Source organism: Saccostrea echinata, unplaced genomic scaffold (assembly GCF_033153115.1).
Source record: "Saccostrea echinata isolate AGI-Se365-2 ecotype Australia unplaced genomic scaffold, CSIRO_AGI_Sech_v1 ptg000058l, whole genome shotgun sequence".
In the NCBI taxonomy this organism is placed as follows: Eukaryota; Metazoa; Mollusca; class Bivalvia; order Ostreida; family Ostreidae; genus Saccostrea; species Saccostrea echinata.
Genome location: NW_026889807.1, coordinates 5706472 through 5837523, shown reverse-complemented (window position 1 = coordinate 5837523; position 131052 = coordinate 5706472). Strand labels below are relative to the sequence as shown.

The following is a 131052-nucleotide window of genomic DNA, read 5'->3' as shown; positions in this document are numbered from 1 at the left end:
GTCACCAAGAGTAAGCTTATTAGCTTAGTTTACACTAGCAATAGCATATCAACAAGGTGACAGTTCAGTACAAGTTTCACACAAATATTCAGTTATCAGATGACTTGGTGTGCGCAGACGCCACATGGCTGCAAGCTGGCACAGATTGCAGTCACCCCACACATTGGGGGAAGCAAAACAAGTCAAATAATCCACGACCAATACTGCCCAAGACCCCCCCCCCCCCTTCCCATTGGATACTTACACACGTGTTAATCCTTCAGCAGATTTGGAATAAATTTTAAATTTTCCTCTATTAAGAAAGGTGCTATAACACATTAAGTAATCAAAACTTGCCAATGAAATATGTGGAGCAGAGCAAACATGTGCACAGACCTCTAAAACATAGAGGTGGGATCAGGTGCCATGGAGGAGTGAGCATCCTCTGCCGACCGGTCACACCCACCGTGTGTTTCTTGTCATGACCGGGAAATAACAGGAAAATCTATTCCCTATATGCTTAATAAAGCTTTGGTCTTGTAGAAAGAAACTTCCCTACTATATCCTGCGCATGTGAGTTAAGGCCAGGTACAGGCGTTTCTATGCAAATGAGCTAATAAAAACGCATAAAAGGTATATTTTTTGTTCAGAGAAAGTTTTGATATATTTCCTTATGCATACTTAGTACCCACCGCATGTTATAGCCAGTACACATTATGACGTCATATTATGACGTCATTGTTCTTACCTATGGAGGTAATAAAACACATCAACAAAACGGCTTCGGCGCAAGGGATTACCCTATTTAATTTTACATAAAAATTATATAATGCTAAGAAGAATTTTGTTTAGATTAATAAAACTGCTACACAAATCCTTGGCATTTTCTCATTTGATCGGAATTTGAGGAAAATTATACCGGACTGTACATTTTTACCCTGATTCGATTAAAACTTTACAAATAGAAATTATACATCTGAGCTGTTGATATTTGTGGGGCAATACCAGCAACCTTTGGAATATTTTGCTTCTAGATATACCTTGTTTCAGTTAAATAAAATAGAACATGCCCTTGCGCCGAAGCATTTTTGTTGGTGTTCAATATAATCTTGTGTAGTAAAGAACAATGACGTCATAATATGACGTCATAATGTGTACTGGCTATCTCATGTCATGGGCACCAAGTATGTATTAGACCACTAGTTTTAACTTTCTCTGTATAATAGATATAGTCCTTAGGCATTATAATTCGTTTATTTGCATAGAAATGCTTATACCTAGCCTTAACTCACCTGCGTGCTTCACAGATATATATGCCACCTTGCAATGCATTTACATAAAGTTTACCATTGCTCGTTAATTTTGTTTTGAATTGTCCATTAGCCAAGACATGTTTTATAAACATGGTTGTAACTAATCAAAACAAATATCTGGAGATTTATAACCAAATAGGGGGAATTTCATTCATTATCATTACATATAGCATAATTCTCAATCCATGAAAATTGCTAGGAAAGTCAATGCATATGCTGCTATTTGATGAACCAAGTTTCATGTCACCGAAGGTGACACATTCATTCTCTAATTAGCAATTTTAAGCAGAGCTATTTGAAATCCTTAATCACATTTCAAAAACTCCAGTTTCAAGGTTGAATCTCACTATATTCCTATTGATACCTAAATATGTAAGTTTCTCGGGAGATTCCCAACCCAAATATAGATTACACAATTATAAGAATATATCACACTACTTAGTTATGGTTACCAATGGTTGTAGAGCTGTTAATTACAATAATATTGATATTTTGAAAACATATACTGGTCTTAATGATATTCCTAGAAAAAAATACATTACCAGATACATGTAACAAGTTTATTCAAATTTATACTTACCAATAACCAGTTTAGCTGCAATGAAGATATCTGGCACTTTGACGGTGCCAATTTGAACCTGTGATTTTTAGGCTGCAATTTTATTACAGATGCTTGTCATACTAGTATACTCAACTAATCTTTATTTATGTGTTAATTCCTTTACCTCTGATAAAGAGTCTTTCAATAAACATTATTAATGCCTGTGACACATGTTGGTGCATCTGAACTCTATACAGCTCTGCATGACCATATTGTTCCAGTGTAGTACAAAATGCATAGCAAAGCATAAAATTCTTTTAGGTATAGATCTTTGATTATTAATGACACCAATTGGAGATATATTTTCATATGCAATGAGCCTGAATATAACTAGTACTGCTATCAGTATGGACTTAATCCAAAAAGGAAATTATATTTTTCTGGTGTTCTGATTAAAAACAAAACCAAACTCATTAAAATGTAAACCAAATGTACATCCTGAAGTCTTAGAATCAGCATTATATTCATGTACAAAATTACAAAATATAAGCACCCTGTTAGGAGTTTTCAGATCCAAACACCTTAAAATGTAAGCCCAATGCCCGAAGTCAAACAATCAGCATTATCTGTATAAAATTACAAAATATAAGCATCCTTCTAGGACTCTTCTGAGAAATAATTGCTACATTATGAAGAATTTAAGGTACATGTGCTTGACAAAGTTTTTCTTTGGGTCACTTCTGATGTCTAAAGACAACTAAATATAGTTAAAATAAGACCATATATTCATTTTGCAACATACAATCTGATGAATGTTCTGTAAGTTTTAATTGCTTTACAGAGGTAATTGTAATATTAACTTTGGTATTTGGAACACTGATATCTTAAATAAAATGGTTACATCAGATTGACAACTACTCCTCAAGCATTCTAATATTGACATCTCAAATATCCGACATCTCAATTGAAAGTTATTTCTTGTCCAATAAGTTCAATACAATGAGGTTTGACTGTATTTACTTTTTTGATTTAATAATTGGTCATTAAGATATACATGTATTCAAAGAAGTGATCACAAAACATTCTTGTACAAGATGTTGCAATTTCCAACCTTTCATTTGCACTCTACAGGATCATAACAAAGATATCCTAATTCCAGTAATAGAAAATGGATGTTAATATAAAAATATTTGCATATTCCTTTTCATTCAAACTTAATCAATATGAGATTGATAATTTATGTGGTTTAACAATGATAAATCCCCCCTTATTGTATTACAAGATCATTTCATTTCCAATTTAGTAGCTAGCAAATAGAATCCTCGACGAGAGCACCTAAAGATACGAGACTTGAGAAAGGTCTTTTCTAGAGGTTTACTGCTCCCAGACCCCACACAATTAAGATCCCCCTGTTTCAAGTCATATATATTGAGTTGGAAGCTCAACTCGAGTGTAAATCTGTAACAACTTATGATATGCAACTGATCTTATGACTTACCTATATATCAGAGCCTCCTTTTCACAACATTAGTCTAAAATTTCATGAATACAAAGCACTGAACTCCAGGAAAGCTCTGGAGCATTTAAATAAATATAACAATACTCTTCTCTGGGCAAGATAGGTGGTTTCATTCTCTCCTTTATTTAAATTCATCACACACTAGAGATATGATAAGGTGGTTTGCTTACAGATTTTATTTATTTATTTATTTTCATAATCTAGTGCTCTAACTTTAATTACAAATTCTTTCATGAAACAAGAATTTTAGGGCTTTCTTTGGTTCTGATGCTTTCATATATTGATTGTTTCTCCAAACAAATCATTGTTGAGTCTGAGCCCTGTTGTAAGTAGTGCCTAATAGTTGGATTTGAAAGATTCATCAAGTTCTACTTTACAATTACACAGAACATTGTATCTGTTACATTACATACTACCTGAATTTACACAAAAACTGCCTTAATCCTTCCAAATAGAAACCTAATATAATGTATAATAGGTCCAGAACATTCTACTAATATAGCCGGACAAATGGCAAAGTTAAGGCTGCTGTACAATGTGCACCTAACAATAGCATCTATGCACAATCTATTGAATTATTTTGACCTTAGTATTGAACAATTCCAGGCAAATGCAAGTCTTTTGTCCTTATTTTGAGAGAATTCTATGGCAAAAATAAAATATGATTTGAATTTATTTTTGAAAGATTATTTTATTGTGACAAAATTTTTTGGATTTACTGGTAGTTATATTCAAGTACATTTTGTTTTCAGCTTTACTTTCCGGTACTTCTGTTTGAAACTTAATAGTTTTTTCCTTAGTAAGCCCCCCCCCTTTCTTTAAAAATAGAAATAAATTCTACACTCTAAGCTTGAAAGGTAACACTTTAAGGAAAGGATTTTTAGAAGCAATATCTATACACTGTATAAGCAGACTATCGCTTATATTTTTGTCTTATTCTACAATGGCAAAGATTAATCAAGTATAAACATTCACCGATTTATGCATTTCAAAGGTGTTGGATGTAGCTGATATATTGGATTGTGATGATACGTAATTCAATGTCTGGTTTTCCAACTGGTTCACAGATTATTTGCTATTCTTTTCTTTGACTTATATTTTGACCCATCCTCACTGTGTCCAAGAAAAGGTCCGACCGGGTTTCCATATTGTTGTTCCCCTATTCTGGGTTTGCATTTTCCGATTTCGACGCAGTATGAAACAAAAAGACAATAATTAATGTTGATAACCAATATTTGATCATTTAATAACAATAGAATGGTAAATTAATTATTTTTTGGCATTACCGCCTGTGCGTCGTCTGCTGCGTAAAAATTTTGCAACATCATCCGCCTTATTTAATAAACATCAACAGTAATGAAAGCTTTAAAATGGTTGAAAAACAATACATAAATGGAAAATTATACGATTTTTTAAAAATTACAAAGCAAAAATTAGATGTATTTTTTGCAAGCATTTGTTATGCGTCTTTACCTTTGAAAGGTTCAGCAGAAAGGAATGTGAAGAACGAACCCGACCCTTTATATAGACACTTGCTGTGTGATCCAAGCCCGACTCTTAAAAGCCAACGTACAAGGGACCTATATACTAGTATATAGGTCCCTGCAAATATACTTTTCTCGTAAAATAAAGGCATCTATTTTGTATACACAAATAGATGCTAATATTTTTATACCCCCCCCCCCCCCTTCACTGAACCAACAATTCCTTTTTCAAGTATTATGAATTGTTATTTCACAAATTCAAATTTATACTAATTGTTTGTTGTTTCAGGGGAGTGGGTTGTTGGGGGGGGGGGGGTGGATGAGGGTGTAGAACATATGTTTACAGACTAAAAGCAGCAAAAATAGTCGTTTTATTGCCAATGAATCTAATATGTCAGTTGACTTTTACATAAGTTAAACATACGGAAAGATTTGATGGTTTATTTATCCATTTCCATGAGTATTTGAAAACTGGTTTACTCGTTATGTTTAAAGCCCGATTTCAATTTATAAAATTGTCTAACCCTTCCCCCTCTTTATGAGAACAGTTTTAAATAATGGTTAACTTTTTGACACTGGCTTTAAAATAATTAATCCAATACTTATAAACTCTTCTACAATAATAAATAAAACTTGGCAGAAGCTGTGAAGGCGAGGATGGAGTATATGGAAAGAAGGAGTATTTCCTCTTAAAAACAAAAGTCTAAATCCCACGCTTTCTTGCAGGCATATGATTTAATTTCTTTTGACGGGGTGGGGGTTGCATTGGGGGTGGGGGTTTGGGTCACAAACGACAGAAGAACAAACTTTTAGTAGGGCCTTGAGTAACTTTTCTTGGATGTTGTTAATAACGCAAAGATACAGTTAGCAGCAAAGATACACTTAAATATACATGTAGAATAGATTGTGAATACACAACAGGTACAGTCGAGGATGTTGTTTATAAGGCACAGGTACAATCATGGATGTAGATAGAATGTGTATATATATACACAGGTACAGTCAGGGATGTTGTTTATAAGGCACAGGTACAGTCATGGATGTAGAATAAAGTGTGCATATATATACACAGGTACAGTCGAGGATGTTGTTTATAAGGCACAGGTACAGTCATGGATGTAGAATAAAGTGTGCATATATATACACAGGTACAGTCAGGGATGTTGTTTATAAGGTACAGGTACATTCATGGAGGTCGAATAAAGTGTAAGTACTGGACAGGTACAGTTGTGGATGTTGTCAATCAGGCACCGGTACAGTCATGGTGTAAAATTTCTAGAGTTGTCAGGGCAGGTACAGCTGTGGATGTTGTTTATAAGGCACAGGTAAAGTCATGGATGTAGAATGAAGTGTGTGTACTGGAAAGGTACAGTTGTGGATGCTGTTTATTAGACACAGGTACAGTCATGGATGTAGAGTAAGATGTGTATACTGCACAGGTACACCCGTGGATGTTGTTAATAAGGCACAGGTACAGTCATGGATGTTGTTCATAAGGCACAAGTACAGTCATGGATGTAGAATAAAGTGTGTGTACTGGACAGGAACAGTTGTGGATGTTGTTTATAAGGCACAGGTACAGTCATGGATGTAGAGTAAAGTGTGTGTACTGGACAGTTACAGTCGTGGATGTTGTCAATCAGGCACCAGTACAGTCATGGTGTTAAATTTCTAGAGTTGTCAAGACAGATACAGCTGTGGATGTTGCATCCCAAGAAATTCCTTACGATTTTCTTTGAGCTGAACTCAAAAAAGGTGCTATTAACGCTATTCGCCGATAATCCCTATTGATTGATTCCAGAAAATTGATTGCAGAATCTTAGAGAGGTGGATCTAATAAAAATATATTTTCTGAGGATGTTATAGATAATTAAAGTTAATTTCCTTTAATATGATCAATTATTTTAATACCATACCCTGCAAATTTCAGGTATCACACAACGGTTATCGACGAATCAAGATGTTAATTGTGCCATGCATAAAAACTTAATTTCTATTTCTTTTGAGATTTTTTTTGGGGGGAGGGGGGGGGGGTTCTTCCAGCCTATTTTTACAACTTTGTTACCTGTGGCTAGTAAATTTTATGTACTTTGTAAAAAAATAAAGTTTTTTTTTGTCAGGGACTATTCTTTTTCAGGGCATAGGAGGCTACTTCCTGGGGTGCACTTGAGATGTTTATATATAACACATTGAAAACGCGTGGATCAGCCCATTCCACTCGTATATATTTATGGGAAAAAAAATGTGTATTTCATTGACACCACTTGCATGATCAATGAAATGGGTGAAATTAATAATATTGTGACGTACTTATACTTTCTAACATAAAATTAAGGATTACAAATTAATTCCAATATTTATTATAATTTCCTTTTTTATTTTGTTTATTGTCTACTCGTATAATTTCAATAATTATACTAGCATGTTTCATTTTTAAATTCATCATTATTATTGAGCACGTAGGAAATTGAAATCATGCCCTCACGGGGAAATCGGGTGTTATTAATCAAGCGCAGGTTGAGTCAGTGGTAGTGTGTATGTACGGTACAGGTACAGTCGCAGTCGCAGCTGTTGTATATCAGGCACAGGTATACCGTAATAGATATTCAAAATGTACGCTGTAGTAAATGTTACTTTTTAGAGATTATAGCGATCCATGCAATGGATTTAGGCATAGTCAAGTTCACATATATTTTCCTCGATATATTCACTAAGCCAGTTATCGTTACCGTTTTGGCGATTACAGCCTTCCATAAAGTAGATTTATTTAAAATCAGAATTTTTTTTCCCTCCATATTAACACTTTTCGTATTTTTCATTAAAAAACAATCTATACTTAATTAACAACATATAGTTTAATACGTTGTACAATCCGGAAAATCTTGCTCTGACATTCCGTTTTTGATATTAGTGAGCAGATACAGTCATGGATGTCCGGTACCAGCATTGCCGAGTACAGTTGCGGATGATAGCTGACAGCCACTGTTGCTTTAGTTTCTCCTCAAAAATAGACACGTCAGAAAGCAAAACAGTAGACTACATGTAACTGTGTGTATCAGAAATAAATCATTCATAATACATTGTGATTCTTCAATGTTCAGGGCTCAACCTCAGCAGTTCAGTTTTTTTTTTTTTTTTTTTTTTTTTTTTTTTGGTTATAATTGTATAAAAAAAAAATCAAGTTTAAATTAATCTGTACATTAATATTGTATGAATAAATGTTTTAGTCTTTACGTTTCCAAGATCCCAATCTTCCAGTATATGCACGCAGGTGTATCTTTATTTGTAAGATATATATATATATATATATATATATATATATATATATATATATATATATATATATATATATATATATATATATATATATATATATAATTTTACTTTGTTTGTATTCTAGCCTCTGATTGGTTAATATCCAAAAAGGAACACAAATTATTTCTGTATAACCTGGTTTGGTATGGGGAAACCCCCCCCCCCCCCCTGACATCCAGCTGTATCATCTGTATCCATACAATCCTCTCATTTTCAGTCCTCGAGATTCATGGAAAATTCCAGATAGATTTAATAAATGTACCTTTAACTTCAAACAATAATTCGATCTTACCACATGTAAACAAACAACAAGCTGCTAGGCCTATGTATCAGTTTTTACCTCCCCTCGCTTCCCATCACTTCCGTTACTTCCGTTAAAATGGTTGTATTTTTGAGCGGCAAATTAGAACAAATAAAAAGCAACGAAATTTTACACCATAGTTATTTAATGATTTTAAAATTAAATTATAAGGAATGACTCTAATTCTTGGCCAAATTATTCGAGTATAACCTGGTTTGGGTCAGTTTACAATGTTTTATAATCCGCTTCGTGTTTGGTTGATAAAAAAAATAAATAAAATCAGGTAGACAATCAAAAACAATGTTGCCATGGAGATTCAAAAATATGCAAATTTAGCCATTAATAGATGATTTCCTTTAAGCAATTCATATCATTATAAGTAATTTATCCTATAAAACACAATGTTTAATATACCAAAGGGATGCAACTGGAATGAAAATGACTCATAAACTACCATGACCTTCTTTTCACCTTGACCTTTGACCTCAAGGTCAAATTATAAATTAATTTTAATTAGAATGGTTCTTGAAATTGTTGATCCTTTTTCCACTTACAAGTATTTCAGGGATGTAAGCATGCTGTTAGACAGTTCAAGAAAATAGATTTATGTTTAATGTTGACCTTGACCTAGTGGCAAGGTCAGTTATGTAGTTGGATTGGTTGATAAACCTTTAGCATAAGGAAGACCTCTATTGCTTTTGAGGTCAAAAGGTCAAATGTCAAGGTCATAAATTTATACATTGTGTGTAAAACTGTCATCTCATTGACAAGAAGCTTTTGAGCTGTTGCAATGAAATTTTATACCATAACTACCTATGGCCCCGCCCCCTCCTTAAGTGTCACCCCTCTAGAACCGAGCATGTACTTCTTTTTTCCTTAAGCGGGATACACAGATTCTCTGAATTAGCTTGTTGAATTGAGCCTCAAACTGCGCGTTGTAGTAAACTAAAGCAGCATCACTGGTTGATAAAAAGTTTTTAAAAATATTATATTGACCTGTTCTTGATATATTTGGCATCTGTGTGCATTAAAAGCAAGGTAATGTGTAAAAACTTATCATGACAGACTTTTTTTTTTACTATGACCTTTGAGGTAAAAGTAAATGTCACATTATTATCAAAAATTATTTTTTTACTTCTTAAAAATGGTCTTCAAACTTTCAATAAAAACAATATTCACCAGAGCAGCATTGACCCTATTGTTCTGCTGGAGAATTTTTACCATGAAATATTTTGATTTTTTCAGCCCTATCCTAGCTCGAAAGGTTATGACATAACCAAACTTCAGTTGAATCAAAACTTCAAGATGATTAAAATGACCTTACTTGATAATTTGAAAAATAAAACAAGAATATATTTTAAACTGTTTTGTGTATTCTCATTTTATTTTTGAATCCCTTTTTGGGCCCGATCTAGCCCCTAGGACAAAAATTAGTATAAAGGGGGAGTTTCGATAAGGCAGTTTTTGGGCCCCTCACGAAATTTTATGAAATTTTGATAATTTATGTTACGCATTTTCCGGTCACGTGATAATTGAAAATATAAGTATACCCCCTTTCGTATATTTTTGGAGTAGACATTTTTATAGGGGGAAAGTGAATTTTTTTTACCGTCGAAATCGTAAATGATATAGCATAAATATGAATAAAGACAAAAAATTAACTAATTTCAACATTTTTTTTTAAGGAAAATGGTATTTATCTTATGCAAATGTTCTTTTAAGCTGCGATATTTTTCTGGTGTGTTAAATGTTACTTTTCTTTAAAAGAGGATGATTAAAACTTAAAAAACGTAAACATATATGGAAAGTTTTAACATCATAATTAATCGACAGTTTATGCATAAACTTTGTAATCAATATTTAACATTTCCCTATTCAAAAAAAATGCAAATGAAAAGATATATAACATGTATGTAGACATGAGATAGGTAAACGTAAAAACGTCATATACAGGTATATGCAATACATTTTCATCAATGTGGTTATACAACTACATGTTTTATAAAAATATACCTTAATGTCATAAAATTGAAATTAAATAAAATGATTTTAAATAAAAGCATAAAAAGAATAAATGCAACTTTTATACATGCATAAATAAAAAGTTTATTTAAAAGCATCATATTACTAAGTAAGCAGGTATATTGTAGGTGCAAGGTAAGAAAAAAAAATTATCTGGCGGCCGCCACATAATTATAACGGCGGCCGCTAGAAAAATATATCTGGCGACTGCCAAATAGTTTTCCTGCGGCCACCACATAAATAACCGGTGGCGACCAGAAACTTATCTGGAAGCCGCCACATAAATAACTAGAAGCCGTGAGGTGTAGACATGTAATCTTAATAAAAAATAAATTGAAAGTTATGAGGTGAAGCCCTTTTAAGAAGTAAATTTTTTGTATTAAGTGTAGATTTGATCTTTGCTAATAAGGCATGAAACTCCCAGATTTGATTCAAACAGAAGTTCTAGATGTCGTTAAAGGAAGAGATATTAAGCACGGCCATCAAATATACATGGTCTGTGTACCTCTGTCAATCAAGTGCATTAAGGTGCATCATTGGATGCTACAACTTGATTGGCAAAAACACTACAATTTATCTGGCGGCCACCAGATATTTCATTGGCAGGCGCTAGAATCTTATCTGGCGGCCGCCAGATAATATATATATTTTTACCTAGCACCTATCGGCTTCAGTATATTTCAATGTATTTGATAATATGAATAATATTAATTATAGTCAAAAATATTTTATTATGATACGTAACATGTGAATAGCAAAATGATGGAAAAATCTATAATACATTCAGTGTTTCCTTTTCATTAAGAAGTATTTGCCTACATAGATTTGCATTTTGTTTTCAGCATAACTGAGAGAATCCCAGCCAGGACTAATTTCCTCTCGCTTCCCAACTCTCCATAGATACTTAATTTGCGTCACCAACTCTAGTCACTTCTCGTTTAGAGAGTTTTAGAATTCATTATATATGATTTGCTTGACCAGAGCGCAGTTCGAAATACATGTGTAAACGCCAAAGATATGTGTTTAATCCTTAATCAGGCAGACATACATGTATGCGCTTAGACATCCAGACTTAAAACAATCCACGTTCCCTATATCAACCACAAATTTATGGGCGCTTCTTTATCATGTTGGAGCGTGGATTTCTATTTACAAGAAAGTCACAAATATAACTATGCATGATAAATAACGTTAAGGAATGGACTTGCTCTAAAACTTATTTTTTGTTCAGTCAGTCGGAAATTGTAAGAAAGATCCAGCATCTGAACCATGACTGGTAGTGTGCAATCGTAGATGCATCATCAGTGCAAGTTTGGTCACGATAAGAATGAGACCCCTTCAAAATCTTTAACCTGCTCACTCATCAATAAGAGTGTAACGATAAACCGTTTGACGGTATATCGCGGTATACTTTTCCACGGTTCAATTCACGATAGGCTAAACTGTATATCTCGGTTCGGTTCAATCGGTCCAGAATTATCCGAATCGTCCGTTTTGTTTCCTTGGTTACAATCTCAAAATGGCTTCCACGCAAAACACGCGGTCGACGATAACGCCTTATCTATTATATCGGCAGTTAAACTTATCTCCAGCATCTTACAAACCTCAGATTCAACACGGTGGAGGACTTTATCTCATTCCTAATGTGATTAAAAGTTATAGATGTTAATACAAATGATAAACCCCTTAGATCTGAACGTATTCTACTGTAATACACGATATCTCATCACGCGTGTATTTCGATAAAAATTCGCTGTCTTGTTGACTAAAACGTGTTAACACGAGAAATATGACAACTGATTTTCTACTTAAATGAAAGAAATAAAAGGATGAATGTACTAACCCTTAGTCTCTCAGATTGGTGCGAAGCTATCCTATAATCAGCCCTATAATGTGCAAGGATTAACTATGGTCAGACGACTGGTATGCGAGGACTAACACTTATATCTCTGTTGTGTGAAATCAACAAGCAAAATCAGTAAAACTGTATGCTATTCAAGGACGAATACTGAATTGATGGGCTTTTCAATGCAGGACAACGGCGTCAAGGATTGACGTAGGAATATTGTGACGTAATAAACGTTGATCGTTTGTACGCACCATCGGACTTTGGCTTATCAGATCATCGCACTTAAGTGCAATGCGTCTCATAGGAAACGAGCCATCGGACTTTGACGTGACCATCGGACTTTGGCGTCCGTACCGACATCAAACCATCGGGGTTTGGCGCAGACCATCGGACTTTGGCGAGACCATCGGACTTTGGCGTGACCATCGCACTTTGGAGTCTTTCATAAGTACACTGGAAGAATGTGAATGAGATTTAAATGATACAACATCTGAAATTACCCCCACCTGCCATCCACCCCCTAATAATTAAATCCGCTATATAAACAATAGTCAAAAGTGAATTATATCAACCCTGATTTCTTCAATATATACATAACATTATTTGGTTAGATATTTTAACCTGACAGCAGAACTAATTTTATATTCCAAATTATGTCGGTAATATAGTCAGGTAAGCAAAGAAAAGCGGCTATTAGGGTTTCAACATGAAATCAAAGTTTTTAAGAGTTAAAACAATACACACAAGTTGTAATTTAATGGAGCTACACCTGTAGATCAATATTTAGCAATAACAATTTAATCCCGTGGGCACGTTCAACTTTGCGTAACAAACAACACAAATTATACTAGGGGCAGTAAAAATTTATTCCATAATTTGTTTTTGCAATGATTTTGGAGACTTTGTAACAACCGGTACATGTGTTAACGTTTAGGTCACATAAGATAAAATATACTAGTAGTAGTGATAAAAATTAATTATATCATAACATTGAAAAAGTGATTTGGTTTATTATAAAGAAATCAATTTTAGAAGGTAGGTAGCCATCATTGAAAAGGGCAAAAAGAGTTGGCTTCGTAGAAATAACAGAGTAGAGATTATGCAGGAAGTAGAAAAAATGTAGGGAAAAAAGGGGAGCCGTGTATTGTCACAGGCTTTTTAATTTTTAGGGGTATGGACTCTGTAAATAAGACAATATGTGTCTTTGAGAAAACGTTCATGTAAACGGCTGTTTACAAATTTGTATTGTTTGTTGATTTTTATGAGATCCATCACTGTTTGTTATCTTCAACTTGTCATTTGTAAGTATAAAATCTTATCAAAAGAGTTGATAACGTCATGGAAAGAATGGGTACTTTGCTTTCCGGATCTTGTGAAAGTATTATAGTTACGCAGTAAAAGAAATGAAATATAATGACAAACTTATTTTCATGCAACAAACTAACTGCCCAGTAGTATAGAAAGTTTTTAATCAGTAATAGAGGGAGAGTGATTTTTAGAAATTTCATTACATTATTATATTTTTAACGTTACAAACTTGCTAAGTGTGCTTTGTGGTAACAAATCATTTTAATTGTAAAATAGAGTAACACGGGCTATGTTTAATCATATGGAATGAAAATTAACACACCAACAAAAAAAAATCTCACATTTTTACATTTCTTTTTACATACAGAATTTCGTTAACTAGAATAATAAGCAATAAATGCAACAGTACAAGAAGAAATATTTAACATACAGATAATATGAAACTTTTACAAAATTATTACATATACATATAATAACGATTTTTATGCACTTCTTGTTGAAACCCAATCTTACATGATAAGATAAACATCAAAATTTTAAAAATGCATATTTTACTAGTAAAGACCTGGTGGAAAACTAACAACAAAACTTTATGATAAACGTGATGACTTCAACTTTTCTGTTGTCAACAACCCTGTAGCAATGCGCCGTTTTCACCTGCAATTGGAATTTTTGTTTTCAAGTTGATTCAATTGACAATTTCCAAAAAAGGCAAGCTATTGTCAATTTTAAAAGTTGATGATAGAATGATATCAGCAGTCTCATTTGAAGTCAACATTTCACAAATTCTACAGTCGATACAATGATTTTTTTTTTTCAAAAAAGATCTATCATAAAGTTAAATGATTGCTGGCGTTTTTCATTCAAATTTTTAGGCCATTATTTTCACACTGAATTGTTTATGGATTGTTCTTTATACCAGATCATGAAAAAGAGCACACGGTGGGTGTGACAAGTCGACAGGCCATGTACGTACTCCACCATGACACGTGCACCTGCTTCTACCTCTGATGATTTTAGCGGTCAGTTTGCTCTGCTCACATTTGTTTCAATAAACTTTTGATTTGAACTACTGTATTTTTTCTTCATTTTTCACAACATTGAGAATCATTACAAAACTACAAAAAACAATCAAATGTGTTATCCCCCTACAAAAGATATTGTTATTTCAATTTGGGGTCACTTCAGATAATTTATATTGAAAAAGCAAGCCACATGTTTCACAAATTGAATCTATTCCAAGTGTAAGAGTTAACTCTCTATGTTTCAAAACCACGGTATCACTGTGGATATTACGGGTACATTTTTACTTGGTATTATTGTTAACCACGGTGGTTTCTCTGTCGACGGACTTTCTCTGTTTCGAAAGTATTATTATTTCATGGCGCAATGGAGCGTGGTCCATTTGATGGTTAGTGCCATCTTGAGCAAGAACAGTTTGAATAATCTCTTTATTATCAGTGTGGGCGAGGTCATCTGCTTCATTCAAGGTCATCAAGGTTCACAAAAAAGTCTTATATTTTCTCTGCGATGTAATAAGGTCATCCTACCATCTTTTGAGCTTATTGTACTCTGCCGCTGATAACTTTTAAAGTCAGGCATAATTCTTTCTCAGTTGGATTTTGTTAAAATTAGTATTCCGCTTTCCTTTCTGTTGTATTTTCTACCCCATTGGCCAATCTGTCTGACGACCTCAATGTCTTTAATTGGGGATTTGGGGTGGAGTCCATGTGCCAAGAAGAAAGACGTGTAAACAGTTATACATGTGGCGTGTATTTACGTAAAACGTATGTTGGAACATACGCCCTGAGTCAAAACGCTGCCATTGAACCCGCGGACTAACTTCATTCGATATTTTACATGCTGACAGCAGCGACACCTTTCGGAAAAGTTGCAAATCTTTAGTGTTTTTCTTATCTCCCACCCAATATCATATACAGCCTTTCGGTGATTAACGACTTGAAGTACGTGAATTTGAGGTGTCAACTAATTTCTTTCAGCTTCAAATAGCTTCGAATTGATTGGTGCTTCTCAATGAGAGAATGGCGACAGGGAGGTAAAAAAAATTATGGTATTTATTTTGACCTCAAAATCGTTGAACATCATTCAAGTGCGACTCATAAGCGAAAATCAAAATCCACGCTAACCTTGAACAGTTTAAACGGTAGTAGCTGTAACAATGCCTCTTCATTGAAGTAATGAAGTTAAATGTAACTGACTCAAAGGATAATACAGGGATTATGAGATATGATAGCCTACATTTTTAAAACAAATGTAATTCAATGCTTAAGAATTTACACACAGAGAAGTGTTGTGGGAAAACTGAATAAACGGAATGAATCTTTGTCCATTAGAATGATCATGCGTATAATTAAACACATGTTTTTCACGATACTTTTACGTTCACTTTGACCTTTACACTGTGGTCAGTAGCTTGTTGTCTGTGATTTTTGTCAACAGAAGTATACGTGTTTCAGATCCAATGTTGGATAAAAAGTTAGAACCTCTGTCGGAATGAAAAAGGGGTGTCCCATTCCTGCAAGAATGTAATAGTAACAGTTGCGTAACGTTTCAGTCCCACATAGTTTACTAGTGTTTTGAAAAATTACAAATAAACACAAGAACGTATAAGTTCTGTTTTTTTTTCTTTCTTCACACGCACTTAGTGGTCGAAGTAGGTTTGCACTAACACTCAAAAGAACGCGATGCTACATGCATGTGTGGAATAGATGCCTTTCTCTTTCCTTGACTGCAGAGTTCACAGGATTTTACCCACTTAACAATGTCAGTTCATATGGAAGGCCAGAAGTAAAACTCCATTTTCCATAATGTTCGGCTTATTCCAAGATGTCCTTCTAGTAAGGAATTGTACGTCTCTTTCTGATCATTCTGTATGAAAACCCAGGTACAACGAGGTGCATTTTGCTGTATCGTCGGCTGTTCTCCCTTTATCATGTTTCATTTTATCATTGAGGAAATGATACGGTTGTTGTTAAAGTATTTTACATTGCTGCTCTTAACAATCTGGAAGTGTTCAATTTTCCATAAATTGTACGACTTTCTTGAAGAGTTTTTACCTGATGCTGTTCTCGTTTGAATTGCTCTAATTTCCATGAATTTTGTATCAATGATGTTAGGGACTGTTGTTTTCTTCTCCGTATCTGATAGTACTCTAACCAATCTCTTCTATTTTAGAAGTCATCTACATCAAAGTTTTCTTCGAATTCCCTATTAGTTAATTAGCGGCAATGTTCTATTGAATGGAATTTGCAGCACGTTTGCAACAATTTCGCAACAAGCTAGTGGCAACTATTGCAGCAGTAGCAGCAGATTTTCCAAATTCTAAGAATCCTATCTTTGTATATCACAACTTTGGCTAACGTTATTTGCATTGTACAATGTTTGCTGCAAGCCTGCCAAATTAGATAATGATGTATCTTAGTGTAAAATATACTGGCAAATGCAGATGTATTAATGGATAGCAACAATATTTGTGTCACATACGTACAGGTGGGAAGGCAGTAGAGTCACAGTTACTGACATAAGCTAATAAGTTAAAATATATAATAGGCTGAATGATATAAATGCATATTTTTAAAGAACATTCTCTTTGACTTAATTTTTAAACATTGTACATTAAATTCCTTTCTGTAATTTGTGTTTTTATTTCTAAAATTATAGAGCAGTTTAATTTTTTCATCAATGGCTGTAATTTATCTATAATACAAAACACACCTTCTCTATATTTTCAAAAAAACTTTAAATCATTTCTTTGTGTATAATTACATTTGTTCTATCCTTCTTCAGTTGATTATGACTTCTGGGATTAATGACCCCACCCTAGCCCCTTGCCGACATCAGATCATCAAATACCCTACGGACTAGATGCATGTGAAGTTATGAAAACAACTCTTACGTATTCTTATGTTACGTATTAAATCCCTTCAAATATGAATTTATATTACTTTTCATCATATCCTTGTGAAAGGTTGTAAACAGCTGTAACGTAATTTTTATTTTGCTTGTTGTAAGAAATATTGTCTGGTATCCTTGCATATTTTTACTCTATATATTTTGTTAGTTGCATTATAGTACATATATCTATTGATTCAATTTGTTTAGTGTGATTTAGTGTGTTACAAAAAAAAAGGATTAAGATTTGGAAAAAGATAAACATATCTGTTACCATGATTTTTTGTGGATTGTGTAATACTAGTATGCAGTTTTTCTGTAAAAGAAAAGCAAACAATGTGTATACCTGCAGTTTTTTCAAATATCCAGACGTCATTCACGAGAAAAATCATTTTTCTAAAAGTGAAAGGATTGTTACTAAATATTAAGCTTTTGAGCAAAATATCTGGTTATATTTACATTTCCAAATATGTTTCCTTAAGATTCTTTGCAAATTAGAGTATTGTTCACTTTCTCATGAACTACAATGGATGAGGATGAATATCTCCATTGTTACGTCATAATAGCTAACGCGCTTCATGAAATATGCCGGCGTGAAGCGTTGTAGTTCATGTCCTCATGAATCTTCAAAAATTAAATTCATTTCTTAAATATAAACCTTATCATATATCTATTTTAATAGAATGGGATTGTCGTCCAAGAAATCACACTTGGCTATATGAACCCAGTCTTTTGTATATCCGATTTATTACGTTTCTGCCGTCGAAATGATATATATTGGACTTCCTGCATAGAATATACCATATCTTGATAAATGCTTTAAAAATATTTTACATCTTAATCATATACTGATTTTTCAATATCTAAGGACCATATTTTACCCCCATGTGGTAGAACATCAAATATAATTAATCAAAGATCACAAAGTTGTAAAAAAAAATATTTACATTCATTTTAATCTTATACTGATTTTCAATATTTAAGGACCAAAAAGACCTTTTCTCAGATAACAAAGAAGATTAAGTAATATTGAGATGCATTAAAAATAAATTGTTGCACAAAAAACCTCCAATTTTAAACTTCACTTTGAGGCTTAAATTAAATAATTATATAAAAAGAGATTATGGAGTCATCCACTAGAAAAGTGCTTATAGCAAGTGAGCACCTAATACTTTTATTTTTATTTAAAAGCAAATGTCGTCTGCAACCTAAAGCTAACTGTTGTGTTAACTTTAATGGCAATGAAGAAAATAATTGAAAAAATCTTCATTGAAATAGCTGCACTGTGAAACAAAATGATTTTTGGACATGCAAATCAATTTTCTTATTAAATAATAATAGCTTATCTGTGTAATATATTATCAAACCTTAATGAACATAAAACATCTGGCAGAAGGAAAACATTACTTTAATTAGCGATTAATTTCTTCCCATTTTTCAATATCGCAGGTAATTTAAGGCTTCCCAGAGAATATCACAGTGTACTCTGTGTCTTCACTTCTCTGAACTACAAATGTATGACGTCATAATTGAAAATGACGTCAAGCCGCTGCAAACTTGAGTTGTTATGATGGGGAGTGTGTCATAAACTTAACACCTTATTTCAATCTGCATATTAAGTGTCAGAAAGGTAGTGTAAAATAAACGTGTTTAATCTTTTTTTTTAAAATCTTATATATCCGAATATTTTAGATAACTTTGCTTTATTACCATTGTTTAAAATTGAGCGTGTTCAGAATATATACGAAAATATACGTTAGATATTTACCCTTTTTATATACCCGTGTATACGCGTAGAAGCAGAATTTATAATATGTGTATAAATGAGCCTGGCGCAGGTGATTAATGAGGATTTATTGGAGATCTTTTGTGGAAATCTGTAAGAGGAGTTTCCCCTATAAATCTTGCTTGCGAAAAATGTGTGATGGCTTTGTTTTAATACAGTTGACGATACTGAGTGGAAAATACCCTCAAATTTGTCGGTAAGTTTAATTTATTGTGAAATATTTTGTACCAGAGTAATAGTATAACTTTTCCCAAACACATTTCGGGTTCACGAGGATGCGACGCGTTTATTTATGTGACAAAAAGTTAATTGTGTTTATCAGCTGCGCCGAAGCGATTTATGTGAAACTTTTCATAGAATCAAGAAGACGTAATCACTTAGTGATGGTATCAGTAAGATTAAAGGACAAGATAAACTAAGACCCCATTTTGGCCCCTGGTTGAGGGAGTCTTTTAGAATGATGCAACAGTTTATCAATAAAAACCTGTTGTCACCCCTGCCACAAAATGAGTATTGTTCTAAGTTATGGGATACACAGAGGTCACAGGAAGGTCAGAAAATATGTCAATTTCCGAATTTTCTCATGTTTATGCAAATTTTCATCGATTTTACAGCATATTTTGTTTCAGAAAACATAGAGCACAAGCTTGCCTATCTACCAAATTTATATATTTCATACACTAGTATCAGATGCATCTTATGTATGAAAATCTCTGATAGGCAAGCTTGTGCTCTATGTTTCCCGAAGTGAAAAGTATCTCAAATTTGGCGAAATTTCACCAGAAATTCGGGAAAATGTCCTACTTCTGCACCCTCTTGTAGCCTCCTTATGAGCTTTGAATCAAAATTAGTGCTGGTTTTAATACAGACATCATTTAAGTTCTTCACTACAAACGATCACAGTTTTAACTGTGTTCTGATTTTCACATCAAATAAGGGGCCAGATTCAGCCTTTACCATACCTTGTCCTTTGACCGTTTTATGTTAAAACCAAGGTCAGGTCAAGGCCCTATCTTTTTCCATCACTTTAAAGGTGCTTGGACACAGATGTGAAGTTAATATTTTCTCAAATTTTCGGTATAATATCATGACTTGTATGTTTATATAGCATTCACACGGAAATATAATAAAAAGCATATTTTATCTGGAAAAAAATGAAACTACGAATTTCTGGACGCATTTGATTGATACATCCTTGCGCTTGCTTTCACACAGCAAACTTTATTCTTAATACTTAGGAAAAGTAGAAATGTTGTTCTGTATTGATGAAATATATTCAAACTATTATCTATAAAATTCAGAGTAGAAATGTAAGAAAGCAAAACCAACTCACCAGTATTGTCAGCCCATACTCAGTTATATGTGCAGAGTTTAAAAAATTGAACACACCCGTTGAAATGTAAACATTAACAATAACAGAGCTCGTACCCCGTTTACAAAAACACTTTAGGTTTCACGGGTGTGTTCAATTTGCTAAACTCCGCACACATTACTGAGCACGGACTGACAATACTGGTGAGTTTGTTTTGCTTTCTCACAATTTTACTCTGTGTTTTCCGGATTAAAGTTAAAATTTTTTTTCATAAATACACAACAATATCTCTACTTTTCATAATTATTAAAGATAAAGTTTACTTTGTGAAAGTGCATAGATGTGTCAATCAAACGCGTCCCGAAATTCTTAGTTTCAATAATTTCCAGATAAAAAAAGGTTTTTATTATATTTTCGTGTGAAATGCTATATAAACATATAAGTCACGATATTATACCGAAAATTGGAGAAAATATTATCTTCAAATCTGTGTCCAAGAACCTTCAACAAAAAAGAAAATACTGTTTCCAATCATGCGATGCCTACTTCTTTTTCGAAAGTTAAAATGTTTTTCTTTTTGCGTGAAAAGATACTACCATATAGGGTCTTTCAGATGATACTACCAAATCGACATGCAAAATTCAACTAAAATAGATATTGGCTAATCCATATTTCCTCAATTTTTCTTTAATTTTTAGGATATTTTAGTCATTTTTATATGCTTCGTATATTTAGATTTTTCTTATTTTTACATATGGTAAAGTTGTCACATAAAGATACAAATTGATGCAAAAAAAAAAGTTTTGACCGTTTACTAAGGGAGAAAAAACACTTTTTACAGATTTTTTGCTCAAATCTTTACTTGGATTGAAAGCTTTTAAAAGCTAATAAAATTGTAGTTTGTTTGTAAAATCATATTTATTTGATATATTTTAAAACTTCAGACTATTATTATTAATTTTACTTACATTTGAATTTTTTTTTTAATCCTTGATTGTGTGAAAGTTTTAATTAGATTCATTGTTCTATAGTAATTTTGAGAAGCGGAAAAGGAGATTTTTTCATACGCCGTCATTCCGCCAAAAATATAGTCCCTGCTAGATTGCAAACTCAGTTTACCATTTCTATTTAAAGTTGTACAACTATGATGAGGAAAGAAAAATATGATTTTTTAAATCACTTAAATGTACATATATAGGACATATAAGCAAATGTACTTCGAATATTTCAACTAGTCAGAAACCAGACAAGAATCCCTCCTTCTTTCCTTGCGTTGAATAAAGCCAGACAGTCAAATACTCAGTGTTTCAGAAAATGTATTAGTTATACAGCCCTTTAGTAGAATAAATCACAATATGATGTATGCTTTCAAGAGCACCAATTCTTAACATTTGCAATCGACAGGTATAAACTAGAGTGTTCCATGGAACGCATGTTTCGCCTGCTTTGTAGCTTCATTAAAGGTGTAAATAAATCTAAAAGTGGTCAGCTTTAAATTTTCTATATGCATGATAGACTGTAGTTCATGCAATTCCCTGCAAGGAAAAAATGGCATCCATGGATAGTATGACTGCGATAGAATCTGACAATCAAAGAAAATATGGTTCAACAACCCTCAAATGAAAAATTAAATTAAAATCAATAGAAATATCTATTTGTCGGTTTATTAATACGTGTCTTCAACAGTCCTCCAAAAGAGATTTCAGTCTGTCTTTACTACAAAGATCCATTGTTGAATACCGATTCCTATGTATTTTATTGTATTTAGATATAAGTTTGTGTGGTAACTGAATATCATACAATTTCATAGAACTTTTTCATGAGCTAAACGTGTTTCCAATAATTATTCAAAAGAGATTTAAGTCTGCCTTTACTGAAATTCTCAGTCTACAGGATCCATTGTAGAATACCGATCCCGATGTATTTTCATACTATTTAAAAATCAAAGTTTGTCTGGTAAATGAATATCATACGGTTTCAAAGTACACTATCTTGAGCTCACAAACATGTATTTATGCTAATTATCTAAACCCTACCTCTCAAAATTCAAGAGTCATAAGTTTAATTAAACTGCCCGAGATATTTTTTGCAAAGTAGATCGAAGGGCAAGGTCAAGTGGATTGTAATGCTAGTATATTTTAGAATGTCTTATGACAAACAGTGCACGTGCTATATAGCATGGACTTACCTCTTAAATGTCAAAAATATGCTGTTTATCGGCACTTTGAACTATTTTGAAAAGTAGGTCAAACGTAAAGGTCAGAGGTCACGAGGTCTGTAACCATGGTAATTTATAAAAACCATAGTGCCAAGCAATATATGTGCAATAAATCAAATCCATATCTCTTACAGTTCTTGAGATATAGGGTGTGACAGACAGACAGACAGACAGACAAACAACTAGACAGACAGACAGACGCCGGGTTAAGTGATCCCCTAGTGCTGATCTGCTCTGCAGACGACACAAAAATAAATGGAATGTAATTCATGAAAACTGCATATAAAATAGCAAAGTAAGAAGTATTGTCTTTTGATGAAAATTTGTAGGTAAAGTACTTTGGGGGGGGGGGGGGTGTCGGTGATGAATTAGATAATTCTCAACAAGGGAGACGTTCATCAATATAGTTTTGAGGTGATCTTCAGGGGTGTGCAATTAAAAAAAAAAATAAGCACTAGACCACGGGCTTGTGGCAGAAATAAAGTTACTAGCCTCAAGTAAAAAGTTACTAGCCCAAATGTAGGGGAAGGGGGGGGGGGGTGGGGATAACAACTAATATTAAAAGAAAATAGCTTATTGTTGAAAAAGTCAGCTAGGGTTTTAATGTGATTCTTTTTAATTCTTACTAGTAAAATTAAATCATGTATAAATTAATAATTATGATAGAAAATAAAAATGAATTCAAATAAATTATCTAAAATGAAATGACAATAATTTTTTTTTCATCTTAAATCATTAAATACGCTGGAGTATATTTTATGTAAACCACATAACACTTATCTTTCAATTGATTGAGTGATCGTAAATAATTTAATGAGATATCTGCATGTGTATTTACCATAAACAGAGGAATAGAGGAAATTCGGATTAGACAAAAACGATCGTTTTTAGAAGTAAATAAGTCAGGTAGTACTGCAAAATGGATAAGATTATGGAGAATTATTGCGTTTTACTTTGATATGCAGAATTAGTTTAAACCCGTGCATTTTCCAACAAAATGAAAACTCTTAATTTAATTATTAATCCATCCTTTATTTTTAATTATATATGATAAAAATATTTGACAGACCACACAGGCTTTACTGTATCTTTCATTTTATAATGTATACTGCTGAATATATTTTTCGCTTGTTTGTAGTTTAATACTCTATACGCGGTAGGCTTTCTACGTCCAATTCTATTGTGACGTCAGCAAACCCGCGATCTACCTTAAAGTCGCAGTTTATTGTTATCGTTATGCATTGGGCATTTGCCTATTGACATATGGGCCATCGATTGAATGATTTCTTATAAATAAAAAAAAGTTTTTCCTCTGAAATTTCTAGCCTGTGTAATAAGATAGATGTATCACATTATTGTTAGTTTACTTGTGTACCAATCTAATTGAAATTAGCCAAAAAGTAGAAGAACCAAGGCAAAATCCAAAAGCCTGAACACAGAATTATTTATCCTAGAATAGTGTACCTGCGTACCAATACTAACTGAACAAATCTGAAGGAGGAGTAGAGTTTTAAAAGAAATTCACAGATTTTCTATTTCTATATAGCTACTATCGAAACATCGTTTGTTTAAAACAGAAATATTGGCTTTGTATAGTCTTCCAGAATACCAAATGTAATTGAAATTAAAATAAAATGGAAGGAGGGGTAGCGTTTTGAAAAAAAAAATGTTTACATTTTATATCTCGCATTCGATTCGATACGAAAGAGCGTGCTCTACGTACGAAAAAAATTCTAAAACGAGGCAAACTATTGACAAACAAGTTCATGAAACAAGGATATCAACAGTCTCGTTTAAAGTCATCATTTTTTCTCAAGTTCTATGGTCGATACAATGACCTTGTCAGCAGATACAATCTCTCATTAAGTCGAATGCTGACTGACGTTTTTCTAATTGTTAGTTATTTAAACACTGTTCTGTCTACGGATTTTTCCGGTTACCCGATCATGAGAATAAGCACACGACGAATGGACGTGACCGGACAACAGGGAGTGTTTACTCCTCAATGGCATCTGATCCCACCTTTGATGTTTTAGAGGTCCATGTTTGCTGTGCTCTAATTTTTTATTGCTTCAATGGACTTTTGAGATTGGTTACTGCTCCTTATCTCCATATTTCATTATCAACAACAGATGGATAGGTGACGGACACCAGAAAGATATACAGCTGTACTTAGTACTTACAGATGAAAATTTGCACAGTGTTCTACGTGACTGTTGTTTCCTGGTTAAATGAGATTTATATTACCGTGAACTTGAATTGAGATTTTAAGGAAGTACATGTAAATTATGTAAATAAAAAGTTGAGAAGAAAATCGATTTAGATAGCTGAGCGACGTAATGTTTAATGTGCACAGGTGAAATAGGCATTGCTGAAGAGCAGATACTTCACATGAAATATACAGTTTTATAAATGTCATAGCTTACAGACACGGAAAAATAAAATAACACAGATATGTGTGTTATATGTTCACAGTATAGGCTGGTAGACAGAAGAAACCTCAATAATGAAATAAGGTAATGGTTTGAAGTAACTTTCATATTTTAGAAAATCTATTTAATTTCTTTACAGAAAATTCTTTTTTGGCTTTTATCATATGACTGTAATGATCTTTCATAAGCCTGCATGTATGTTTTCATTTTTAAATCAGTTCGATACTCAGTACACACTTCCTTAATCAATGACATTAGCTTTTTCGACCCCTGGACAGGCATGCCGCTATAAATCCTACTTTAAATTATTTCACAATTGCAACCAACCAAAATATCATATTTGTATTTAGAGACAGGCCTGCCATAACAAAATATTTAAATCTTTGTGTTCTAATTCTTTGAGACTCCAGCATGGCAATATTAATCATCCAAAAACAAGTTTCATTGAAAAGGCTAAAACAAGAATAAAAGTTATCATTTAGAAATCATTGTTTGCATATATGAATTTCTGATATTGACCTATGACCTATGACCTTGTGATCTGAAAATAAATACGAGTCTTCTTTTAGCCTCTGGGGGCTACGATAAAACAATCGTTGAAAAGGCTCAAAGAGATCTGAAGTTATCATCTGGAAACCATTTTTAGCTCACCTGAGCCGAAGGCTCAAGTGAGCTTTTCTGATCAAAGAGTTTCCGGCGTTCGTCTGTAGCCTGTAAACCTTTCACATTTTCGACTTCTCAATGACCACTGGGCCAATTTTAACCAAACTTGCCATAAAGCATCCTTGGGTAAAGGGGACTTCAGTTTATTCACAGGAAGTGCCGTGCCCTCTTTCAAGGGGAGATAATTAAGAATTCGTGAAAATTTGGTGGCATCTATTAAAAATCTACTTCTCAAGAACCACCTGGAAAGAAAAGATGAAACATATGAAAGCTTCATTACATACTCTACATTCAAATTTGTTTATATCATAACCATCGGGGATAGGGCGGGGCCACCAGAGAGGGTCAAAGTCTTACATAGGAATATATAAGAAATGTCTTTAAAAATCTTCTTCTCGAGAACAGCAAAGTTTCTTCAAATCATGATCCCTTGGGGTAAGGCCTGGCCACAGCAGTGAGTCAAGTTTTACATAGGAATATATAGGTGTAATGGTTAAGGGCATTTTAGTAAAACGCACTGAAGACTTCAAATAGTGGAATGACCTGACAACCCTTGGAATTGACTAGCCTAAGGGTATATAAGGCAAAGCTTTTTGAATGACAGACAGAAGGTAGCTGAAGAACTTGAACGATGAATCAGTAATAAACAACTTAATGTATTACATCCTCATAGCAGAAGATTCAATTAAATCTTCGGTATATTTAGACATAAAACGAGGTAAATTATTGACAAATAAGTTGATGAAACAAGAATATAAGCAGTCTCGTTTAAAGTCATCATTCCGTAAGTTCTATGGTCGATACAATGACCTTGTCAGCAAATACAATTTATCACTGAGTCAAGTGCTGACTGACGTTTTGCATACTTATTGTTAAGCCATTATTTACCCACTGAATTGTCGACGGATTTTTCCGTTATTTCCCGATCATGACAAGGAACACACGGCGGGGGATGCTCACTCCTCCACGGCACCTGATCCCGCCTCTGATGTTTTGGAGGTCCGTGTTTGCTCTGCACCTATTTTGTAATGTTTAATGGACTTTTGAGCTTGAATACTGTTTGTTATCTCCATATATTTCATTAGTCAGATATAATTCCGATTTATTACTATTAGCATATAAGGATGGGATGTGACCAAATATACTGTATGACCTGAATTTTGTTAAAAGTTATCTCTCTCTGTTTTTAATCAATAAAAAAAAAAATCAATTTTAAGAAACTTATCTGGTAAAAAAAAAAGAAGTCATTTTCAATTGTCCTTCTATTTCTAATGTGTTTTAGTGCATTTTTCCACTACGGCATTTATTGTTCTTATTATTTGAATTTTTATTTTTAAAAAGTTGCTTCATAGACTTCAGTGCAATATTTATTAAGTACTTACTGCTTAGTTAGTTACATATTTTGAAATTTTCTCTTGGTAAATCCTTTTCCACTGTAAAATGCTTTCAACTAATATCAGAGTATTATGTATGCGGTAGACATTTAACGATAGAGGATAGAGAACCTTAAGGGTAAAAGCAAAATAAAAGTATAAAAGTTATAAACACCAGTGGCAAGAATCCTAGGGATTTGATGTTAAGCTCTGAGTATATCTTTTGTAAGACCCTGATCATACCATTATATAGGAAATATCTTTGAAATCTTCTTCTCAAGAACAACTAACCCATTATTCGTCATATTTATTCAGAAGCAACCTTAACTATTGTAGAATTAAGTTTGTTTAAATATGACCCCTCAAGGGTTGGGGGCAAAACAGATCTAGAGGGTCAACGTTTTGCATAAGAATATATAAGAATCATCTTGAAAAAAATCTTTTACTCGAGAACAGCAAAACCACGATTAGTCATATTATCCGGTAATAATTTAATTCTGGTTGTAACACTTTGTTTGATTGGACAAAAAATTTACTTTATTTTGTATAAAATGGGTAGCCTACGTCACAATGACTTGCGTCAAAAATTATCGATCCGCCTGACGTTACATTCAAATTTTGTACAAATTGAAGTCATTCGGTAATATTGATTTAGGAGCATCCTAATTATGATACCCAACTTTCAGTGAAAGCGAAGGGTTACAAATTGCAAACCCTTTAGCTTCTACAAGGATTGTTTGAAAAGTTCGCTGATAGATAAATAAATAAATATATATATATATATATATATATATATATATATATATATATATATATATATATATATATATATATATATATATATATATATATATGTGAGGGTGTGTGTGTGTGAGGGTGTGTGTGTGTGTGTGTGTTCCAAATTGTGTTTTTTTAAATTTGGTTTCTTTTTTACAAAAAAAAAAAAAAGAAGATAAAATTTGCTTTACGGAGTATATTGAAATAAATTGGAGAAAGTGACACTTTTTTGCAAATTATATATGATCTATGTGTTAAACCAAAATCAAGGATGATATCGTTGAACGTTTTGGGGAACAAATCTGTCAAAAATATTTGTGCAGATAGGAAAATGCCCAAAAGAAATTGAAAATATATATTCCGGTAATTGCCTACACGTATCTTGGACCAGATTTATCAAATGACACATTTTAAAAGATGGATAGGTTGATAGTTTTGGTTGTTTACTTTCGCAATATCCATCTTTAGCTAGAACATACTGTAAAATCGTATATTTTCGAAAAGAAACAGTTTTGTGGTTTACGAAAAAAAAATATGTTTCATGGGGATTTGAATATTTTTGTATATTTCGCAGTGTTTCCAAACCAGCATCAAGACAGTGATTTTAGGATCCCGCAGATATGAAACATGGAGATGACAAATAGTACTCAATAGCAGTGGATACTCACTCCTCCATAGCACCTGATCCCACTTCTAAATTTTGAGGTCCGTGTTTGCACTGCTCCAAATTTGTATTGTTTAATTGGACTTTTTAGATTGAATACTGTTCGTTATCTTCATATTTCACTAAAACTAAGAAATCAATTGGGACATCACAGAATTGAAAGCAAAGCAAAGACAGACCTCTAAAAATGTCTGACATGGAATCAGATGCCATGAAGAAACGAGCATCCCTTGCCGACCGGTCACATCCACCATGTCCTCTTTTTCATGATCGGACAAACTAAAATCCGTATACAATTCAATTAGAAAAATAATGGCTTAACAATTTGCATGAAAAACCTCAGTCAACATTGGACTCAATGATCAATTGAAATATTCTAACAAGGTCATATTGTATCCGATACTTCAAGACATTTGTTATAGTTTTATGTTTATAAGGGAAAAAGAGACATGAAAAGTCTGATATCTAAAATTATGAGACAAAAATGACAGGTTTGGAATCAGGTTGTCATGTAACCTATATAACGTCAAGAAACTTCAATTGCTTGCTCAGGGAATTTTATGACAACAAAATAACAATCAATGTTCAATAAAAGTCTCACCTCTCACCTCGTATATAGTTGGAAACTTAAATTACATCACCAAAAGTTTTATTGCTATCGATTGTTTCATTATTGCTTCCTATGAACATAGGTTTTTAATGTGGTGAAAGATACCTATAGAGTAAATTATGATTTTTATCGGACAGATTTTTATCTTGTTTGAAACACAATATCATGCAAAATTATCATTAAAAAAAGAAAGCATTCTTTTTTGGGAAAAAACCAAGCAAATTCAGAAAATTGTGTTCCCTACTTCCTTGGTATTATTGTTTGGGTTACAATTATTTTGGCATGTTGTAAAGCCTTGTCTTTCTGTCCTGTCCAGTCCTTCTGTCCATCAAATAAAAAAGAACTGAAGTTAAGGACAAAATTAAAGTTCCCGAATACTGCGTCAATTTTTTTTTTTTAATTATTTTATTTTTTCAACACAATTCATTATGTCCAATATCTTTTCTTTAACAGAATTGTGTATATATATATATATATATATATATATATATATATATAGAGAGAGAGAGAGAGAGAGAGAGAGAGAGAGAGAGAGAGAGAGAGAGAGAGAGAGAGAGTTACAAAAATAGTTGGTTCCATCTGTTCCACTGATTGTCAAATTTCTCTTTTTCACCATTTTTATATGAAATATATTTTTGTGTTTGGTAAAAATAACTCAAGTGTGATATCGCAGAGTGCACATTTAGAGGTTTTTCAGTGCATCTAGTAGTATAAATATAATATTTCAACCATAAGATTAAGATATTAGCTATTTCATTATTTTTTCCTCCAATACCTAAAATGAATGATTTTTTTGTTATGGACAAATGGAGGTTTTTCTGCTGGAGATAATATTCAAAGTTTTCAAGGAGTGATTGTACAAGATCGCATTCCCATAAGATATGTTCAATTGTCTCTTCTTCTTTTTGACAAAAAGTACATTGCTTTGAAACAACCTTCTTAATTTTGAATAAAAAAGAATTTGTTGCCAATATTTTATTTAAAATTCTGTACTGAAACCACTGGAGTTTACAGTTTTTTGTGACTTGAAATGGTAATTTATGAATTATTTTGCATTCCTTGCTATCCAAATCAAACAATTGAATCCATTTTTTGTAACCAGCTGTTATAGAAAAATTTTTATTGAGAATTTCATAGAAGTTTTTTGATTTTTTGCATTTTGATACAAGATAAAAGTTAGACATAATAAGAGGATTTTCTGATTTTTGTAAATTTTTATCAAAATTGCTCCTCTTTATCCAAGTTTTACTGCGTCAAACTTCATGTTCAAGGTCATGAGGCATGAGGTCATGATCATCATATATATACTTATAATATATATATATATATATATATATATATATATATATATATATATATATATATATATATATATATATATATATATATATATATATATATATACAGACCCTGAAACGTGCTACTACCCCACACGCACGCTGCACGAACGGTACACGCTCGCTACACGGTTTGCACGAAACGCTGCACGGTTTACACGAAACGCTACACGGTTTGCACGAAACGCTACACGGTTTACACGAAACGCTTTGCACAAAAGGCTGCACGGTTTACACGAAAGCCTGCACGAAACGCTTTGTACACGTTTCTCACACGCTTTGTACACGATTCTCGCACGCTTTGGCCTCGATCTGGATTTTCTATTCGGAATCTCTCGGACTTTATTTAAATTATTACGGATTAATCAAAGATTAGTTAAGAATTGCAATCACTCAGATTAAATTAAAATTAAAACTCGCTACACCAGTACTATATTAACAGATAAAATACTCAATATTCAGTTGTAAGTACTTAATAATTGTCACTGAGTATGTGACCCGCCCGATGAAATGCCTATTATCGTCTATGTACAAACCTTTTTCACTAGACTCTAAATTACACACAGAAAAAAAAAATAATTATGTTTGTAATTCATTTACAGCATTCAATGTTCTTACAATTATATTTTGATATTAAAAAGTCGTTTTATTACTGATAAATAAACTCAGTTATTGATTTGAAAAAAAAAAAAATATTGATTAAATTTCTTGATTTCTGTAAACAGATTGATTTTCTTTTCATTTCTTTATTTTATAATTATTGATTGATTTATTCTTTTTTCGATTTAGTAAATAAATAATTTCATTTGATTAAATTAGGTTGTGTTTATAATTTGCAAAGGTAATATGTACACTGCATCAAACAAGAACATTGTGCAAGGGGGGGAGGGGGGGGGGGGTAGATTACCGAGATCTTTCTTCTGTACATGCCTAAATATAACGGGCACTTGTTTCAATAAGTATACTACTGCGAAAAATTATTATAGAAACAAATGCCCGTTCTAAGAAAAAAAAAAGGGATAGCCATATCTCCAGCGGGACCAGACACGTGTAATTCATTAAATGCACTTTATTCAGAATGGTTAATATATCATTTTATTACAGAATTAAACTTTTATTTATCATTAAAATTTAATATGGTAGAGAAGCCGGAGGATAGGTATTGTAATTCTTTACTTCTCTTTTGAGGCATTGTGTTCAGCAAATAAAAACAATATACCCTTGTGAAATCCTTCATTTCAAACCCGTCTAGACAAAAAGATGTATTGTAATCAATAGTCGCGGCTCTTAACCATACATCCAATATACATGTATACATGTCCAACGTCCTAAAAACAAAAAAATTGTGCTCTAGAACTGAGTGATTAATAATACGACTAAAATATAATCATTCAGGATTTATTTCTTTATATTTTTTAATTCATGAATACACTGGCAAATTAATTCACTGTTTACAGACAATCAGATAAATTTAAGAAATAAAATCCACGTGTATTTATTTGTACCCATTAAATACTAATAAAACCATTCGATTTCATGAATTAAAAGTCAATCGTTAACGTTATTGTCGGGTGTCATTATTGACAAGAGATAATACATGCAGCAGAACAAATTTTCAGTTCCCGGCACGCGAAGCCCGTGATCGTTGTTATAAATGACCTTGATCACAGTAGAAAGAAGAGTGTTGGAAGTGTAAAGAAGATTCCAATGTATTTTTAAGGGGTGCATCGGGTGCACCCCGAAAAAAAGTAATAATTTTCTTTAAAAAGAAAACTATCTAGAAAATCTTGTTAACAACAAAACCTCAAAGTTTGTGTTTTCATTTGAACACCCCCACACCCCCACACACCCGGATATTTGCCGATGCATGCATTTATATGAGAGTTATTAATCTACCAATCTATGCATAAGAAGACTATGAATGGCTCATTGTTTCAAAATTATTTGTTTCACAATCTTTTGTTCTTATGTTCGTTTATAAAGAAAAAAAAATAGTTTTGCTTCCCGGTTTAGAATTCCCATACTTCACATTTATATCAACGTACTAATTTTTATTTTATTTTTTCACGCCTGCCTCATCTATCTATTATGTTGTATTAATCACCAATGTGTTCTTGTAATCTCTATATATCATAATTGTAAAATGGTGAAGATATTCAAATAAATGAATGAAAAGGACAAGACCGGATTCCTGATGATTTTCTTTTAACAAAATGTTCAGTATTGCTCCCTTTAAAAAAACGTATTGAATCAAATACCTTAAAATTGATGTGCATATAATTAATTACTTTGAACACCTTTTCTGTCCATCTTTATTGAAATAAAAAAGAAAGGAATTCAAACGAATATGTAATACATTACCGAGTGATTTTATTTTGTTGTTTCCGTAATTTTTTTTCTATCTTAAAATACCACCACTTTGATATATCCGAATCATATTAATTACAAACAGCACAGAATGACATGTTGATCCATCGATAGCCATATTTAAAATAAAATGACTTCCGAATGAATCCTACACGTTTCTCACACGATTCTTGCACGAAAGTGGCACGTTTCTCACACGGTTCTTACACGAAAGTCGCACGTTTCTCACACGCTTCTCGCACGCTCGCTACACGGTTTGCACGAAACGTTATGGAGCTTACACGAAACGCTGAACGGTTTACACGAAACGCTACACGGTTTGCACGAAACGCTGCACGGTTTACACGAAACGCTACACGGTTTGCACGAAACGAAAAGCGCACGAAAGTCACACGCTCTTTTGGGGTAGTAGCACGTTTCAGGGTCTGTATATATATATATATATATATATATATATATATATATATATATATATATATATATATATATATATATGTGTGTGTGTGTGTGTGCGTGTGTGGGAAGGCCATATTGGGGACCTTCGACAGATACGCAAGTCGTAAATTGGGGACATAAAAAACATTGGGGACTTGAATCAAGTCCCCAAACTTTTTTATCGTTTAAAACGAAAAATTGACATGTCTTAATCCTAAAAAAGTAAAAAAAATAATGTGTCCCAGTTTCGGGGTTTCATCGAACACATGATTACACAGATATCGTGCGGATTGAAGTTGCCATCTTCACTTACACACCTCTGACGTTACACACATCTAGAATGCGCATGCGCGTGTGTAAAGAGAGCGGAAGTCCAATTGTTTTGAAGCGGGATATAATAAACATGTCGAAAAAAAGACGCAGAGGAAAGCCTGGGCAGAGAATCCTAGATTCTTTTGATGAGGATGGATTCTATGTTAAAGAAACGCTGGAAAACGGTATGTTTTATTACTTGTTCGATGAAATATGGTGTATAGAAACTTACATCAAAGTGTAAGGGGGGGGGGGGGGTCAGTGACGATTGCTGCATATCGGGTACTCTGTTAAAATGAAAAGACAGTTCGTATTTATGTGATAATTGTCTTTCTTGGAATAGTACACAATGTATGCTATTCATTTCACAATGATTTAAAATTCATCAAATGAAAGGTATAATCGAATGTATTGTGTGTGTCATTTCAACATGAAATGAACTTCACTTATTTTTGTAAGATTCAACTTAACTAAATGTGGTCCGTGTTAATTGGAGATTTTGGAAACGTAGTTCACATATATGCTTTTTTAGCCAATAGTGAGATCAGATTGTAACACCCCCCCCCCCCTTTCTTCTTGAAATCTGTAACCTCTTACTTGGTTTTTTAGCCAAACGTGAGATCGGATTGTAACCATCACCCCCCCCCTCCCCCTTCTGCTTTAGCTCAGCAGCCTATTTCTTTGTTTTTGTATTTGTTTTTTTTTTTTTATTTTTTAGCCAAAAGTGAGATCTGATTGTAAACAACCCCCCCCCCCCCTTCTTCTTGAGAGCTGCAATCTATTACTTCCTCTTATTTCGTGTTATGCTTAGAATATAATATGATTATCAATTTAACTTAAATTTAACTTATGCCTATAATATATAGACATCATTTCATTTGTTTTCAATTGAATATTAATGGTTTCATAACTCATTAAATTAAGCTTAAAGCTTTAAGGAGGATATTCGTGGAGCCAGCTTGAATATATTCTGATCTGCTCTAATGCCCTGTTCACATGGAAAGTTTTATTTGCAGCAAAATAATGCGAATTAAACTAATACAATTAAACTAATGCAAATCAAATTGCATTCAAATGACAGCTAATGCGAACTAAACTAATGCGAATTAAAATTTAATTTCTACAAGTAAGGCTATTCAGTCAGACTATTATGACATTATTTTCAAATCACGTCACCTTATGCAAAGAAGATCCATTTGACAGAATGTAATAGGCTAATACCTGTACACATTTCATTCACATAGTTTTCCTTTGTTTTTCACTAAAAAATAGCACAAGTATCTATAATAGCTGACCAGCCACATGTGCATTTACCTTACATTTGCCATTACACGGTGATGCATCAAGTCACCCACGTGGCTTCTGCTCTAGAGTCATGGAGTAAGGAGTTGATCCTTACGTCGCGGGTTTGAATCCAACTGTGGGACATGGAGACCGGTCCTTCGGATGAGACCTTATAAACCGAGGTCCCGTGACACAGTAGTAAGTACCGTAAGTATCGAGTATATTACAAAATTTGCAGCTCTCCACCAGCAAGTGGTGGTGTCTCCATATGTTTGTTTGTTTGTATGTTGTTTAACATCCCTCTCAAGAATTTTTCACTCATATGGAGACGCCGCCACTTGCCGGTGGGGAGCTGCAAATTTTGTCCTATACTTGGCACTTACGGCCATTGAGCAGTGAGGGATCTTTTTCGTGCCAGCACCTACTGCGACACGGGACCTCAGTCTATACAGTCTCATCCGAAGGACCGGTCTCCACGTCCCACAGTGGGATTCAAACCCACAATGTAAGGATCAACTCCTTACTTCGCGACTCTAGAGCAGACGCTCTAACCACTGCACCACGCGGTGTCTCAATATGAGTGAAAAATTCTCAAGAGGAACGTTAAACAAACAAACACATGCATCAAAATTTAATTCGAATTAGATTAGCTTGAAGCGTTCACGCAGAGCTAATGCGAAGTAATTTAATGTGCAGTAAATTAACTTACGTTTAATTTGAATTAAACTCTCCATGTGAACAGGGCATATAATGATGCCCTGTTCACAAGGAGAGTTTGATTTGAACTAAACACAAGTTACTGCGAATTAAATTTGAAGCGCATTCACATGGAGAATTTAGTGTGAATAAGTTTAATTCGAATTAATTTACTGCGCATTAAATTACATTGCATTAGCTCCATGTGAAGGCTAAGCGAAGCTAATTCGAATTAAATTTTGACGCATGCGCAGGCCAGAATTAAGTCACAGGCCACATGTCGGTGGTTAGATTTATGTATCTGTGCTATTTTTGGTTGAAAAAAAAGGAAACAAATGTAAATCACTAAAATGTATACAGTCACTATGATTATATATGTTATGTCAAATGATCTGCTCTGCATACATGACATGATTTACAAATGATGTCATAATAGCCTTACTGAAAAGCTATCGTAGCCTAGAAACAAAATTTTAATTCGCATCAGCTTACTTCGCTTTTGCTGTTATCCGAATGCATTCTTATTCGCATTATTTTAATTCACATTATTTCACTTCGCATTAATTTACTGTGAATTAAACTCTCTGTGTGAACAGGGCATTAGACATATAGCAAAAGGAATTTACTTAATACAATAATGACCTACCTCAATGTTACTCAAAATGCACTTATTATCTAGTGTTAAAGAGCAAAATAATTGAATATTAAGTTATTGTTTTCATAATTGTTTATATATATAAAAGAAACTCAGGGTGAAGCATCCATTGATTAAAAAAGCTACCACATTACTGATATGACAGTTCAATTCATTAAGTGACAATTATGTTTTCCACATTTTTTCTTAATTATTATCATTTTACAGCATTCCTTAAAAAATCACATTGCATGGTCTCTCTAAGGTCATGTGTTAGGAATAAAAATTTTCATTCAAAAAAGATAATATGGATGAAAACATCTTGTACAAAATTTATTAATGATAAACATTTATCACATTTTCACTGTCAAACCAGCCTTATTTGTCATTTTCTCCAAATTGTGAGCCTTATATATCTCTACTGACATCCAGTACAAAAAGATGAAAAATGAAATTCCCAAAAATAAATTTATATTTATCCCAATTTTTATGTGAACACATTAATTTCAATCTTAAAAAATCTTATGAAAAAAAAAAAAAAAACAGAATATAAATATAAATACCAATTTAAATTGTTATGAAGGACATATCAAATCAGGTCATTATACCCCAAATCAGGACATTATACATGTACTCCTGTCATTTTTATTATGTCCAATAAAAATTTTATATATTTTATTTTGCATTTCGCCATGATTCTTATAGAAAATAATAATTTTATTATTATTTCCAATAAAAATGATATTGTTTGTGCACCTAAAAACTCTTTATTATAATCAGTCAAGACATTGTACTATAGGGGCATTATACACATCCGATGTAAACAGCTTACTCAGGTAAGGCATAATTTTGGGCAAGAAAAAATCGCATCCTTGTTTGATTCCTTGAAATGAATTTGTAATTATGTTCTGCAGACTTGAAGTCTTTCTAAAGACACACTACATCTGCGCAATTTCTTGTCGAATGTTTTATATCTGTTATTACGACAGATAAGACTTTCCGAATTGCCTAGGTTTCTTATTTCAGCTGTTTAGCATGTTTGGTGTGTTTGTTTATATACGAACAATTTTTGAATTAAGTTCTGCAAAGTTCATTATAATTGCATATCATATGACATGATTCTTTTTAAAGCAGGCCGGGTGCAATGTATTTAATTTTTGTATCCTAATCTTTTCAATCAGATATTTGACATGTATTGTGGCAGATGTAGTTTATTTACGTTTTCTTTAATCTTTTCATTTCGATCCCGATGTAAATCATTTATCTTATATGTGGAAACGCCCACTTTTGTCCAGTAAGTTCTTTGGCAGTTCCTTTTGTTCTCATTTCCATATAAAGCTATGCAGCTAGCTATCAGATCATCGGGGAGGGAGACAGCTAACTTTGCTAGCTACACTCTTCATATACTGGAATCATTTTCTTGTTTGTCTGTTTATATTGCTTTTATAGTGTAACATGACTGTCTAGGGGTCAGTCCCGTACATAATCCGAGTTCGGAAGGATGAAAGAAAACAAGAATTTCAGTGTTTAAAGACTGAAGAATTAGATTCTATATTCTGTTTAAATAACAATCATGTAAATCAAACGTAAACATATGAAACAATATCACCTACGATCCAAGAGTGTGATAATTACCATTATTGTAGATAGAAATTTAGCCCCGAAATATGTCTAATCAATAATCAATAATAATCTGATAATATCGACTGCTGCTGATTATACACAAATGCATGTATAATATGACAACAATAAATCCCGGCCGGGTACTATAGACCTGGGCGTGCCTAATCCGGACGGGTTATAAACAAAGGGGAATAACTCCATATAACAAGTTAAGACAAATAGGGGAAATATGAATGAAATATGTCACATACAGATAAATGAATATATACACACATAATAAATACACTTCAAACCATCACAATAGATTAATATTTGGGTTAAGTTAGGCGATATTTTGGTTGGGGAAATTAGGTTTCCACATTGTACATTAATTATAACAGTTTTCTGTTTTCTGTAAGACTGGTAATAAATTTGTAAGGTCGGTATACCAATATCGAATATTGAACTAACAGAACAATACATAGAATCACGAGTACCTGGCAGTTATCTTACTTACTACTGCTCTTTTGTGGGGGAGTCGAGGAAGCTCTAAATCTCGCAAGATTTCTGGGGCATAACATTGTTTACAGCAGTGACAATCAAATGATTTGAACAATAAGCAGTGATGAGTATGCAGAAAGTACAATGTATTGCCAAGGATTGAACTCGAAATAGTAGCTATTTTGTCAAATAAGGAAAGTTTAAAGTATTTTATGAACTATAAAAAGTAACGATTTTCAATGAGAATTTCATGAGAAGAGTCCACTTAGTGAAAAGTATCGCTAAAAATGTAACATTTGAGCATTAGCTCCTCTCTCAGATTTATTAAGCTGGTTCAGCATATGTTTAGCAAGATATTTCACCAGGATTTCTTTCTTATAAATTCCACGATGATCGATCTTGCATTGTATTCAATAGCACATTTGCCCCAATCCAACAGGCATTTCCTACCTCCACCGCAAAAGAGTTCTGCTAAGTTAAGTATATGCAAAATCAAGTATTGACTTTTTCATCAAGTTGTGTGCAATAATCATTGAGGATTTGTTAAAGAATATTTTTGTTTGTTCCCTTTAAATCCTACAAACTGAGACCCTTTTCGATGTAAATTGTAAGTAAACAGTTATGATAACAATAATCATTGCGAGTACAGGGAGTGGCGCAAAGCCCCACTCATCACTGGGAGCTCTTAATACAACGCATGGGTGAAGAGAAAATTTGGACATTGCACATTGATCCAAACAAATTTTTTTTCCACAGTAACTTCTGGACCCACAATGCATTGCTTGTTAAATTACCTTCTCACAAGAATAACAATAAAAGTTCAACAAATAATAAACTCGCCTTTATTTATTGGATATATTGCAGATAAATAGTCAATAAAACATTCTTCATTAAAATAAGCACTGTTCTTTCTTCAGTTTAATGGTAACGAAACTTACATACCACATCATGTGCCGTCAGAGTCTAGACGCACCAAATGTCACGTGCGGTTTATAGAGACAGGCCTAAATACAATGATAAACAGTACACTGAAAAGGTATCTGCGCTTGCCCTAACGGTCGCACGATTAACATTTTGTGATTGAATAATTCTCAGGTTTTTGATTGTCTGATGGCCAACATTTTAGAAATCAAAAAATGTTACACTGTAGACGTATTACATTTGGATGTGTATTTTTTTTAGTGCCTTTGGCTGAAAGAATCTTCTGTTAATTCAAGTACAATGCTAAATGTCTTGCCGCACATAATTATTCATGATTAAAACATTAAGAAATGTGCTAAATCAAATCTAAGCTAACTTGCTCAAAAGTTAATTTCCCTCAAATATCGTACATGTACACACTAAATAGAATACATTTACAGTATTCACCTGCATGTTATCTTCCAGATGAATATTATTGAATTCATGTACAATTATTTACTTTTGATGAGGTCTACTCATTACTATACAGACCTGGTCAGGTATTAGTTGAATGAGACCAAAAGCTATTCAAAAGTCAAGAGCCGTTTTATCAAAAGATCTGGAATTTACTACATTTTTGACACTTTAGTTCTTGTCTCCAGCAAATATAAACACTCATGATATAATGCATAGTGTAACTTAACACATTATAATTGTAATTGATCAGCTTAACAAATGTTTAAAAGTGGAAAAAAAAAATTAAACAACAGATACTCAACTATTTACTAAGAAATTAGCTTAGTGTCTCTGCATCTAGCATGTTAACATTTAAAACGACACGTTTTAAAAACATGCACTTTGATTGGTCAAAAATGTTAGCAAATCTATGAATAAATAAATTCAGAATTAAATTTATGAAATTTTTTTGTTAGAATGTTTGAGGCAAACAGAAGATGCATGGAATCCCCCCTGAACATGGAGACAGTACAGTTACATGCATTATCAAAGCTGGATTATTAGGTGCTACATTTAAACTCAACCATAAATATTTGCTTATTTTTAAGGTAATGAAATATTTCAAACCGAATTTGTTGTATCATTCAACATTTAATGTCCTGTATTGCTTTTTTTGGTGTACTATGTATGTATGTTGTTCTACGTTCCGTTCGAGAATTTTTCACTCATATAGAGATGTCACCATATACCGGTGAAGGGCTTCAAATTTTGACCTTTACTTGGCACTCGGGGCCATTGAACAGTGAGGGATCTTTATCGTGCCAATGCCTGCCGTGACACGGGGCCTCGGTTTTTAAGGTCTCATCCGAAGAACCCGCAACTTTCACTTCAAAGTGCCGAGCGCATGGCGAAGAAACAGTTGCTACCCATTTTTTATCGACTTAGGTCAGTCGCGGCTGAGATTCGAACTCACAACCTCCTGATCACAGAGTGAGCGCTCTACCAACTGAGCTACCGTGAACGGTCTTTTGGTGTAGTAGTTATAAGCTTCTAAAGCATATTGTTTTCAAAGAAGCAAAAAGAAATTAAAAAATGAAAGTAATTTATGCTAATTTTAATAGCCTACACTTTAAAAAGATTTCTATATTTTCCCATCTGAACTGTAGAGATTAGACATGTCAATTGATATACTCTTTATTATACAATTCTGTGGTTAACGATGCAACATAAGAATTCAAGTGCATAGTGTTGCCAAAGTACCTGCAGAAGTTGTAGTAAAACCTTCAGGGGTAAAAATATCATTTTCATCCTCTTATTTTCATACTTGATTGCCAAAGCTTAATTATGACTTTTATGAAGTTTTTCTTTTCCAATTTCGGTATACAGAGATCCCTTGAAGAAATAAAGAACAGCTTTTAATTAGAGAATTCTCTTTTAATACAGTTACAAAGCTGTCAAACCATGATGAGTAAAAAAGATGCAAGGAAATTTGTTTACAGCCTTCCAGGTAATAATAAAATAATTCAATCTTCCAAAAGAGATTTTATCTCACTCAAGCAGAAGACTCAAGTGAGCTTTTCTGATCAAAAAGTGTCCGATGTCTGTCTATCTAGCTGTCCGTCAACCTTCTGTCCATCTGTCTGTCATGTTGCTGCAGAACTGTAGCTCTCCGAAAAAAAAAATATATTGTCAGACTGGAGAGCTACAGTGCCACCCATTAAAAAAATGTGTATATTTACTGCGCCAAAAAAAAGTAAGCAGAATCTCGATTTATTTCTCTGTTATCAACTGCAATCTAAAATTACTATTAACCCTGTGTCTCTAACATATTTTTGCACTTTTTCCACAACAAAATATTCTTTACAACCATTGTTAATCATATCAATAGCCCTCCTGGGCCTGAAATTGAAACCATCGAAAATTTTGTCTATTTATTCTGCCATCTTGGGTGGCAAGGTAATTCGGTCCAACGCGCTTCTTGCAAATGTCAACTACAAGAGTAGTTGATAGAGGTCTAAGGAAAATTTTGAAATCCAGGTTTTGTGCAGTTGAGGTAAAAATTTAGAGAAATTAATTCAGAACCGAGCGCAACTTTTTGTGTGCAATAAATATACACTTTTTTTCTATGGGTGGCACTGTAGCTCTCTGGTCGTCTATCCCAATTTTTTCAAACCAGCAAGTTACAGATCAGCAGCTTTCTGTCATGTTGTCTGTAAACTTAATTTTTACATTTTCAACTTCTTCTTCAGAACCACTGGGCCAATTTCAACCAAACTTACTTCAAAGCATTCTTGGGTGAAATGAATTTAAGATTGTTTAGAGGAAGTGCCATGCCCCCTTTCAAGGGGAGATAATAAGGAACTCATGAAAATTTGAATTTTAAAAATTTTCTGCTCAATAACCACTTGACCAGAAACGATGAAATTTATGTGAAAGCTTCTATTAAAGTTTGTTCAAATCATGACTCCCAGGGGTAGGATGGGATCATAAGAAGGGATCAGAGAATTACATAGAAATATGTAGGAATTATCCTCAAAAATCTTCCTCCTAAAAACAGCAAAGCCATTATTAGTCATTTTTTATACAGAGGCATCCTCAGGTAGTGAAGATTCAAATTTGTTTAAATCATAACCTCCGGGACTAGCATGGGGCCACAACAGGGGATCAGGGTAATGCATTGGAATATATAGAAAATATTTTTTAAAAATCTTCTTCTCAAGAACAACAAAGCCATAATCTCATATTTTTTTAGAAACTTTAAAGGTATTGTAGACACAAATTTGCTAAAATCATGCCTGGGGAGAGGGGGGTGGTTAAGGTGGGACCACAATAGGCAGTAAAAGTTTTATAATGGAATACATATGGAAAATGTCTTTAAAAATCTTCTTCTTAAGAAGAGGAAAATTTATATGAAGTCATATTTATATGGAAGCATTCTCAGGTAGAGTAGATTGAAGGTTACATGTATTCAAATCATGACCCCCTATGGTAGGTTGGGGCTATAATATGTGATCAGTTTTACACAAGAATAAATAGAAGAAAGAATCTGCTGACGGAGAACAGAAGGGCCATAGTTAATCAGTTGAGCATTATGGCCCATGGGCCTCTTGTTTGTTCAATATTTACATTAAGAATGGTTGTGTAGAAATCATCAAGATTCAGCTATTATGTGTCATATTTTTTAAGTTAAAAGTTAACAGTAAATATTGTTTGTTTATCAACAGATTCAGCAAATAATGCTAGAGAATTAGTTAATGCAAGATCTAATAATGGAAATGTACCAGGTTCCATGGCTAGGAGAATGTCAGAAAGCCTCATCATTAGTGTGTTACAGGTAAAATTTTTTTTAGGAATTTAAGAAATAAATAACAGCTAGTGTTAAAAATTCACTAGGAAATGAATTTGGTTGGTTCACGATCACATCTCTTGAGAAGCCTGAAAGTCTCATTGATGAAAGTGTTACCATGCTGGTTTCCCAGGTGCCTATAACACTGATATCCTACATGTAGGTCCCAGTCAAGCATCTGCTCTGCTTGAGGTTCCAGGAGTGAAAAATGTTGGTTAGAAATAAAGTGGCATCAGGTATTGCTTCTGTCATAGAATCTTCTTTTTAAGAATTAATTAACCCCTTAGTCAGTATTAGGGGTATATAGTTTTTGCCCTGCTTATCGATCTTGTTTGTCTGCAAAACTTTAACCTTGCCCATAACTTTTTTAGTAGATGGAACTATGGCATTCATATTTCACAGGTCACTTGTGACAATACCTTTCTTTGGGTATCACTTAATTTGACCTCTTGACCTTGGAATTTGACCCACTTACACAAAAAATTACCAAATTTTAACCTTTGCAATAACATTTGAACGGTTGTGCTAGGGCTTTCATCCTTCACTTGTATATTCATTGTGGTAAGACCTTTTAATGGGCATAAATATTTTTGACCTTTTGACCTTGACCTTAGAGTTTGACCCACTTTTTGAAAACTTTAACCTTGGCTATAATTTTCAACGGTTAGCACAAGGGCTTTCATATTTCACAGGTGTATTCCTTGTGACAACACCTTCCTTTGGATACCAACAGTTTGACCTTTTCACCTTGACCTTAGAGTTTGACATGTATTTGAGAAACTTCAACCGTCGCCCTATGGGGGCATCAGTGTTTCACAAACACATCTCGTTTCACATAAATTGTAGCTTTAACAAATACACACTGTTGATAATTTTTTAAGATGACATTTTATTTACAAGTTATGCTGGGGGGTTCTGTTAAAATATTCTGTTTACATGAGGTCATGATGAACCAAAGAAGGTAGTACACAGTGTTTAGACTGGCAGAAGAAGTGATATGGTATCATTATTTTCTTAAATGCGTGTCTACGAGAAAACCATGCAAAATCCAAATTTTATTATGAAAGGCATTGTGATCATTTTGACTGATTTTATTGTTTCTGATTAGCATCATGTGTCCTCTAATAAATCCCAGTATCAAAACTGTCAGGTACCTTTGGGGATCCCTATTATAGCCCTACATTCTATTTTTAGCACATTTTATGAAAATATTTTGAAAAACACCCATAGATTAAGAGAAAAAAATTGCAGGAAAAAATGCACTTTTATTCAAATGTTACATATTAAATAAATTTAAAGGAAGTGCTCTAACTAGAAATATTGTATTTAATTTCATTTATCAACACTGATTCTGTAAAAGTGGGGTCTAAAATTAGATTAAATCAATGTGTTTAAAATACCACTATCTTTAGAATGCTGTAAAAACCCAAGAAACGCTTAAAACATTATAAATATCAGTTTAATTGCAAAAATCCTTCAAAATCAATATATAGTTAAAAGGAATTTGGTTGCAAATGGCATTATGCTAATTTAAAAATAGATTGAAGTTGGCTGAAACTATTAGAAAAATTATCTCCCTTAGTGGAACTCTCCTTATTTAAAGGAATTAAAAGTGTGATGTCTTAATGGCAGACGAAAAGATGAAGTGTTGATTTGAGGACAATATTATGATAAAAGATCTCTAGCTTTGTTGAAAGATTGTAAAATAGATTCAGTTGAATATACAAGGTATTTTAAATGCAGCACATAAGACATTTCTGTCCGTGAAACGCTTCTTATCGTTAACCATCTTGAACCATACAGCTGTTATGGGACTTGGACAGTCTAATTTCTGTAAACATACCTACATGTACATGTATGTGTCAAACACAGAAATATACTTGGTCTACACTGGAAAAGGAAAAAAGAACATGTTGTCACCCATACCTGATAGGGGAGACGCTATTATGCAAACCCGTTAACCGAGAGGGTCAAGCTGAATGAGGTTTTGCCTGTTGGAACTGGTAAGAACATTATGCAGTTTAAAAACTTAAGAAATTTTGCTAAACCATTGAAATTAACTTAATTTCTGACCTTAAAGTTTTCAGAGAGACACTGTACATGATATTTGGGTTGTCAATAAGAAATGAAACAGATTTATAAAAAAAAAAAAAAAAAAGCATGTTGGGGGTTCCTCCCCTTAGTGAGGGTTGAGAGGGCAATACCAGAGTAATTGGGGAATTATGTCATTATAGGTGAAGAAATTCCCCAGTCCCACAGGTCTTAAGGACAACCCTATACATGTAAATATAATATCACAAAGTGATATCATAATTGGAAATATTTACTGACTTTGTGTTTATAGTTTGTGAAAACCTATTGATATCAAGTTTATACATTTTACATGTCCAATCTATAATGATTTATATCTATCAACTAATTTGATTCCTAATTGTTACAGGTATATGCAAAAGATGTATAGAAACACACTTTAAAAAATCAGTATGGAAGTAAAGCTGAAGGAAGAGCTTAAAGGTACATATACATATACTGTGTGTTTATAATTATACGTAAAAGTTTTATCAAATTATTTCTAAAATTTACTCAGTAACTTATACATCAAGTTTCACTTATGAAGCAAAATTACCTGCTTTTATTATGTTATAGCTGAAATACATGTAAAAAGTGAAAACTCTTGAGCAGCAGTCCACTTGCTAATTCTTGTTCTCATTTGAGTATATTTAGTACTCACATAAATTAAGGATTCTACAGTAAATGTTGATGAATGGCTTTTACACTCAATAGTTTCATAATCTTGATCATTTCACATGTAAATGATCCGATCCTGTTTGGAAATAAAATTTCAATTGCATATTGTTTTGAATTAGTTCTAAAAATAAAATCTCAAGTGTGATTTCTGTTTCATTTTATGTGTACATAACTGGTTATAAGTATTCATGTAACTATGAGGATTATTAAGTATTGTATAGTTAATATTAAAATTAATGTTTATTCTTTAGCAGAAATGTGTTCCTATTGACAAGGCAACAATTGAATCAAACCAAACAGGTGATCACTTACTGTAATATAATATAATATTTTTAAGGTTCTACATAATAATAAAGATAATGTCAATGTTTAATATCTCAAAAAATAAAATTAACAAATATGTTTCATTTCCACACTGAAAAATATAACCAAGTGGACATTGTTCTCATGCAGTTCAATGACATGAACCAGAGTTTGTACATGTGGTTAACATTTTATAATGTATACATACAAGTTACTATAATCATGATAATATACATGTAACTGCTCATTCACATTACTGATAAGTAAAATAACAAAGAACAGTTTATGTGAAGTAAGGTCTAAATGGTGAAGATGCCTGAATATGTGACTGATAAACTGAAAAGTCCAGTCCATATAGTTCAAGTTTTGAGCTTTAAAATTATTTAATTATGATTCATTCAAAATGTTTCAGCATTAGCCTTTTTAGCATTAACTGTAATGTATAAGGGTATATATACTTCATGGCTTTTTCAATTATTTTACAGAGCAAAGAGTGGAGGAAAATGGAAGAAGTCATGGACTTAACAGAAAACATATGACCTAATACCTGCAGGTAACAGCCCCCCCCAACCCCCCCCAACCCCCCCAATAAATGTTTATTGGTCTGTCCATTGGTCATTCTGTCTGCACATGTATGTACTATAACACTTTAATTTGGGAACAATATCTCTTAAAGCCTTTGAGCTTTTGCAATATCATTTCATATCACAACTCCTTACAGCCTAGAGAAGATCCCTATTGGTTTGAGGTCAAAAGGTCAAGGTTGGAAATTCCTACAATACAAAAAAAACTCAAATAATAACTTTAGTTTCCCTTGAGCTTTTTCTGTTAAATTTTATATCATAATTCCCAATGACTTAAAGAAATCCCCTTTGATTTCAAAGTTAAAAGGTTTAGTTGAAAAATTCATATCTTGCAATAAATAATGTCCTGGTGATAACTTTGGTTCTCTTTGAGGTCTTGAATTTATTTCTTTAATAAAAAAAGACACCAATTGACTTTAAGGCCAAAAACTGAAAGGTTAAGGTTGACCTTTTTCTTTTTCCATCTGCATTTTTTTTTTGGTCCAGTTCTTCCATCCTCATTTTTTTCCATAAGTGGGGGCCACAATTCTCTGAATTAGCTTGTTTTATATTTGGATCATGTGCAGGTTTGCATTAAACTCAATTAGCCATTTAAGGGATTTGGATCTCTTACAAAATAGGAAATAAAGGTGATTCAGGCTAGCATTGCCAAGGTCCCTTTGTTGTAAAATTGAAATTATTCCCTAATTCCCAATGTCATTTAGAACATCAAAATACATGCTCTTTTGCTTTTGGGTATAAATGAAAATTTACTGTACTAAAATGTCTTCTTTGATTATCATAATTATTGCAATATCAATTATGAACTTTAATTCAAACATCAATTTGTCATTGCTTTTACAGATTTTGAATTCATATCATCAGTGCATATAAATTGGTCAAAAGATGAAAGATCTCAGCATAAATTGTTCAATCATGCAAAGCATATCCTGTCAAATGGAGATTACCCTCCCTTAAAGTGTCAAGTATCTCAGAAATTGGACTATTTGCAATGCTGTTCAGGAATATTTTACAGTCAGTACATTTAGCAATAGGGCCTGTTGCACCATGCCAAGGTACAGAATTGATGATTCAAGCTGTCGACGGCATTCCAAAGGAAAAGGATGAAACTTTTTTTTAGCTTACCTGAGCCGAAGGCTCAAGTGAGCTTTTCTGATTGAAATATGTCCATTGTCTGTCGTCGTCGTTGTCGTGGTTGTAAACTTTTCACATTTTCATCTTCTTCTCAAGAACCACTGTGCCAATTTCAACCAAACTTTCCACAAAGTATCCTTGGGTAAAGGGAATTCAAGTTTGTTCAAATGAAGGGTCACACCTTCTTCCAAGGGGAGATAATCATGAATTTGTGAAAAATTGATGGCATCACCTAAAAACTTGTCAAGAACCACTGTGCTTGAAAATATGAAACTTATATGGAAGCATCCTCAGGTAGTGTAGATCCAAGTTTGTTCAAATCATGACTTCCAGGGGTAGGGTGGGGCCACAATGGGTGATCAAAGTTTTACTTAGGAATACATAGGAAAAAGCCTTTAAAAATCTTCTTCTCAGAAACAGCAAAGCCATGATTGATCATATTTAAAAGGAAGCATCCTCAAGTAGTGTAGGTTCAAATTTGTTCCAATCATGACCCCCGTGAGTAGGGTGGGGCCAGAATGGTTGATCAAAGTTTTGCATATAATACATGTACATAGGAAAAATTTGTAAAAATCTTCTTCTCAAGAACAGCAAAGCCATGATTGGTCATTTTTATATGGGTGCATCCTCAGGTAGTGAAGATTCAAGTTTGTTCCAGTCATGACCCCCCCCTCCCCCCAGGGGTAGGGTGGGGCCACAATGGGTGATCAAAGTTTTACATAGGAATACATAGGAAAAAGCCTTTTAAAATCTTCTTCTCAAGAACAGCAAAGCCATAATTAGTCATATTTAAATGGAAGCATCCTCAGGTAATGTAGACTCAAATTTTGTTCAAATCATGACCCCCCCCCCCCCCCCCCCCAAGAGAATAGGGGGGCCATAACAGGGGATCAAAGTTATACAAAGGAATACAAATGTTATATCAATAAAAATTGTCTTGTTAAGAACAGCATAGCCATTATTTGTCATATTAATTCAAATATTATTTTGCTTTATTTCAGCGTAGTAGCTTCAAATGAGTTTTTAATTTTTTTTTTTTTTTTGACAATTTAAAATTAGAGATCATCTTAGTAATAAAATTTTTTATAATGTTGCTGTCTTTAAATTTTCTCTGTAAAAGTAACATGTACATGTACATGATACATTTGGTATTTTTCAAATGCAGTTGAAGGAATTTAATTGAGCATTGTCAAATATTTCATTTAAATACTAGTTGTGTTTTTATGACTTTATGGTATTAAAAAAGACATAAACTTTGTTCTGTTCATTCATTTGTATAATTTTAGGGCAAACAAAATCAGCATTTTTATAAAATGTTTTGCATGTTTAAAAACAACTTTTGCAATGAAGAACTGTATGAAATTTGGGCAACACTGTGAAAAAGTGGATTTTATTTACTGATGTGTTCACACTTTTGAACAATCTCTCTGTTAAACTTGCAATTTTATGTATTTGCAGTTTTTGCAATGTGCATTTTCATGCTAAGGGATCCTGTAAAATGAGCCCCATAGCTACATGTATAGCCAGTTCATTGCTATAATACATTAAGCCTTGTCAAAAACTCATGATTTTTAGCTCTACTGGTTAGAGACCAGAAGAGCTTATGCGATAGTAAGGGGTTGGTCGTCTGTCTGTCCGTCAACAAAAGCTACTCCTACAGTTTTGGTCTGATTCCAATATTACTTGGCACAAGTAAAGTACACTGAGATACATAATTTTTTTTATCGGATTTTGATTTTGATGAACGGTGTTGCTATGGTTACTAAAATAGAAATTTCTGTAAAATTCTTTTAAAATCTACTCCCCCTTTAGTTTTAGTCAGATTTCCATGAAAAGAGACCAAATCAAGGATCATTATTCTATTTATTTCTGTTACAAAGTCAAGTCCAACTGCTACTTATCTCTTCCTTTGTTAGAAGTACAAACCAGTAGAGCTACAGTCTCGAAAAAGACTTCTGGTTAAACAAATATTCAAATCATGCATCTTTGTGACATTCTGGATAAATATAAGCTAATTTCAGTCATGAAGATTGAAGGTCATGTGCCTGAAATGATTTAACGTTCAAAATGTAATCACTCTAGTAGTCCAGTATGCCTTTCTACCCAGATATTGTGTAATTTTGCTAGGGTGAAAAAATCAACTAATTCAAATGTGCCACCAAATTGCCTGTTATTTTTACTTAAATATCTTAAAACAAATACTTCTTGATAAAAAATATAATCACTGAAGTGTCTCTTAAAATTCTATGCCTGTTTTTTCTACAGAATATCCCTTAGAATTATTGTGACCTTTTTGCACTTGCAGTTCAGCACTTACAAGAGTGAAAACTCCATTAATTTAAATTTGCAACCAAAATCCCATTAATACTAAATAATATATTTAAAAACAATCACTTTTTAAAAATATGAAATCAATGGAAGCGTTTCTTGGAATTTTATAGCTGTTTTTCTGCAGACTATTCAAATATCTTTATTTCTTACAATTATCGTGACCTTTTTGCACTCGTAGCTCTTCACATTCAAAAAGGTAGGTGGAAAAAATTCTGTAAATATTTTTTTCAAAGGTTTTAATTCCTTAAATCCATTAGTTATGAAGATATTATGGAAATTTTTTATACACAAACAGAATATGTACAAAAGGTGTTATTTTTCCATACTGGGTATAGAAATAGGCTGACGATAAACTAATTCTCCCTGTATCCATGGTAACAAATCAAATGACGTCACCAAACTTACGCAGTAAGTAAGTGACCTTGATCTCACTTTGTATGCAAAGTTTCAAGAAATTTTGAAAAACTTGCTTTCATAGCATTCTGCATGGTTTTCTCGTAGACACGCATTTAAGACATATACAGTAAAACAGGCTTTAGCTGATAATGAATTCAAGCTAATAGCAAAGTAATTTTTATTCTCTGTTTTTTTTTAAACATATTACAACTCAATGTATACATGAATAATGATTTACCTTAAGTTTTTAACAAAGCAAAATTGTCTGTCCCAGGCACTTTGATATAGGCTTGTTTTTCTGACTAACTGTACAAGTATTTATTCCACCAGTTCAAATTTTAATATGAATTGTATACCTTTTATGCTTTTGATAACTGTGATTTAATGTAGAATTATGTCCACAGCATTTTTTAATCTTTGCAAAAACTATTAGAATTATTATTAGTCCCCCACCTGTGAAACCAGAGGTGACAATAGGTTTCACCGTGTCTGTGCGTCTCTCTGTACATCTCTCTGTCTGTCCATATGTATGTCTATCAGTCTGTCCCACTTGGTTTACCACACTTTTTTTCTAAACGCTTGCAGATATTGAGATGTTTTTTGGTATGTGAGTCTAACTTGATGAATTATAGATTAAGTTTGCATGATGATTTTTTGATGGAATTATGGCATTTTCAATTTTAAATGGGAACCAGATTACACTTGCTGGTAGGGGACTAGCATTGCAATGGTAAAACTCTCAGAATGCTTGTTCTGGTTGAAATGTTTGTGTTTTTAGTCCCCTACCAGTGAAACCGGAGGGGACTATAGGTTTCCTCTGAGTCTGTCTGTCCGTCTGTCTGTCAGTCTGTCCCACTTGGTTTTCCGCACTTTTTTCCTAAACGCTTGCAGATATTGAGCTGATTTTTGGTATGTGAGTGTATCTTGATGAGTTACAGATCAAGTTTGCATTTCGTTCTGCTTCATTTATATTTGACGGAATTACGACCTCTTCAATTTCTAAGGGTTTTCTGCAATTTACTTCTAAACGCTTGCAGATATTGAGCTGTTTTTTGGTATGTGACTTTACCTTGATGAGTTATAGATCATGTATGCATTTCGTTCCGCTTCATTGATTTTTGACGAAATTATGGCATTTTCAATTTTTAACGGGAACCAGATTACACTTGCCGGTAGGGGACTAGTATTGCTAATGCAATACTCTCAGAATGCTTGTTACAATTAAGTTGCATTTTTTTCAGAGGCAGTAAAGGAAATCGATGGTGATGTTTCTTTTGTTGGTGATGAGAATCAGAGTGAGGAGGAAATGGATGACAATCAAGACAATCATGATTTCCACACTTTAACTCCAGGTACTGTATACACACTACATTACTGCATTACCCATCTTTAAGCAATAACTTCCTTTTCTTGATATTATAAGCAGAAGCCCTGAATGCGTAGCATTGTTAAGGCTGCATAAAGGGGGTGGGGCCTAATTTTTACGGGAAAAGTTTACTATGACATCACACAAAAATAGTTATTCCTCATAATACCAGAAAATGAAATAATTTGCAATTTTAAACTATCTTAACATAATAAACAACATGAAAACTACCAATGCATTAGTTTTTGTTGCTAGTTAAATCCCACAGAGCAGGTTATTAACAAATTACTGATTGCAGTGAACTTGTCGACATGACATCATTTTGGTAAAAATGACATATTTCATGTGCTGTGAGAGACAGAACGAAAATTTTTTTTACAGTGAAAAATGTATTTTATTATTAAACAGAATATTATTTACAGATTTCAGACAGGCAAGTGATACAAATGTAAAACCTTTGTTTAGTGCGATTATTCAATAATTATACAGAAAATGTATTTAATAAATTCTTCCGTGTTTTTATGTACAAGGTTCCGGACCCATGTTTAACATCGAGGTGCCGAATTAAATTGTTTTTTCGCAAGGGAATACACTTAATAGATCTTAACCGTTTTTCGAATGTAAATAAAGGATATTTTCCTTAACTTGAAAAGTGCTGCAGCTTTCCCGAAATCGAGAGCATTATTTAATAAATGCATAAAACACTTTGTAAAGGTCACACATATTTCAACTTGAGCTACATAACATGAATTTTTCCTTATAAAATGCAAATTCTAAAGCAGCAGAACTTTTCAGAAAGTACAAGGTATATAGAAATAATTTATAACTTAGATAATTTAATGGAACTAGGATATGCCCTTGCGATATTGAAATTTGTGTATGACCTACATGTAGTACACATTATATGCAATTATCACGTGACTTCCAAATAAGGTTACCAAACTAGATTCAATATAGAGTGGGGTATAGGCCTACAATATTATTTTTATTAATTTTTAAGTCATTTGGGAATATAATAGCTTTACAAAAATAAATCAGCATTAAAAAGTTATCTATTTGTACATGCCTATTTTCCATTGATTTCTTCACAGTATGCCTTAACAGTGCTGCGTGGTCTACTTGCATGAAAAATGTCTAGTTCTCAATACTGGATATTGAGTATGAACAGAAGAGCTTCAGTATAAGTGACAAAAAGAGTGGTTATATATTCAAGGGTAGAGCAAGGTATATTCTGAAATAAGTTATTTGCGTTGGTGGAACTTTACCAATCTGAGAGTCATCGCATTTCACACAGATGTCTTCTGAATGGAGATGGAAGAGTGAGATTAAATTCCAAATAGAACAAAATATTGATCTAAAACTGAATGTAAATTTAAGTAGTCAAGCACGCAAGTTCACAGATCATTCAAATAATGAATGTACCTATTTAATACATATATATTAGTGAACAATCATTCTCCTACCAAATTGTATTTCAGATGCCGAAAAGTTCTTCACTTTTCACAAAATACTTAGCCAGTCATGATAAGCCACTTTCAGAGCTATTTGCTTTATTTTTATACAGACAAAAGTATAAACAGAAGAAAAATTATATTCTGAAAATTTGATTTTAGGAAAAGGAAGCCACTTTCTGATCACAGATCCACAACAGAAATGGAAGATTCTGCATGCAAGTGACAGAAGATACAAAAAATCCCATGGACATCATGTGAAATGATTTTAATCAAAAAACATTTCAGAAAAGATTACAAAAATGTAATAAGAACTTAGATAAGTGTTAAAGACCAAGTATATAATCTAGTTTTTAAAAAAAAACCAGAGAAAATCTTGATTTACACACTAATTTCAATTGATATATTTTTGAGAAAAATGATAAACACTGTGTTTTGGAGCCACAATTAGCAGTATTGGGGGTTAAATTGTTTGCAGCAGTTTTATCATTATGAAACCTGCATGGACCATGATACTTGCATGACTGAAGAGTGCAGAAGAAACTGCATGATGTGTGTAGCAAATGATTTTGAAGTACATGTATTAAATATTCTATGCAGAAGGAAATTTTTTCCTTTTTTTTCATGAACATGTTTTCAAGTATCGCATGACCTTTCTGAAAGTGAAAAAAATGTGCATGTCCCACTGAAGTTTGATCAAGTCTCCAAATAAAGTTATATGCAGAAATTCTTTTTTTATTTATCCACTATGGTATTGTTTATGAAATCTACAGTGAAATGTACTTTTAAGTGAGTTGAATTGAATATAAAGAGTTGGGTTCACTTTATGCATAAGATACCCCTGTCCTTATATCAGTTAATTGTCCATCACCCTCTGTCTCATTTCTAACATCCAAATAAAGCTGAGAGTGCCTTTCATTCCTTTAACAAAGTTTCTTAAAGAGTCCAGAGATTGGAAATTAAACAAGCTTTGTAAAATTGCAAAGTTCTTGAACTTTTGCAGAAAACAGGCTTATTTGAAAGAAAACTAAATACAAGCTTACTCCTCAACCCAAAATATAAAAACATGTTTTCCAGAAACAGATCCTTAATTATTTAATATCCTCTGCATAAATTAGAGATTGCACTCTATATGAAATAGTTTTGAAAAATGCTAAAACTTTTGTCCGTTGTTGAAGGAATTTTCAGGATATGGGGAAAATCTTTCCTTTATATTGATGTTTGAAATAGGACCCTGGGACTTTGTCAGTTAATTGGTATGTATGAAGGGCCATTTTATGGATAAAGTGAACCCAGCTCTTTACATCATTTTTAATGGATACAGTCACCAAAGGTCCAAAAGATAATTTAATGCACATGATACCAAAACTGAGTAGTTTTGATTTCTCACAATTCAAAGGGCCATAAAAACCCTAAGTTACCATATGTATCAGGTCCTTAGTTTCTAAAAATACCATTATCTTGTGTAAGTCCCCAGAGTTTTACCATCGTGTATAAGGTCCTCGGTTTCTATAAATACCCTTATCTTGTGTAAGCTCCCAAACTTTTACCATGTGTATAAGGTCCTCAGTTTCTATACATACCCTTATCTTGTGTAAGCCCCCAAACTTTTACCATGTGTATCAGTTCCTCAGTTTCTATTAATACCCTTATCTTGCGTAAGTCCCCAAAGTTTTACGATTGTGTATAAGGTCCTCGGTTTCTATAAATACCCTTATCTTGTGTAAGCCCCCAAACTTTTATCATGTGTATAAGGTCCTCAGTTTCTATACATACCCTTATCTTGTGTAAGTCCCCAAACTTTTACCATGTGTATAAGGTCCTCAGTTTCTATACTTTCATTATGTGTAAGTCCCCAAACTTTTACCATGTGTATAAAGTCCTCAGTTTCTATAAATACCCTTATCTTGTGTAAGTCCCTAAACTTTTATCATGTGTATAAGGTCCTCAGTGTCTATAAATACTCCTATCTTGTGTAAGTCCCAGAACTTTGCATGTGTATAAGTCCTCAGTTTCTATACATACCCTTATCTTGTGTAAGCCCCCAAACTTTTACCATGTGTATCAGTTCCTCAGTTTCTATTAATACCCTTATCTTGCGTAAGTCCCCAAACTTTTACTGTGTGTGTAAGGTCCTCAGTTTCTTTAAATACCCTTTATCTTGTGTAAGTCCTCAAACTTTTACTGTGTGTATAAGGTTCTCAATTTCTTTTAGTACCCTTATCTTGTGTAAGTTCTCAGACTTTTAACATGTGTATAAGGTCTTCAGTTTCTTTAAATAGCCTTTATCTTGTGTAAGTCCCCAAACTTTTATCATGTGTATAAGGTCCTCAGTTTCTATAAATACTAGTGATGTCAACGAGTACCCGGTTAACCGGGGACTCGATCCAACGTCCGAGTATCGAATACTAAAAATGGTATTCGGTTACTCGGAAGTGTATTTTTTCTTATTTCAAAGTACATATTTTTGTAAAAAAAATTATCAAAAAAAAACTTCTTAAAACTGCATACGGTTATTAGCGTGTCGTCATGTACACCTGTAATTCACCATTTATCGCCTGTGGCTGTGTATATACAGTAATTAGTGACCTATTATGGTCTTTAATTTTTGGATGGGTTCAATGACTGCTTTCAGTGAACATCGATTAAGTATGGTCTATTATCTTCAAATCATTTTTAAATTATTTAGTTAATATTTGGCAGCGAAATCTGACATGCATAGAAATGCCGCTACCCACTTCAAAAGCGAAGAAATGTTTAGAAATAATTGAGGATTCAAAAAAATGTTGAAAGTCAGTTTGTGAAGTAAGTTTATACGAGGGAAACAACCAGCTTATACTAGCGATTCCAACAACGTCCGTCCCGTCCCTTTGGCTAGTCTATTCATCACAAACCTGCGTAAAAGATTGTTCTCCTCTTGCGTTGATGAAATAGATCCTAAACAAGAACTGTAAACCATTTTGTAATTTTTGATGTATTGTGTCTTTTGTGTTTATTTGATAAATAAATTTAGTACCAAAAAAACAATCCCATTGGACTCGATGTTTATATGTTTACATTTATAAACGTGAAAAAAAAAAACAGCCTTTGAGGTTTGACAGAGCTTAACGTGGCTCAAGAAAATTAACACACGTGTTTACATTTTTACATGTACCGAGTACCCGGGTACTCGATCGGAAAAACGTCCGAGTAACCGATTATCAAAAATTGACCGATTTGACATCCCTAATAAATACCCTTATCTTGTGTAAGTCCCCAAACTTTTACCATGTGTTTAAGGTCCTCAGTTTCTATAAATACCCTTATCTTGTGTAAGTCCCAAAACTTTTACCATGTGTATAAGGTCCTCAGTTTTTTAAATACCCTTTATGTTGTGTAAGTTTCCAAACTTTTACTGTTGTAAAAGGTCCTCAGTTTCTATAAATACCCTTATCTTGTGTAAGTCCCCAAACTTTTACCATGTGTATAAGGTCCTCAGTTTCTTTAAATACCCTTTATCTTGTGTAAGTCCCCAAACTTTTACCATGTGTATAAGGTCCTCAGTTTCTATAAATACCCTTATCTTTTGTAAGTCCCCAAACTTTTACTGTGTGTATAAGGTCCTCAGTTTCTATAAATACCCTTATCTTGTGTAAGTCCCCAAACTTTTACCATGTGTAAGAGGTCCTCAGTTTCTATATATACCTTATCTTGTGTAAGTCCCCAAACTTTTACCTTGTGTATAAGGTCCTCAGTTTCTATAAATATCCTTTATCTTGTGTAAGCCCCCAAACTTTTACTATGTATATAAGGTCATCAGTTTCTATAAATACCCTTATCTTGTGTAAGTTCCCAAACTTTAACCGTGTGTATAAGGTCCTTAAGTTCCTCAGCCTGATACATCGACAGAAGACGGTTGTTCATGATCAAAATACATTGTGATTTATTTTAAAAGAAATCACCAAGACTAATTGTCCATGTGTTACTAAATTCAAACGCAAACAGGTCTGAAATGCCTTAAATATTTCTTGTTTTTCGCCTGACACTGTAGCTCTCTGGTCATCCATCCCAATTTTTTCTGACCAGCGAGCTACAGATCTGCAGCTAGTCTTATGCATTTATAAGCTGCAGATCTGTAGCTCACTGGTCTGAAAAAATTGGGATGACCAGAGAGCTACAGCGCCACCCTAAGAAAAAAACTGTATATTTATTGCGCACAAAAAGTTGCACTCATTTTTAGAAAAATACACTATTATACCGTATACGTCCTTTCTCTAAACGCGAGAAAAAGTGCAATCTGCTTGCATAGAACGACATATAGATATGATTGACTGAAAAATTATGTATTTTTGAGATATACGCTCTTAATTTTTTTAATTAAGAAGGGAGGGGGGGGGGGTATCGATCCACACTTCAGGCGCCTGTGTTTACAAGGGTTATAAGGAATGTATTGCTGTGGAAATAGTACAGGAATATGTTAGGGACACACAGTTAGTAATATTTTGAAACGGCGGTTTGAAAAACAGGGAAAAATAAATCGAGAAACAGCGCACTTTTTTGTGCGCAATAAATATCCACTTTTTTCAATGGGTGGCACTGTAGCTCTCCGGTCTGTCAATATTTTTTTTTTTCGGAGAGCTTCAGTTCTGCAGCTAATGCATGTATATGCATTATTTTGTACTTTTAATCAACCTGTACGTACATAAGCCGCTGACTAATGAAAGAGGCAATGTAGCACATGCACTTGTTTCTGCAATAAATTTTTAACCCTTTGCATAATGATTATTATAATATGGGTTAAAATTTATTACAGAAACAAGTGCCTGTGACCTCGATATGTAACCTCGCCACTTTTGCTCCTTACTCCAACGCGAATTCCGGCTGGATGTACATCTATAGTCGACACTACTTTTTAAAATAAATTTAATAATAAATATTATTCGTGTATTTTTTCTTATATTAAAAGCTTTACATTCAAGAATATAGTGATACTCATCAGCAACTTGGGCAATAATACAGGCTGTACAGGGTTTTTTTTCCATATGTGGTATATCATGCTATCGTCTGGCTTCTACTGGTAGACGACGATTTTATTTATGAAATATTAAAAGTATTTTTCTAAATGAAAGAAAAGTTACCAATGTAATTTTCAGATCCCATGCTTTGCTTAAAGAGTCTATAAACTTGTTTTTCAGGAGTTATCACTGAACAACTTTTGAATAATTTGATGTAACATTTGCATTATAATGAAGATTACATGTTGTATCCTTCATTTTAAAAGAATTCATATTGACACCTTGTTTATATTTGATACATCTCGGCATGTAGTATCGGGAGGAGGGGGGGGGGGGGGGGGGTTGGCCCCTCAATTTTTCCCAAACTTAACTTTTTACTGTTGAAAATGTTCCTAGAAAAGATTGTTACGCCACTTTTGTTCCAGTATATTTAAATCATGGGTAATGTATTGATAACGTTTAACTGTGATCCCCCTTTCAAACGACATAGGATTTAAGAGTGTGGACAATTTATGGGGGGGGGGGGTTTCTTGTCACATTATTTTTTTTTCAGGTATGTTGTCATCCCACCCCCACCCCTTTCAGGCTCAACTTTCAGAAACGATACTACGTGTCTGACAGCACACACATTTACAGATTTTATGTAAAATATGCAATTCTAACCACGGGTTTAATAATTTTTCATCACTATACAGTTTGAGCATTTTGTACAATACATTTACAATTTTATTATTGCAATGTATCCTAGCTATGAGAGGAAACGGGTTGCACACCACCAGACATTCTTCGGATGCAACTTCTGACCTACAAGGATGATCTGACGTACATTTTCTAGGCGATTGAAATTGTCAAAGTTTTTAGCGGGTTTATTCCTAAGAAATACAAATCACTCGTACCAAACTTCCTCGCTATATGTTGGTATATGCACACTAGATATACTGATATACATAGAGCTATATATATCAGAAATTCAGAAAATTCACTTGATGCGAGTCTTTGCCTTTACATATAAGCCATACTTTAACGATTAATTCTACTTTAACTCACGATTTTATTTTATTTTATTTTATTTTATTTTTTGCCTGCAAGAACGCCATGTCTACGATGTCTGTTCGACAAAATAGGACGTTTGAACGATTTAAGTACTAATTAAGGCGACTGCATTACTAATTAATTACAATCTTTCTACGAGTATGAAGGATTAGTTACATGGAATTAAAATGCACACAAATATCTTTTCAAAGTCATGGAGAGATGACCCAGAGACAGAAAATTTTTAGAAAACCGTGTTTTAAACTGTAACATTTTGTACCAAATGACTCTTCTAGTCAATTTTCAAGTTAGTTTTTGGCAAATCAAAATACAATATCGGGTAAATATTTCCCTTTCCTATTTCACAGGAACTTGATACATCAAAACAATGCTAAAATTTCATGTGACAGGTCAAGGAAATTTTCAATTTTCAAGTGCGCCCAGGTTCCTGCCGAATGCCAATCAAAAGCGCCCTCGTTCTTTACAAACACCGATAGATAACGATATGATAATATCAAACGCTATTTAACAGGGAGGATTTGAATACACTTTTGCCGTTTGGATTTATCAATATAACTTTTTTGGACTCAGAACATTGTTTTAGTGAGCTCAGATTTTTTTTTTTTAAATTTCATTCATATCAGTTTGTAATTAATATTGTTGATCAAGATGAGTATTTGCTTTAACATGACATAGAAAAATATCCAAAACTTATTTTTGATCTATTTTTTTAACCTGTTTTGGTAGTGAAGTTGTAAAATTTATAATAAAAAAAACTACATATATGCCCCATCTAACCCACCTCCCCTTTGTTTTGTTTTTTTTTTTAGGGGGGGGGGAGGGGGGACATACCGGTACAACAAGGAATGTGTTTAAGAGAGAATTGACAGATATATCACCGCAAGAAATTGACTGATTTACTTTTAATTCGTTCAGAGGTTTAAATGCCGTGTTTATTTATCTATTTATTTATTTATTGTTTTAATTTGAAATTCAATATTCAGAAATTATTCCGTATTGAAAATCTTCTCATGTTAAATCACTTATTCCTCATTTAATTCCTGAGTGGCACTGGTCGGACAACAAAGGAGCAGAGTGATAATGTCCAAAGACAGTGCTTTTTAAAAGAACTTTTCCCAAAAAAAGTATCATTATTTTTCTGTGTTTTTTATGTCCATGCCATCAAAACATTTTATTACTTTACCTGTAACACTTTTACTCATTATTACCATGTGCCATTTTTAAATCTGTTAAGTTCTTCTTAAATGTGTAGTAGCCTTGTAGCATTTTACTGTCCCTCGTTCCCCATTACGCTCTTAACATTTCTACTGAACAATTTGGAGACAATGGCCGCATCCGACTGGTTACTTGTTGTTTCATGTTAATCATTGCCATCGCTGGGACTTGTTAATAAATTCGAAAACCACATTCCTCGTTACTTTGGACATTTCACTGTCAACATTCTCTCTTTTTAGTTCAACAACATATCTTTTTATACCAAAACTACGGATACACAGCCCAAAGTATGTGATCTCATTAGATCACACGGACATATAGCTCTTTTGAAACATATATGAGGAGGCAAGAAATATCGATTGGTGAAATTGACACCCAGTCATCTTTCCTCAGAGGTCAATATTCGTCGTCACAGTGCTGTATGTGGGCGTATTTGACATGTGATGCACAGGAATCGTGTTTATGAAACATTTAAATAATTAATTAAAATATCCATAATTTGGTCGGCTGACCACACCTGGACAGGCTTTTCAGAGTTACACACATAGGAAAAAGCATTGGCGTAAACAATGCACAGCCAAAATTTACAATCCTCTCCCATTTTCAGAAGAGAGCAAAATGCAGACTCCGGTGTAACAACGAAAAGTGACCCCCGTAGAGTATTGACCAGGGTGTCATTTTTCTACGTAGAAAAATGACCCAGGTCAATATTCTACGACAAGAAGGGTCATTTTTCGACCGTAGAAAATCCTTCCAGGCCAGTAATTCTACGACTCCGGACCGTTGCTCGAGACGATTAGGAAAAAGTTGCATTTTCATTGAAATACCTCTTCAGTCTATCATTTATGTTCGCTTATCTTAATAATTACGATAACATAGTAACACTGCAAATACATAATAACACCAGTAAGATAATAGGGTATAGTCAAATGTATTTTCATCTACATGTGCATGTATATCAAAGTTTCAAATTGGTTTCGCTCTCAGTGCTACTGAACTTATACATATTTATCTACATGTATTTTAGAACTTTCATAAATCAGTTTAAAAGGTAACATTTTGAACCACATGACTCATTTAGCCAATTTTCAAGTTATTCTTCAGCAAATCAGAACAACAATATCTGGAAAATATTTCCTTTTCCTTTTTCAGAAGAACTCAATACATAAATAGAATGCTGAAATTTTAACTTTCAAATACGCCCAGATTCCTGCCAAATATCAATCAAATGCGCCCTCATCCTTAATAAGTTTAAGGTATATTTACAACTTTGTGACCACGACCTTCAGTTTGAAATTGCAAAACTCTGAAGAAGTTCAAGAGAGAAAACGTGTTAAATACTAACAGGTCGTAGCTTCCATTGTAGCACGGAACCACGTGCTTCCACATTGTTCGGTGGGAAAAATGAATTCATAAAAACTTAAAATGCTTTTCAAAAATAAATTTAAAACACTCTCCGAAGAAAATACTGAACACTGAACTGTAGTAAAATTTTGCATTATTTGTTTAATGTTTTAATTTTTCAATTTATATTAATTTATGAATATCATTTCTATATATAATTTATAAGACTCGAGTTCATGAAAACATGCATGTATGATTGAAATTTCAGAAGCATTACAGGACTTTTGAGCTTGAATACTGTGCGTTATCTCCATATATTTCATGTATAATCATAAAGGATAATATATACTTAGTGTAAACTGTGTAATATTGAATACATGTAAAATGCATATAGGCCTATAACATGCAGTCTAATAATAAGGACATCAGGGAGAACCAAGATTTTTTTTTCTCGCTGAAAACGCATTTATGACAATATATATCATTAATAATAACTACAAAAGGTATTTAGAAAAAAAGTATTGATTAGCATTTAACATTTTATGGTTTAAAATGTTATAAATCTTTTCAAGTCTATCGTCACTTATCTAAAATGCACCAGCTTCCAGGGGCTTCGTACCCAGAGTCCCCTGGACTTCGGCTTTGTCCCATCGGGGCCTTATGCTCCCCCCCCCCCTCCCCGCCATTTTATGCTTCCACATTGATCGACCCGAAGCTATGCCACAAGATGCGAATTTGGAGTTATAAAAGGCCTGTATGTACAAGTCAACCAAATTACAGAAATTCAGTGTATAACAAAAACATGTATATCTATGGCCATATATGGCACGAAAAAAGACACCAAATAAATAAACACCGTGCGTTTCATAAGTCTACCCAACCCAAATTTTGATTTATAAATTAGGGTCCCCATTTTTCTCTGTTTGTGTATGAGGGACTGAGTTTAGGTCCCCAATTCTGTTTGCTTATGAGAAGATGGGTCCCCTAATTTTACACAGAGTCCTCAGATTGGCACTTCCGGGTCCCCATTTTCTAAATTCATGGAAATATCATTCAATCTCAAAGACTCACTCAATCTACTTAAACCAGGATACCTACGAAGTAAAATGAGTTAAACAATACCAAATATGTCATGAAATCGCTTAGTCCCCATTTTAAGTTTTTATGACAGAGTCCCCAGATCGGAGTCCATACACGTAAGGGTGTGTGTGTGTGTGTGTGTGTGTGTGTGTGTGTGGGTTGTGTGGGTGTGTGTGGGTGTGCATTGGTACATACTCAAAAACACTTTTACTTAAATTTATTTAAAAAGTAACATCAAAATTAATGCAACACAACACATGGATAGCATGATTCTATGAAATAAATATGGAAACCTAATTCTCCAAAATGTATGATTTTTCTGTCAATAGAATTCATGAATCGGTCTTTACATACAGTCAGTTTTTAATTTAGTAAGCATCATAAAATTGCCAGCCAATATTTTTTTAAAGGTTGTTCTGAAAAAAAAGGGGGGGGGGTAATCTTACACTATCCACACGTCAGATGCCTGTGAAATTGTAAAACAGTTAGATACTACTTATTCCATTATTGTTTGCTCTGGCTAACAAAATGTCATCAAACAGTGTAAAATGTAAGCGCATTGTTTATTAAAACAGGTTTATTCCTTGCATTTAAGCAATCTTGAAATAACAAAAGATGATTTATACATGGTGTAAGATAAAGTCCATTAGTAATTTTACAAACAAAGCCCAGTATATTGGTGGGTAATTTACTGAGTATTACAAAAACAACACAGGCCGGTACTGATTAATTCTCGCAGGAGTGAAGCACTTATAATTACTGTACTTTCTATACGTACATGGAAAATCAACCGTTTTTGTTGAGGGAAATTTTCGACTGTCTCTGAGGAAAAACAGTTCCTTAATTCTTTTTATGAGAATCTTTTCTATCTATAGAATAAACCATAAATCATAATTTTTTTTTTAATAAATTGTTAACGTTTTTGTAAGCAATGGTATGTCCAGGCGGCGCAACCTCAAATATGACGTTTTCTCTACCTGAGTGTAACTGAGAAAAACTCTTTTGATATGAGCATTTGTCATCAAAAAATCCCGTTAATTCAGGCATGTGGTACGACACATTTTTTCCGTAAAAGTTGCAATTTTTAGCCCATTCTGTAAGTTCTATGAAATTTTATTGCAAATTTAATATGGAGTGTCCAAACAATAATGAGCTTGAAAATGACGTCAAAAAGGGGGAGGGGTTTCTTTTTCCAACATTCTATAAAGTTTCTCTCCTGGAAAAACTGGTATAAACCTAAGGAATGTTTAAACGGGCTACAGAAAAATAAAATGCATCTAGAGTACTTGTTTTTAAATGCCCAAAAAGATCCAGAGAGATGAAAGACGCAAAGTTGATGTCGATTTGTAGTCAGGGTGTCAAAAGTCAGTAACATCGAAAAGTGACGTTGATCATGTGTGGTAGAAAATGAAACCCAACAAGCTAAGTATTCTGGCATAATCAAGTGAGGATCTTTCCCTATGTATAGATCCAATTACAATATTATATGCATTGAAAGCAGCTGTTCATAATATTGTAAAGTCATATAAACAAGACGGGCTTAAGTCCTTACTTAACTCCCGGTAATCTCATCAAGATAAGTGTATGAGGTAGAGAGAGCGGACATTGAGAAACAATGACGTTGTCGGACGCCATGAAACTAAACCGCGACAGCGCCGGGTGATCATATAATGTCTCTTTTATTTTAAAATAATTTGACAAATTATCAACGTATCAAGCTAAAATTTTCAACATTTCTTAAACTTTTATTGTTTTATGTACCTTATAAATTTTGTAAGCACAGACTACATGGTATTAATTTTATCGCATCAGTCCACGAACTTTTTGATAATCCCTCGTATCTATCTATCTATCTATCTCTCTCTCTCTCTCTCTCTCTCTCTCTCTCTCTCTCTCTCTCTCTCTATATATATATATATATATATATATATATATATTATGTATATTGTTTATGACATTTTCATCTAAATGCGTAAATCAGCAAAGTTAAATTTACATATATAAGTAGGAAAGTAACAGGTTCTGATTTTAGCCCGTACAAAATTCTATTACAACATGTGTTATATTGACATTGTAGGGTTTCAATTATATTATATGCTATATAGATTAAATCACATTATTATGTAAATTTCAAATTAAGAGGTAAGCAGCAATCTGATTTTGCGAAAGTTTGTTTTAAACGCAAAATATTTCCAACGAAGCCGTATTTTAAAGTACATTTGATTTAGATATAAGTATCACTTTTAGTTCATCTGAACTAAAAGTTAAAAACGATTTTTTTTTTTGCCAATACTTGTCTGTTTTCGGTCTGTTTTTCATCTGTTAACTTTTCATTTTTATTTACTCATCCCCCCCCCCCCCCCACATTTCTATCACATTTCAAAAGGCTATTGATTTTCGGCTCAATATACTAGAGAGAAGAGAATTCAGATTTGAATTTTATATTGAATGAAAAGTGTCTTCATGATATTTTATGCTTGAGAATGGTGAGTTATTACATTCACAAGCACTGCAATAGAAAATCTTCAAGCACAGGGTGGTGGAACATTTTTAAATCAATATCATTATGAATTTAATGAGCGATTGACATGAACATTTGCTATTCCAGCAAACTGAAATAAAATCAATATGGGAAAATGTGTTATGAACGATAAAAGAGATGTTTTCTTTTTATCACATTTAAAAAAAAAAGAGGAGTTTAACTACCTCTAAATGCTTAACAAATAATCGGATCATTGCATAACGCTTTGTTAACCCAAGTAGCAGATGCTGGAATAAATAATACGTCATGTAAGGGCTTCTAAAAGGGATTCTTTAATATACGCTAGTAAGCTTTATAATTTTTCTTAAACAACTTTTAACGATTTTACCCTCTTTCGATTTACATTTGAATAAAAATGATGATGATAAGGAACATTGATTGATTTCAAAACCAAAAAACAACAGAAATCTGTGAACATGGCGGAAAAGAACAGACCCCTAGAATTCGCAGAGATGCGATGGGGTGCCATGGAGAAGTCAACATCCCCTGACGACCGGGGTCGCATAATATTTGGTCTGAAGGGACCTAATGCGATAAAAGGTCGGATCAATTGCAAGTTACTGTTGTAACGATAAATTTATTATATACCCCTTTAAAGTTAGCAAATTATAATAAAAGAAGTCTTTTTGGATCAATTGCTCAACTTTTATCCATTAAGCAATCCATTTTATCAAGGAATTTTTGATCCGCGAGAATAAAAACAACATTTATTTGTGTACTACGTCATCAGTTTCAGAGAGGGGTGATCTGGATTCAGAAAACCACAATCTGATCATCCAGAACGTCGGATCACACCATCACGTGATTGCATAAATTCAACTCTTACAGTAAAATTGAGTGATACAAACTTGGGTATATAATAAAACATAAGGTCCGGTCTGGCTCTAAAATAAAAGGTCCGCCTTCAGTCTAATATACAAATTTCACACATGTATCTTTTCGAGATTAATTGTTAAATTAATATTTTTAATTTATTTAAGAATGTATAATCGTAATAAAAGCTTATGTCTCTCTCAGCAGAATACAGTACACGAAAAGTAAGAATCAAAGCAGTGATAGGTATTATTTAGAAAAAAAAAAAAAAATAGAAAATCATTTTTAAAAAATCCCTACCTACCTACCTACCCTACTTTTTTGGAGGTGTAATGGGAACCACACATATTTTTTTTTTTTTTTTTTTTTTTTTTTTTTTTTTTTTTTTTTTTGCTTAGCCTGAACGTTGCTACGGGACTGCCTTGTGTTTATAATCCTGTGTTCCAGTGTGTCTTTTGTTCATATTAATCTTCGAGACAAAAAAATCACTTAATAAGTTTGTTACTGACTGTCTACAGAAATGCATCGCCGTCTATGAGATCAATTGATTCATCCGGTATACGGTAAAGCTCGCTGATAGCAGTTTAGCTTATAAATAATGAATTGACGCTGACAGCAAAGTTTTTTGCATTACCCTTGGCTTTAAAATATATTGTTGACATAACAGATTTAAGAATTACGTTTATAACAAATAAAAATCGTCCGTCCCTGGCACTTTGTTATTGAAGCTTGGTATACTATATTTCCGTAGACAGTTAGTAACTAACATAATACGTAATTACATCCATAGAAGGTATGCGCAGGGCACATGACGTTATCTTCAAAGCCTTCAAGTGGATCTGGAAGAAGTCCTTTCTTTTATTTGTTTTTAAGTTTCCTTAGTGTCCAATAAATTAGTTTTCATAATCATAGTTTAGTATACAATAATGTCTTAGCTTAGTATAAATAATATTGGTATATCGCTTTCCAACAAAGAAGTATGATGGTGGATTTTTGAGTTTTCCTACCAAGTTTTTTCGGAATGAATTAATTGAGATGGCTTCCCTAACCTCTATTTTTAATAATTCCATTGTTTTATAGCATCAGGTATTTCTGAATAATTTTAATCTGCAACTTGGAACAATATGATCTTCTTTATTATGAGTATTGTATGTGGATCCATGTTCGCGTTTATAAAGGACAATATTGTGCAAATACTAAGTAATTACATCCATACAAGGTATGCGCAGGGCACATGACGTTATCTTCAAGGCCTTCAAGTGGATCTGGAAGAAGTCCTTTGTTTTATTTGTTTTTAAGTTTCCTTAGTGTCTAATAGATTAGTTTTCATCTAAGACGAATAAAACATCCTCTAATTGAATACCTTTCTTTGTTAGACTTTTCAATTTAACTACCGGGTACCACTTCACCCAGACAAAGAAAGGCATTGAAAGCTAAATGAAAAAAAAACCCCAGATTTTACAAGCATACTTTGTTGCTCATTGAAGATGGTATACAATATACCATTTATTAATCTGTGTAAAATTTAACCTGGGATAGACTAGAATTTACTGGGGGGGGGGGGGGGGAAGGCAACCTTGCATGACTTTTTTTTTTTACGAAGAATGTGTCCGATGGGTCTATTGTTCCTTAAAACTTCCGCTGATTTTTTAAACATGCGTTGCAAATCTGCTATGAGAGTATCCATTGTTGAAAAAGTGAGAATTGAATTCCAATAACAGAATGGTGCAAACAGATAAAGAGCATTTCTCATGGTCTTTTGTATTTTACAAACTAATGAACTCTTTAAAGTGCTATAAAATGTACAGTTTGTAATATCACATGAGCTTATTCACCTTACGAACCTTACATGTGTACTTGTTATTAAAGAATAGCAATATTCTCATACGCGCATTGATAATTATCTGAGTTCCTTTGTTTGTACTGTGATAAGCATAGACCAGACATTGGTATATATGCAATATGCATACAGTAAAAGAAATACGTCAGCTATTTATGTTTCCCTATTATCTTTTTGAAAACGTAACGATTTCCCGATAACAAAGAAAAATTATGTTTCAAAATCAATTTAAACGCAGGTCCTGTCATGATATCGATATTGCATCGGTTATTCTTATTTGTTAAAGGCACTGAAATACAATGCATGTTGCATGACGATCGACTTTGAGCAATGACAATAAATGCTTTAATCCTTTGAATGTTTAATGACGTTTTACAAGCACCCGCAGATAGAGGCCTTGAAACTCTCATTTAAACTGATACCTTAGCGAGATCATTGTAATGTTGAAGTTATGAAGTAATAATCTTATTGTTAAAAGGAAGCTTTATGATGTTTTAAAGAATATTGGCCTTAAAGGTAGGTACCTTTTTTATGTTAATAAACATTTTATATTGCAAAGTGCTAGATCAGATCTAGCGTACATACGTACATACGCAGTATATCAATTAAAACGAATTGCAAGACTCCTCATTAAAGATTTACCAGTAAGACTTTGAAGGGTCTCTCTGATCACAACAGTACAAACGTAACGGGAACTGCTGCAATTACTAAAATTGGTATATCAAAACGGTAAATGAATAGGAAACAATGAAATAAAGATGTCTTTTAAATGAATTTTATTGTGCAAAATATTATCAACCTATTTTTCCCATCTTCAAATAAAAAAAAACTTCCCTTTGGTAAAATCCTATATTTTCTGTAAAAAAAAAAAAAAAAAAAAGACGGAACGAGAAATCTCAATACCCTGATTTTGTTCATTTTTCTTTATCTTTGAAGTATGTGATGTGTATGCATAAAATTTTAAAAGCTTTCAAGTTCAGATGAAACATCCCTTTTACAATAAATTGTGACTTTTACACTTTTACTTTTACATATCAACATCCACTATCTTTCAATGATATTGAAATCTGTCATTTAAAAAAAATACATTTATTGAAAGAAGAATAACCATGTTTAAGGCTTAGGCACTGCATGTGCCTCAATGCTGGATTGAGTTTTATTATTCATAAAGCAATGGTTATCAAAATGAATTGCAATAAATATTGAAAAAAAACGTAGGTGTCTCTAAAGTTATATCTATGCATTCAAACAGTTTGCTTACATTCCTGGAGTTAATTGCATTTCATTTAGCAGATCAGATACGTTTGTAGTCATCCAGGCATTGCAAATTGCAAGTTCTGAGGCCACAATTCATAATGAAATGTAATTTGTCTATCATATGTAGAAAATCGTATTCATGCACCTTATCATATATTATGTTCTTTTTCCTGCACTTTTATTTCTTTACAAACATTCCTATCAATCAGAGGCTCACTGCTATTAAAAATCGGAATTTCTACAGAAAGCCTTCAGACGCTTTCGAATAGACAATTTTCTTTAGACTTTGAAAGGCAAAAGTCTTACAAAAAGAATAAATAAACGAGTGAATAAACACAAATCTATTTTGTTTGGGATTACAATAAAATATACTGGTTTTAGATATATAATTAATTGACTTCTTTACAATTCCAAAAATGTAAAAAGTAGGCTCCATCCGTCTATCGAATGCTGTTATCAATTTTTTGTCAGAAAAAAAAATGACTTGGAAGATCTTCTATTAGTATTTACTTATCTATTTATGAATCGTTCTTTTAAAGCACTTTAATTTTTTTTTTTTTTCAATCGCATTACTTTAAAATTCAGACAGTTAAAGATTTGCAGTCTGCAACTGGCGCTCACCATAATTTATAGTGAGTAAAGATATTTCTTAAATCAGACAAAAGTTACGTATAAACGTTATTTAAATGCGTAGTTTCTTAAAATATGTAAACTTTTGGGGTTTTCTTTTAGGAAGAAGAGGGTAAACTTCAATGTTCTTAGTCACTAAAGCTTCAAATTGTGACTGATATTTTATCTCCATTTTAAATACATATTAACGATTTTTTTTCGTACTCTAGAAATCTATGGACGCAGAATCGACCAAGAAACAAAATAAAAGAAATATGGAAGGCATTACAAAGCAGCAGAAACATGAAAAAAATGATGCAATAGAGGGAACAGATATTCAAGAAAAAGTAGACGTTAAAGAGGAGAAAGAAATGCTTAGACAACCAGATGATCTGCATTGCAGTAGCGACTTCCGGTAATCATTTTGTGTGTTGAATTATCTTTTTCATACGTCGTTTAAGCATTCACAATGTTTCAACGTGAGCACTTGAACCACTTCACATGCATAACGTCTAAATTTCACATGATCAGTTGTAATCTCTATCTACACCCCCTGTCAAAATACAATATACAAGGGTTGTCCGGTAAAATCGTGGACAAGTTGTCTAGAGTGAAAAATAATCATCACTGCGATTTAAAATTTTCACTACCCTTGAGTACATTTTTCATCAATAAACATAGCAAATTTCAAATAGACATATGCTAAAAAAAAATGAGATTTTAAGTTATGTGGTGTCGCCTTACGGCGCACGGATGAAAACGTCAAAGTGTCTTAAGCAGCGTTACGTTTCCTCTTTGCTCTTTGGGCCTGTACAAAATGGCAACAGTCAGGATCAAATCATCGTTATCTTGATTAAATATCAAGAAACACACAAAGAATTGTAATGAAATAGAGACACAAAAGGTTTAATTTCTCGTGTGAAACATGTACTAAGTATGTTGTTAAACTTTTCCCTCGCCATTCGATTCGGTGCCTCGCTTCGCTCAGCACCAAATCTCATGGTACTCGGGAAAAGTTTACCAACATATACTTAGTATGCTATAGACAGTACTCTCACGACCATTCAACTAAATAGGCTATGTTATATCGACGGTCTACAGTGACATCGTCTTTCACTATTGCCAGTAGCTGTTTGTTCGTATGTTTTGTTCTACCCTGGGACTCGATGAAAAAGCTTCCGCTTGAAAAATCTCATTTCAATAGTATACTAAAGATCTAGTGTTGTTTTTAATTTTATTTCTTCTGTAGTCATTTAAAGTCTCTTCATTAAAACTAGCACTGTTCAGGCTTCCATTTGGTATTGCAACTTACATACGACGTCAAATGTGACGTCAGAGTCTAGATCGACGTACCGAATGTCACATGCGGTTTGAAGAGACGGGTGTAAATTAAAACTGAATAGGTATCTGCGCTCGCCCTAACGGTCGCACCATCACCATATTAATCAATAGTAGCCATTTTGCGATTTTCAATATGTGCTGAGAACACAATAGGCTTAAAAGATAGAAATATGCATGAAAATGTAATGCTGTTTTATTGCATTTTAATTGCGCGTTCGTCCAGTGTTGGTTAAAAAGGGCATAAAGAAGAACATTGAGGTTCGAACCTTTGCATCAATTACATGTTATAAGTTTTTGTATCATCCACTCTGTTGGAAAATGGGTCATTTTTCAACGGAGGTCAATTTTTTATAGGACGCACACATTAAAAAAATGACCCCTAGGACTCTTTTTCTACAAAAAAATCATTTTTTTTTTCTACGGCTGGGGGTTATTTTTTGTAGTTGACATATGACTCCCCGGTCATTATTCTATTTGGGGTCATTATTCGTCTTTACACCGTAACATGATCAAACGTCGCCGTTTTCTTGTGTTATGTTATCCACTTCCCCACACAAGTGTTCGGGAAACTGCCAAAATTTATGCAAATGCCTCGAAATATTCCAAAAGACGACATAATAGATAGTGGATTAAAAATAGGATAATTTTTTCCGCAGCACTGTCTTTTTAATACTTTTATTTCGAAAAAAAAAAAAATACTAGTGTATTCTCTAATGAAACCCTTATATTTTGATCGTGCGCCGTAGGGCCGTGCCCAGTACATATTGAATCATAATAACATCATTATTTTTGTCTATATTTTATCAAAAAAATTAAGATGCACTTAAGTATGATAAATAAACATTTGCTGAAAATTTCAACTAAGTGCACCCATTATATTTCGATAAAAACGCTTTGTCCACGATTTTACCGGACAAGCCTCGTATTTTGCATTCCAAACATTATTCACAATTGAATATGCATTGTGAAAACTTACTAAGATAGGAAAGTCTTCAGAAATAACTACATTGTAACATATTTTTTTTTTTTTATTATACGAGAAATGTGTTAAAGGGTTTACATGAAGGGGACATTTAACATTGCAATTATGCATGTAAAATAAGAACGTTGAGTACATTTATTAATACATATTTAAGTACTCCTATGAAGCCTCTGTGTTTAATAAATCAAAGATGAATAATCATTTTGAAATTCAATTGAAAATATAGTTTAAAAAACAGTCATCCCCCCCTCTCAATTTTACACAAATTTAAGATTTAGAATTGAACAGTTTATTTCAGTAAGATGTTGTTCGGTCGTTAGCTCAGCAATGGGACATTAATTTAAACATTAACGTTTGTAACAATAGTTGTGACCGGTCGGAAGGGATGCTCAGTCCAAAAACTGATGTTTTTGGATGTCCGCGTTTGCACTGTTTCCAATTTCATTTATATATATATATATATATATATATATATATATATATATATATATATATATATATATATATATATATATATATATATATATATATATATATATTGTATATCTCAAATACTGTTCGTTATCTCCATATTTCACGGAAAAAATCTCTATAATTACGTTTTACCGGTTTGGTTCAATTTGATAACTCTGAACACATCAAGAAAATGACCCGCGAAAACTGCTTTTCGTTTTTAACGATTTTACTCTGAATTTTCTGGACATTTTTTCATTACCGCTCAAGAAACTCTATTTTTTTTTTTTAAATATTAGGGATTAATTTTATTTTGCAAGGATATGTGTCAACCACCCTAGCAATATATATATATATATATATATATATATATATATATATATATATATATATATATATATATATATATATATATATATATATATATATATATATATATATATATAGTTAACTATTATTTGCTATATTGAATTATAGGGACAACTTTGACACTATGAAAACTATAGTTTTACTATAGTGATGACTTTGTTACTTTGATTTACTATAGTGATATCTATGAAAAACGGATTTATCATAGTGATAACTTTGACGCTTTGAAAAATTTAAATTACTATAGTGATCATTTTGAAAACTTTGATTTACAATAGTGATCAGTATGAAAACTTTGATTTACTATAGTGATCACGCTGCCACTATTAAAACATTGAAGTTCTACAATGTTCACTGTGAAAACTGATTTATTTAAGTTATCAATCAAATATAATTTACCGGTAGTGCTAATGGAACTCAAGGATGCAATAAGTCAGACATTCATCATTTATCATTATTTCATATTCTTAATACGTGCACCTTTAATATTGCATCTCGTACGCAGTACAGTTAAGGTGCGCAATGGAAATATCGGCGATTTTTCATGTTACAAAATATTTTCTATTTCAGGATGGCGATTCTTTTTTGTACTTAACTAATATCGGACAAATGTAATTATTGTTATTAACTACATATTGAGGACGATTAGATTGGTTATTAACTACATATTGAGGACGATTAGATTTTCTATTTAGACTTGTCACGTGATGTGGCAGTTACGTGATTTTTCCACATATGCTTGCAGTATTGAGGTCACCTATAAATTTCAATAGTGCAAGCACATAACCAAGTTAAAATTCGAAGTTTAATTTTTAAATAATTTTAACACCCATTGTATTTTTTGAAAAGTGCTGCAATCCTATATAAATTCTACTATTTCATTATTAAAATCATATTTGTATGAACACATACTGAATTTTTGCTGGTCAGCTTCATCATATGGAGAAATGGTGTACAATTTATTCTTGAGATTGCCTCCACGTGATTTATTTCTCATTAATATTCATAAGATACAGAATAAACTCGAAATTCCATTTCTTTAACTTTTTATGTTAAAACCTGGAAACCTGTTTCGTTTTGGGTTTTTTCCTCAAGCCTCCGTCATAGTTATATGGGTAGATTTTGTGTAATTAACAGCTGACCACTCAGGATACCGTTTTTTCTGTCATTAAGTAGGTCACATTGATGCAAGAAATTGCCTTTTTCAAATTAAAAAGGCAGTCGTAACTCCTTATGAAATGGTAAATCATATGTAATTTATCAAAATAGGCTCTCTTCTGAACATCTTAATCGGCGGAAGAACTCTGTCAACTTGCAATAAACACTATACATTTCATCATCAAAAATGATAAAAACACCAATTCTGTACTCTTTCCTTCATTAAAACAACATTACTATCGCTGCAAATTTTCAAGTCAAAAAGGCGAGCGGGTTTGTTAAGGCTACACCAAAAGATATCCTACTTGCCTTTACAATATGACGTCATAGTAAGCTGTATGATGTGAATTTTATAAATAATGATTTCTTAATATCTATATTTACTAGATCTTGTCGTTTTTGGGTGGTATAAATAGCTAAGTATTCAGCACGGGGTTTAAATACCAATCATTTGACGTCATAACTATTGATCAAATATTTGCCGAGTGAAATTGAAGGTGACGAGAATTCATGTAAACAAATATATGAAATTGGAGTTTTAAAGCATATACCGTGAATGTTATGTGTGATTCATAAGGAATTAACGATTAAGAATCAGACACGCTTATATATCCTATCATGTTTTCTTATAATAAACACAGGAAGTGCTTTGAAATCCCGATCCGCCTTTCCTCTGTCGTTCTATAACAAAAAAAGATGCAAGAGTTCAACACTACGCCGCATACTTTGAAACATAATTTTTGTTTGTATGGAAAGTTTGTATTCTATAGTACTTGGAAAGTGCTGCTAGAATCGTGTGGTTAACACGAATTGATAACAATTCCTTGATCGTATGTATAAAATGTCAAAATTTTGGTAAGGTTTCATGCGAAACTTTGGAATATTTTTTTTCTGTGTCGGGGAAGTAGGATTCTAGCAGCACTTTTCTTGGCCCAATGATGTTTTTACATAATTATTTTCACCAAAAGAAATGAATTGTCTTCGGGGTAGTGTTGAACTTTTCACTTTTTCATTAAGGCAATTTTTCTATTTATAGACGTCACGTGATGACGTCGTAGTGGAGTGTTTCTCTTAGCCTAAGACTCAATGACGTCTATGCAATGAATAATAATAGTAAATGTTTTATCTAAGGCTTTTCCGATTTATCAATGTTACATTTTACGAAAAAAGTCAAAATTCGGCGAAATATGATCTGGGTACTGCCTTAATATCCCTGCGCGCTGCAACCTTCATTGTAGTATCAACAATCTTGTCATTTCCGGTAGAAGATATTAAGAAGAATCAAACCATCGGCGGAAGAACTTTATCCGAAATAGCTAGGAGATAAAAAATTGCGATATTTTGTACTTTTTCTATATAAAACTTTATGAAATCGGCCGCCATGTAGTTCCAATATGGAGGATATGCAAACGGGCAGAATGAACATCATTTCTCCATATGTTAAATATAGAAATAATTAATTCAGTTTCAACATTTCAACAGGATCGCAGCACTTTGCAAATAGCTTAATACTTCTAGAGTTGTCGATTAAAAATTTGTCATGATCCATTGAGGGTATGCCCTTGCACTAAATCGATTTATTAAGACTCTTAGGTTATCCTCCAATGTACCTGCATACAGGTATACGGCAGTATCCGTTAAATAGGAAATGTACGGAAAATATATGAACAAAATGATAAAAATGACATTGTATCTAAATTAATGGCCTCTTAAATATCTGCAAATAATATTTTATTGGATTATAAAATACACTTCTTCGTTGTGAAAATATTACTTGATCCGCCTCTCACTGCATACAAACTGTTTTAAGTTTTACAGAATGACGTCATATCGACAAGTGCAGTGCGATCAGTGACTTGTTTAAACCTTGCTACATGTAGTATGCGATGCTTTAAAATCAGTTTACAGTTTGGGTTGTAAAGGCATACATGTTATCCTGTGATGGAGAAAGTATATGACAGAATCAAAATCTAATAAACCAAAATATGCGCAAAATTAATGATATTTGGATCGGAAACAGAAAAGTAAGAGTAAAAGAAATACTACCCTAATTTTGACTCAGAAATGAACTTTGACGACACATACAGGTGATCAAATTCGAATCAAACTTGGAACTGTTTTATTTGAATTCTATTTTTGAGGATATATTAACTGCAGCATTGTAATGGTGAGATGCAAATTGTGTTCTGAGTGTTGGATTAGCCATGAGCCAATCTTCGATCTGAAATGTTTTTCAAATCAAATCTTGAAATGTTTCATTTTTATTTATTTTCTACCGAAATATTAGCTGCAGAAGTGTAGTGTTTATGGTGCAAACAGTTTTCTGGGTGGACAATTTAATATTAGACGCACTTCTATCTGAAAATGAATTGGTTGCTAAAGTAAAGACAGGGAGACGGTTAAAAATGATGTCTGTTCTGTTGCCCAGCGAAAGCAAACCGGGGAAAAGATATGTCCTTAGTTTGGCAATTTGTTATGAAACATCGTCAAGTAACAATTAGAAAAATGGTTGTATATCTTAACAATAGTATAAATATTAAATCTCTAAAATATCGTTTACTTAAGCTTTAGACTTTAAACATATGAGATATGATAAAAAGAAGGCGCCCATACTTTATCCACATTGGATAAACGACTCTCGAGAGACAGAGGACTCGGGTTGTGATGGGTCACCATATTAATTGTGGGAAGGGATATCCTTATCCACCCATCCTATTGCCGAAATTTGGCCATTTCTGACAGATGGACTGTTTTTGTTATTAAAAATAACTTGCATGGTAATAAATATAAGACTCGGAAAAATCTTTTAGCTTCTCTGAACAGACTGCTTCGGAGCATGTCACGTGACTGGCTGGATCAGGTGATTGGCGCATGGGCAGAACAATGGCAGATGTGCATTAAAATAGGAGAGGACTACTTTAAAAAATAATAAACACTCAAACTTTATTCTATTTCTTTTAAAGAAGTAATTCAATTAGTTCGCGAACTTTTTGATCACCCCTCGTATATGTAAATTAAAAAAAAGTATTTAATGTATTTGTGTTTGTTTCCCTCTTGAACACGTTCCAAAGTTTACCAGTAACTATCCATACTGTTTGTTTTAACAGTCCGTTCTTTTTGAAAAAAAAACTGTCCATTCTTAAAAGAATGGACAGTTTTTTCAAAAAGAATGGACACTTACAGGTAACTTAATGGATTGTTTGAGGAGTTAGCTCAACATTAAGCTATAGAATGGACAACACAAAAGGTGTACGTCACAATCATGTTTTAAATATATCGAAATTTGATTTATTATTTTTTTTTTAGTAAGATATTCCGAAATAAACCTGAAAACAGCTCATTTTGTAGTTACTTTTTCTATGAATATTCAGTAGAATCTTGCTTTTTGCCAAATGTCTAGAAAATATTCATGAATGAAATGACTAATAAAGAGCTAGGTACGTTAACTAATGTCAACAGGCCCTGCAAAATGTTTAATAAAAAAAGTTTGCGTATTCTCACTAACCATGTATATTTTAGAGTTTATGATCCCAAGTCCTTGTATATATAAATGATTGAGCGGATCCAAGCTTCTTATGCTGTTATGTAATATCCAAACCTATGAAGTATCTGGAAAACAAGCAATTTTCTTCACTTTTCACTCGGTTTTTGGGAAAATTCGATGTGACCACAAGCATAGGCCACGAAGATATCTTAACCAGAAATACTATAACACGAAGGGGATTGATTTATACAGGTTTCGTTCTGGCCGTGGGCTGTGGCCACATTGAATTTTTACAAATTTTGATATTTTCAATCGTCTGCTATACGGATCTTGACGTGAGGGGAATGGAATATTAGCTTGGTAATTTGATTATATTCGTAGAAAATAAATAACAATTGAATACATGATTATTTTATAGAAATCTAAATGATAAAATGCATTATTTTAATAACTCAGTTGTAAAAAAGTTCGAATCCGCGACCACCTTTTTTTACTTTCGTTTTCATTCCAGGCAACAATTCAGGAACAAGCAAAACACAGGCAAATGTACACATAAAACGTCTAAATTTCTGAAGGTCTTTTGTAAAAAGGTATAACTGAGATGTTATTGGGTTGTTAAATTTATAAAAAGGCATCTCATGTTAATCTTAAGGCAAAAACATAACGTCTCTAGCTTTGTACATCGAACTCTAAATATATAGACGTCTTCATTGTTTACATTGACAACATACAGTGACGCGCCAAAAGTTTTTCCCATTTTTCAGTTTTTCGTTCGATATTTTACTATAAACGGAACGTTGTTTTATCAAACATTTTGATAAAAAAAAATAATAATAATAATATTAATTGAGAATTTCTCATAGTAAGCGAAAACTGTATTCAGATGATTCATTTTAGATATATAAAAAAAAATCTCAAATTAACGACTTTTTATTATTTGTAAAAATGCTGGAAAGTTCACATGTTACAATGCCCAGATGAATTATTTAAATATCATAGCACGTACGTCACACCCCTTCTCCAAAAGCTTAAGTAGTACATACTTATACTTAGTATAATTTAAGTCTGATAATCTTCCAATGAATTAAATTTATATACCATCACCTAGAAACGAAAGAAAAAAAAAACAAAACAAAACATACATACACCATTTATTATGTTTTTATGTCTGATACTGATAACTGAGAACAGTAGAGGCATAAGTATATGTTATTTATGTCCCTGAAAGCAGAGAAACAATGCGGTTAAATTCAAGAGGGAGAAAGAAGAATGGGGAAATTACATATAACTATTAAGTTTTCCTTCAGAGAGGTTAAGATGAGAATAAATAAAATAATATTCGAGGAACATGATACAAATTATAATAAAAACTTATGAATGGGACAGCTTCATATAATTTTGTGAAATTCTAAGATGCTGAAAATATATATTTTTAAATTTATTTTATATATCTAAAAAAAATTTTACTAAGTCATTTATATTACACCCTCCCTTTTGTAACAGGAAAAACTTTCCAAAATATTTGCAAATTCATTGATTTTTACAAAATCAAATAATATTAATCATAAAAATATCTTCCTATGAGATATAAATGTATACAATTTGATACTATACAATTATTGCATGACGTGAGGAAAATATGAAGATTAATTCCACAAAGAAAAATTATATGATTTTTTTGGGTTGAATAAATCTTCATGTTTCCTTTACATTCATGCAATAGATTCTTATTATAAAGAAACAAACAAGGCCTTTGAAATAAACACAAACTATCAAAAAGTTACTGGAACACGTAAACGAAGTCCTTTGGACACTTCATTTAGATTTTTTTTTTTTTTTTTTTTTTTTTTTTTTTTTTTTTTTTTTTTAGTATCCTTATTGAAGAAGACCGCCAATTTTGTCATTGCATTTAACGCTACTTTTTTTAAATTTTGTGATGTCTGCTGTTCTCGGGAGTTTCGTCAACGAACGATTTACAAGTATTGCGAGAAAATGCACGTGGTGTTCCGAGGATGTTAAATATGATGAAAAGCATGACGACGACAGGGAAATATGAAGTTTTATGGCCCCGTTACGTGACAATTTAGAACCAAGCAGATAACGCGTTGTAAAGAATAATTATAATGAGGTATATAAAAAAAGATGTATGTGTGCATTTGTGTGTGCGTGTGTGTGTGTGTGTGTGTGTGTGTGTAGGGGGAGGGTCCCACTCAGGCTTTTTTAAGCTTATATATCATACTTAAAATCTCGGAAATCAGGAAGTTGAACTACTTGGCCAGGGGTCTCAAGGTACATGTAAACCCTCCCCCCGACCCTTGCCTCTGAAATCCCCCCTTCACCATCTTAGGTGACGTACGTACCAGGAAGATATTAGTTTTGTCTTTTGAATATAGAACATATTTAGCGTTACGATATAAAGACATAGGCGAATTCTTTTCAGACCTTAATTTCTTCTTGTTGTTTGTCCCCAGATAATCAACAGTCAAAGTTCTAAAGCTGAAGCCACGAGAAGAATGAATTCAACATGACGCTGGTTGATGCGTTATTAAAAGTCATGTTTGTTTAACCTTATGCTTACAGTCATTTTGAATAACCCCGCGTTTCTAGACACTGGTAACCTTATCGCTGTAATTTGCATCCAACTTAAGACAACCCAACGTAACAACGTTTTCGTAAAAAAACAATTAAAAGAAAAATCGACATCTTTAAGGTCGCAGATAAGTGCGTATGGCCCAGAGTTGAAATGTTACAACCTTTTTATGAAGGGTTGAAAAAATATACCTATCTTATTATAAACCAAGTCAAAGCTTAATAAAAATTAAATATGTCATGTATGAGATGAGTCGACAATCTTCATTCTTCTGATATCTTAATATCGATTATTGGAGGGATGATGGATATGTTCAAAAAAATCATAAGTAATGTCCATGAAAACAGAACAGCGTCCAACCATAAAGTTATGTGTTGATATGGTGAAAACGGCGTCAGAGACATAATTAATGATTGATAAAATTACTGGGAATAATTGAAATATTTTTTAGCTCATTTGACAAAGCAACTCATCTCATTTTTCGAAAAGTTTTGGAAGAAAAGTATTGCCTGAATTCCCTATTAGACAAATTAAATTAAATTTTATCAATTCTATTATTTGAATTTGCATCAGCTGTTTTGTATGGCTTTGCAAGTTCCCTGTTGGTAAATTAGGAAAATTATTTTAATTTATTCTTTGTTAGTCGACACCTTTTGTGTGGTCCAAATTCAAAGATCAATTTGCAAGGTCTTAAAGAAAATACTGATGGAAATAATGAAGGCATGTCACCTAGAGCTTGACTCAGACTCAAAGATATGTAAATTAGATCCAGTCTTTACTAAATGTATGAGTTTTGACAAATAAAAAAAGTTAACTTTGACGTACAGTTCACAAAGAACCTTAGGGTCAACTTTGATTTTTTTTTTTTTTTTTTTTGCTATTTGATATACCAGTAGCTTACTTTCATCTCCCCTCTCTTCCTTCATTTCTCAGTATAATAGCGACCTTGACTATCTTTTTACTTTAAACAAAACCGTGGAGTAACTCAGAATTTCAGGATTCTGAAGTCAATGAATTTTACTAGATATTTCTTAAGTTGTAGTATCGGTTTTGACATGCGGAGGCGGAGGGGTGGGGGGGGGGGGATGGGTCAAACTTGAAAATCCTATTTCGTGGGAGGGAGGTCCAACTTCTCAACTTCTTCCATATCATTTTTTTTCATACATCACCATATACCCCTGCAACAAAAAGTGGGGGAAGGGAGCTTCTAGCCCTTCAATGGACATTTTCGATAGAAAATGTACTGTTTGAAAAAAAGGGGACAGCCCCCCCCCCCCCCTACTTCGAGCCTGAGTTATTATTACATCCTGGTGATATAATTCCTCATTATTTTGCTGCCCATTGATCTTTTTTGCATGAATAATTTAATACTTTTTTTTTTTTAACTTTATTGATTAATCTAAAAAAAGGGTGATTTTCGGTATCATAAAATTATAATTTGAACCTTAGTGTAAATAGGTCAAAATTAATGCTAAAGTAAGTAATATTCCCTCGTTTACTGTTATTGTTTGTTAATAAAAGCTTCATTTCAAGGATCTTTTTGCATTCTCTATCTATTTTTTTAAACATTCCTGAAAAAAAAATAATTTATTTGTGGAGAAAAATAGACTGCACATTATGCAAGCGCTAGCGATTTTGACTGCAGTCATGATATTCACGTATATCGATACTATGGGGGTCATTTATTCTTTAAAACACTCTTTTTTGTGCAATATTTTCTTTGAAGGAAATAAAATATGCAATGTAAATATTCTAATGTAAGATTTTTTACGTATAACATACATTGATACATTAAAGTTGTTATTTAAATGTTCTAAATTGACAGCAATAATATCGTAATAGTGCTCAAAGCGGTTAAATGCAAGAAAATACTTTTCATTTTTAGAGGGCAATTCCAACTAAACTATAAAAGATAGATAAAGATTGTTCAAATATTTATAAAGTGTACATACTCAAGTCACTTCTTTGTAATTATTTTACATTTTCAAAGAAGGGCCGATTTTCAGTACTAATGTACCTGGCTCTTTGCAAAAATTGCATAATTTATTTTGTTAAAAGTTACTTTAGAGCTGTTTTTTTGCGGAATGATATATTTTTTAAGTTTGGAAAACACTGTTTTATACATTAAGTTTGTTTTTAATCGGCTTATAAATTTAATAGAATATCATAGAGAACTCTTCATAGTCTTATATGCAGGTATACAATTTTACAATAATTGCAAAGTATTAGTGCTTTTCATGCTTTTGATGCTGCAGGCAGATATTTATGAGAAATCTTAGCAACGTTTTAATAGCAATTCTCTGTATCCACTTAAACTTCTTTGCCACGCATGGTAACCGATTTTGATGAAACTTTGCCCATTATTACAACTTGACACCAGAAACATATATCAAATAAAATTTCGTTGCTATGTGTCTTGGTTGCCATGGTAACAGCCAGAAAAGTTGGAAAAATTGAGATTTTCAGCTACTTTGAATCTTTATTAAGCCTTAATAAAGACTAAGAAAAACAAACAAACCATTCTCACAAAAACCTGACACCTTGTTGCCACTTATGCTATAAAGAAACTATTTAGAATTTATCTCTTAGTAAGTGGTAACCATGGGTACATTTGGAATACCTTTTACATGCTGAAAAATGCAGAAAAACGCTCAATATTCACTAATGATAGGTGTTAAATGATCAAACTCAATCAATAACCTAAGAAAAAAACAATAAAAATATTTGATCTTAAGTAATTAGGTATTGGCAATATTATTCTAAAAATTACTTTCATGGTTGCCATGGTAACATGCAAAATATGTTGCTAAGATTGGGTTAATGATACTATCTTCAGGAAAAACAATAAAATTCATGACTGGCATATATACATCCTTAAGACCTTGCAACACCGACAACATAAGAAAAATTGGGATTAATTGTTACTTTGCAGTGTAACCATGGAAACAATGTACCAGTTGTTTAAAGTGATATGTTTTGCTGCCTTAGGGATTTACTTACCTTTTATTCAAGAAACATATTATTTGACTCACCGTGAATAGTACTTATCTGGTAGAACTAAAGTTGAATTTCATATATTGATAACGTTTGTTGAAAAATACAACACTGTTGCTATGGTAACCAAGAAGGGAAAATGTTCGATTTTGTTAATTTTATATCGATATTAAACCCTATTTGCATCCAGTTAGAGATTGGGTGGCAGTCAAAATCTAAAGTCAGGTTAGTTGTTCATAATTATCAATCAAAAAAGTTTTGGGAATCTACATACAAGGGTACGTATCCAAGGAAACAGAATATTTTTCAGATTTTTATGCATATTTTTTCGGCTTATTTCCATAGCAACGCTCTATTTAAAGAATTGAATTTGAATTTTTTGAAATGTGAAAATTAGGGTCACATGAACGTCTTTAAAAATTGTTCATTAGTTACATAGAAATATGCTTTTTAAAAAGATAGGATTAGATTTAAACACTAAGAGAGTAAATTTAAAATCCTTTCTTGGTATTAAAGCCATGGCAACCATTGCCAACCTATAGGAAATATCATATTTCTTCCGTGGTATATGTTACAAGGATCATTTGTCTATTATTTGCTTGCATTTCAACCTATAATTTATTTTTATTCTTAAGTGTATGATTTTATAAAATTTATGAGCAAAATTATTACTTTTGAATACTTTGTTTCCATAGTAACGTATGTAATAGTTGATTTACCAAACATGTTTATCATGCATTTAATACATCAGACCTTCAACTTTCAGACACAATCATTGCTACTTGTTTGCTTTGCTGCAAACGTTAACTGTGGGACTCTGAACATGTTGAAAAATGGCATTTTTCAAACTTTAGGACATGTTGCCATGGTAACCATGACACGTACCAACCAATTTCTGCCTGATCTGAGTTTACGGTATCAAAGACTTTTATCGTAGAGAGTTTGGAGAAATTCTGAGACTATGCGTGCCACAGCTCCTATATAAAAGTTCAAGTCGTTACAGAGAATGGCTCTTAATTCTTTTTCAATTGTGCAAAAGTTATCTGAAAAGCACTGGGGATTAGCTGGCTAAGTATACATGCGGGAAATATTTAGAGGGAGGATTTGAAAAAAAAAGGCTATGATTTTCAGTTACAAATTCTATTGCTAGTAAACAACAAATAATTATAAAAGTGGAACACCCTCCCATGACTAGAAATACAACGCACCTGGTATTCATTTGCACTAAAAGTCACTAAAATTCTTATAAATACGACGGTTGTTCAGGAAGTTCGCGGACCATGTCAACTTTTCGTTATACTACTTTCAACATATTTAAAAAAGCACAGTATATGTAAAAAAAAATTTTTTTTGTTGATTTGTAAAGTCTTATTCTATTCGATTTAAAAGAAATCAATTTATTTCATTTTAAAATTAACATGTTTTGTAACCCGGGAGCACATTTAACAACATCAATGTAACATCAGAAAAAAATAGCGTCATGAGGTTCTCATAAATATTCTCCCTATACATTTCACACAGTCTGGTTCAATATCTGCTAATTAAAAACATCTCTCTATCAATTGAAATTTAACAATTGTTCCAGTAGCGTAATTTTGTTTGTCAATGTTTTCTTTTTACCGCTTAACTGCTTTGATAAAATGAGCAAGACTGAAGCGCCTATCTCTTTCCAAGACCTTACTAACTTTTAATTGATTTTTACAGAGTAACAGATCGTCCTTGTCTGATACAGAGTCTATATCATTCAAATACCGCCTGGGCCATTTACACACAGGTGTATGACTCGCTTTTGAGATATTTCATGCTTCCTACGCATTTTTAGAGCTTATTCTGGCGTTTTCCAGAGTACAGCACAGAACTGTGGCATTCTACGTTCACCTTTTTTGCCTTTTTCAATGAGGACTACGCATCTTCGGAAATTGATTTTTTTTCCCGAAACAAACCATTTATTCAAAGTTTGCAATATGAAACGATGTAACAATTCTTAAATTGAACGAAATATTTCGTTATAAGCTATTTTAAAGAGGATATAACTACACACATTAATTAGTAAATTGTTTGTAAATAACTACATGTACATTTTGACCCGCTCCGCCAACAAATGTTCGCAGTTTTTAACTCTGAATAAATTTAAAATAAATCATGATATTTGTAAAATTGTTAATACAAATCATTTGCATTTATGGTTAAAACATTTCTACAAAATTTGGATATGATATGAAGTTAAATCCCACACAGCAAGGTTTAAACAAGTCAGTGATCGCTATGCACGTGTTGATGTGACGTCATTTCGTAAAACTTGACGTAAATACTTGTCTTCTTTATGATTATATTCATATATTTTCTGTACATTTTTTTTAATTGACACTGCCGTATAGATGTACACAACGATCTAGTGCAAGGGCATACACTCAATGGATTATAGTAGGCTTTTACAAATAAAATTTAGAAGTACTAAGGTATTTGAAAAGTGCTGCGATCTTGGTGAAATCTTGAAAATGCATTAATATTATCTATATTCAATGCCGTTGACCACGAAAATATTCAGCATGCGGTCACACAAATATGATTTTAGTAATGAAATTGCAGAATCTTTAGAGGATTGCAGCATTTTTTAGAAACTACAATGCGTGTTGAAAATATTTATTAACTTAACTTTTTTAACTTGATTATACAATTGCACTAGTGAATTTTGTAGCTGACCTCAATACTGCAAGTATATGTGCTAGAATCACGTGACTAGCATCACGTGAGAAGTCTAAATATAAAATCTAATCGTCCGCAATATGTACTTAATAACCATAATTACGTTTGTCCGCTATAAATAAAGTACTAAAAAGAATCGCCACCCTGATTAAGAATATATTTTTAATCACAAAGATTGTCTGTATTTCCATCGTGCACCGTAACTGTACTGCGTGACAAAAGTTCGCGAATTTTCCGATCATTTTTAGATACTATTATACAAACCCATAAGTAATAAGACTCGGGTTTAAAAAGGAAAAAAAAATGGCAGAGTATTCCAGTACGTACATGTACTTCTGTGACTGTTGATTTTAAAATTATTACACGAGTTTTTAATTTAGAAGAATTGTACTAAATGTTTTTTTATGCATAACCTTTAACATCCAGTTCAAACGAATTGGAAATATACGGCATTCCTTCGTTAATGTTGGCGTCAATTCCCTTTGATATGCTTCAGCGGGACTTCATCTAGTTGTATAGATTTTAAATTTGGTAATATATTTCAGGAATACCAGAGGTTACGACTGTCTTCAGGAAGACATAGGCGATCTATATAGTTCCTTGCAGACATTAGTGGATGGACCTGCCTTTGATCGTCATATTCGAACTGATCTGAACAATGTGAACGACATAAATAATCAGTTAGAACTGAGAAAGAAGGACCTTATGATGACAGATTGTGCAATTGTGGTTGCTGGTAATTCAGTGTTAAATCTTTGTAATCAACATATGTTTACAAAAACCCTCCGAAAGGCTTTAGCGCTTGAATTCAAATCTTTAGAACCTTAACAAAAATTGCAAATACAACAGTATCAAAGTAGCAGTGATTATGACGTTGAAGTAAGTGGAATGTTTAATGTCTATATTATGACGTCATAGACACATGTTATATAATAAAATGATATGGAAAATGTTCAAAGAAATTATTGGTAATTTATGAGGAAATATTAAGTTTTGGCTTTAAAATAAAAATGGAATTAAGGAATAACTATCTTCTCAATTGTTATTTGCGACCGTTAATGCTGATTTAACGGTCGCAAATAACAAATGAAAAAGATAGTTATTCCCATTCTAATGCAATTTATGCATTTTGTTTGATGTTTTTGTCTTATTTTGTTGAGTTCTGGTACATCAAATACGTCATGAAGCAGTTTTTTTTTTTTTTTTGTTTGTTTGTTTGTTTGTTTGTTTTTGTTTTTTTTTTTTGGGGGGGGGTCTTTCTATTGTGACGTCACAATTAAAACCTTTCACTCCTTTTTATACTCCTTTAACTGCCTCAAACATCAGTTCTTAAGCCAATCAAAATGCATTTTACAAAACAATTGCATTAGAATGTCTTTTCTTCCTCCGTCTCTATTCTGAGTTTATAGAAAGGGAAAATGTAAAATCGTTTAAACTACACCTTATCAGGCATGCACTTTGCTGGATTTGTCTGTATTTAGGTTTTATATTCACGTATATATATATATATATATATATATATATATATATATATATATATATATATATATATATATATATATATATATATATATATATATATATATATATATATATATAAAGGTTCTAAATATTTTTGCTTTTCTGATTTGTTTCTAATTTCTAGGGGAAACGAGTTCAGGGAAATCAAGCATTATTAATTTGATAATTGGTACGGATATTGTACCAACTGATATCATGGCAACAACAACAAGAGTTTGTAGAATAAGATATTCAGACAAAAAAAGAGTTTCAGCGCTTGATAAGGACGGGAAAGATGTAGTTCTGTCAGAGTTTAATGATGAAGAAAAACTGATGGAGATGATGGAAGATCTAGCTAGAACAGGTGACCAACACATAGAATTTATTGATGTTTGGTTTCCTGTGCCAATATTGAAGGTAGGTTGAAGTTATTTTTAAGGGTAATACAAAATGCTTAAGTTGATGTAATTCTTAAAAAAAAAAAAATAGACATACGCTCAGAGAAAAAACAAGGAAAAGTTCTGGATGCACAGACTGAAGTCATTCCGCCCTAATGGTATCAACAAACTAAATGACTTTAGCATGACGAACTTTATCTAGACCCAATACCTGATTGTAACAAACAAGTTCGTTCTCTCTATATAGTGTAAACTTTACCATTAATTCGCATTGCCAATTCTGGAACAACCCACACACAGATTAATTGCTAAAATTTTTGTTTTCTTATTTTTTTCCCCAATAAACAGTCATTAAAACATTTTTAAATTTTTGATACATCCAAGTTCATATTGTAAAATATCCCTTCCATAATATCTTCCTTTGGTTTCTTTTTATCATGTTTAGTTACGCTATTTTGACAAAATAAGTCAGTGTACGTTTTACTACTTGGTCTTAATTAATTAGCGAAAATTAATTTGTTCAATTATGTAAATTGCACTTCATCACAGTACACCCGACAAACTCGACGTATTTCATAGCGGTCCAGTCCGGAATTCTTTCTCTACAACTGTTTATACTTGTAAAATTCAAATTATACATGTAACATTCTAAATAAATTGTGCTTGGTAGTTTGGTAGTAGCGCTAGTTTTGTTTTTTTTTTCTTTCCTTTTTTATGATTTCTTAACTTTTTTCTTTGTCCTGAGGAAGGGACAGAACAATTTTTATTATTTTTGTTCGTGTCGTTGGTCATTTTCAGTGCTTTATATAAATTTCCATCCGTGACCCTGTATCTACTTAGTAGGTCCGACACTTAGGATATACTGTGTTTTTGGCTTTTTAGTGTTTTATATATATATATATATATATATATATATATATATATATATATATATATATATATATATATATATATATATATATATTCCAAACTTATTGTGTTTCGATATCTATAAACTTTAAATTACCATGTAATATTTTTCATAGATTCTTACAAACAATTCGGTATTTTCCCACTATCTAAATAGTGCATTTTTCAAAAACTAGACATACTTTCCTATACGCAGTAATGTTATTAAATGCGTTCAACACATAACAATGCATTGCAAGGTCGATTTTTATTTTCATTTGTAAGTTATAAACTTAAGTACGGCCAAATATTGCTCTGCTCCTATTTTGTATTGTTTAATGGATTTTTGAGCTTGAATATCTTCGTTATCTCCATATATTTCATATAGAGAGTTCTCTAGGCTATATATAAACGTATTTGTTACGATATCACTTGACCTTGTTGATCACGTGAAGGTCATTTCTACTTTCTTGAAGTGTTTCACATAAATCGCTTCGGTGTAGCTGGTTAACACAATTATTATTAACTTTTTGTCACATAAATAAAATCGCTGCATTCTTCTGAACCCGAAATGTGCTTGGGAAAAGTTATACTATTACTCTGGTATAAAATATTTCACAATAAATTCAACTTACTGACAAATCTTCCATTTTCCACTCAATATGGTTATCTGTATTAAAACAAAGCCATCACACATTTTTCCCAAGCAAGATTCAGTTAGATGGGAAACTCCTCTTACAGATTTCCACAAAAGATCTCAAATAAATCCTAATTAATCACCTGCGCCAGGCTCTTTTATACACATGTTTTAAATTCTACTTCTATCCACGGGCATAAAAAGTGGTAAATGTCAAACGTATATTTTCGTATATATTTTGAACACGCTGACTTTTAAACAAGAGTAATAAAGCAACGTTATCTAAAAAAGATTCAAACACGTTTATTTTACACAACCTTTTTTACACTTTATATGCAAATTGAAATAAGGTGTAAAGTTTATGACACGTTCCCCATAATAACAACTCAAGTTTGCAGTGACGTGACGTCATTTTCATTTATGACGTCTTACATTTGTAGTTCAAAGAAGTGAAGGCACAGAATACACTGTGATATTCTCTGGTAAGCCTTAAAAGGCTTAAAATTCTCTGGGAAGCCTTACAAAAAAAATGAAAATAATAATAAAAACATAATAATAATACAAAGAATTGTACGTCAACGGTTAATAACTGTTACAAATCACGAAATTAGGAATTTTAGACTTATAATGTAAATTTTCTTTCCAATAGGGTAACATTATAATAGTTGATACACCAGGAAAAGGCGATACAGGACAAGATGATGTGGCGAATAAGATGATGGAGTACCTGCCAAATGCTGTAGCTTTCATTTTTGTTGTAAACGTTTCTACTGCAGGTGGATTCCAGGATGATAGAGTACTCTTAAATATATACTTTTATTTTGAAAATTACTTGCAATTTCTGATAAAGATATCAAAGCATCTTTCATGAAATTATTACACTGATGTAGGCATTCAAAGGAATTGAGGGATAATAAAATAAACCTTTAAAATTACTTATTTACACTAGTTCATATAATATTATCATAATTGAAAATGACTTACTTTTGATTTTATTGGATTTTAGCTTCTTCATATCATTAAAAGTGTAAGACAGTCGATGAGTCAAATGTATTGTTTCAATCCTGAGGATGCCATCTTCCTGCTCAACAAATGGGATGCAGTTCCCCAGAAAAAAAATCGAAAGAGAGACCTGTATGAGGAGTTAAAAGAAAAAGTTCACGATATATGGGAAGACGTGAAGGATAGTAACATTCTAAAATTCGCCTCAGCTAAGGTAAAAAAAAAAAATGCATATTTATCTATTGAAATTTCCGACGTTGATATGTATTTTTATTATTTACGAAAACATTGTTTAACACCTGTAGAAGTGATTGAAACATCGCCAAAACTTTAAGTAAGTCATAAACTGAGTTACATGTACCTGGTGGTATAAACGCAGGGTCACTTGAATTACAATAAATAGAGGGTTACAAAACATTTCAAGCTAATCCATGTACTTTTTTGCAAGATCGACAGGCTAGCTTAATCTGTAGGGCACTTGTTTCTTTAATCGAAAAATCATGGGATTACAACCCAGTCACGACAAAAGTAAGTTGAAAAAAGATAATGTAAGAAGCACCTGTTCATTTGTCAAGTGATAGGCACTTCTTATTTGAAATTTGTAGGTGTTTTGCGTGAGATAATTAAAATAAAATCGAGGTCCAGTGTCAGAGCAGGCGCTGGTAAGATAAAAAAAAAAAAAAAAAAAAAAAAAAAAAAAAAAAAAAAAAAACTCCATTGCTCATTGGTTTTGGGTGCCGAGTAAGGTCTTTGTTGAAATCCTTTGATGTTCATCTCACATCAGCAAACCATTTTTAAAAAGGACTTAAAAGAATCAAACAAATTATTATTATATCCAAAACATTTCTTGCCAATAAAAGCCCTATCAATCATGCATTTATTATAAAATAATAGCTTTATATGAAAATATGAAAAGTTTATGTTAAGAAGCCATATTTTCCCCATATTATTGGAAGAACATAAAAAACTTTTGTCCCCCCGCTTTCACTGAAAGTGGGGGATATTAATTTGGGTCTGTCTGTCCGTCCGGTCTGTATTTCTGTCTGTCTGTAACACTTTCGTTTCCGCGCGATATCTCGAGAACCATTGAGCTTTCGCAATGAAATTTTGCATAGCAACTCTCTTTGGCCTAGAAAAGAACCCTATTTATTTTGAGGTCAAAAGGTTAAAGGTCAGGGTCATAAATTCAAAAATTCTGTCTGTTTCATATTTTTGTTTCCGCTCGATATCTCGCGAATTCTTTGAGCTTTTGCAATGGAATTTTACATAACAACTCCCTGTGGCCTAAAGAAGACCCCTATTCATGTTGAGGTCAAAAGGTCAAAGTTCAAGGTCGTAAATTCATAAATTCCGTCTGTGTGTAACACTTCGTTTCCGGGCGATATCTCAAGAAGCTTTTGAGCTTTTGCAATGAAATTTTATACCATAACTCCCTATTTCCTCTTTTGCCCCTCTCAAAGTTTCCCGTCCCATTTGTTTTTATTAAATTTATTTATTGTATTAAAAGTCGTTTGGCACTATTTTTAGCACAGGGCCATGTCGAAGCTTATTACGTGTAATACAGGTTGTCGGCGGACTTTATATTCTAATTACATCTATTAGAACTGTTTAGTAAAGGCTAAATTAGACAACATTTATTGTGTAAAATTTTCACAAAATCAAACCTGAATATAAACATTATATGTTACTTAATGTTTTGCATTTAATGTGCTATATAATTAAGTGCCTACGTGGTCTAGTGGTATGTTGCTCGCTTAGCAAGCTAGAGGCTCGGGTTCAATCCCCGGACGATTCTCTCTCTCTCTCTTTTTTTTTTTTTTTTTTGCATTTACTAAATGATACTATTCAACATGTGAAATGAAAAAGTTATGATGTCTGGCGTGTACAAACTCATAAAATCATTATTACAGTGTGATAAATATTCTGTATATTAAAAAGAATCTTCTGTACACATATTAGAGAATAAGCAATCAAATCTTTATATCCATATTGGCATTTTTGAAATTTGCTTCAATATACGTGTATACATTTAATAATTCTACAAATACAGGGAGCAGTGTGACCCCCCTCCCCGAACTGTGCATGCTCTTCTTTTTTTCCCTAAGCAGGGGACACAAATTTTCTGAATTAACTTGTTTACCCATACTTAGGTTCATGAAGAGGAAGCCTACAAAGCAGAATTTGAAAAATTTCAAGAGATATTAAAAGAAGTGATTACCACAAATGCCTTCAAACGAGTAACAGTTCACTTGAGGTACGTAAACGTCTTGACAAAAAGTGTTTATCTAATGCCTTTAAAAAAAAATAGAGAAAAAAAATCTAATTTTGAGAATTTTAGAATGATACAAAATTGAAATTTGCAAATATTCATTGAACACAAAGTAACATTCAAAAATCCCTTGCATGTGTCGCGATGACATTTTTAATATGAACATGCAGTTGAAGAAGTCTACAGCCGTAACCCACTTAAAATGATTGATATGTTTGATTAAAATCACATATCTCAAAAGCGTTGTTGGCGATGCATGTCGTCTACATGTATATTATTTGAAAGAAATTTTCATCGAAATTCGATATTTTCTGAACCTTTTAAACAAAATACAGGAAAATACACAAGTTCATGGCGTCAAAATTAGTAATTAGAAGGCCATGTGAGAAAAATTATTCGTATGATCTTTCTGCATGAAATTTTAATGATTCGGAAAGCATGAGTTTTAATTCTTTACATCACTTTCAAGATTTGTATTTAGACTGTACCTTGTTCCTTGACAGATATCAATTAAAATAAAAAAAAAACAACTTTTTCTTAAACTTTGAGTGAATTTTTCCTAAATATTCTATCTTCGAGCTGCTTGCGGAGTTTAAAAGATAATCAGACTACTTAGGAATTGGTCAGTTTGCTCTTATATCATATTAGGTCAGACGACACGTTCCTTGAAAATATATCATTTTTCCCAAGAATTTTTCATTGAAGAATAGCTACTTAAACAAGTTTCCTCACCAAAAATTGAGGTATCTTACCGGGCACTTGGGCAAGATACCGGGAGGTGATATTCCTTATATAAATCTTATGGATAATCTTTTGAAATGCCAATGTCAAAATTTTAGATGTAGTACTTTTTAAAAACACATTGAAAACAATTTCGAAATCACTAGAGAATGACAATTATGAATATTTTTTATATAATACCAAGTTATGAAAAACATATTTGGAGAACGTGTCGTCTGACTTTAATATACTGAAAATTGTCGTGAGTTGGGTAATTATTTAAGGACGTCACGTCTGTTTCTCTAGCAGCGAAGAAAAATTTGGACAATGTCCCATTTTATATGAACATTAATACATTTGAAATATATATTCATATAGTATTTACTGTTTGATTAGACCATGAAATGTATGGAGATAACGAACAGTATTCAGCTCAAAATTCGATTAAACAATACAAAATTTGGATCAGAGCAAAGACGGACCTCTAAAACATCAGAGGTGCAATCACGTGCTATGGAGGAGTGAGCATCCCCTGCCGATCAGTCACACCTGCCTTAAGCTCCTTGTCATAATCGGGAAATAACGGGAAAAAATCCGTCGACAATCTAGTGCGTAAATAATGGCCTAACAATGAGTATGAAAAACGTCAGTCAGCATTTGACTTAATGATAAATTGTATTTACTGACAAGGTCATTGTATCGACCATAAAACTTACGAAATGACGATTTTAAACGAGACTGTTGATATTCTTGTTCCATTAACTTGTTTGTCAATAACTTACCTCGTTTTAGATATTGTTCATACGTAGAGCATGCTCTTGTGTATCGAATCAACTGAGAAATATTAACCCCATGTGCAGGTGATGAAGGTATATTGCTGCATTATTTAGGGAAGTTGATGATTGAAAAGTTAAAGTCATCACGTTTATCATAAAGCTTGGTTGTTACATTACCATTAACGTCCTTTTCTAGCAAATTATCCAAATATGAAACAGATGTGTCAGACTCTGTGGTATCTTTTATTTCAAGCTCACTTGGATCTATCGTATCGAAATAAAAATGGAAATAACAATTGTTAATTGAAAATACATCGTCAATATATCTAAATGACGAGATGACGGCCACAGCAAGTGTTTTCTTCTTTTCACGTAAAATATTTTTTGGACAAATTTTGCTTTATATGAATACAGCAATAGGTCTGCTCATAACTGGGTGTAATTGGTACTCATGGGAATTCCAATAGATTGTTGGAAGAACTGGTCTCTAAAAACCACAAAGAAATTGTCAATCAGAAACTCAAGCATCTTTTTAATATCAACTTCAGAGTACTTGTGTGTACAATCAGAATGTTTTTTAACAAAATAATTTTCAAAGGACCGATGACAAGGTAAGTAAATATACGAGTTCCATTCTTATTGAAAAAGCAGCAGTCAATGATATCAAATAGCCTGGAATTTAATTTATCGTGGGGAATGGTTGTATATAAAGTTGAAAAGTAATTTTTCATATAGTTGATTATGGTAAAAAAAAAATCAATTTTTTTTAATAACTTCCTTGGAATTTTTGATTATCCACATCTGATTTACACCACTTCTCGAATATATAGTTGCACAGTACTCCTGAAGTTTCTCCTTCACTACTGCTAACATTTTAGTGAAGAGTAAAGAAAGAGGAGTGAAGCCGCTAAGTTTCTTTGTTTGTAAGGATTTTTATGAAGTTTCGAACTCCAGTATAGATATGGTACTTCAAATTCATGTTGGTTGTTCGGGACATTAAAAATATTCATACCCTACATATGATTGTGAAGAATTTCCTCTTGAGAAAGGGAGCAATGGGAATAAGTTGGATTACCGCATGTTGAATTAAGGATACATAACACAAACAAAAATTTGATGCATGGATACATATATGTTTTTTGACTGATTTTGATTAGAAATGACATAAATAATAAATCACTAAAATATAAAGAAATCGTAGGTTTTCTTTGGTGCTTCGATATGTTACTTCTTCACAAAATTTTGCACAACTTTTTAACCTTATGACAAAAACTTACAAAAGTCTTCCACTTTACCTGTCAAACATTATTCAGCTTACCGATTTAAATATAAATATAAGAGAAATATTGATGATTTCTGAAAAAAAAAAGTTTGTAATATTCATCCTTAAATCCCGGTTCCTCTAAAATGCAATTTAAAATAAAAAAATCATGAAATCCTGTACAGCAGGAAACTCGTGGAGTTAATATTCTCTATACTAGATGAAATCCCGCGCAAGCGCAGGGAATTGAATTTATACCACTACCGACTGAAAGTATATTATAGTTTCTACTGACAGCCTACAGACTAGCAGGAACAAATACATTGTTCAAAATCCCGCATGAAGTAGATGTACGTCTGACCCCCCCCCCCCCCCCCCCCCACCCTTTTGTTAAAACTTGAAAAATAACAATTTCATTAATTAACGTTTATTGTGAAACCTGTTATACTATGTTATGGACATTGAACTTCAGATGCTCTTATTTCATTTCCGTCAAGGATAAAAGCAGCTGCACATTTTACTGATTAATTGATTTTTTTTTGGGGGGGGGGGATTCACTTGGCTTATAAACATGTTTGTACCGTATTGATATGTAAAAAAAAAATGTACTTTACTTACTTTTTTTACATATCAATAAGATACATACATATTTATAAACCTAGACTCAAGTACCTGTGTAAAAATGAGCTTTTAACGCCCTATGAATATATCGATATATAAAGATATTCACAACTAATAGTGTTATCAATGATTTACCATTATTTCAACGACTATTCACACAAAAGCTTTTTTATGTTATGCAGTTGTAATCGCCTCGTTTTTCTTTTTAACATCGGGGTCGATGCCATATGATGTTCTAGAAGCTTCCGTCAATATTAAGATCGGTGAATGACAAAAATACTTTGCACATTTCCCTTTTTAATCGGTTATCACAACTTATTTCTTTTATATCATTTAAATCTGGTGCACCCGTTTTGGAGGTTATTTGCAAAATTTATTAATTTATAAGTATGGATTCGCGGAAATAAAAATTCCTGGAATTCAACATACACTGAATAATTCTTTTATAATTAATAAGGATAAATTGAAATATTACTGTTATCTATGATTAGATTCTTTAACTGTATTTGTGTTTCCGTGCAATCATAACAGCAATAGAGATGTAAACTGTCTTCCTAATTATGGGGTTTACATCAACCAGTAACACGAAGTTGCTGGTGTTTTTAAAGCTTAATTGATAAATAAATTTCTATAAGTAACATTTAATTCTGCCACCCGGTAGAGGTACGATGTAATTACCTTTAAAACTTGCATTGTATAATTTCACCCCTGCGTATCATTCAGTCATTACATTCGGTCAAGGCCCTTACGTAGTAAACAAGAGAAAGATAATACTGTTACACATCAACTCAATTATATGAACAGTTCAACATTTTTACCATCATACTGGCCACTTCTATTGATTAAAATTCGGCAAAATTCAAATATATTTCAGTAAATTTTACTCTGTGCTCTACTCAAAACATATCTATAAACGAACACTTGGAAAAGAGTTTTTAGCATGTTGATGACACTTAAAAAACTTGAATAAATCACTTGAGTATAAACTCATAGGAACTTCAAAAATATAATTAAAAAAAAACAACGGAAAAAAGAAAAAAAAAAAAAAAAACTCTGAACGCGTAACAAGGTAAGTCGTACGTTTTGACTTCAAATCGGGATCAGTCTGGTGTTTCGTTATTAAGAGTCATTCTCTGTAACGACTTAAACATTTATATAGGAGCTGTGGCACGCATAGTCTCAGAATTTCTCCAAACTCTATGATAAAAGTCTTTGATATCGTTAACTCAAATCAGGCAGAAATTAGTTGCTACGTGTCATGGTTACCATGGCAACTTGTCCTAAAGTTTGAAAAATGGCATTTTTCAACATGTTCAGAGTCCCACAGTTAACGTTTGCATCAAAGCAAACAAGTAGCAATGATTGTTTCTGAAAGTTGAAGGCCTAATGTCTTAAAAGCATGATAAATATGTTTGGTAAATCAACTATTACATACGTTACTATGGAAACAAACTATTCAAAAGTAATTATTTTGCTCATTTAATTTTATAAAATCATACACTTAAGAATAAAAATAAATTATAGGTTGAAATGCAAGCAAATAATAGACAAAAGATCCTTGTAACATATACCAAGGAAGAAATATGATATTTCTTGTAGGTTGGCAATGGTTGCCATGGTTTTAATACCAAGAAGGGATTTTAAATTTACTCTCTAAATGTTTAAATCTAATCCTAACTTTTTAAAAAGCATATTTCTTTACAACTAATGATCAGATTTTAAAGATGTTCATGTGACCCTAATTTTCACATAAGCAACACATTTCAAAAAATTCAAATTCAATTCTTTAAATAGAGCATTGCTATGGAAATAAACCGAAAAAATATGCATAAAAATCTGAAAAATATTCTGTTTCCTTAGATACGTACCCTTGTATGTAGATTCCCAAAACTTTTATGATTGATAATTATGAACAACTAACCTGACTTTCAATTTTGACTGCCACCCAATCTCTAACTGGATGCAAATAGCTGGCACTTAGGGTTTAATATTGATGTAAAATTAACAAAATCGAATATTTTCCCTTCTTGGTTACCATAGCAACAGTGTTGTATTTTTCAACAAATGTTATCAATATATGATATTCAACTTTAGTTCTACCAAATAAGTACTATTCAAGGTGAGTTAAATAATATGTTTCTTGAATAAAAGGTAAGTAAATTCCTAAGGCAGCAAAAAATATCACTTTAAACAACTGGTACATTGTTTCCATGGTTACACTGCAAAGTAACAATTAATCCCAATTTTTCTTTTGTTGTCGGTGTTGCAAGGTCCTAAGGATGTATATGTGCCAGTCATGAAATTTATTGTTTTTTTTCTGAAGATAGTAGCATTAACCCAAACTTAGCAACACATTTTGCATGGTAACACTGTGTTACCATGGCAACCATGAAAGTTATTTTTAGAATAATATTGCCAATACCTAATTACTTAGGGTCAAATATTTTTATTGTTTTTTCTTAGGTTGTTGATTGAGTTTGATCATTTAAAATCTATCATTAGTGAATATTGAGCATTTTTCAGCATTTTTCATCATCTAAAATGTATTCCAAATGTACCCATGGTTACCACTTACTTAGAGATAAATTATAGATAGTTTCTTTATAGCACAAGTGGCAACAAGGTGTCAGGTTTTTGTGAGAATGGTTTGTTTGTTATTCTAAGTCTTTATTAAGGCTTAATAAAGATTCAAAGTAACTGAAAATCTCAATTTTTCCAACTTTTCTGGCTGTTACCATGGCAACCAAGACACATAGCAACGAAATTTTATTTGATATATGTTTCTGGTGTCAAGTTGTAATAATGGGCAAAGTTTCATCAAAATCGGTGACCATGCGTGGCAAAGAAGTTTAAGTGGTTACAGAGAATCGCTATTAATATTTAATTGGGTTCAAAATCGACAAAATACGGAAACTACTTGAAGTGCTGAAAAAATTGTTGTATAATTTTTCCTTTCCACGAATTCAACCGACCGAGATTTGCTGCAAATTGATCAAATCGCATTCTTTTCCGACCGCGATTTTAACCTGTGGAGTATTTTTTTATGTGGAATATATGAATTAATTTTTATATTTTATCAAAACCCAACACAATAATTTATGGTGATTGAAATTACAGATTTATCAAAGCCTTTCTTGACGATTGTGAAACAAGCCTAGCAAACAAGCTGAGATGTGCAAGGCAAAGCACAGAAGAGACACTTAAGGAGTTGGATCAATTTAGTAGGGATTTGCTAGATATCAAGAATAAAAGACAGGAGGTAATTTTGTCACATGCAAAACAAATGTTGTTGAAAACGAACTAACATATTTTTCTCTAAAAATTAATAAAGTTTTCTTTACACAAAAAAAGAAAGAAAAAGAACAAGCCTTTACTCCGTTTATAAAATTGCAGTCCTCTAGACTCGATTAAAGTTTACTTACGCCAAAGGCTTAAGTGAAATTTCCTTATCAATAATTGTCAGTCTTTCGTCTTATGATTTATTTTCTTCACAATTTTGAATTTTTCTCCAAAACCATTACGCTTATTTCAGCCAAAATGGAAAAAAAAAGATCCTTTCGTAAGAGGATTAAAATGTGTTCAAATAAAGAGCCATACCAACTTTCGAGATGAGATTTGTGAAAATAGTACAAATATGGCGCTGTAATATAAAAAATGTTCTTAAGAACCTGTCCGGGTCAAAGAAAAACAAATATTATGTAAACGTTTAATAAATGTAAATTTTAGTTTGTCCACCTCATCGGGGAAGGGTGGGGCTACAGTAATCAAAATAAAATCTTAGTAAATGAATATATAGGGAAAAAATCTGTAATATATCCTCCTATGAAGAACAGAGGGCTCATTATGGCACTTTTATTGCAAAGTGCAAATGTTTTATCTTCTCAAGGACTGCTGAGACACGATAAGATTGGGGTCATTGAAAGAAATCCAAGTTTAGATGGAGACAATCAAAGAAAAGTGATAGAAATCGCCTTTCAGTGATAGGAGGCCTTGATGATTTATAATAAAATGGTACCATTATTAGCTTACCCGTGTAAAACAAATTCAAGTTTGTTTAAATCAGTGCCCACAAGGATAAGGTTCCTAATTGATGGGATTAATTACAATAATTTGACAATAATCGTCATCGCAAAACCTCATTATTTTTTTCGCAATTGAGAACAGCAGATTCATGATCAGTGATTTACATATTCAAGCATCCTTTGGTAGTGCAAATTAAAGTTAGTAAAAACCATAGTCCCGGATGGGTAGGTGCCTTATATGTTGGAAGAAATGTTTCCAAAAATGAACAGAGAGAGAATTTAACAATCTTCTCTTCAGGAACAACAGGGCAATGATTAGCGACAATGGTATAAAAGCATGTTCAAAAATTGCTGAATCAGGCTTGTTACGTGTTTCATGGTGACCCTGGGGTAGGATGGCGCCACGCTAGCTAATCGAAGTTATATATAAGAATAAGTTGGACATATCTTTAAAATATTCTTCTGTGTGAACCTCAAAGCAATGTTTCGTACGTAATACAAGAACCCTCTGAAAGTCAAGATTTAAGTTTGTTCTAATACATCCCTCGAAGATATCGGATAGGGGATAGACATTTGACACTTCAACTTTTACTATTATGGAAAATGTTTTTAAACCCTGTTTATCAGAAGAGCGACTGATATTGATCTAGTAAACATGCAAACATTTTCAGTAAGTGTTTAACAGATCAATTGCGAAGCGTATTAATACATATCAATATGTAAGCATCCTTGGTAAAGATTTAAATTTGCTGAAATGAAGATATATGTGTAATGCTGTTTCCAAGATGTCGGATCAATTGAAAAAAAAAAAAACAATACATTGTATATTTTTTCTCGAAATAGTAGTTACGTTTCGACTCGGGTGAGCGTTGTGGCTTAAAGATATCCTGTTGACATTCATGATTATTTTCATTGCAATAAAGACATTTACTAAAGTGTTTTTCTTAAAGTTTCACTTTTATAATCTTAAATTTCGTTGTAGGCATATTCCGGTCTCAAAAAAAATATTGACAAGTTTATCAGTGAAACCGCAGAAGATTTGCACACTTACATACGAAGTCCAGAGTTCAGAACCATTGTTCTCCAAGGGACTGAGAAATACACACGACTTACAATTGGACGAGAACTAGACTCTCGCATAGAAAAAGCGACTCTTACCTGGCAAGAAGAAAATGTTGGAAGGATGTTTGAACTCAAGATATTACAAAACCTTACAGATAATTTTGTAAAACTTTACGAATATTTGCACAAAATTAAAAGCAAAATGAAAGGATTTACCTCTCCCTTTGACGTCGAAGACAAACTTGGTCCAGTTCTTGTCTCATTGATTGCGCCTAGTAGTACAGCTGTAGCCGGTAGTATGGCAATGATGTATATGTCTGTTAGTCCTAAGGCTGCACAGGCAGTAGCAGCGACAGGAATAGTGACTGGTCTGGTAATTACAGGACTAGTCGCTCTAGACGTCCTTGATAACTTTGAAACTGTCAAACAGAATGCTTACGAGGCAAGAATAGACAAGATAACCGAAGAAAAAGTAAGGAAAACATTACAAAAGACATACGCAGAAAGATTCACACACGTCGTCCAGAGTTATCTTGAAGGAGATTTAAAAAAAGAAATTGAAATTTTATCGGAGAGTGTTGACTCAACGAAAGGCAAGATAAATTTTTACAGAAAGGAAGAGTCGAGCTTGCTTTCTCTAAGCTCGGAAATTTCAGAAATTCGAAACAGATTGGAAGAAATAGAAAAGTTAGAAATCATACTTGTGTGAATTTAAACAGAAACTGAATGCTATCATAAGATAGTAATACCCGCACTTAAGTGTTTTCCTCTAAATGCACACTCCTTCGTAGTTGGGTAACCAAGGAAAAAACCACAATAAACCGAAAATTTACACAGCATATGTATTTGTCATATCGAGCGAAAATGCTCAGGTGAACATGTAGCTCAAGGGCCTCTTATATAAGTGTTTCATATGCTACATCCATTACCAATCTGAAGTTACAGAATTTAATTAATGATGTAAATGTAGCGTTTTTGATGAACTTAAAAAACTTAGATGCCAACTTTCAGAACTGATCAAATTGTGCACTTTTTGTAAAAATTGTAAAAACTTTTATCAGTATTTGGGTAGACAAAAACCTCCCCCAAAGCCACACCAGATCAAATTCTGTCAAAACTGCCATTTCCCCACAGTTTGCTTTTTTTTTTTTTTTTTTTTTTTTTTTGTGTTTTGTTTTTTTGTTGTTTTTTTTTTTTTTGAAATAGATAGCACAAAATAATGTAAAATCATCGTTTGTAATTTTAATATAAAATGTGTACATGTACAATGTGTACACCTTTTTCTAAAATTGCTAATCCCGCGCCTCACACTGGACTTGCGTCACCCTATGAGTACTAAATTTAGGTCATCTGAGTAAACTCAAGTGACCTATTGCTATCTGTTTTCGTCCGTCGCCATGCATCGTTCGTTGTGCGTTAGCATTTGAACATTTTCAGCTTCTCTGAAACTGATCAAAGAATTTCAACCAATTTCGGCATATGGCTACCATTGGTGAAGGGGAACAAAAATTGTGAACTTCGTGGTCCCTGCCCTCCTGGGGCCTGAGGGTGGGGCAAAAACCACTAAAATTAATGCTATCTTTAACAATCTTCTTCTTTACTCCTGAACATCAAGCCGTCAAACTGTTGGCATGATTGTAATAGGCATTGAGCCCTCTACCAAAATTGTGAAATTCATGACCCAGAGTCAGGGGTTCTGCTGCTAGGGTTGGGCTTTGTTCAATATATAGTGAAAATACATTATATCTTAGAAATTCTTCTCCTCTGCTTCTGGGTATTATGCAAACAAATTAAATGCTCAGTTATCATTAAGAAGGCAGCCTCTTTCAAATATGTTAAATTAATGGCCCCTGGGTCAGGGGTTCTGGTGTTAGGGCGGGGCTCTAATAATTATATAGTGAAAATGCATTAATTCTTTGAAAATCTGCTCCTGGGTAATAAGCTGATGAACTAAGTACATAGTTATGATGAAGAAGGGGGCCTCTTCCAAAAAATTGTGAATTTTATGGCCCATGGGTCAGGGGTTCTGGTATTAAGGCGGGGCTCTAATGATTATATAGTGAAAATACATTGATTTTTTGAAAATCTTCTCTGTTCCTGGGTATTAAGCCGATGAATTTAGTACATAGTTATGATGAGAAGGGGTGCCTCTTCTAAAATTGTGAATATCTTGGCCCCTGGGTGAGGGGTTTTGATGTTAGGGTGGGGCTCTCTTGATCATATAGTGAAAATTCATATATTCTTTAAAAATCTGCTTCTCTTCTCCTGTATATGAAGCAGATAAACTAGGTGCAGGATTATGATGATAAAACTTGCTTCTTCCAAAATTGTGAAATTTGTGGCCCAAGGGTGATTGGTTCTCTGAGAGGGAGATCTATTGATTATATAGTGAAAGTGCGTTGTTTCTTTGACAATCTTCTCTGTTTCTAGATATTTAGCAGTTAAACCAAGTATATAGTTATGATAAGCAAGGGCGCTTCTTCCAAAATTGTGAATATCTTGGCCCCTGGGTCAAGGGTTCTGGTGTAAGGGTGAGGCTCTATTGATTATATTGTGAAAATGCATAAATTCTTCAAAAATCTTCTTCTCTCCCCCTTTATGTAAAACAGATACATGGTTATGATGATGATGGATGCTTCTTACAAGATAGTGAAATTTGTGGCCCCAGGGTGAGGCGTTCTCCGGGAAAGGGTGGTGGCTCTATTGATTTTATAGTGAAAGTGCATTATTTCTTTGATAATCTTCTTCTATGCTCCCAGATATTTAGCAGATAAACCAAATTTATTGTTATCATTAGCAAGGACGCCTCTTGGCCCCTGAGTCAGTGGTTCTTGTGTTACATTGTAGGACAGGGCTCTATTGATTATATAATGAAAGTGCATTATATCTTTGAGATCATCTTCTCTACCCTTGGGCATTTAGCAGATAAACCAAGTATATAGTTATGACGAGCAAGGGAAACTCTTCAAAAATTGTAAATATCTTGGCCCCTGGTGTAGGGGTTCTGGTGTTAGGGTGGGGATCTATTGATTATAAAGTGAAATTGCATTGATTATTTGAAAATCTTCTCTTCTCCTAGGTATTTAGCGGATGGACTAAGTTCATGGTTATGATTATCAAGGATACCTCTCCCTTAATTGTGAAATCTGTGGCCCCAGGATTAGAGGTTCATTTTGGGGAAGGGGGTCTATTTAATGTATAGTGGAAACGCATTTTATTTTATTTTATTTTATTTTTTTTTATTTTTTTTTTTTTTTTTTGAAAATCGTCTATGCCCGGGGTCTTAAACAGAAAAACTAATTGCATGGTTATGACGAGCAAGGAAATCTTTTTTTTTAAAAAAAAGTTGAAATTCATAACCCCGGGGTCAGGATTTTAGTGTTAAATTAGGCTCTTTTGAATATATTGTAGAAATGCATTATTTCTTTTAAAATTTTCTTCTCTGGCCATTATTCTTTAAGGAAACATACTAAACGCATTTTTATGATGAGCAAGAGTGCTTCTTCCAAAATTGTGAATATCTTGGCCCCTGGGATAGGGGCTTTGGAATTAGTGTGGGACTATATTGAGTCTACAGTATAAATAGATTATTACCTTGAAAAGATTCTTATCTGCTCCTGGACATCTAGGGGACAAATAGAGTATATAAAGTTGTAATAAGCAGGGGTGTTTTTTCCAGATTTTGAAATTATGTTCCCTTTGATTAATTTATTAGTTTCTTCTGTAAGAAGTTATTCCCCTTTGCTATTCACCTACGATAGTTAATCACTGTAATGTAAATAATATACGGTATCAATTTTGATGCACCAGATACGCATTTCGACTAATTATGTCTCTTCAGTGATACTCAAACCGAAACGTTGGAAATCCAAAATAAAAAAAAAGACTTGGAAGAGCTGAAAAAATGTGCCAAAGACTGGAGCCAAAAATGTCGAAGGATCAGAGCTATGCATGAGGAAGATAACCTTAATTTTGAAATCAATTTCTAAATTTTACCACAGCAATTAAATATATATCCGTATTTTCAAGCTTCTACCGAAGTACTGGGTTACTGGGCTGTAGACACCCTCGGGGACTAACAGTCCACCAGCAGAGGCCTTGACCCAGGGGTCATAATGTTTATCATATACGGTACCAATTTTGATGCACAGGTCAATTGAATAACAGAATTATACAAGAAATTTAACAATCTTTAATACAAATTTAAAGTACTTTCATAGTTTTTAATGGTCAGGTGAACTATTAAATAATAGATAAATGAAAATGGGACAAAATACCATATCTTTGTACAGTAGCTAATCTTTAAAGACCAAGAGAGGCCAGTGCTAGGGGAAATGGAATGTGTTAACTAATAGTGCTCTAGAACTATTGTTTTGTTTAGTCTGCATAAGCATAGTGACAAATGGGAGGAAAGTACATGCAAAAAAATAGATCAACTATAAGATTTTTGTATTGAGAACAAAATTAATATTTTGCTGATCCCTTATTATTTTATTTCTCTTGCTTTTGGGCAACATAGTTTTACTTATCATCTAATTTTGTGTTTAAATCTATGGATAGTTACATTATACTCAGGTGACCGCTATGGACCTCTTGTACCAGTATCATTATTGGATTGCACATGGTGTATTCATCATTATATCAGTAGGAATGAATTCATTGTTTTTTTAATGGTTATTATTTTTTGAAGTTGACAGTACCTTTGACAGGCGGTAAGAACAAGTTTATGTATAGAATGGGGTAAACTAATCTGAAATGCAAATTATTAGGTTATAGTTTAGAATGGGACAAAGATCATCGGATGCAACTTGCAAGTTATACATTGAAGCAAGTTCCTAAGAGTCATTCTCATTCCCTGGATATGGAATCAATCCAATGGTTTTAAATAAAATCGGAAACCCCAGCGCCGACTTTGTATTATGACAGATTTAATGGAATAAGGGGTCATGACCCACCAGACTTCTCTCTTGCCAAACCCTTTCCCCGAAACGACAAATGATCATGTAACTCAAAAATGGTTGAAAACTTTTCCCCTTGACAATACATAATTTTGTTTCTTGTGTCATTATGTATCTAATGGTATGAAAGTTATGAACCACTGGAGATCATCCCCACCCCCTTGAAATTGATATGTTCACAAAATGACCTGCATAGAATTCAAAAGTGCATCAATGATAAGATTGTTTGACATTCCATTCATGACTTTGGATCAACCCACCCTCCTAGAACTAGGAATGAAAACCATTCAGAGAGACGCACTATTAAAGTTTGTTCATATTTTTGTATATATTCACTTTTTTTTCAAAACAAAGTATTTGTTTGTTTGCATACACGAACTGGGTATTTCCTTGTGGGAGGAGGAAGGAGCTATATCTGCATGTCTGAATCGTTGAAAGCTCCTAAAAGTTTATGAATGTTGACCCCACTTCTGACTTGTCATAATTATTAACTCTTCTCACAACATGTATGTACATGTTTATTAGTCAATAGATATAGACTCCTGGTCATATTTTCCTAGTTCTCCATTGAAACAGGAATGATATAAATATTTTAAGAATGATTAAGAGTAAAACAGATCTTGCATGTTAAAATTGATTAAGCTCAATGGTTGAATTAGCTATATTGGTATAGCTTGATTTTGTAATTCAAAAAACTTTGATTAGTTATTGACATGTATAATCATAGTGTTTTGTAAAATATGCAGTTTTTTCAACATGGATAAAAGTCATACTATGATGACATGGTATATATTTTAGCTTTAAACTATTCTGAAAACAATGCATAAGAAAATTTCTTTTCAAGTATTGTAGCTCTTTCTGAGCACTTGCAATCATAAGGTTTTTTTTTAGTTTTGCATACGGCTATAAACCTGGGGTATTTTTTCTCTATCCTTATTTTCCTCTCTTTCTGACATTTACTAGGGCCAAAAGTTAAAATGGAATTAATATAAGAAAAGATTTTTTTTTAAATTGATCACCTTTTTAAGGATTTTATACTGTTTAATTCATACTGCAGCTAGAGTGATATCCCTCCCAGCTGCGTAAAAAAATAGTTTACTCGCAATCATCTCTTTTGACCTACATTTAATTTCAAAAGGACATAGTCAGAAATCTTTTTCATGATTTGTTACAAATGTCACATGGAACTCCTATTACTCAGGAACATGTACGTTCTTTACTTAAATCCCTTAGAAAGTACACGAAAGAAAGTCTTCATAATATGCAAAAATGAATTAAATTATGTAAAAAGCGTGAATTTTATGGCCCCTTGGTCAGGGGTTGTGGTGTAAGGGCGGCTTCTATTGATTAAAACACTCACTAAACCTGATTTGTTCAAACAGGTAAACATACCCCTCAGGGTAAAATTATCATACATGATCCTCTGGATACAAATTATACATTTTAACTTATGTGAAACTTCATTTCATAGTCTTAATACAAGATTTTCCAAATCATGATTGGGTAGGGTGGGGCCTGTAATAGGGGATCAAAGTTTTACATGGGAATATACAGGAAAAAAATCTTGAAAAATCTTCTCAAGAAGCACTGGGGAAGCAAAAATTAAACTCATATGAAAACTTCATAAGATAGTGTAGAATCAGATTTGTTCTTTCAAAACTCTAGATCTACTCTTCCTAAGCTTTGACCCTGGATTTTATTAATGCTTGGAGCACAAGCACAATAGATTAAGATTCATTCTAATGATATATATATGATACATAATATTCTGTTTCATATTCTGATTTCCATGAACACTGTTCCAATGTTAGTTAAAAAAAGAAGATATTTTTGTGAAACTCATTAAAACCGCCTCTCCTCCTAGAGTTAAATTCAATTTCAATGATTCTGTGCTCAAGCAGTCATTAATAATGAACATAAATCAGTTTTTGTTTTCCATGAACGATGTTGCCATGGTTACTAAAAGTAGCTAAAAGTAGCAAAAAAATGCAGGAAAAAACGGCCATTTTCAAACCCCATTTGTGATCACGAATTATACCCTAAAGAAAGTTCGGGTATATCGTTGTTACCCTGGTCCGTCCGTCCGTCTGTCACTCTTTCTTCTTCTTCAAACCCCACTTTTATTTTAAACAGTAACCAATTAATATTTTAGAATATGAGAGGTGGTGTCCTGTAGATGTGTAATAAAATTTTGGTAATTTAAAATATTACCCTAGGGGCAAAACGGGGGCCAAAATGATGTTTTTTCTGCAAAATCCTGGTTCCCAGAACCCCTCTTACATTTTACGCAATGATCTAATCATCTTTTTGGAGATAATTGGTGGTTTCCTTTAGATGTTCAATAAGGTTTCCGAATTTTCATTTTTATATACCCGAACTTTCTTTAGGAGGTGCGGTCATAACTAGGAAATCATTGATCATGTAAGCCATACTTTTGGGGTAAAAGAAAATGCGGAATTTACTTATTGCTTATTTTGTTTTCAATTATATATTTGTCCAAAATGTATTGTCATTTAGATGATAAATAAAATTTGGTTTCATGATATAATAGTAAAATTTGTTATCAGTGAAACTCCATACCCCATAAATAGAACATTTTTTTATATTGTACAACCTAAAATAACACTTATAGATGTGTCAAATAGATGTATCAAATCAATAGAAGTTTCAATCATGAAGAGAGATTTTACAAAAGATTTTGAGAAAATTAAATCATTTATTAAACTATCGTTTGAATTAAAACATTTTAAGTGAATAGTTAAGTTACTACCAGGATGAACATGTTACAATTAAGCGAAGATTTCATTCAACACTTGTTATCATGCAGTAATTGGGCTTCGAATTCATTCTCTTTAAGGAGATGGGCGAACATAGCGTGCAGAAAGCCTATACCTTCAAATATATCAAAATCATGTTCAGTTTGTGAATTTAGTATTTAGAGTAAAGTTCTCATTATTAAAATTTATGAAATTATGATAAACAAAACTTTTCTAAGGAAAATTTTCTCGGCAAAATTTATTCTTTTATTAAAAAAAAATTAATGGGGTGTTCGTGGGGCTTGAACCCTAGCAATAAAAATCCTAAGTATCATTTTCTTTCGAGACTAGCACGCTAACCACTAGACTACACAAGTCCTGATGAAGAGTGGCATTTAAATCATGTTTGTGATATGACCCTTGACTTAATGGACTTCAAGTATTTCTCGAAAAGATGCAAATGCTATGTCATAAAAGTATATTTTTAAGGTATAGTGGGTCACTGCTCCATATTTTTGGTAATCAAAAAATGTATATTTTTAGGCAAACTTTGAGGATTATCTTTCAAAAAGGTGGAGCGAAGACCCACTCATATCGAAAAATAGTGTTATAGTATGAGAAAATGACTCTTTTTGCCCGTTTTAGTGTGTGTCTAATATTTCACAGGCAAAAAATTTCAATCTTTGAGGGGTTTTTGTAAATTGTAGAGATTATTTTAATATTAGACGATATATCAAAGAAAATTTTGATATAATTAAAATTTATTTTTTCATCTTCGTGTTTGTCACACTGTAGGCTTATCGCTCGTCATGTTCACCCATCTCCTTTCTTATGTCTGAATATTGTATTTGATTTATGATCAACTTTTGGGTGGCATGGAAAACTATTTTTGTTTCGCTAAGCTTGGTGTTGAGAGCTGGTGTATATCTTAGACGAATGGAAGATTTTAAGTCAAAGCATTAAGCTGGGTGTGGAATAGGACATACAAACCGATTTTCACATCTTTACACACTCACGTTTTGAATTCAAAATTGCATAAAACCAGTAAGCAGTTTGAAAGAAAAAGAAATTCAAGCGATTTGTGCATTGTGTTATTTCTCGAAAAGGCACGAATATCAGAAACACATTATGTTGAATTCAATCGACTTTTATTTTATTGTATTCCTAGTATTTTTTTTTTATTGTTTATTTTATGTCAAGCCCTTTGAAAAACTTGACAATACAAATGGAAAAGTACAACATTGTTTTTTTTTTTATATGAATTGAATTATTTCAAGCTGTTTGATTGGCTAAGTTCCAACGTAGTAGAAACCATACGTAGTTATGTTCACCTGCCTGGGACCTTCAAGGTGAGCATAGCATTTTTTTTTTCATCGGACTGCAAAACTTCCAAACTGATACAATTACATTTACATGTAGTTATGAAGAGTCATGTTCACTTACATTCTATCTTTCAGGAAAATATAACATTTACTTTTTTGGTTACAATCAGATTAAAAATTTCTGAATTGATACAATTGGTCATTAAAAGTTGTTTCACCTGCATTTGACTTCAAAATGAACATACATCACTTTCTCTTCTATATCTCACCGAAAACAGATCACGAAATTCATAATAGATACTATTGGTTATGTTTTTTTTTTAATCCCTCTTCTCTCACTAGGTTCTTTCAGGATTTCAACAATTAAACAATCAAGATGACCAGGTTTTCTTGACATGCTTTTTCGTGAAATATCTAATCATAAAAAGAAAACAATTATTGCCGTATTTTAAAATACAATCATGAAGCCACCAGTACTCAAATTTCCGTTTGGAATCGATAAAATATTGCACTCTTCGGGTAGTTAAATCATCGTTTTGCCCTCAAAAGGGGCAATAAGTGTTTTATTGTGAACTTAAAATATTCCATTAAAATTCATTAATTTTATTACCATACATATCAAAATATCACAAACTGAGAGGTAAGTTTTAAAAAAAAACAAAACAAAGATGCAAAAAGACAGAGTCATCCCAGTGTACATTTTCACGGAGTGTAATGAATTGGTACATGTCTTTTTCGAATTGATAAGACAGCAGAACCTCACCTACGTAAGAGAAATAACTCGACCTATAAGATGCATGAAACTTCCATCTTAATACTCCGTTTCAATTTTTCTACACATCACTTTAAAAAATGTTTGAAATCTGTTTTTATCAATCCATGAACTATACATAAATTGTCATATTTAAAGACAAATTCTCTGTGAGTAGGAATTTATTCTGCCTATAATAAACAATCATCAATACTAGTCGATGAATACTACATTTATTTTTCCTGTTCTAGGACAACAATGCTTTTTTCTCAATAGTGTGAAGAGTAGGTAAAAATACCTTTAATTAATTTACAAATATAAATACAAATTAACAAATGGTCATTTACAAACATTGTTTACGCCTATTATACATGCCAAATCAATGAAAATATTCTATCTAATAAAACACAAGGATAAGAATCAATATAAATTTAGAAATAAATAATTATTAAAAATCAATCAACAAAAATCACGTTTTATTATTGTCTAAACATCATTTTCAGTGCATTGTAGCAATCTTGTCCTATCTCTCATTAATCTGTTTGAAGGCATCACAAGCAAAGAAATTCAACTTAACCAGGCGTCTCTTTTAGAACATTTTTACATCTAAATTAGTTAAGTTCTAACAGAATCACAACGAAAAAATACAGTATATACAAGTTTAAAAAGATAATTAACAGAAAACCGTCTAAAAACAACTGAAAAGAAATATCCTAATCATTCACTAAACAATCTATAGAATTATATTTTATGAATGTAATTATAGGCAAAACAAGTGATTGTTTTCCAATGCATACCATTTAATTGATAAAGTCGGCTCAAAGGAAATGAAAAACATGTGTAACATAAGTGCCCAAAATGATTAAGGATGTAAGTACAATAAAGAGATATTTAGACACACACGTCCTTTTCATTTATGATAAAAATACGTTACAAAATTTATTTCTTGTTATCATTGTTATCATTGTTTCCAATAAACATGTAAAGATAACGTACAGTAATCATGCTTAAAAATTTAAAAAATATAAATTATGAGAAGAGCAAACACAGTCCTCTTAAAACAGAGATGGGATCAGATGCCAAGAAGTGAGCATCTCCTGTCGACAGCTCGTACCCGCCGGGTTGGTCACGAGATCAAATTCCATAAAGCCCGAGGGCTTTATGGTAAATTTGATCTCGTACTAACCCGTATTTATATCCCGATAGATGTTTAAAATTGATAACTTATTACTTACATTTACATTTGTGACTTATTTATATTTTATATTTGCCTGATTATAATCTTTAACGTGTGAAGTGTTTTATTTTTCAAACTCAACGGCACATGTTTAATCCATTTATTGCGCGTCGGCCCTTTATGACGTCACTGAGAAATTACGTCGAACGTTTATGACGTGAGGAACCCGTGTTTATACGGATATAAATATACATTGCTTTCAATAGTGTTATATAAAGGAAAGCATTTGCAAATGTAAATATGTATGTAATATGGCGTCTTTCCTAAGTTCTGCCAAAGCGACGTCATTTTCATCAGCTGTTTGTCACGTGACAGATTAAACGTAAGAAAAAAAATACGGTTATAATGAAATTCAAGGATAAAGGGATATCTTTTCGATATGAAATAGATTCTGTTTTCATAAAGACAAATTCCTTTATACGAAAAGTGCTGGGAGAAACTTCTCCATGCTTGGGATTTATCCGCTCCTAGTACTTTTTAATATAGTAGGGATAAAAACTGTGTTTGAAAACACCATTTATAGTGATGCAGATATCATGGAACTTTTGAGATTTTCGAGAAGCTGTGTCTATCATTGAAGTTCGTTATTATACAAGTGTGCCTTACTTCTGTTTCATATAAGGTCTATACATCTCGAATTTAATTTGACTATGAATATGGATTAATAAATTCAAGAATATGTCTTTCTTTTCTTTTCTTTCTTTTTTTTTATTTTGGTGGGGGGATACATGACGCTTGTTTCATTTTATTTTCAAATGAACAAGATATCATCTCAGTATAGCAAGATCAAGCTGGCTTTTATTCTACATTCAGAAAGCATTTCTGTGGCAGCATACGTTGCTCATCGATGTATCTTTACATTATTTATGAGCATTCTTAGTGGTTATGAAAATAATATTAGCATTTGTTCATCAAGACACATTTGTATTGTTTTTGAGGTGAGGTCATAATTGTTTTACCGAATGATGTAAGGACGGTAGGCCTTAACAAACCTTCCAAATACTTTATATAGTGCATCTTAGAAGTAAAATACTGAATTTATTCGTTGCTTACATTGCTTTTGATGATGTATTTTTCCAAACAATATTGTAACTGAAATGATTTATAGTTTGGTTTTATAATCTAAGAACGAAACTTGTTACCAGTAATACTCCATACTCCATGAAATGATCCTTATTTATAATGCACAATGCTTGTCGTCTGAGCAAAAAATTAGAGTAATAGATTTGTCGAATAAATGTATTTAATGAATAGAAGTTTCAATTCGCAGCTCTGTTAAGGCTGCATAAAGGGGGCGGGGCCTAACTTATACGGGAAAAGTTTACTGTGACATCACACAAATATAGCAATTCCTCACAATAACGGAAAATGAAATAAATTACGAATCTTAACTGCATAAGAGTAATGAAGTACATCAAAACTTACCACTGCATTCATTTTTGTCGCTAGTTAAATCCCACACAGCAAGATATAAACAAGTCACTGATCGCAATGTACTTGTCGTCATGACGTCATCATGGTAAAAAATTTGACGCATTTTATGTGCAGTGAGAGGCGGATCAAGTAATTTTTTCACAGTGAAAAATGCATTTTATTATTAAACAGAATATTATTTGAAAATCTTAGGTAGACCATTAATACAAATCTGAAACGTTTGTTTAGTGCCATTATTTAAAAAATATCGAGATAATGTATTGAATTAATTCTACCGTGTTTTTGTCTACAGGGTATGCATGTTTCACGCCGAGGTGCCTCATTAAATCGCCTTTTCGCAAGGGCATACTCTTAATAGATCTTAACCATTTCTTGAAAACACATAATGGACATATTCCTTAACTTGAAAAGTGCTGCTGCTTTCCTGAAATCTATAGCATAACTTTATAAATACATTAAATACTTGGTAAAGGTCACACATATTTCGACATTAGCAAGATAACTTGAAATGTAAACTTATAAAATGCGAATTCTATTTAAAGCAGCAGCACTTTCCATAAACTACAAGTTATGCAGAAACAATCTATTACTTTAATTTTTAATTTTAACTAGGGTGTGCCCTTGCGATATTGAAATTTGTTTGTGACCTACATACAGTACACATTTCATGCATTTATCATGTGACTATCAAATAACGTGACCAAACCAAGTTCAGTACAGAGCGGGGTATACAATGTTATTTCAAAGAATGTTAAAGTCATAAGATAATATAGTACCTTTACAAAATTAAAATTCATTTTAAAAAGGTATGTATTTATGCACGTTTATATTCTGTTGATTTCTTCAAAGTACACCTTAACAGTGCTGCGTTCTGACGATAGTTTTACAAAACAATTAAAAACATTTGTAAAACGTATCTTTGGAATTGAAATCTTGAAGTGTATAATTAAGTTACTATCATGATGAACCTCTTACAATTTCGTGAAGGATTCGCTCAACATTTTGTTTTCATGCATTGAATGTACTTCATCCTAGATGTATCATATTTATAGTTTCAAATCCTACGATAGTTGTTACAAAAGAATTAAAAATATTTGGAAAAGCTATCGTTAGAATTGAAACTTTTTAGTTACAATCATGATGTAAATTGCTGAGTAATTATCAAAGGTAAGAATTTATGTGCAAATATCTGGTACGTACTCTTTAAATTCTTTTAGATACACATTTTTTTAAGAGCTCGCAGGTAAGTTAAGACTAGGTATAGGCATTTCTCTGCAAATAATCTAATTAAAATGCCCAAGGACTATATCTATTATACAGAGAAAGTTAAACCTTATTATCTAATACATACTTGGTACCCACGACATGAGATAGCCAGTACACATTATGACGTCATATTATGACGTCATTGTTCTTTACTACACAAGATTATAATGAATATCAACAAAAATGCTTCGGCGCAAGGGCATGCTCTATTTTATTTAACTGAAACAAGGTATATTTAGAAGCAAAATATCCCAACATTTGCTGGTATTGCTGCACAAATATCAACAGCTCAGTTGTATAATTTCTATTTGTAGAGTTTCACTTGAATAAGGGTAAAAATGTACAGTCCAGCATAAGTTTACTCAAATTCCGATCAAATGAGAAAATGCCTAGGATTTGTGCAGCAGTTTTATTAATCTATAGAATATTCTTCTTAGCATTATACAATTTTTATGTAGAAATAAATAGGGTAATCCCTTGCGCCGAAGCTGTTTTTTAATGTGTTTTATTACCTCAAGTAGGTAAGATCAGTGACGTCATTATGTGACGTCATAATGTACTGGCTATAACATATCATGGGTACTACGTATGCATAAGAAAATAAATCAACACTTTCTCTGAATAATAAATATACCTTTTGTGCTTTTTTTATTAGCTCATTTGCATAGAAACGCCTATACATAGCCTTAACTCACATGCGTTCTTTTTTTCGTACAAAATGATTTTTAAAATAAATCAAGCGTCTGATAGGTACCACATACGAATGCAAACGTAAGGCAGAAAGCAATTTTGTACAGAAAATGCCTGTAATATAAATGAACTCGGTTAAAATCAAAAGTATTTCGACAACCATGTTATTAATATATTAAAGTGTTTTCCTTCTAAGTGCAATAATAATCTTGTCTCGTATGATCACGTTTTGAAATGTGACTTATATGAATGCACGTACATATTTAAAAACTTTGTCTTTTTGCCGGAAGCATGGACATATATCTTAAATTTTAGGACATCTTAAAAGTTTAAAAATACTAATATCGATAAAGTACTAATATTAAAAAAAGTTAAACAAAATATTTCAATGGAAATTGATATATTCGAAAAAATAAAGATAGTGAAAATATTTTATTATAAGTTTTCTGGGGAACAGTGATGCAGAAATCCTAACTTCAAAAACGCCGATCTTGATCTTGCATCTAGGTTGACGCAAAAGCGTGGACGTTCGGTTTAAGGGGCCCCGTGTTTTTCGGGGAATACTCGTGGCCTGTACTGTAAGATTTAGTTGAAAATGCATTTTAAAGACATATTACACCATTGATGACTGCGTATCTATCAAAATTGATAAAAAAAAAAATCTGGATAGTCTATGGATAATGACGTCATGAATAGTGTCATTTCCCCATATCCTGAATACTTCTGAATACTTCAGCAAAAAGGACCAAATTTTGAAGCTATTTCTCTATATTTTGTAAAGACCTCAACCTCTGATCTTCAATGTGCAATTAAATAAATTATATAATAATAAAACTGTTTTGGGGATTTCATGTTTTTTTGTATCAAGAGGAGTAACGAATATATCCCACCGATGAAATATCTGAGATTTGTAAAATTGTTTTTCTCGCTATGTTTCATCACTAATACAATGCCTAGACGTTACGTTGTGTTAAGTAATGTTGTTTTGCGAGTGTTTCATACTTAATAATTCAATTCTGATTGTAACGCGCAATTTGATTGGATAAAAAAATTACTCTTTATTATATAAATTCGGTTGCCTACGTCACAATGACTTGCATCAAAAATGTATCGATCCGCCTGACGTCAAATGTAAATTTTGTACAATTTGAAGTCATTTTTTATTGGCAATCATCTTTTTTTTACACTAAATGAATGAAAATTAAATAATAAGGAATGAATTTAATAGCTACCCAATTTATACGGTATAAAGTGGGTTGGAACAGTTTACGCTTTTTTATAAACCGCTTCGCGGTTTTAAAGCGTCAACTGCCCCAACCCACTTTATATCGTATAAATTGGGAAGCTATTAAATTCATTCCTTAAATAAAGTACTGACAGTTTTGAAGTAAATGAGATGTTCCATCTCGTGCCTTAGGTTAGTTAACTGTTAAATTGTCAAGAGACACTCTGCAAATCTCTTGAACTCGAGTTGTTCGAAGTGTTACAAAAGAACTATAACTCCGTATTGACCATGTATTAATTTTCAAGAGACTAGGTTTAAGTAATACACTCCCTTCACGTGACAGAATTTAACCAATCGTAAGTCAGGATTTCATCGAAAAATCAATAAAGGTGGGGTAAAACATGATATACGGGTTTATAATAGTGTTGCTATTTTTAATATTCTTATTTTAATGCTGCACTGTGCCCTGATACAGTCCCTGAAACGTTCTACTTTCCCATTTTTCCGTTCGTTCACCGTTCGTTCACCGTTTGTTCAGCGTGCGTTCACCGTTCGTTCACCGTGCGTTCACCGTTCGCTCTCCCTTCACAGTTTTGCGTTCAGCGTTCACCGTGCGCTCGCGTTCACCGTTCACAAAGTGTTCAGCGTTCGCCCTTCGTTCGTTCACTTTGCGTTCACCTTGCGTTCAGCGTTCATTTATCGTTCAGTCTTTATTGTCATTCGGAAATCCGAAGTGAAAGGACTTATCTTTTTGTACATGTAAGTAAGGATTTACAGGTTTTTAATTCAATAATTAACATATCGTGTTTAAAGAATCATTATTTCATGAGAAAAAAATTATCTACAACATTTATTTTTATTATTCTAACTTAGCTGTTAGGTTATTTATTAAATTTATCTGGAAAATAAATGTATGTACCTATGTGGAACGATGCTAAAAAAATAAAATTTAAATACGGTCAATATACAGATGCCGGGTACTTCAAGCACCAACATTTTGTTGTTATGTTAAAGACGACAAATCGTTAATGGATAGACAATAATCCAAGTCAATTAATTTACCAACTGCAGCAAAAATACGAAAATATTTATTTCTAACACGATTTTTTTTAAATAATACAGAAATACATGTTAGAACTAGTTCTGAAAATTACAAACAGTACTGTGGATATCCAGTTGATTAAATATCATTAGAGCGAATTAAATTGATAGTGTGGTTTAAAAAAGTAAACAAATGTAATACATTATAGAATTTTTTTTTTTCTACTTTACATATATAAAGTCTTTAATCAGAGAGAGAGAAATGCCTTTATAACAGGATTATCATTAATATTTCCAAGGTGATTCTCGTGTAATGAAATTTTTCACCGTAACTTTATATGTTTACCATTGGATATGATTAAGAGCTCCCCCCCCCCCCTTTCCCATTAATCGGTTACTTAGTTCGTATTTCCAGTATATTTTAATTAACATTTAAAAGAAAGTTAATGTGTTTTTAGCACAAAAATTTTAGTCTCAAAACAAACATGCATCTAAACGAAGTCATTAAACAATAGTAGGTTAGAATATACATGTGCCGGCGATAAATTGGCAGGGAGTATATTTCAAATTCAAGCGGCTTAGTCATTCCAAGTGTTTATTCCCAATGTATTTTATTCATTTATATTTTTTTAAGAAATGTTGGAATCAGAACTAGAAATGATAAGTAAAATGTTAAAACTTCTTGGAAATACTAACACTTTGCCTTCGGTGTGACGAGACTTTCACACCTGCACGTCGGATGATTTTGATTGACTGGTCAAGCACGTGGACTTCGTGTGAACTTGAAGTAGGAAAATAAAAACTGATTATGACTGTCAAACAAATGGATTTGTTGATAAAAAAAAAATGGTTGCTTTCACTGCCTGATATATTTAGAAAAAAAATTAAGAATTTTTGTGTGATATAAGTTCAAACATTTGAGGAAAAGGGGGAGGGGGCTAAAACCGAATCTCTCTCTCTCTCTCTCTCTCTCTCTCTCTCATTTGTCTGTTTAATAAAAACTATGACAGCATATTACTTAGATGTCAAGTTGTGAAAAATTAATCTATAGCAAATAATATGAATGCCTCTTTGTATCATCTTGTCCGAGTATAATCACAGCCGGGAAATGTCTACAGATACATGTAGAAGTCTGCTCGATAAATCATCATAAAAAATAAAAATGACATAAATATATTATTGCATTAAAATTTTAAAATACGAGTGTATTTATGCAATACGTACCTTTGTAATTTTTTTTTTTCATTATTTTACACGGAATCGCCTTGGCACGGAAATACACGTATGGTTGTTATACAACCATTGTAATTTATTCTATAAGTCCGTAGTTTTCTCTTCTAAAATCCACATTATTTGTAATGGTTTTATATATCAAATAAGAATAAACATATTTATTTTACTACTAGATTAATTTTATCTCTTATACTACAGCGTTCGGTAAAAATTACAATGTTTTACAGCGATAAAAATCGTGTTATTAAAAAAGTTAAATTCAAACATCGTACATATGTGCAGAAAATATTACAAGAAACTTAAATTAATAATTTTACTTAATGTGCATGTATCGTCTTTCCTAAGACAATTCTCATTGATTTGTTTATTTATTTATTATTTATTTATTTTTTAGCGCCAAGCATTAGAATACAATAGAATAGTTTCAATGCAAGGAAAAGATCAGAGGCATTCCGAATAAATCCTTCATCTTGCGTTCACCGTTCGTTCACCGTGCACTTTGCACTCGCGTTTTGCGCTCCGTTCGCGTTCTGCGTTCGCTCACCGTTCAGCGTTCACACATCGTTCATCAAGTTGAGTTCAGCATTCACACATCGTTCACTCACCGTTCGCTCTGCGTTCGTTCAGCGTTTGTTCACCGTTCGTTCAGCGTTCGCTCACCGTTCAAGTGGGAAAGTAGAACGTTTCAGGGACTGTATACAAATAATATTCATCAAATGATATCAACACTTATGTTTAAGGTCAAATAGCTCTCAGCACAGGAAAAGGGATGAAATTGCACGTACACACATTGGTTTACAGAAACCATTTAAAAGTAATTTCTCTATTAGAATCATTAAAAAACTCATTCCGTGTATATTTTAAGGATAATTGCTTGTGTACTTGAAACTGGAAAGTCGAAAGATAAAGTACACCTCTTTACAATGCCATAAGGAAGTTTTTTTTAAATCCTAGTATTTTAAAGTACTGCCTAAATATACTCAACAAAAATAGTTTTTTTATAATATACGTAAATTTAAAAAAAAAATCGAAATTCTGCAATTCACTTTCAAATTATGTGTATGATTACCCAAAACAACAAAAGCTGTTTGTTACACTTCACTGACTTTTTCAGTCCTTATGTTCGAAGTCAAACGGAAAATTCTTAACCCTATCCAGCACTGCAGATTAAAACTGGTCAGCATGTTTTTATGAACTACTGTTAATACTTCATGCAGACAATAAATAAGGACAATTTAGCATATTTTATACACAAACGAATTACAAGTGATGCCTCAAAGACAACGTCTTAAGGTACAAGAAGCTGGTAAGGCCATAGGGATGCTACAATCTGAAATGTCACAAGATGCAGTGGGTAGATTGGGAACAGATGATAAAGCGTCATAATTCGGTTGTGGCAAAGATATCTGGTAACAGGAAAGGCCTCGAAGTGGAAGACCACGATGTACGACGTCCCGGCAGGATTCCTAACTTGTACTCCATGGAGAAGCAAAACCGATCTGAACAGGTACTTTCGCAACTCACATATAGTAAACCTGTCTAACCAAACTTGCGGGAATAGGTTGTATGAAGATAGCTTGAAAGCAGACATCAGAGTTAGGAGACTGGAGTTTGCAAGAGATCATGCAAATCAGAGATATAAACCTCGTATGCACGTGAAAAGGGTATATTGCTGCTTAAGTCAGAGAGCTGACGGTTGAAAAATTAAAGTCATCACGTTTATCATAAAGCTTTGTTGTTAGGTTTTCATTAATGTTTTTGTTCTAGTATAATATCCAGGTGTAAAAAAGAGGTTTTTGACTCTATGGTATCTTTTCATTTTCAAGCTCACTGGGATATTTCTTGTCTGGGTACAACGAGTGTTTTTTTGTCTTTCTTGTGTATAAGATTTTTAGTAAATTCTGCTTAAGATAAATACAATTATAAGTCTGCTAATAACGGGAGGCAATTGGTACCCGTACCCATCAGAAACAACCCGACCCTTTGTCATATGAGGTATTAATTTTCAAAATTAGTGGACAGGATTTTTTTAATCAAGTTTTGTCCATTGCTCTTGCAAAATGAAGGTTCAGCTGAAAACTTTCAAAAGAAATCTAATTAAAAACAGTTGCTTTGGAATTTGAAATTATACAGTTACAGACATTTTATTAAGATGAAATCAATTACATGTAATGACTTTTCCTTATTATAATCATGATTACTTGGAAACTATAGACTACATTAATGTTAAAAAGCCGCCCAATCCCTGTTATGTGTTTGATATTCAATAAAATGCGATATAGTTTGAAATTTTAAGCTTCAATTGAAACATTTATGAGTTTCCATTTCAGTTACGAACCTTTCTAAACTCTTAATTGAAAGAAGTTTAAGCAAAGAATAAAACTTTGCTAAGAGGGTAAGGTTTGATATTTCACTATTACAATAATCTGATTATATCATCCTAAAGTTCTGCTCCTTCCTGTATATTTGTGTAAATAGATCAATAGGTGATTTAAAGAAATACATCCTTAATGAAAATTAAGTTTCATAGTGAAAGATTCACAGCAACACAACAGCTTCAGAATACATGTATATGAATACAAATAAGCCCACTCCATTATTAAGGATTATATTTTATAATCCTCTTTGAGTAACATAGAATTAAATTTGAGTTATCAAAGACAAATATATTACTTATATCTTTAAGCATACTACATGGATAATAAGAAATTGGAAAAAATGCCCATTACTTAATCAATGGAAAAGGAATATGAAATATACAAAATGACACATTTCTAAAAGGAAAATTATTGAATCTTGCATATAATTTTATATCTTTCAATTTTAACATTGTAATCATAAAAGTTATCAAAAATAATCAATATTGCATAAGATTATGAGAGTAATTGGTTACAGATACTTGTAATCAGAAAAAAATAAGTGGTAACTGATAACAAAGGATAACATATCAAACTGCATTTGCAGCTGATTACAATTCTGATTTTGATTTCCCCATTTTTAGAACAGACCTTGAACACTCAGATTTCTTTATTCATTTTTTTCTTTTAATAAACACGTTTCACCCGAGACATTCATGTTTTGTTTATATTAAATTTGCGTTTAGAAACCGATTATTCTCTGTATCATAAAGCATCAAACATCCACATGGAGGATAAGAAAAATAAATGAACATTCTTTATGATTCTTCAGCAATGTTTATTTAAATGTTAAAAGGAGCTTAAGATTGGATAATATGTGTACCCATGTGTGAAAAAATCATAAGTACACAAATATCATAAGTTTTTTTTTTTCTTTTTTCTCGGGAACGTTTAGTGATGTAAATTCTTGGATTAAGGGCATCCAATAGAAACTGTTCATGATAAACATCCACTTATGATAGTAATGCATTCTTAAGTATTGCTCTTGCATATATACAGTCGCAACGCTTAATATAACAACCAAAAATCTACAGTCCAAATCGCTAATAATATAACAAGTTGTAGAATTACATTGCACTTATTTAATGCTAAAAGCGGACATCGATTTCAAATTCAAACGTATGTAAGTATAAGAAAAATTGCTGTGTTTGTTTTAAATTTTTTACATTCCATTCGTCATCACGTTGTTTTTTTTTTTTATTTTTATCACGAATAAAAAACTTAATGTTTTTTATCGAAATTTTTTTATCCTGGCAATTTTACTTTGTTTTCTTTACTTTTTCGTTTTGTTTTTCTTTACTCTCCCGATCATGACAAGGAGCACATGGCGGGTGTGACCGGTCGGCAGGGGATGCTCACTCCTCCATGGCACCTGATCCCACCTCTGAAGTTTTAGAGGTCCGTGTTTGCCTTGCTCTTATTTTGTAATGTTTAATGGACTTTTGATCTCGAATACTCTTCGTTATCTCCACATATTTCAATTCTGTAGGATATCTGTATACAAATAAGATACCCCGACAACATTTCTACATATTCCTCTCCTTCGTCTTTTAAACCCATCTCTACTAAAGCGGTCAATTTGGCTGGCGGCGCGTTAAACCTCGACTTCGCAAAAAAGAGACCTATATGCAAAAAATAAAAATAGAAAAATCTGTATCTTTTTTATGATAAGGTAACAAAAATTATATAGTAAAGAAAAACGTATAATATAACGTCTCGTGAGGTAAAAATGAATAGATTTTACGGGAATCAATCAATCAATTTCTCATAAAAGCAAGCAAATGGTACATGGTAGAAGACAAAAATGACACTATGAATATGGCAAACATTTTAATTCATGGGGCTTTTCCCCACGATTAGCTTATTTTTCCTGAATAATTTAACGAAGAAAGTTTATTTTTTATAGCAGTATTTTCTCTGCTTTTAAATTATGTAATAGTTATTGTTATTACTTTTTATTAATGAAGTTTTGCACTAATTAGATCATTGACCTCTTAAATAGACTTAACAAGGTAAAACCTGAAGACAATATCTATTTTAATATAATGCCCCAACATTTGATTGGAAAAAAAATATTGTTGCTTAGCAACACAGTAAATTTTTTTTTTTTTTTTTTTTTTTTTTTTTTTTTTTAAGAAATGAAATAAAAAGTACATAATAAATGTAGCTAAGCCTGTTACGCTTTTTTGAGTTCGTTCCAAATTTTATTTTATATGTAATTACTTTACACGATTTTGAATCCACACATAAAGTTTGGATTTTTATTTACTTTTTTTTTTTTTTTTGATTATCAATATCTTTTCTTTTAGATTCTCAGTAGGAACAAGAGCAATGTTTTTATTTTGGAGATCCTTTTTGATGATGTACTGGATCAAATCTTACTATGGTCAAAAAATAGACTTCAATGGCCATTCCACCTGCTCCGGACAAGAAGACATGGAATTTCTGAAAGATGAATTGATCTTCCTGAGAGGAATTGTTAATGACCAAGACAAGAAAATGGAAATGCTAGAGAAGGAATTGAATGTTTTCAAGAGTAAGCAAACATAAATTAGGAAGATGATGATAGTTACTGGTAGACAGAATTCCGTAGTTTTAAAAGCGGGTAACTGATATTATTTTATTTCTCAACTATGAAACAAATTAATGTTATGTAATTTGAAAACAGTATGCTTTTTAGGCATCTTTCAACACCCTACGGAAATAAAATTACAGTAATATAAATTTTATTCTAGTTATTTATAATTTATTATAATATCAACATTTCTAAGTAGTAAAGCTAAAATTTTACTTCGGTAAATAAGAGTATTATAACTATGGTTTCAGATTAATATTTTTTTAATGTTCTCCAATTTTTACATAGATCATTTTAACTAAGGACTTTTCACACAAATAAAAAAATACATATACAAACTCATATACGTATAAGACAAAAATAAATAAAAAAAAAAAATAAGAATCAACACTAGATCCGATCTCGTTGCGATCAACGAGTGGGTATTCAGTCCGATTTTTAATCGGATGAGATAAGAATGTGACTCAGACTTTCGTTCAAATATAATGATATAATAAACTGTTATGGGGAACAATGATGCTTTAGGGATATGTAACAAGTTTTTGACCATTAAGAAGTTATTGATTACAGACTTTTGTCCAATCTCGGTCAAAAAAGTAGGGGCAAGCCCCTTTTTCTTGATTTCCTTTTAAAGTTCTCATCATTTTAAACACTTTTTATTTAACAACTACCGGTATTCAGAAATTCTTTTTTTCCTTTCCGAGATATTTACAAAAGAAATATTTTGGGACAGGCCCTTGAACTCCTTAATGGGGACATATAGGGAAAAAAAGTAAAAGGGTGGATATTATTCAAAATTTTATTTTGAACATCGTATTATTCAATATTGCTTATCAAAATATTTTCCACTTTCAAGATAAAGCGTGCCAAAGACTCTGCATTCTGGCCCCTTATGGCCCTAATTATGTAGCACATGATGTGAATCTCATAATAACTATATAGTTGTATATTGTTGAGATAAAAGTTTTTGATTTTGAATATTTTTTGTTCAACAACTAATCAGAAATTCTTTTTCGTTTCCGAGATATTTTCGAAAGAAATCTTTAGAGGCCGGCCCTTCAATTCCTTAAAGGGGGCGTATATAAAAAAATGAAAGGTTACATATTGCTCAGAACATTTTTTGAACATCTTTTATTCAATATTGCTTATCAAAATATTCAATATGGCCCATTTTGGCCCTTAATTATGTAAGATATGACGTAAATATCATAGTATATAGTTGTAAATTGTTAAGATGAATATATTTGCTTCAGTAATTTATACCAGAATACTGCTTGTTAAAAAGTTATAGATAAACGAGTTTAGGCCCCAGATATGATAAGTCAGCGATTCTTTCTCGATATCATATTAAAGACGCAATTTTTCGAAAACTATTCAGTAGTTTTCAATGAATCTTTCATTTAAAAAATGAGTCATCATATGAGTTGGGAAATTCGCTTCCGGTTCCAAATTATGGGCAAATTCCTGATTTTTAAATAGCATTTTGTCTGCGGCATATAAAAACGACTAAAGGTATGAACTTGAGACTTATTAGAGATTATAGAACATGTCTTCTAGATTACCAGAATTGCCTTTTCGTGCGTCGTCACTACTTCCGGTCGTAAGCGAATTTTAAAAAGTCGAATTTACAACTTTTTTTTTTGTTTTTCAATATATTTTGATGATATTAGTAGGGTTAATAGAGATTCTTTTCAGAATGCATAATATATAATTTGTTTGAAAATTGATAATAAATATTATAATTATAATTAATATTTTATAGACAAATATTATGCACGCGATATCTCGAGAACTATTCAGTGGATTTTTGTCAAACTTTCAGCTATAATGCGTTTCAAAAAGCTATTGTCACATTTGAAAGAATTCTGGAAAATTCACTTCCAGTTCCATGTAACGGGCAATTACCTGATTTTTAGATGGATTTTTTTCCGCGGCAGATCTAAAGAACGGCTAAAGATATGAACTGGAGACTTATTAGAGATGATAGAACATGACTTCTAGATTTGCGGAATAGCCTTTTTGTTCGTCGTCAATAGTTCCGGTTGCTACCGGAAGCGAATGAAAAAAGTAAAATTTTTCAACTTTTTTGTCTCTAAATATTTTTTAATGATTTTACTGGGGATAATAGGGACTCTTATGAGAAATGGTCCCACTAGCGTAATGGTTAGCGTGTACAATTTTCATGCAGGCGACCTGGACTCAATCCCCAGAATGTCTGGATTTTTTTTGTACCCTTTTTTCAGCTGAAATATAATACTGTATCTATGAAATGATATCTGGTATAATTTTCCGTTCGAATTTCGCGATATATTTTACAATTTATAGTATTTCATGTATGAAGGAGTTAAAAGGAATGCACAACGTAATACAGATACTGTTATGAGTGAGGAATCAACTTTTCTCATGACGGAAAAGGGACGAAAGACCTTCTTGTTGCCATGGCAACAAGTTTCAAGTTAAATTTTTTTCCCAAAAATTTTGTGCAGGCGATTTCTCGAAAAGTATTCAGTGTTTTTAAATGAAACTTTCAAGAATTATGCGACGTTAAATGAGATTTGTTCATCAGAGGGAAAATTTGGAAAAGTTGCTTCCTTTTCCAAATTATTGACAGTTTTCTGATTTTAAAATTTAAATTTTGGTCCCCTCTTTTTTTTCAGAAATGGTTTAAGATATGAACTGGAGACTTGTTAGAGATGATAGATTATGACTTCTAAATGAGGGGAATTACCTTTTCGTGTGTCGTCAGTACTTCCGGTCGTTACCGGATGCGAATTTAAAAAAGTTAAAATTTTAAACTTTTTGTCTCTAAATATTTTTCTTTTATATGAGTAGGGTTAATAGAGGCTCTTCTGAAAATGCTTAATATATAATTTATTTTAGAATTGATCAATCCAAACTCTAGATATTCGCATTTCTAAATTTAAAGCGGTAGTCCAAAATGGTGGCTGTCTCCGAAAACTCCGATGACCAGGTCGGAGTTTACGGAGTCATCCGAGCGTTTGTTTGAATAAAACTACCATAGGGATGAAAGAAATGTGAAGGAATCGTTAGATTGTCACGTCACAATTACGTTGCAATTCTGTTTCGAACTAGAGTTTTAATCCGAGGTTTCCTCAAACGTCTACTAATATTGCTCTTCTCTGTATCTCAAAGTAGGAAAACGATATGACTGCAAGTGGAAATACGATAACTACAACCTTTTGTTTTGCTCCACGGAAAAACTGATCCTAAACCATGGTTATAAGTATTAGCTTTTCAAGAAACTTGCCTGACTAAAGCAATCAATATATAGTAATTATTACGTGACCATTGTTTTTTTTTTCTTTTCTTTTTTTCCATGCAGGCTTATGTCATATTTAATGAACAGAAAAGACAAAAATAAGAAAACCATTTTTTAAAGATTGTTTGATGAAGTATTTTTTTCTAAAAGATGTTGTTATTGAACATAAATGGTATCAAATTCCTTGACCGTCGCAGGACGAGACATGTTTTTCGGCGAAACATTCCAGTCTTTTCATGAATGTATAACTAATCGATATAGTCCACTTTGGGGGTAAACAGGAAAATAAAATTTGTAGAAAATCTTACCTAGTTCACTGCTTTAGTGTTACTTATCCATACGATATATTATAAGTACAATGTGATAAATAAACTTTTTAGAGCTCGAAATTCAGGTTATAAGAACATACATTTTGAAATTTCATTGAAGCTATCACCATTCCATAGAAAATATATTCCAAAGGAAAGCTTTCCGCGAAGATTTACCCGTGACGTTTGGCGCAAAATAATGTATCGTGACCAGCCTTTCGTAGTAGACAAAGGGTCTGATGCAGAAGTATATAGAAGTGCAGAAAAAGATTACATGGACATGTCTGTATATGGAATTACATGAAATAAAAAGCTGAATACATAAAGAATAAAGAAAGTAAACAGTATCTTCAGTTCATCAGTAACATATTATTTCTGCTAACAGCTAGTGTTTAAATTAAAGAAACAAATTCCGATGTGATTTTTTTCTTGTGCCGAATTTGGCTAGCTAGCTCTTATTGCACTATTCCACACTAAATAAAAAAAAATTCTCTGACTCTGGTTATTTTAGGCAATGAGTACAAAGTAAGCATCGATGATGGCTGATTAAATTGCGCTTGTGTAGTGGTTTCCATATTGAATTTTCACGAAGGCGATCTGGGTTTAATCCCGATGTCTAAATTTTTCTTTCTCATTATAGCTTTTATATACTTGTTTGTATTTATTAGCATAACTCGCAAAACTTTTCCCTTTCGCCTTCTTCTCAAGAACTAGTGGGCAATTTCAACTAAACTTGTCACAAAGCACCAGTGGATAGAGAGGATATTAGTTTGTTCAAAATGATTTGAACAAATTTGTTCAAATGAAGGGTCATGCTCTCTTTTAAGAGAAAGAGATAGCACTAGGAAGCAGTTAAAAATTAGTGACATCTTTTTATAAGATTCTCAAGATCCACTTTGTTAGAAAAGTTTAAACCTATGTGAAAGCTTCATTAGAAAGTGTAGATTCAGATTTCTTCAGATCATGTCCCTAAGTGGAAAGGTGGGGCTATAATAGATGATAAGATACTTTATAAAGTATATTGCAAAATCCTTTTAAAATCTTCTTCTTAAGAATTACTGGGTCAGAAGAGATGATACATGTGTGAAAGCTTCAATAACGTTGTAAAGGTTCAATTTTGTAGGTGTCGGCACGAAAATTGATCCCTCTCTCCTCAATGTCTCTGAGTGCCGAGTACAGTTCTAAATGTCCGGCAAGTGGTGGCGTCATTTGAGTGAATAGTTCTCGAGAGGCATCTTAAACAAAAAGCAAAAGACAAAAAAAAAAAAAAAAAAAAAAAATACTGAAAATACAAATGCAGGTAAAATTCTAAAGAATGAAAACATAAACAACACAACAAATTTCGTTCATTCCTGGTAGGAGCGGCAAGAAAGAAATGAGGCCTAATAACCCGTGATTATATCACGATTACATTGTAGAAACCTAGAAAAAAGTACTGTAGTTTCTACGCCAGTACTTTATGTTGCGATATGAATCTAATACCACAAATCGCTGGAAAATGTTTTCGTGAGTGGGATGTTAATATAAAGCTTTTATCTACATTTAAGCCGTAAAATAAAAGTTGAAAAATTTTATTTTGCGATTGTGTTTCTCTTAACGTGATAATTGATTTTCCGAACAGATTTACGAGTCGTGTTCAGCGTAAAGGTTCTTTAATCTAAATGGATAGATAACTAAGTATAATATGTGTCAACAGATTGTTGAAATATGCACAATTATGTTTGCTTCTTTTATAGTATTTTTATATATTTATCGTATAAAATTTATATGGCATTATTCACCCAGATATATATCGTAAAATAGTCGTAACCAGTGTTTCTTGGCGCTTCAAATCATGTTTCTTTTACACAAGAATGCATGAATATGATGCTCCTAAGAAATTATGATAGATATTTTTATTTTTATTGAGCTTTTGAAAATCAACTTTAAATGTCAATATCTGAATTAATTACATATTTTTTTCCGTTTGAGTGCACTGCAATGCTGATTCTGTCTTGATATTTAACAGAAGAAGTCGCCTTTACTGCAGAGCTCAAACATGGAACAGCTATACCTAATTTAAAAAGAAATGAGAGAATTGTATTCGGTCATGTAATCATCAATCGAGGAAATGCTTACAACAATGACAGTGGTATATTTCGATGTCCAAGAAGCGGATTATACGCATTCTTTTTCAACATCCTTACTTTACGGTTCGAGTGGGCGTATGTTGAAATTACAATTAATGGAAACCATCGTTATTCTGTAGCATATTCTGGAAGTGTTTCTATGGCTATAAATGGCAGCAACTTTGTTTTACTCCGACTGACGGTGGGGGATGAGGTCTGGCTTAGGGCTGGTAAAAACTGGACGTCTACTGGAGAAGTATTAAAACATGCTGAGAATACTTTTTCCGGATTTCTTGTACATCCGTATTAGTGCACGTATTTTACACATTCTCATCCCAATCTCTGATTAAACTTTGAATCCATACAATACAAAAAGCTTTATTCATCAATGACTCCTTATCTACTACATTTTTATGACAGAACATCATACCGATAATTTGATTAATGTTTGGACACGAATAGGTTGAGACTTGTATTATTCATAATATTGTTCACAGAAGAATGTCAAGTCATTAAAGTTAGTAAATAAATATTTAATAGGACTTTCTGTGCAAATTATCATCATAATTCGTAAATATTATTATTGATTCTGATTCCTCCTTTCCTTTTACAACAGATGACTCCTATGCTACATCACCATTGCATCATATTGTGATCTAAGATTAAATAAAAAAAAATCATCGTCTATTTTTTTTTTTTTTTTTTTTTTTTTTTTTTTTTTTTTTTGGCCTCAGTAGAAATTGAGAGTGCTGAGAAGGAAGATGAATATTTGATTAGCTCTTGTTAGGCAGAAGCTCATGTGGGTTTTTCTGATGGGAAAATGTCCAGCATCAAATCCTTTATTTGCTTGATGTAAATGACGTCAGTGTTCTGTAAGTTCTACACGGTTTCAACATCTTCTTCAGATCTA

General features: G+C 32.6%; 1 protein-coding gene and 1 long non-coding RNA gene across 2 annotated transcripts; both read left to right on the top strand.

The window, feature by feature from the left end:
- Nucleotides 1–44705: 44705 nt before the first annotated feature.
- On the top strand, nt 44706–47912 carry LOC133174695 (uncharacterized). The gene is made up of 5 exons (XR_009719176.1): nt 44706–45251; nt 45689–45762; nt 46248–46296; nt 46785–46852; nt 47727–47912. It is a non-coding gene; the product is annotated as an uncharacterized LOC133174695 (long non-coding RNA).
- A 22671-nt stretch (nt 47913–70583) lies between these two features.
- Nucleotides 70584–102250, top strand: LOC133174599 (dynamin-like protein 2). The gene is made up of 8 exons (XM_061309700.1): nt 70584–70723; nt 86931–87121; nt 88031–88302; nt 90458–90604; nt 90815–91024; nt 92961–93064; nt 99575–99716; nt 101462–102250. The coding sequence occupies exons 1-8, from the start codon at nt 70584–70586 to the stop codon at nt 102248–102250; spliced, it is 1995 nt and encodes a 664-aa protein (XP_061165684.1).
- The last annotated feature ends 28802 nt before the right edge of the window (nt 102251–131052 follow it).

What these genes read in the sequence shown, in the direction of transcription:
- LOC133174599 (XM_061309700.1), top strand. Translation starts at nt 70,584, where the DNA reads ATGGAAGGCATTACAAAGCAGCAGAAACATGAAAAAAATGATGCAATA. An exon ending in GTGGATTCCAGGATGATAGA is followed by an intron (nt 90,605 to 90,814) that starts GTACTCTTAAAT and finishes ATTGGATTTTAG; the next exon opens with CTTCTTCATATCATTAAAAG. An exon ending in TCAAGAATAAAAGACAGGAG is followed by an intron (nt 99,717 to 101,461) that starts GTAATTTTGTCA and finishes ATTTCGTTGTAG; the next exon opens with GCATATTCCGGTCTCAAAAA.